The sequence below is a fragment of the Solanum dulcamara genome, chromosome 6 (assembly GCF_947179165.1).
Source record: "Solanum dulcamara chromosome 6, daSolDulc1.2, whole genome shotgun sequence".
Taxonomy (NCBI): Eukaryota; Viridiplantae; Streptophyta; class Magnoliopsida; order Solanales; family Solanaceae; genus Solanum; species Solanum dulcamara.
In genome coordinates this window covers 397,159-499,362 of record NC_077242.1, presented here as the reverse complement: position 1 = coordinate 499,362, position 102,204 = coordinate 397,159, and the positions used below count along the sequence as shown (strand labels likewise).

The window sequence follows — 102,204 nt, the reverse complement described above, 5'->3', positions numbered from 1 at the left end:
ATTATAAAGTTGACCGTACAAATTAAATAGTACTTTTAATATATAGTGTCGAGAATTTTACACGTTAAATTAAAATAGTACGAAAATAATACAAATTGTTCAATCGATCACACGTATTGAGTCGTGATCTTAATCTGCATACAATTTAAATCAAATCTAGAAAATGAACATTTTTAAATGCTTATTCACTAATAACTTTAATACTCCATGTAAAAATAGTAGCATTAGATAATGATCAATGCATATTTTAGTATAATAAAAAATGTTCTTAAAAACATGACCAACAAACACAAATTTCAAATGCAAATACAGAAGCTATAGTAATAATGGTTTCATAATTAAGGATATAAGTGTTTGACTAAATACATAAGTTTTAATCTTAAACTGAGTCATATTACATGAGTAATAATGTAATTTAATTCAAAGAAAGATTTATATAATAAAACAATGTTGCACGATTATTTATTTGTAATTTATTTTTTTGAGACGAGGGCAATCAGAAACAACCTCTCTATTTTACAAATATTGAAAGGAAAAATTTGCATACGTTCTACCCTCTCGAGACTCTACTTATGAGATTACACCTGATATTGCTATTGCAGGGAGTTAAAAGGATCAAAACAAAGAAAGCTAACTCACTTGTTTTGTCGAGTAAAACACTAGTTAATTTTGAAAAATATTTTCACAAGTTGCATTCGATATTAATTATATTTTCTGTATCCTTCAACACACCTTATCTTTACGCCATCCCCACAACCCCCATACCCCTACCCTCCGCCATCCACCTCTATATTATTTGTCTAGACTAAATATTTTTAGGATAATATGTTTTGCTTAAATACTGAACGCGAGAATACGTAAGAACCCTCTTCTTATTCTAGAGACAAACACTACAATAAAAATAGATTTTAGCCTCAATAAATATGCACATTAATAAAGAGTGTTAAATTCTTTATCGATATTAGTTAATTATCGTTAGATCCAATGTTGTTATAGGCTTTATCGGCATTTACAAAGAGTGCTAAAATGTAATTGTCACTAGTAATTGCATCTAAAAAAAACATATTTAGTAGCAATTAGGGCTGTACAGGGCAAACCGATAAATCGCACCAAACCGACAAACCGAACCAAATCGGAAAAAAAACCCGACTAGTGGTTTGGTTTGACTTGATTTGGTGTTTGGAAAAAAAAACCGACCATTATAGGGTTGGTTTGGTTTTAACTAAAAAAAGTCAAACCGAACCCAAACCGACCCGATTATAGATATACTACTTTTAAATTATGTTATACATGAAAATATTTATTAAAATGTAATTTATAAATATTTTTTAAAATTTTTTCATAATTCTTTTTTATTTCTTACATTTAGATTTGGACTTGAGAAGTCCATCTAAATAATATACAAAAAAAAACATCTTATAAAGTTATATTATAAAGTTAAAACTTCAAACAGTGTTCTGCCTCCATCTTATATGTTGATATTTTGTACTATAACTCTTTTTAAGAAGCACTGCTCTGTGCTTTTTATTAGATACTATGAAAAATCCGAGAAACTCGAAAAAACCCGAAAAATCCGAGAAACCCGAAAAAACCCGAAAAACCCAAGAAAAATTGATATCAAAAAACCCGACTTTTATTGATTTGGTTTGGTTTATAGATTTAATAACCCGACACAAATGGTTTGGTTTGGTTTGTAAAAAATCCGAACCAACCCGGTCCATGTACACCCCTAGTAGCAATTAAGCTATTGCTGCTAAAGATCATTTTTGATGTAGTACTAAATTTCAGGAAAAACATCTTCCTTCATACCAAACAGAGCTAGTATAATTTTTTAAATACATAATATAATTTTTCAACGAATGATATTCAATTGACTATTCTTTGCGATGATAGGATCCTTCAGTCTAATCATGAGAGATCTCGACTTTGACCTCTGAGACTGAAAAAAATTAATGGAAAAACTTTTTTTCCTTCAAAAAGCTTTACGCAACACAAAATTATCAGAATCAATCGAAATCTGCAAATATCAAATACCAACTAAAAATTAATTACAAACAAACAAAAAAGGTTTCAAGATTAGAGTTTTCTTTGCATATGTAGAAAGTTAAAGAGAAAATTCAGGAAAAATGTCATTATGATTTTTGGAAGGAAATTTTTATCGAGTAGGTGTCACTGTTAAAAAAAAAAAGTGCAGAATGTAACGTACAAATTAAAGAACAAGACAAAAAAAAAGGAAAAGTGGGGTGATCTCTTTAATGAAAATTGTTTTTGTCCAAGTGGAATTAATTAAGTGCTTATAAAAGTTGAACTATAAACTTAAGTGAACTATAATGTGAACCCCAAAACTAAACTCCAAACAAATAATCTTGACTAAGTTCAAAAAAAAAATGCCAGGAAGGAACACCATGAATCCAGCTTCAACTTCAGGTAATTTTTTTACGTTTATTTTCTAATTCTAAGAAATTGAATATCTCATCTGTGATTAGATAAATCGATCAGCCTAGATCATGAGTATATAAAAAAAAATGATTATGATTTTTGTTGTTGTTTTTCTTATCTTTTTAATTTTTGAGGCTTACACCACTTAATGATATCATCTTTGTTTTCTACTATGAATTTATGTTCTAAGAAGTCGAATGTCTTATGTGTGATTAGCTAAATCGATCAGACTAGCTAGGTCATGAGTAAATTAAAAAAATGACTATTGATTTTGCTGTTGTTGTTCTTCATTTCTTTAATTTTTTAGGCTTAAACCACTTAATATTTTCGTCTTTGTTTTCTACTATGAATTTATGTTCTAAGAAGTCGAATGTCTCATGTGTGATTAGCTAAATTGATCAGACTAGCTAGATCATGAGTAAATAAAAAAAAATGACTATGGTTTTCGTTGTTATTTTTATTCCTCTCTTTTTTTAGGCTTAAACCACTTAATTTTTTCAGTTTTCTTTTCTACAATAAATTTATGTTCTAAGAAATCGAATGTCTCATATGTGATTAGCTAAATCAATTAGACTAGATCATGAGTAAATTTACAAAAAATGAATTTATAGTTTTTGTTGTTGTTTTTCTTCCTCTTTTTTTAGGCTTAAACCACTTAATTTTTTCATCTTTCTTTTCTACCATGAATTTATGTTTTAAGAAATTGAATGTCTCATGTATGATTAGCTAGTTAGATCATAAGTAAATAAAATAAAAAAGGACTATGATTTTCATTGTTGTTTTTCTTCTTCTCAAATTTCTATGATTTTCATTGTTGTTTTTCTTCTTCTCAAATTTGAGGCTTAAATCATTTAATTTTTTCACTTTTTTCTACCATGAATTTATGTTTTAAGAAATTGAATGTCTCGTGTGTGATTAGCTAGATCGATCAGACTAGAGTATGAGTAAATAAAAATAAAAAAAATGACTACGATTTCCGTTGTTTCTTTGAGGCTTAAACCGCTTAATTTTTTTTTCACTTTTGTTTTTCTACCATAAATTTATCATTTATGTTCTAAGAAATTAAATGTCTCATGCGTAATCTATCTACATCGATCAGACTAGATCATGTGTAAATAAAAATACAAAATTAGTCTTGTTATTGTTGCTTTGCCTAAACCACATAATTTTCTTGTTTTTTTTTTTTGACTAATAAATTTTTTTCTTGATAATTTTGCATGACCAAAGTCAAGAAAACGAGTACTAAGAGGAAGAAGGTCAAAGTAGTGAGATATGAGAGGTATATATATAAGGTTATGAAACAAGTGAATCCAGATATGGAAATATCATCAAAAGCAATGACTATATTAAACAATTTCATGGAAGACATGTTTGAGAAGATTATAGAGACAGCATCAACGTTATTAAAGCACGTAGGACGCGCGACGTTAACGTCTATGGAGATTCATAGAGCTGTGAAAATGGTGTTGCCAGGACAATTAGCTAAACATGCCATGTCTGATGGAGCAAAAGCTGTACTTCGTTATGCTACTCATGAACAAGACAAGTCCAAAGAGGACTAGCTAAGTGAAAATCATGAACTTAATTTGTACTATTTAGTATTTTATCGAGTAACTTTCAAAAATAGCAAATACTTAAAACATAATTAGGCTCCTTAACTATAGTTTGCCTAATTATTTTCATAGTTGTAATTTCAGTTGCTATGTCAATTTCCGTTTGTATATCTTGCTGCATTATATAAATTGCGCTTTTCCATTTGTATATCTCATTGCATTATACAAATTAGCTTTTCTGAGAAATTGTATATATAAATACAAATTTACTTTAGTGATTTTATATATGGGCCCTTAAATTCACTTTGTATACAAATACAAATCTTTAGATATTTGTATATGAGCCCCCACAGTTTGTATATGAGCTAATACCAAAGAAATATAAATTTGTTTTAGACATCTTTATATAAGCCCCTAAATTCGCTTCCAGATTTGTATTGAGCCCTAGATTTGTACAGTAAAACCTTTATAAATGCATATGCTTGAGACCGAAAAAAATATTCATTTATCGAGATTATTAGTTTATCGATAAATGCATAAAATATTTATTTATCGATAAATAAATATTTATTATTTTAGAGAGTATTTTGCAGTATGTGCCATAAGAAAAAAAATATTTGAATTAAGAATTTCAAAAGTTTAAATCTAGGAAACTAAAAAGTGTAGTCTTTGCATATTTATTATTTAAATCTGGGAAAGCTAAACGAATATAGTGAAATTTAATGTTTCTAATTGTATTCATCTATATAGAATATGAAAAGATTTTATGTTAACTACTAAATGAAAAAGTTAGATGTTTAAAAATCATAATTCAAGTATAATGTTTTTTCATCATTTGAAAGGCGTACAAAAATCATCTTTAACCAATAAAATAAGAAACGCAATATGTGAGCATAAGAAAGAGAATCCAACTATTAGCAAAAAAAATTTGCAAGCACGGGTGAAACAAAAGCTTGATTTGACCATTAGTCAATCAACAATATCGCACACTCTCAAAAGGTCGGCAAAGTATTTGTCAAATGAGATGAAAAATAGTTAAAGGATGAGATTAATTTTGGTTTTGATGGGAAGAAAAAACAATCAACTATAGAATCATATTTTAAAAAGAAATAGTTATTGGTCTAATATTATTGACTGATTAAATATATATAAATTCTTGATGTATTCTAGTAATTATTACTTTATATTTTTTCTGTGCTTTCAATACTTTATTTTTAATTATCATCTAATGCATTTAGCAGGAATATTACTTTAATATAACTGACCCAAATCGGGACCAGAGAAAAATATTCATTTAGCAAGATTATTGCTTTATCGAATATTACTTTATCGATGTTTTACTGTATAATAACAAATTTCATTAAAATATAGTCGTGATCCATAAATATGTGAAACTATAATTGTATTAAATAATAAATTAGTAATATTTGCCCGCATAATTTTTCCAATTTTATTTCTCTTAATTTCTCAAGTTAATTTGTTGTTTTATGTAGTTACGTTTCAGTTTTTTTTTCTCTTAGTCTCAAACTATTTCATCCTTGGGATTCTAAAAAACTTAGAAGTTTTTGTTTTAGTTTTTTTTTGTCCTTTACTTTAAAGCCCGTCTCTTAAAGCGAAGTCATCATCCAACTCTGGTACTAATCTAACTAAGAGTCATCTGCTAGGCCAGCTTCCTATGAGTATAAACAAAAAGTTAAATTAGAAACACTAATATTTTGGCATTTACTTGATTCATGAAAAAAATGTGTAAAAAGACAAATTGAGAGAAAAAAGATGCATTTCTCTATTTTAAATCAATTAACTTCCGGAGAAAAAAATTAAGTAATATACAACTAGACATAATACATAAATTTGTCCAGCTGACTGTCAAACGCATATAGACTTCATTCTCAAATCTTATCTAACAGTTTTTAATTCATATGAATAATATTCAACATTATCACCATAACCAGAGCAAAATAAATGAAACCACGTGTCTCTGAATTCAATTCTCCACTTTCTCTGAAGATACATCTTTAAACCTTTTAATCAGAGTAAATATCTTTTTTCTCGCCTCCCTCTAAAGGCTAAACTACATCCCACTAATTATTTTTCCATTTATGAGTACTCTAGCTCTTTTCAATTCCATTTGAGCAGGGTTTCAACATATTCTAAAACTTTTCATACAACCACGCTACTCACTAAATAATTGCAAACACAACTTTAGATATCCGCAAGTCGTTATTACCATACCAAATACATTTAATCAAAAATTCTTATCATATTGTTGCATCCTGATCATAATCCATCACGACCTCTTATTATCATTTTGCTCAGTAAACATTACCATCATATCGAAGACAACCTAATCATGACATGACACTTAAACCCAGTTATACCAATCAAATCCAAAGGACTCCAACTTTATACACACTTTCTTACTAAAATCTTCAATTGCCTTCATATAAGTATGCTTACTGGACTTCTTTACCCATAAGCTTGTCGTTCTAATAGTGATCCACTCCCTTGGAATTTACGATGGAATCACAAATCTTCATTTAGAATTCTTGGGATATGCTTCACGACCTAACGCATTAACCCTACCAAAGATGCACCACTAAAATCTTTCTTATAAATAATGCTTAACACAAGCATCCATAGTAACCAACTAGTTGGTTTCTCAAATGTGAATGCAACATCGAATCTCATTAGACTAGCATGTTGTACAACTAATAACTCCTTATAGTTTGTATTCGCATTTGACGATTGACGTATCCTTTTTCATATACCACCAATACCATACCCTATAAATTCGATCTATCCACCACTAGAACACATCATATCCACTGGAAAGATCGTACCCAGATAGACTATATCTTCCTATCTATTACATAAATGCCATACATTATCAAAGCATTTCAGTCTCCAATCGAAAGTGATATGCACCTTTTCGTAGGCCAAGTCAATAGCAGAAGAAAAACAATCCATAACTCTAACCAAGTAAGCATCGGTACAGTTGTGACAGTCGTATCATGACCCTCTTTGATATACACTCAATCTATGAAATCGCTATAGAAATTCTGATCTCGATTGGTACAACAACATCTCCTTCATACACTAAGCAAGACGTTCATGAAATCTCACAACCATTGTTATTCCTTCTATATTATATACTTAAAATACATCATTAAACAACAACGTTACTCATTATTTTTAAATTGCGGCGCATTATAAGTCTGACCACACATTCTTTCCATAACTCTATCACTTTCACCTCAAAATCAGATCTATACTACGTGATCACATTTCAACTGCAAACACGCAGAACAAAACACAAGTCACCACTATAAATGATAGAACAGAGAATTAGATTGGAACAAGAACACACGATAGAGAATCAAGAAGTGAAGATCTTTCCTAATAGTCTTCAAAGCCTCCCGAAGATAAGAACAGACGCATCCGTACCGATCCTCGAGACTCTACTTAGATTTCGATTGTACACACGTAAGACTTATGAACCTGGGGCCCTGATACCATTTTGTCATATTCGAATCCGGGAGCGATGAAACTCATCTCAACCCACCGAGACAAGTAATCCTAATACCCAACAGAAAATAAATGCGGAAGAAAATAAAATGAATCAAACTTTAACTTAATAACAAATATGTAAAATAAACTCAAAATTCCCCAAGATTGGTTATCACGTGCACAAGCCACTAATACATTGTCGAAGTACGAAAGGAAATACAGTCATAATGTATTTGTCTTTATAATATGACTAAACATAATAAAAGTGTAAAAGATATCCGCTAGATGGATATAACAACTATCTCAACACTCCAAATAACAGCCTCGGATGTGGTAGGAAACACTAGGACATCAAGTATGTCCGGGCTCATAACCTACACAAGTGTAGAAGCAAGGGTGAGTACCAAACAACAAGGTACTCAGCAAGTGGACGACTAAAACTAAGCAAAGCTAAATAGATACAAGTACTCCTGTCCTCCCAACCGAACCTCCTCAACTACAATCTACATAAAACCAGTCCAACTTTACACTTTCTACAATAATAATAATACAGTCCTCGAATATTCATCAATAGTCTCATCAAATGAATTATATCAAGTTAAGTTCAGTATATATAGAGCAATAAGGGGTAAACATGATTCATAAATATTCAAAAAAGTATAATGCAATGCTACGAAATGGTGCATGTCGGTCCTATTGGTACACATCTGCTGAATTACAGTCTGAAACCCATGGAGGACATTTCTATACATGTAACTTGCCACGGAGCGTGTAGCCCATCCCGTTAATACACAAATCCTACCATGGAGCATGTGTCCCATCCCCTCAATATACATATCCTGTCATAGAGTGTGTAATCCGACCCCTTTGTTTCATAATATTTGTCATGAAGCGTGTGGCCCCACCCCTTTGTTTCATATCATTTTTAGTCTCAACACGGTATATCAAAACCAATACAATCAATTCATGTTTATATAATTCAGGATAATAGCATGATATCAACAATAATTTTCACATCTCATATCAATATAGTTATTTCACATATCCAAGATAAGTCAATAATCTCATCACATCGATCACATCAATACACGTCATTAGATTTCCATTTTATACCCCTCATCTCCATTTTTAAATCAACCATACAGTCAATAACACAATCCAATACCCATTACTCTCCAACACATATAACAAAGAAATACTAGCATCTACAAGCTTAAACAGAGGTTTAGAAGTTCACTTGCCTCAAATAATCAAGCAATCACTTCGGGACTTGAGACTTCCTTTTTCGAATAGTATCCAAAACACCACAATCTAATCAAATAAATAATCATAATAAGATTTCAAAACTAACATCACAAATATTACTATATGTCTAGCCTAGACCCAAAGACTCACCCAAATCTCTAATCACATTTTCAATCTCTAATCATATTTCTTATTCAAGCTCAGGGTTAGGTCTTAGTTCCTCCAATATCATAAATTCAATGATATTCATATAACGCAATACACCTAATATTTAATTACCAATACCAATTTATCAAAACTTGAATCGTAATGTGATGACCATAAGAAAAATTTCAACTTGAAACCATATTACCCCACCAGTAACCTACAACATCAATAAGCAAACTTGACCTATATTATACCGAAATTTATCACAATCTACTCTTCCCAATAATTAAGGCATCATTTATTAATATCACACTCACAATTTGTCATTACTACCCTTTTAATCAACTATTTTATTTTACCCAAAATGTCAAACAACAACCATGTAATTGTAAATATGCCTTACTTGGCGTTTATCTGCTCAAAGCGGCATAAAACAGTGCATAATTGTATGTATGCAGGCACATCAGTGCATGATCGAATTACTTACTAGACCACTTTGTTTCTGGCTTTGTGTTCGACGCGTCAACAGGTTAGTTCTCCTTTTTCTTTTTTTTCCCTAAATTAATCATGTACTAAAAGTGACAAATCCTACTAACTCCTTTTAATAAATAAAGTATTATAGGGTATTAAATAATTTGACAACTTAGCACACTAATTAATTAATTATCTAAAATCACCCGTTAACTAATTAACTGTAATTATCGAATAGTCCAAAATTTTCAATTTAAATTTATGAAAAAATTCTTTTGCGAAAGAAATAGGACTCGTTCTCAAAATGACCTAACGGATCATTATGAAATTACATTGCATAAACTGTTATTATTATTTCTCCGCAAGTTAAATTAACATCTAAATTTGGTGTATAGAATTTAGTGATTATACTGACACTTCAATTCTTGAAAATATGGTTTCCTAATACTATAAGATTTGGTTTCCTAATCACTTGTTCTGTTAAAATATACAGAAATGATTTTCTTTAGTTAACGCAGGAAAAACAAGTTCCACGAGTTACATTTAATATTTTGATTATATCCTCTTCACCATCCAACACATCATATGAACTAATTCACCTCTACTCCTAGTCACCCATCCCACCAGCCCACAACCACATACCCCGAACCCCACATTCACATTTCATAGTATTTATTTGGATTAAATATTTTAAGATAATATTATTTATATATGTATTCAGTTCAAAAAACTAATTAAGAAACTCACTTATTTTTGCAGTAAACATTTTCCTTGAAAAACATCATCTGTCATATTCAACACAAACCCTTGGTATAATTTTCTACATATACAATACATGATTTTTCAACAAAAGATATTCAACTGGACACATCCATCGATCACTATTTGTGGCTACGTCGTTTAAGATCCTTTCATCCTAACCAAAGATAAAGTACTCTCAAATTCGATATCTAAAAATGATAAAAAGTTCCCGAGTTGTGGAATATATTTCCCTTTAATAAGCATTATGCAATGAGAATTAAAATCAATCAAAATTCTAAAGCGGATACCAAACATTAATCGACCTCAAAAACCCAAAAAAAAGGGTTTTAGATGGGTTTTCTATGCATATATGTAAAAATTAAAGTTTGAGCAAATTCAGGAATAATCTCATTATGGATTTTGGAAGGACTTTTTTATTGTCTGGGTGTCACTACTTAGTAAACATGCAGAACGTAACAAATTAAAGAATACGAAAAAAAACATCAAAAAAGTGAAAGTGGGGTCTCTCATGGTTTAAATAAATAAATAAAAATAAACAAAAAAAATAAAACTGTCCAGGTGTGAGAAAAAGCTGTTAAGAAAGGATTATATAAACTTACGTAATAGTTACAATTGAAACTACAACACACATAACAAAAATTGAAAATAACTAAGTTAAGAAAATGAGTGGAAACAAAAACATGAATCGAGCTTCAAGTTCAGGTAATTTTTTCACTTTTTTTTATCATGAATTTATGTTACAAAAAATTGAATGTCTCATGTGTGATTTAGATCGATGAGACAAGATCATGAGTAAATAAAAATCAAAAATTAGTGTTGTTGTTGTTGTTGTTTTGCCTTTTAACACTTAATTTTCTTGTTTTCTGTCATTAAAGGTTTGAGTGACATGATAATTTTGTTTGTATGATCAAGAAAAAATGTTGAATTTTGTAGGTGTTGTGTGTAAATCATATATCAAATTTTTATAATATTTTCACCTTTTTCCTACCAGATTTTAGTTTTTCAAAAATTTAATGTCTCATGATTATATCGATCTACAAATCAAACCATGAGTTAAAAAAAATAATTAAAAATGACCATGATTTTCGTGCTTTTAATTTTTCCTCTTTTTTTTTTTTGCTTAAAAAATTTAATTTTCTTGTTTTCTGCCCTAATATTTTTTGTCTCGCGATTATATCGACCTACATATCAAACCATGAGTTAAAAAAAAATAGAAAATAACTATGGTTGTCGTTGCTTTTTTTTTCTTTTGCCATAAACCACTTGATTTTCTTGTTTTCTGCCCTCATAAATTTTGGATTGATAATTCTACATGATTAAAAAAACAAAGAGAGAAGAAAATAAAAGGGGGGAAAGGTTGAATTTTGTATATGCTGTGTTGATCATATATTAAAATTTTTGTTCACCTTTTTTCTAACGAATTTTACTTTTCAAAAAATTAATGACTCATGACTAGATCATGAGTAAATAAATTTTAAAAAAAACTATGATTTTCGTTGTGTTTTTTCTTCTTCTCTTCTTTTGGGTCTAAACAACTCATTTATTTATTTTTGCAATTACTAAACTTTTGAGTGCTCATTTTACATGATCAAGAAAACAAAAAGGAAAAAAGATTTAAATGTGCTGTGTGTTTGATCATATATCAAATTATTATAATCTTTTGATTTTGATTTTGTGAGTTTTACCTTTTCAAAAATTTAAAGTCTATTGATTGAATCGATCAGATTGGATCATGAGTATATTAATAAAATCAACTCTGATTATCATTTATTTATTTTTTTGCGCCTAAACCACCAAATTCTTGTGATTTGTTCACTTTTTTTCCTCATGAATTTACCTTCTGAAAATTGAAAGTGTTGTGTGATTTGATTGGTTAGACAGATCATGAGTAAACAAAAAATAAAAGAAAATGTTATTTTTTCTAATTTACTAAACCATATTTTTTATAAAAAAAAAATATTGCTTCATCCACTAAATTATTAAATAGTGTGTTCATCTCTCTTTTTTTTTTCTTTTTTTTTTTTGGCTTTGAAGTACCACAAGATTCTTGTTTTCTACAGTAACGTTTAATTTCTTTTCTTTTGTAATTTTCTTTGAAACTATTTTGTTTGTATTCCTGGGAGGCTTATTAAAGTCTTTGTTTCAGTTACTTTTTGGTCTTTTCTTACAAAACAAACAAAGAAAAACCTCTTAAACAAAAAGTTAAGATTAGGACTAAATTTTTAGCGCTACATAATTCTTGAAAAAAAAAAGAAATTAAAAAACAAATTGAGAAAGAAAGATACTTTTCTCCATCCTTAAATAATTTTTATTTTCGTACTACTTAGTTCATATGATTAGCCTTTCAATTTAGCATATTGATGTTTAAATTGATTTTATTTTTGTGCTAAATTAACTTCTTAATCGAGATTCTTTTCCGTACTTTATTAACATAATTGATATTTAAAGTGATTTTATTTTCGTAATATATTAGTTTATAATTTTGAAACTCTTAATGGCTTATTTTTCTGGTATATATATGTATGTAAGGTGCAAACAATGCTATCGTCGACACTGAGGCCGAGCAGCTATCTCAGCGCCTACATGATCTGCTGCTCCCCATGGCCAATGTGACGAGACTCATGCGTGATATTCTTCCGATGAATGCAAAACTCGACGACGACTCCAAAGAGACTGTCCAAACCCTAACGAACCATTTCATCAATCGTATCACAAAAAAAGCTAAAGAACGTTCCCAAAGGGAGCAACGTAAGACTGTGGGAGCTGAGGATATTCTTTGGGCCATGAACAAAATGGGCCTGACTAACTATGCTGAGATTTTAACCCTATACCTCCACAGGTATCGTGAAAAGGATCCAATGGGCTATTTGAGCGCACGCAGGTGCAATATTGTCAGGCCCAATTTTGAATTAGCTCTTGCTCCACCCACTGCGTCCAACCCAATTTTGCCCATCAACAGTGCACCCATGCCGGGTTTTCCCTACCCGTATTTAGCATCAAATGTGCTGTTTTATGATCCTGCTACAGCTTCCCTGGTAACTTCCAGGTAAAAACGGGTCATAACTCATAAGTCAGTTGTTTTACGAGAATGACTTTCAAAATGAGTGGTCTTGAATCTTTTATTCTATTTGCCAGGAGTCAAAAGTACAGGTCCACTCATTTTCTGATAACGAATCATAATTCTAATCCTTTTGGGTTGCATTTGTGATCGGGTGAACTATTTTAATTCGATAAATTTATGGGTCATTTCAAATGTAACCAATTGGATCATAATTCAACCCGTTAAAACTTATCAAACATGTTACTAAAAAAATGAATTGATTTTACCGCCTCTAAATTTACAGGGACCTACAGATGGCAGAGAAAGATGATGGTGCTGGTGATTCATCTTCTTCAACTGCCGATCCATATGGACAGTTCAGACAGTAAACTGATGATCATGAGTACAAGGTGGCGGCATGGCGTTGCAATATCCCAGCTGGAATAATAATGTTTTAAGTATGTTTCATCGTTTGAACTTTATTTGGAGTACCGAGTCTTTTCAGTGTCTTGTTTGTTTTTCAAGTTTCTGCGTGTGTTTTTAAGTTTCCTTGTTAAGAACTTTATGCTATGTACTAATAAGCCACCTGTGTTGTATCCTTGTTAAGAACTTTATGCTATGTACTAGTAATCTACCTGTGTTTCGTAATAAATAAATGTGACTGTTAATCAGTTCCTTGTGTTTGAACCTGGACATGAAGATTAGTTGCATGATGCTTATAGTCCACTTTCTTCTTCTTGTGAAAAGAATAGACCTATGGTTGATCATGACTCTTCTAAAATGTTGTCACACTTGTATTTGATCCTCCAAAAATGCACTATTACATTTTGGAAGATCCGCCTTGCATGCCGTGACATTTTGAAGAGTCCTAACAACCATTGCAAGCGAGCAGCCAAGTATGGTTTATAACCAGAGAACAACAACATACCAAGTGAAATCTCATTAGTAGACACTTCATATATAGATGCACTTTTAGTAAAATCTTGGTTTTTCTTGTGTGTTCTTAATCACACGAAGCCATGATATCCCTCAGCAGGATATGTGCTTGCACTTATTTTACACACAAAAAAAGAGGACACACTAGTTTCTGTTGTTGGATCATTGCCCTCTGTAAAGATTGTGGTGTTTCATATAATCAATAACTTCATCGGCTGTCAAGTACTTCACTGACAACCCTTTTGAGATGCAGTCCCTGACATGAGAATGAAATGTTAGTTTGTCCACCATTTAATCCAAGATTCATTTCATGTCATCCTAGCTAGTCAGATTGACCATTTTTTACCTTATTCCCGTTGAACTGATTCCATTTGGCACTACTTCATCCACAACTCGGATATTCTTCTGCAAATTTACAGGTAGTACACTGTATATTACATGTCTCTTCGACCAATAATTTCACGTTTTCTTTTGTTTGGGAAAAGAGGAAGGGAAGTGTGAAGTTGTCTCTGAATTTTGGCATGCTAACATTTCAATAATGTTTATTACTACTAGTGACGACGATGTCCAACAGCCAATCATCTGAAATGAGAGAACAAGGGATTAAGATATGGAGTTCCTAATGAAGTTACCTTATATTCATTCAAAATTTCATCACCAGTGATAATTTTTTCAACATCCTGGCCACCTCTTCGGACACAAACCAAGCCGAAGTCTCTACATATGGCCCTGACCTAGAAAATCAACAGATGAACATATCATATTTCTTCTACAAAACACTTATGAGAGCATAACTTAAGTCCAATGTGAAGGAGGTATTTCACTTTACCTGCTCAGGTATCCAAACACCAGGTGTGCTGAAAGATTCTAGCAGATCAGAACCACATACTAGCATGACCATGAGGTCGTCTGCGAGAAAAATAACCACTGTTTAGAACTTGCATAGAAGTTCGTAATCTACAATAGCGTTAAAACAATTTCACTTGGATAGATAATTCAAATTAAAAATGTCAACCAATTATTCCCTCCGTTACAGTTAGAATGGCATGTTCACTTTTGCACAGTTTCTTAAGGTTGCATAGCATTTAAGTAAAAAGTAGTTTATTAGTTATTAGGTAGTAACTAACATGCACATTGATTTACGGTAAGTGGAACAAGTTGAGTGATGGACTATGGTTGCTCAATTGACCTGTAAAGTAGGAGTTAAAGAACTTGCAATTATTATATACCATAAGTGAAAATATTCAATTCTACAAACCGAACATTAAATTGTAAGAATCAATTGGAGAATATGACATTCAATTTGAAGGTGAGAAAGTACACGTCAGCACACAATAAAGCTACCTCACAAGAGAAATGAACTGCACAGTGATCTATTATTTAATCTCTCAGAGCCTTAGGCAATGATGAAGGTAGGCTTCAACACCTAAATCACTTTCTTCTTCTAGTTTGGTTCACTTTCATTCTTCATTTTCTTATATTTGTGGGGAAATAGTTTCTTCTTACTTTTCCTTCAACTATAAGTTGGTAACAACCAAAATATATATACTGAGCGTGCATAGTTTCTTCTTACTTTACCTTCAACTATAAATTGGTAACAGCGCAAATACATATACTAAGCAACTACCCCAAGGTTTTTAACATTATCGCCAATTAACCTGCTGCTACATTAGTCTTTGTTCACTCGCTTAAACCAACTACCAACACCATCCAAGGGGAAACATTACGAGCAAGAACTTGCAGATGAAACCAACCAGTTCACGGCCAAGGAAGCTCTGCAGATAAGAGACGCAACTGAAACAACTTCTATGTAAAGCCAAAGTGCAGAGAAATTGCAAACTGGGTGTGTAGAGTTTGATAATTGGACACCACATATTGGAACTTTACTAACATATTACATGCAGGATAAGATTTGGAGGCATAAAAAACGAATGCCAAGAATTTCTGCAGATTTACACTTCACACATATGGCTCTCGTAAAAAGGAATACGCAAGTATTTCTTTTTTGTGTGTGGGGGGGGATGGGGAGGGGGGGGGGGGAGTAAATGAGTTTTCTTTCATAAAGCCATAGGAATGAAAGAAGTATTTATCAAAAAGGAAAAAGCTGGTTACGGGAGGATTGCAAGTACATTATGTAACCATTGGCCATAAATTCATATCAACACTATTCAAACACAGACCGACTTGAGCCAGCAATGGATCTTACCGGTGGATGTCAAATTTCCACCACTGATAGCAGTTTTTATTCTGGAGAGAACTGTCAATGTTCGTTGATAGCTATCCTGACTTGCCTGCACATATAATTCAACAAAAATCATTGACAGGATTAAGGTAAGTTAGTTTATCCCATACTGCAACTGGTGTAAAATCATCAAATATAAAACTAGGTGATGCAATCATACCAAGTAGGACCTTATTACTCAAACTGAAAAGGGAATTTTTAGGGATTCTTTTTCTGGTGGGGAGGAGGAGGAGGAGAGAGAGACAAATAGATAGAGAGAGAGCGAGACCTCCCAGGGATCCGTCATAACAAATTCTGAGCTTTTACAGGCTAACTGGCACAGTGCAACACGATGCTCAGCAGATATAAGATTCTGCAAAAATAAGGAGCAAATAAATTAGTAAGATCTTTTTCTGTGTCTCGGAAACATTGACACAAGCTATAAAGCATGTTCAATTTCTTATAAAATATTTGAACTTCAAAAATGCTAAAGAAAGCAAGAAACAAAACGTCGTGACTAAGAACAGGATGCGCTAGAACAAAGAAATTTCAGGTCCCAGACCAGAAACAATATAGACTAAGATTCATAATGCAAAATGAAATGGATCAGGAGAAAGTGATAATATAGAAAAGCTAGTTGACATTTTTTCTTTTAATTACCCTTTCCAATTACACATTTTTAGCAGCTTCACTGCTGGAGATATGCTAAATACCTTCTTCTTATATGCATCATTTACTGGTGACATGTAACCTCCAATCACACAAATTCCTTCTGAAGTCAATGCATCTCTTGCCAACTCTGAATTAATATTGCCAAAAGTTTAGCAAAGCCCGATAAACAGATTAAATGAACTTCATATTCTAACATCATATTAACTCTGAGCAGCTTATGTGCTGGAGGACTCAAGGCTATACATGGCTTGTCGCTTTCATCTGAAAGCAAAGAAAAAACATAGAAGATTCTTCTCCTTGGTACACACACACATACAGCTCTTTCATTCCCACAACCCTCCACCCTTCCCCCCGAGGGGGAATAAAGGGATAAAAAGAAGAAAAAAGATCAGCTAGAGAAACATAGTAGAGATTGGATAGTACGTACCAAAACAGCGCAAGTGCATATATGTCGGAGGATTGAAACTTCCTGTTGATACAAGAACTACATATGTCCTTTTCCTAGCAAGAAGAGAGAGAGTTAGCAAGTTTCTATAGCAGGGATCGAATAGGAGGAAGAAGGATAAAGAATAAATAATAAAATGAAATCCATAAAAATCTAAGTATGTAGGAAAGTAGGTATATTCAGGTCTAGCTTTTTTCACTTTTTTATGCATGCCTTTTAAGACACCATGGAAGTGTTACAACACTACTTCAGTTGTGAGAGTTTCCACATTGGAAAGTAGACTCGGAAACTACTCAACTTTGCTTCCTTGTAAGAAGCTTGTTCATCCCCTTTCCAACATAAATAACAGTACATTTCTAAAAATAAAAAGTGAAAACTACCATTTCGGAAGCTTAATATCAGACCCTGTCATAAACAAGCATATTCATGACAATTGTGAATTAGCAGCTCTAATGAAAGAATGAAAGCAAATGAGCATTATAAAAGAAGTGAGCCAACATTGAAACTATGACGTGACAACCTACTAGACATTAAATTACACACTAAAAACTAATGTAGAAAGGCTAGTCCAAGATAACATACTAAACTTACCTCCTTTCAGGACTTGGTTGCCCCTCCATTTGTTTTATTAAATCCAAAGACAACTTATCCAGCGGTAAAGCAATATCGATCTTAGCTATGAATTTAAGCAGAATGGTTAGCAAGAAAACAACTTGTTGATTCGGTTCAGAGCAGAATCAAAACCAACAAATGCTGACTCATTAGTCATAGCACATACTTTACAGCAACAACAACAAAAATACCATTGTAGTCCCACAATTTAGGGTCTAGGAAGAGTAGTATGTACGCAGACCTCACTCCTACCTCACACGTAGAGAAGTTGTCCAAAGTACTCCAAAAAAAAAAGTAACGGAAGTGCAAGCATAATAAAGCAAAATACTACGATAATCAAAGTACAAAAACAACATATAATAACATAAATCAAAGGACAAGAAACTATAAGAACGATGCTATGACTCTTAGTATGAGCGGATAGCAAGACAAAGAACTACAACCTACCAACTTAATTTGTGTCTTCCATAACCTCTTATCACTAAGGTCATGTTTTCGATAAGCTGACACTACGCCAAGTATCGTCTAACCATCACTTTCCAATACTTCTTCAGTGTACCTCTACCTCTTCTGAAATCAACCATAGACAACCTCTCACACCTCCGCACTGAGATATCTGTGCATCTCCTCTTCATATTTCCAAACCATCTCAATCAGCCAATCTCGCTTACGCATCTTATCCTCCGTCGAAGCCACTCTTACTTTGTCCCGAATATCCCCATTCATATTCTTATCTCTCCTAGGATGCCCACACATCCAACGCAACATCCTTATTTATGCAACTTTCACTTCTGAACGTGAGAGTTCTTGGACTGGCATACTCCATAATTGGTTTAACCACCACTCTATATAATTTACCTAGTCATACCACATACTTTGAAGAGAAACAACAATCATTTCTTTATTCAAGTTTTTTCCTTTTGCAAATCAGAGAATAGAAACTCACTTTATGCTGAAATCAACCTTTTTTTACCACGAATACTGAAATTAATTTTCATAAAAGCTAGTACTATTTCATAAATATTGATGGCTTAAACTAAAAAACTGCCTTTAACATGCTCTCCAATGGTAAAAAACAATCATTTCACATGAATATCACCATTCTCTATTCCACTTTACGGTATAATTCTTAATTTGCACACTTTTAAACCAAAAAAAAAACTCAAACTTGGAAACATCAATCAACTAAAGGAGAATAATTATAGACAAGAAAATTGACTACTTACTAGACATGTTGCCGGTGAAGAGTATTTTCCACGGCGAAGGCTTCTGATGAGTACTGAGAAAGTATTCTATTTATGAAGGGCCTTATAAATAACCAAGACGAATATGGCTTTGGTGTAAAATAGGCCGAGAACTTTCTAGTTGTCCCGCCGGTCGCCGGTCAGCAGTTGAGCCGAGGAGAAGGGACGAACAGTGACTGGACTGGCGCCTGCTACAATGCCTTCAGATTCTCAACAATTAAGAATTAATCTTAAATGGGACTAAAATAAAATAAAAAATAGTATATATAAGAAAGGATAAATTGGTCAAAATGTATTTTTGTTTAATTATAAAAAATAGGATAAAACAATTGTGACAAGAAAAATCAAATAATGAGTCAAAATATCGCAAATCACAAGCAAAGTTAATCTTATGAAGAATTGTCTATGAGATTATTCTAAATTTAATCTTAGATATTGATAAATATCTCAATAGAAATTAAAAGGACTTAAATTCAACGAACTTAAAAGATGAAAGTTATTCAGTTGATATACAAGGAATTATATTTAATTTATGATCTAGGATAATGGACTATTTTTTTTCAATTTCTCACTATGTTTCTATAACTCTTAGAATTTTTGTTTCAAAAATAAGTAAATTGCATATGTAAAAAAATGAAAAGAAGAAGAAGAAGCTAAAGTTACCTCTTTAAGTATGAGAAATAAAATAATTTTATCATTCATTTAGTTTTGTCCTAAATATGTCATTATTGTTAGTAAATAGCCTTTCGTTTGCCCCTCAATTAAAATAAATATACTAAATTTATCCTTTATTTGAATTGATCTTGATTATGTCCTTATTATTAAAGATCTATTCAAATTTTATCTCTCAAAATTAGCAATCTTATTTTTAATCCTTTAAAAATATTTTTTTATTATTGAGATAGAGTGCTATCTTTAAAGACAAAAATCTAACATCATTTGTTTTTATGAACGAATTTGATCGAATATCATATACACCTAAAATAAAATAATTGAATCACATCTAATTTTCCATCATATTCCCCCCTCCCTACCCCCCCATTTAAAATCTTTATTCTCTTGATGTTTAACAACAATTAATAAGAACACACAATTCTAAAAAATCAAATAATCCTCATTAAAAAATATTTAAGAAGAAAATATTGAATTGAAATTCTTAAATTAGTGAAAACAAATTTCAAAATGAAGAAATTTAAAAAGCTACTGTGCACCTTTAACAAAAAAAAATTGAGTTTGCTGAAAATTTACGATGATCACTGAGTTAAAAGGTAAAAATTATATTTTTTAAGCTAAATTTTTGTATACAAATGCAATAACGTAGACAAAAAATATTAAACTTCACGAAGATAAACTAAAAGAGAAGTTTTTCCTTTTTTATTCTTCATTTCATTATATTAAAAAAAAAAATATATATATATATATATATATATATATATATATATATATATATATATATATATATATATATATATATATACACACTGTTATATTACAAATGGTTGATTGAAGTCAAAATAAACGATCTTAAAATTCAACACCCGAAGGAAAAAAGTAAATTTCGTTATTTATGAATACAAATTTAGACAATCGAGGATAATGATATATTCAAGACCAAATCTAAATAAAGAGTGAATATGTTTTATTCTCCACAATAGAGAAGCGAAATTGTGATAGATCACTAACAATAGGATACCTAGGTTCTTTTCTCACGTAAAATGAAATTATCAATCAATTTATGGACATATACACCAAACTTATGAATCTAATTACATATAAAATTTGTATTATGTCGAGTTTGACAAATGAAACTTACAAATCACAACCGATAAATATAAGATAGAGAATAACTTAATTATAAATAAATCACACTCAACAAATATGATTTATAAAATCGAATGACAAATGTTACTTCATATCAAGATTTAGTCATGCGCCTCATAAATTGTATTGACATATGCTATTTATATATAACATTGGAGAATATGTTTTAGTAAAGAACAATTGAGAAATACAATTTCTAAACCGTACAGTTGATAATATGATTTACATTCATATTTTAAATGCATTTGATAAGTAACAATTAACAAGTGCGACTCATCAATGACAATTTGTTAAATATAATTTATAAATTTCTTCTTTTTTCAAACATAAATCGAAATGGATAGACATGACTTAAAACGTTAACTTCTAATACATTTGCTTGTAAATAATCACATGTAATCTAAAGTATTGTATTAATCTTATATCATTACTCGAAGGTAATATATTCAAAATCTAACATATTTTATACATCAATCAATCAAAGCACATATTTAATTAATTTAAAATTAAATATGTTGAGTCATATATTTAAATAAATTCAATCACTTCTCAGGAACCAATAATCAGATTTCACACTTAATATCATCAACTAAAAAGTTGTTAATAGAGGATTATATAAACTTAAGTACTGAGTTACAATTGAAACCACAACACTCAAAAATAAAAATCAAAACATAACAAAATTGAAAAATGAGCGGAAGAAAAAATATGAAATCGAGCTTCAAGTTCAAGTGCGTTCAAACAAAATATTAACTTCAAGTCAATTTGATTTCGATTAACGTCTCAATTGGGACTAAGAAAAATCAATCACTCTTACTTTTTTTTTAGGAAACGCGACTCATCAATCACAATTTGTTAAATGCAATTTACAAATTCCTCCTTTTTCCAAACATAAATCGAAATGGATAGATATGACTTAAAACACTAATCACTTATTTTCTGAAGTATTACATTGATTTTATATATTACTTGAAAGTAATATATTCCAAACACAACATATTTTCTACATCAAGCAATCAAATCACATACTTAATTAATTTAAAGTTAAATATGTTCAGTCATACATCTAAAATGAAAATTCAATCATATCCGAGGAACCAATAATCAGATTTCACTCTTAATATCATCAACTAAAAAGTTGTTAATAAAGGATTATATAAACTTAAGTAATGAGTTACAATTGAAACCACAACACTAAAAAAAACATAACAAAAATTGAAAAATGGGTGGAAGAAAAAATATGAATCGACCTTCGAGTTTAGGTATGTTCAAACAAAAAATAAACTTCAAATCAATTTGATTTCAATTAACGTTTCAATTGGGTCTAAGAAAAAGCAAGTGCTCCTACTATTTTTTTAGGAAATACAACTCATCAGTCACAATTTGTTAAATACAATTTATAAATTCCTCCTTTTCCCAAACATAAATCAAAATGGATAGATATGACTTTAAACGTTAACTTCTGATACATTTTCTTGTAAATAATCACATTTTTTCTGAAGTATTATATTAATCTTATATATTACTTGAAGGTAATATATTCCAAATCTAACATATTTTATACATCAAATAATTAAAGCACATGCTTAATTAATTTAAAGTTAAATATGTTGAGTCATATATCAAAATGAAAATTCAATCATATCTAAGGAATCAATAATCAGATTTCACACTTAATATCATCAACTAAAAAAGTTGTTAATAAAGGATTATATAAACTTAAGTAATGAGTTACAATTGAAACCACAACACTAAAAAAATATATAACAAAAATTGAAAAATCTGTGGAAGAAAAAATATGAAGCGACCTTCAAGTTTAGGTATGTTCAAACAAAAAATAAACTTCAAATCAATTTGATTTCAATTAACGTTTCAATTGGGTCTAAGAAAAAGCAAGTGCTCCTACTATTTTTTTTAGAAAACACAACTCATCAATCACAATTTGTTAAATACAATTTATAAATTTCTCCTTTTCCCAAACATAAATCAAAATGGATAGATATGACTTTAAACGTTAACTTCTGATACATTTGCTTGTAAATAATCACATTTTTTATGAAGTATTATATTAATCTTATATATTACTTGAAGGTAGTATATTCCAAATCTAACATATTTTATACATCAAGCAATTAAAGCTCATGCTTAATTAATTTAAAGTTAAATATGTTGAGTCATATATCAAAATGAAAATTCAATCATATCTAAGGAATCAATAATCAGATTTCACACTTAATATCATCAACTAAAAAGTTGTTAATAAAGGATTATATAAACTTAAGTAATGAGTTACAATTGAAACCACAACACTAAAAAATAAAAATAAAAAACATAACAAAATTGAAAAATGGGTGGAAGAAAAAATATGAATCGATCTTCAAGTTTAGGTATGTTCAAACAAAAAATTGACTTCAAATCAATTTGATTTCAATTAACGTCTCAATTGGGCCTAAAAAAAAGCAAGTACTCCTACTATTTTTTAGGAAACGCAACTCATCAATCACAATTTGTTAAATGCAATTTATAAATTTCCTTTTTTTCCAAACATAAATCGAAATAGATAGATATGACTTAAAACGTTAACTTCTGATATATTTGCTTGTAAATAATCACTTATTTTCTAAAGTATTACATTGATTTTATATATTACTTGAAAGTAATATATTCCAAACCCAACATATTTTCTACATCAAGCAATCAAATCACATACTTAATTAATTTAAAGTTAAATATGTTGAGTCATACATCTAAAATGAAAATTCAATCATATCCGAGGAACCAATAATCAGATTTCACTCTTAATATCATCAACTAAAAAGTTGTTAATAAAGGATTATATAAACTTAAGTAATGAGTTACAATTGAAACCACAACACTAAAAAATAAAAATAAAAAACATAACAAAAATTGAAAATGGGTGAAAGAGAAAATATGAATCGACCTTCAAGTTCAGGTATGTTCAAACAAAAAATTAACTTCAGATCAATCTTATTTAAATTAACGTCTCAATTGGGCTTAAGTAAAAGCAAGCACTCCTACTATTTTTTAGGAAACACAACTTATCAATCACAATTTGTTAAATGCAATTTATAAATTCTTCCTTTTCCCAAACATAAATCGAAATGAATGGATATGACTTAAAATATCAACTTTTGATACATTTTCTTATAAATAATCACATGTTTTCTAAAGTATTACATTGATTTTATATATTACTTGAAAGTAATATATTCCAAACCTAACATATTTTCTACATCAAGCAATCAAATCACATAATTAATTTAAAGTTAAATATGTTGAGTCATACATCTAAAATGAAAATTCAATCATATCCGAGGAACCAATAATCAAATTTCATTCTTAATATCATCAACTAAAAAGTTGTTAATAAAGGATTATATAAACTTAAGTAATGAGTTACAATTGAAACCACAACACTAAAAAATAAAAACCAAAAACATAACAAATGAATCGAGCTTCAAGTTCAGGTATATTCAAACAAAAATTTAATTTCAAATCAATTTGATTTCAATTAACGTCTCAATTGGATCGAAGAAAAAGCAATTAGTCCTACTATTTTTGGGGAAACTTGGCCAAACGACGTCGTTCGGGGTCAATAAAATTTGAAAATGCCTAAATCCCCGCTCAAGCCAAAGTTGATCTCCGCCATTCCTCTTCCTCAACGTTCACTCTTCCTACACTCCTCCCCCCCCTTCCTCCTCGTGCAGATGCAGAGTAGCCGGACGGCGTAGATACGACGGTGATACGGTGTCATTTTGGATGAACAATGTCGACGGTGGAGGATCTGTTCGTAGAAATCTTCGAGAGAAAGTATAAGATCATCGAATTAGTCAAGCAACATACCGACCGGTATAGTCAACACCTCGCTACTAAATGTAAAATCCAAGGAATTAATCCTCCTCCATGGCTCTTCAATTCTCAGAAGTCTTCAAATCCGAAAGGTAATTCTCAATTTCAAGCTTTTGCTTGTTATTATCGCCAATTTCTGCTGTTCCAAGTGGTCTAGGGTTCCGGTCTTATGTTAGGCGAATGCAATTATAGGATGCAGGTCACATAGATAGTTGAATATTTAATTATATATCTTCTTTGTGTGTGCAGTGGTACTCAGCACCCACTGAATGTGATTGACAGAGGAAAAGTTGTTTTTCTTTTGTGCACCTAGATAATTCCACGGGATACCTACCACCTTTCACTAACGACAAATACTAGGTAATTGTGTCCACCACGGCTAGGACATATGAGAAGAAACCACTAGTGTTTTTGTCTATGCTGAGATTTGAACTAGAGAATTCATTGACCACTAGACACCCTTTCTGTAGGAAAACTTGTTCGTTTATATCCATCCACATCCTCATTTATCTGTCAAAAGTCGAGATTTTGAAGTTTGTACAGCAGAGAGATAAGGATTTTCATGTTTCTTAACTCTTCCCCATTTTCTAGTGTCTGATACGGGGAAAACATGCTTGTTTATATACTCTGTCATCTGTTTGGTTTTCAAATGCAATTTTTATCCAAAACGTGTCTCCTTTTTCCTCAACAAATATAAGTTTGAAGTTTTCATTTGCCATTTTCTACACTTCAATGATTTCATGTTCTGGTTTGTTGAAAGAGCACATAGATGATATCATCTCTCTCTTTTTTTTTTGCCAGAGCTGAACAAAGAACAGCTGATTTCTGTAAATATCCCACGGCCACCTACTGTGCGCCAAGCCAGTGCTCGTTGGTCATTGATCAAGAGGCCAGTTGTCAGAGATAACAATGAAGACATGTCTCAGGGGGCATTCAAGGAGGTTCATGTTTCCAACAAAGGCCTTCATCCTGAAGATGGATATGCTAATACAGCTGTAGATCCTGATAATAACCAAGAATGTGCTCTGAATACTGTTCCCGAGCCTGATGTAAGTGTTAACTCTCCCCTAGACCAGACAGATGCAATAGTCCTGAACAATTTTAATGATTTAGACTTGTCGCTAGCTAGAATTCAGAGGTCTAAGTCTAGACAAAAGGCTCTTCAGCTTCGAAATAGTGCACAAACAGAAGCAAAGGACTGCTCCATTCGGCAGAATAAATGTGATGTTATTCCTATAGGGATTGGCCTTTCTACTTCTGAACAAGTTGATCACAATAATGAGTCACAAAAATGGTCTGAACCTTGTGTAAGTAGTAGTGGTGGATTTAGGGAATCAGCTGAAAGAAATCATGAAGAAGAAAGAGAGATCAATTTACATATTGGTGAAAATTCGAAGCATAAAGCATCTACCAAGTGTCTTGAGTGTGTGAATCCTTATGTGAAAGTAGATAGCTTGTCTGATGTTGCTGAGAGAAGTAATACAACAGAAGTAGATAACTCTTTTGCTACAGCTCAGAAAAGCCATTCAAAGCACAAACATAGTTACAACTTTGCCGCCACCGGTACCAGTTTGTCTGCTTCTCAACTAATTGATTTTTCAGACAAGCCAAACCACCTGTCAGAATCTTTTCCTGTTGGTACTGAAATCAGCAAGTTAACGGAATTTGTAGAAGTACACCAGCATGAGGGGATTGAAGTAAATAGAGTCACAAGGTCCAGAAGTGATTGCAAACAACTGAACTGTATAAATGATTCTCTTAAAGTGGATGGTTCTGCTGATGTAGTTCAGAAAGATGATCATACCCAAGCATTCACTGCAGGTTGTGTGTCAGGTAGGTTATTGGAAGTGGCTAGTACATCTAATATTCACAAACCAATAATCAAAAGTCACCAAGAGACTAAGAAGAAGAATGGTAGTTATCGTGGTAGAATCACAAGATCCAGGAGTATGGCCCCAAAGTTGCCTTGTCTGGGTGATGATTCACATGCCACTATATCAACATTTTCAGATAGGGTGAGCACTGATGTTTTTGCCCCAGCAATTGGTGGATCATCAGGAGTGTTGTTTAACAATCTTGATTCTTCGAAATCAGTTAAACCTTCTCTTATATTGGATCATAAGAGCTCAAAGGCACAAAGTAACACGGACAATGAAGTCATAGCAGAGCCTGTTGATACTTCCACTGTTGCTGGTTCTGGAGGTGCGGGTTCCATGTCTGCTGATTCAGAGAAGTCTTTGCATGGAAATTATGACACTCATTGTCCAATTGGCAATAAATCGGTCACTCCTTCCTCTGATAACAATGACACTCATAGTAAGCAAGGTAACACTGAAGCTGGCAATTCTAAACTAAAAGTGGGAGTGGAACATCTGGTTGCCAATCCTCCACATGATTGTTTTATGCCAATGAAACCAAAGCAACTTGACTTTGATGACACAGAAGAGTGTAACCTGAAGATGACCTTTACTCCTAACTTTGAGGAGAAGAGCATGAAATCATCAGATGTAATATCCAATACCTCAGCAGAACCAACCTCAGAAAAGAAGATATCTGGTAGTCCTGTAGATAACAGAATCTCTAGGGAACAATCAACACTTGAGCGAGAAATTTCATGTAAGTGTAACGAAGTTCCAGGGAGTTCATTTTCTACGAAAATCAGATTGCCTGCTGGTACCGTAATGAATGGGCGTGCCTTAGATATGAATGAACATCATGCATCAAGGAGCACTGAATATGGGTCAAGGGGCAGACAATGTTCACGGCAATCTTCTTATCTGCATGATGATGAGACACTGTCAAATGATGCTGGTCATCGTGATACAGACGCTAACATTGAACTCAATCTGAAAGAATCATATAATTCAATGGTAGAGAACGTTGAAGTGGTATGTTACACACATATGTTTGTCTTACATGCATTCTTTTTTGGCTTCACTATAAAGCTGCATGGCAAAGTAATATGTTCCTAATATCTATTACGTCTTCATTTTTACACTTCACTATCTATTTTTAGGATATCTTGGAGTGTATTAACAGTTTTATGGTGCATGGCTGCATGGATCTCTTGATTTGGTGTTAAAGATCTGCAAAATAGCTTGACATATAAAGTAGTGACATTTATAAAGTTTTAGGTACTCCTAAGTTTAGAACTCTATGTATTTCAGTAGGCATATATGTTTTACTTTGCCAAGTTTGGATGTCTGCAGATTCTGAAAAGCTTCAAATAGCTGTTGTTCTTTATAACCATGGTGTCTGGGAAAATCTTCAAATATCTGATGACGTAGCTTTAATCATTCTTGTAATAATTTGGAAGAGAATCATCTATTACAGATAAAGCCTCTAGGTGGTTGTTGTGCCAGAAAGTTTTGATAAGTTCGTCTTTTCCTTGTCATTTCTTCGAAATTAAGTTTAATTATGAGCTTGTTAGGTTTGCTGAATGCAAATGACAAACTTAATATTTTGAGAGTATCTATGTCATAGCGTGATCAAAACTTACACTCATACCATATTTCCTGTAGCTGGCTTATACTCAAAGTTATACAGATCATCTTTGGAATTAGTAGTGTCACTACCATTATTTTTGGCATTCACAATTTTGGGATCTCCAGTAACTCATAGGAACTTGTTATTCTATTTCCTGGCACACCTGGGATCCTTTTCAATATTTAGCCAAGTGGACAAAGGGTCTATGGTTGACCTATTTCTTTAAATTAGAGGGTGGATACACCCTCTTCTGGCTGCTACATGAAGAAGCTGTTTGAGTTTAGGACCTGATTTTCTTGCTATACGACCTTCTATTTCAGAAGGAAAATCATCAATCTGTGCTTCTTTATTAGCAAGTCCAATCAATCTATTCCTTGTATGAATTTCTTGGATCTTTGATGTAATCTATATTTGTTTTAAGTAGTAAACAGACAGAATTTACACAATTTTTTGTGGTAATCAGGCAGAACATTGCTCTGCTGACATGTAACTCAAGATTTAATTAGCAAGAGAAAGTTAGGCATTGTTTTCAAGCTAATTTGAGGTTGAATTTTTTCTTCATGGCTGGACAGGGAGGCAACGGTTGTGACAGGACTGCTCAATGTTTACCTGCATCTTATGTTGCCAACACCAAAAATGCTGCTACACCTCACATCTCAAGTTTGACTAAAAAGTCGACTAGAGATACCCAGGATTGCTTGGCGAAGAACTTTGACATTGAAGATCCAATTTCCATTTCCCCAGATGCAAAGAGACTGTCTTGCACGCCAAATGATCCAAATTTATCTTGTTTTAATGGTGAAAACAGTCATGGAGATGTACGTGTCAAGTGTGATATGGACAGGAATTCCCATCAGAAAGAGAATGGCATGCTTATGTGGAGTCCCCTACAGTCTGGACAGAATGATGATGAGTATCTCAATCTGTCTGTATCAAGCAAACTTGAGACTACAAGGGAGCCCTGGTTTGATGACAGATTCATATCTGCTAAGCTGGATTCATGGCCACAAGTTAAGAGGAAAAAAGTTGAAGATAAGCAAACCAACTGCTTTTCTGCTTGTCCACACTCTCAAATGTCAAAGCTTTATCAAGTACACATGGATGCTGTAAGCTTAAACTTCAACACAAGTCAAGAAGAAACAGACAATGTTTTGGAACATACACCTTTCAGAACCAAGAGTTCTAGTGTTGATATATCCGAGAAGAAAAATTGTCATTTGAAAGAAGGAAGTGGTTCCTCTCCAAAGCTGCTAAATGAAGTGGTATGTGAAGAAGCACTTAGAGCTTAAAACCTGCTCTCTTGCCAACAGCATTTTTTTTTCAAAAGGAAAAGCACTAGCACATGCTCCTCTATTGTTTAAGTTCAATCAATATATTCCTTGTATGAACTCTTTTATGTAGTCTATATTTGTTATAAGTAGTAAACACTCAGAACCTACACAATGTTGGTGGTATCCAAGCAAAACAATGTTCTGCTGACATATAACTCACCTTTTGCTTACTGATAGAGAGTTACACATTGCTTTCAAGCTTATCTAACACTCTAATTTTTTCCTCCATGGCTGGACAGGGAGGTAAAAGTTGTGACAGGAATACTCTATGTCTACCTGCCTCATATGCTGTCAACACTAAGACTGCTGCTACATGTCACATCTCAACTTTGACTGGCAATTCCCAGGTTTGTTTGGTGAAGGAACTTGAACTTGGAGATCAGACTTCCATTTCCCCAGATGTAAAGAAGCCTAGCATGCCAAATAATCCAAATTTATCTTGCTTGGATGGTGAAAATAGTCATGGAGATGCATGTGGCAAGCGCAATATGGATAGGCATTCCCATCAGAAAGAGAATGATATGCTTACGTGGAGTCCCCGGCAATATGGATCCAATGATGAAGAGAATCTCAATCTTTCGGTATCAAGTGAAATCGAAAATGCAAGGGAGTCCTCATTGTTCGATGGAAGATTAAGATCTGTTAAGCTGGTTTCATGGCCACAAGTTAAGAGGAAAAGACTTGAAGATAACCAAACTAACTGCTTTTCTGTTTGTCCAAGCTCTCAAATGTCTAAACTTTATCAGGCACATATGGATGATGTAGGCTTAAACTTCAGTGTAAGTCAAGGAAAGACAGACGATGTTGTGCAACATACACCTTTCCGAGCCAAGAGTTCTACTATGGGTATATCTGAGAAGAAAAGTTGTCCTTTGAAAGAAGGAGTTGGTTCCTTGCAGAAGCTGCAAACCGAAATGGTACAATACTTAAAATTATTTTTTTCCTTTGCATATTCAAAATGATGCACATATACTTTTGTGTTCACAAGTAGGCTTTATTGGTGTATACAATAATTTAATGTGACAAGGTTTAGGTGTAAGAATTTCCTGTTGCTATTCCTTTTACCATTTGTTTAGCTGGGAAACAGATTTTTTTTTTTGCAAGTTCCATTTCACACTACAAATGGAACTATTGCAAAAGATCCATTACCATATCCTCTGAAAAATAGGTATCCTTGTTGTTAGTGTGTTTGCTTTTGGCAATTGTGACCCCTTGGGAAAATTAATGACTGTATGGATGTAAAATTCTGCTTGTCATGGAAGTCATTTTGGCGAATTAATGCGTTTAGGTTGTGTGATGACTCAAATTTTCTTCAAGTCTAATTTGATCTTTTTAAGGGAAGTTGTTAACAAATCTGAGCCACTGCCAGGGTCATTTACTGTATCACACCTTGTATTATGAATAAAAGACACCCTTTCTATGCTGGAAAGAGAAGAGGAAAAAGGAAATCTCATCTTTGCTTAAACAATATTGTCATCATTCAGCTTAATCACTCAAGCTGGTTAACTTAACTTTATCTAGGACATAATTTCTGCCATGTCACTTATCTGCAGGATGCGATATGTTTTGAAAAGCAAAATAACAGCACCGAGTCTGCTTCCTCTTCTGATGGCAAACTGTTACGTGTATCCCATGTCTCAAGTTTGTTTCAAGAACCAGCTGAAAAAGAACTGGAAACAGAAGAAGAACATGAAATCCTTTCCAATGCTGAGAAGTTCTCCGATGAACAAGATATTCCAGACTCACTATACTTTGAAAAGAATGTTGAGTTGGATCATCCTGAAACCCTGAATTGTTTGGAGAGAAAATCTCATATTGGAGAACAAAGCACATATTCCCAATCTTTTGTTTGCTCTTCTCCACAAAATAGAGACTTGGATATCCTTGATGCTGATCAATCTAAGCCCATGCTTGAGGGTTTCATTATTGATGCCTCAACAGCAGATGGTGAATTAGATATTACCCAGCTTGGGATCAGCTATGAGACGACAATTCAGCGTGCTAGCATTCTGGAGCAGATCTGCAAATCAGCAAGTGCACATACACCCTTATCTCATTTCACATCTTCTTTTGGGTTTGACTGCGCTCAAAATCTGTATCAATCTTTACCTAATGGGCTTCTTGAGCACCTGGATCTGAGCACCTTCTTGTCGGAGGAGGATGCCGACAAACAGGTTAGGGCAAGTCATAGCTGCGTGGATGAAGTGAAAGATTCTAAACTGGAGATACCTTGTTCTGATTATCAACCTTCTTACGGATGCCAATTTGGAGGGAGGTCAGGAAATCAATACCAGTCTCCTGTTGGAAAGTTTTGGGAAAGGATCCCGTCACATTCTAGCAGTTCAGAGAAGGGTTTGAACTTGAACCCGGAGCTCATGTGTTTCCCAATTGAGGAGGATCCCAATAGTAGTGAGGAGAATGAGACTGCAGATGTGGCTGGAAAAATCCGTGATGAATTGGATTCCATGGTAGTGAATAGTCATGTCAAAAGACTACCACTTGCATCAATAACTAACTCATGTCTGAATCCTCCTGCTTCAGTCTCTGCTGCTGAGAGGTCTCATGCAAGGGGAAGTTTGGATTCTGTCAATACAGATGTTAGCTGCGGTGGGCATCATAATAAAGCCAAGAGAAAGCTTGGAAGTAGCTTCAGAAATATGAGTGCTGCAAAGGTAAAACAGACTTCTTTGATGGGTGCAAAAGGAATTAAACAAGGTAAGGAATCCCTTAGGAGGAGGTCTAGTAGGCCAAAATTATCAGCTAAATCAAGTTTTAAGAGAGAGAGACAGAATCTTTCAGAAAAAGGGCCAAGTCATAACAACATTGTCTCAAATGTGACTTCATTTATACCACTAGTCCAACAAAAACAAGCAGCTGCTGTATGTACAGGTAAATTTTTCCTCCTTTGCTTTTACAGCAAACTTTGGAACTATTTTCATTATAAAAAAGGTAAAAAGATAAAAAAAGGATTTGGAACAACATTGATACTCTTTTGTGGCAGGACTGCTTGTTAGCATCAAATGGTATCCGCCTTGGTTGAACTTAGAAGAGTAGGATACTGATACAAGTAAATTAAGTTTTCTGTTAACTTGGTATTTACACAATTAATTTTGGTGGTGTTTTGCTCGATAATCTGAACTCCTTGGACGTTGATTTTGGAGGTTAGAAACTTAACCCCCCCTCCCCCCCGCGGAAAAAACTCCAGTGGTATTAGCTAATTGGCCTTTGGTTATCATTCATTGTAGCATCTCCAGTGTTCTTCTATAGAGTATCATGCTTCTACTATGCTTTGAGCATGTTATACCTGAGCTTTGAGATTTTGAAGTTTAAAGCTTTAGTGGCTCTTTCAAAAGTATTCAACAGCAATATCTAATTTGCCTTTGCTTATGCAATAATAGCACTTCTATTATTCTGCTAACTGAATAACATGTTTCTTTAAATTCTCTCAGAATTTCACACTTTGTTCAGCTGCTTATTTTGGTTGTGCTGTGCTGATTAGGTCGCTAGCTTCTTCTTTTTTCTTTTTCTCTCGAAAAAATTGCTTTTGGTATTTACCGTGTTAGTAGGAAGAAGATAAAAACAATCTTTTCTTAGTGTTATGTTTAATGTTGTTCGCATTCTACTGGAACATAAATGAGGATTGAAAAACTAAAAAAGGCTTTATTTCACTGAGTTCCACGCAGACCTAGTGAAAATATAATGGAAAAAAAGCTCTATATAGGTGACAACATATAGCTGGAATTAAGTTTTACTCATGTTAGTATGCTTACTTAAAGTCCAATGTTTTCTAGGAGACGCTGATTCCTACTAGAAATTTATATGCCAGACAGCCAGTAGAAAATAAGAGAACATTTAGTGCTTTTTATTTTTATTTAGATAATATTGGATTGAGATGAGTTTAGATGGAATGGAGAGACATGAAAATTCATATACCTGAGCCTTGCCTGCAGCTGAGGCATAGTTGTGTTCTTTCATTGAATTGGATTCCCTTGTGATGATCTGTTGCAAGCATAAGAAAATTCAATCTTGAAGGTTCTACATGTTATTTCCCACCCGCTTTGCTCATTCTGATCAGTAAAAAAAACTTTTACCATCCAGCTTTTCTCCTGAATGCTAATTCTGATTATGCAAAATGAAGCTTGTGCATGATCAAGGCTGCCTTTTGATAGTTACTGGTGTAATTACTACTTTTTCTGTTTGTCCACAGGAAAGAGAGATGTAAAAGTGAAGGCTCTGGAATCTGCTGAAGCTGCAAAACGCCTGGAAGAGAAAAAAGAGAACGAGCGTAAGATGAGGAAGGAAGCAATTAAGCATGAGCGGGCACGGTTAGAACAAGAAAATTCAAAACAATTGGAATTTCACAAGAAAAAGAAGGAAGAGGAAAAGAAGAAAAAGGAAGCTGATGCAATAGCAAGGAAAAGGCTGAGGGAAGAAGAAGAGAAAAATGAGAGGGAAAGGAAAAGAAAGCGAGTAGAAGATGCACGGCGACAGCAGAGAGAGCAGGATGATAAAATTCATGCTAAAAGAGCGGAGAAAGATAAAGGGCTTTTCACTAATGTATGCAACATTCTTCTTACTAAGAATTCTCCCTTTTCTGCTTCTGTTTTACCGTGCTAGTACTAACTATTGATTGCTTTTTCTGTAGGATGAAAAGACGATGGCTAAAAAGAAATGTAATACTGACGGGGATATGTCCCAAAGAGAAAAAGAAAGAGTTGGAAAGACCTTCAAGAAGCAAGAGAGTGAACCCAAGCCATCTGAAACTTCGAGAAATGGTTCATTTCAAGCAACCCCATCACCAGGAAGATGTCACATTTCTGATAACTCTACTGATCATGAAAAGGTGATGCATCCACATAGAAAGGTCATAATTGATAGGTGAACAACATCTAAGTTCATTATAGGTTCTGCTGGTCCACTACATACACTAGCTTTTCCCACAGCATCACTAAGTTATTAACCTTCCCTCCAAGAAAAATATTATGATTGACCGTGATCCATAGGGAGTGAGCTATCTAAGCTTGTAACCCTGTTTGCATAGGCAAGTTTAAGATTTGAGTTCCAAATCCTAGGTGCTCTATGTTGACGTCCCAAAATGTTAGCCATACGCCCTAGCATAACATTTCCTTTAGAAACATCAACAATAAATCCACTGTGCTTAAAAACTTCCCCTGTAATAGCAATATCACTACTTCCAAATGAAAACATCTATTACATACTCATTCTCAAAATTCTAGAATTTGTCCAGGTTTTCTCTATTTATCTAAGCTGTATAAGTTCTGTAGTGGAATCCGACTTTAATCTTTATTTCTTCAAATCCAGCATAACTTTTGTCAAGAAGCAACCTAGCAAAGTATAGTTAGAAAAAGAGAGAAACACATCCCAAAGAGAAGCCTGTTCCAGGTCATTTTTCGAGGATAGTCTGCTTCATCTAATAGACATTCCCAAAATGTTAGATATGAGATGCATATGCAACTCAAATATGTTATTCTACTCTGAAAAGTGAAGATAGTTGACGTAAGTAGCACGGTCTGATAGTGTTTAGCAAGGAGTGGTTGGTCCAAAGCCGGTTCCTTATTATATGCTACAAAATTGGTTGATATTATTGTGCCAAGAGCAAAGACCATATCTGCTTGTGATGCAAATGAGCTGGGGGCTGGTACTGCTAAAAGGTCCTAACTCATTTTATTGCATTCTCCGAATTCTTATGCCTTCCCTTCTTCCATTTCCTATTCCTTCCGAAACCTGCACAGAAGAAAGATAAAAGATGATGTATCCCCATGGCAAGGTCATATTATAGTTGAAGGCCTAGGGTGTTTCTGCTAGGAGAATTAGTGAGTATAATATTGTGCCAAATATAAAGAATTTACCTGCTTGTGATACAACAAGCACTGTGCTGCTACTGCTCAAACCTCTCCGTGCCTTTTAATCATATTCTCTAACTCTTATGCCTGCCCTGTTTTTCCAGTTTCTTCAGAATTCTGACGTTGTTAGGTTACAGTCCATCTGGCAACTTGCCTGACAATTTTTTGTACATAACTAATGATAGATGGAAGGCTTGTTTTTCATTTTCTGAGTTTTTCTTTCAGTCCTCACACTGTATTTTATTTGTTGCACAGGTTGACAGTGAGTGTGGTACCAAGAAAAGTCGAGAGAAATCATATGAGATCTCACCTTATCAGTGCTCTGATGATGAAGAGGATGAGGCTGAAAATCTACCCATCCGAAAATTTATTCCCTCGTGGGCCAGGTGATCAAATCTATTCTTTATGTCACCCGAAGCATTAAATCTTCAGGCCTTCCTTCATAATATGTTGGATGCTGACTATTGTTTTTTATAGTTTATAAAACAAAAAAGTAATGAAAATTCACCCTCACATTTTTTAGCTTGTAATACTGTTAACAAATTCACTCAACTGAAATTGGATGTTTCTGCAGTAAACCCAATGTGGCTAGTGTCCTACCTCTGCAGCAAGGAATTGACCCTGATTCCATATTTCCCCCAGAAAGTTTCTGCAGTATGGATGAAGGTATCCTTTTCCACCTTTTATTTAACAACTAATGGAATTTCTGTGATTGCTTTCTGAATTAGCAGCTTTTTTTCTTTGTAGTACTTGTGCCCAGGAAGGTTCAACAGGGACCTGTGCCAATCTGATTAATTTTTCCTCGACTTCAAAACTTGTTTATGCAAGGGTAGTGCTTCTGCTCGAAGACAAGGTTGTCTCTTCTTTCCCATATTAACTTTGTCATTTGTAGTTTCTTGTTTATGCTTGTCACAACCATCTACTAGAAATCTTTGTCAAACACTCTTCAAAAATGCCACCAAGTGTGTGTTGGATCCTTCTAAACAAGTGCATTTTTGGAGGATTCAACAATGGTGTAACAACATTTTTGGAGAGTCTGGTGTTGCAATAGAATATTTTACCTTTATCTTTGATTTCCTTAGAACCTGCCAATTTACGAATCCAACTTTCTATTATTTTTTGGCAGGACTTTTGTATACATAAATTGTACATATGGGAAGGTGATATTTGCTATGCAGCCTCGGCAAAGCCTTTCTTAACGGCTGTGCATGCTGGCGTTTTTATTCCCTTTCGACAAGTTCTCACTTCCAATATCAGCGATTCAAAATCCTTTCTAATGTAAATACGCTGAACCCCTGATGATTAGAAAACAGTTATACAGTCATTATACTATTTGGCTGTCTTTTGTAAGATTCAAATATTTTCTTTTTGACATATATGATTGAAAGGACACGGTAAGCACATGATGTTATTAATACAAATGGCTAAGAGACCATAGCGGAGGATGGATCAAGAGCTCAAGGGAGTGGTGATGGTGCTGGTGGTGTAGGACTTGGCCTATAGTGACATCGAAGGTTGTTGGTACACATACAATGGAGGCCTTAACGACATATTTTGCAACATCTTACTAGTAGCATGCTCTTCGCGTTTTACTTAATAAGCTATCAAATTTGGTGATTTTGACCTCCAATTGCTTTTCCAATATTTGCCACTTTTCATAATTCTTGAATTGGGAAGATAGAAGATTAAGGGTAGAAGATTAGGATCATGTAAATCATGGACAACTTTTATTGTGAAATTTTGATCCTTTTATTAAGCTCCATTTCTTTTAAATAGAAAGGTATTCTAACTCTTTTATGATTAGATCCTACCACTAAGAAGCTATTCCCTAACCAAATTCCATAAATCCACGTGTTCCTAATTGAGCCTAAATGGATGAATAAGGAAACACGTTGGGTGGGACTTCAAGAACTATTGTTCTGTCCATTTAGTTCTTTTACAATCAAGTATGTTTTTTTATTCATTCCACGTGATGAACTAATGGAAAAGATTATTGAATTGAACCCCAACGGCTCTAGTATTACTATAGACTTTATATAGATTTAAATAAAGTGGAAAGTCGAGCCAATAATCACATTGTATTCAGTGTCATTGTTGATTATCGAGGCAATTGCCCTCTTTGGTGATTCTCTGACAATTTTCTTCGATAGCATAACACAACTAAGTACTACTCCCTTTATTCTTGATTATTTGTTAAATTCGAGAGATAAATGTTAAAAACACATTTAATTTTTTTTTTTGAGTATTATACCTAAACTATTACTTCTTAGTTTGAGAAACATAACTCTTTCTAATATTAATAGTTTATTTAATTTTTATCAATATAAAATATTTTAGCCATGTGGCAAAAAATTCAAAAAATAGAGAGAGTAGGGAGAATGTATTACACATACCACTAAGGTGTGTTTCTCAAACTGAGAGTGATAGTTTAGGTATGAAACTCACGCTCCCAATAGTTTAGATATGAAACTAAAAAAGATGGATAATTTAGGTGTGTTTTTAACACTTATCTCTAAATTTTAACTTGACATATCTATTAAAAAATCAATGATTGATATAGTGACCTTACCATTTTACCTCTATTAATCGATAAAGTTTTAAACATATTTATTCATTATATTTTTCAAAGACATTAAATTAATGTTAATAAATTGAGGATATAATAGAAAGATAAAAATTGTCCTTTCTTGATTTGTCAAAATTGACAAGTAAAAGGAGAAATCAAATTAGAAAATATTTGACAAGTAAATAGGAACGGAGAGAGTATATAATTAAGGTTTTACGACAATGTGATTAGTATTTTTTTATTTTAATCAAAGGTCTTAGATACGAACTTTGAACCTGACACTACTCATCCTAGGAATAGCTTTTACCTCCCAAAATGGGACTTCTTGGTGTGAATTTAGATGAGTCAAACTTCAAAACAAGTACTTAACAATCATGTTTTAGATACTCATCTTCTGAGTCGATGCTCTATCCCAAACAACCTTCCCACTTCAGAAAACAAATCTGTATATATTTTACCAATTGATAAGACCATAAAATTTATTATTATTGTTATTATATGTGGATAAGAATTAAAGCTTCTTTGGTGTTAAGTTTTAACCAAATTCCTTTTAATACTATACAAAAGACAAGAAGTAATTGTACAAATAGGTGCATAGTAGGAGTACAATTATTCTTTTTCCGTTAATTTTTTATTTATTTATACAGCCAAAAATATATATGCAATAATTGGTCAAACAAAATTAAAGAATTTTGTCCAAACTTTCTCGTACAACGGCTTGTTTTGAATTTTTTAGTGTCTCTACTCTCCAATGATATAAGTCAGTGGGACCTAAAATTCATTTTGAGTAAATACAATTGTGGGCTGTGTATAAAAACAACAACTACTATTGATTCCACTAATAAATTAAAAAAGGATAAAATATATGTAAATTTTATATTTATAATTTTTTCTCGTGAGGGATAAAAGATTTTTATTTTATTTTATAGATTTTTTACTTAAAAAAAGACATTTCAAAAAACAATAACAATAATAAAGAGTTGTATATATGTTTTACTTCTACTTTTTGTGAAGTATTAAAATTATTTTTAATTAAGTATACAAAATAAAACAGAAGATATAAATCATATATTATATAAATTTCTATTTAGTAGGGGCCCTCAACATGTAGGACTTCCAAATTCGTCTGCATGTCTATATTACCGTTAAAGCTGTATTATATTCCTCTATACATTATCATTATATACTTTTTTTTTTCCCTCTTTATAACTTTTTAGGGATAATTGTACTTTAGTCCCTCAATTATAAATAAAGTTAATTTTGATCCCTTGATATATAACCTTCTGATTAAATGTAATTTTATTTTTAGAGGTAAGAAATATATTGTATTTAGATTATTTTAAATGTGTATTATTCTCAAATATGAAATAACAATGTAAGGGTGATATATATTATAGTGACTGAAAGAGTTTATATGTTGTATGATCGCAATTGTAAATGTCCTATTTAGTTTATGAATTTAGAAATCTTAATTTTATTATTGTCAAGTATGTCTCTGGCCAAGCCATTATTATTATAGTAGCGATATCTTCTTCTTGACGAGTTATAAGTTTTTTAAAAAAAAATTCATGTAAATTTAGCATGACATACGAGTAATTAAATGATTGTTCACGAGCAAAAGAATAAAAAAATACATATTTTATAATTACAAATTAAATATGACTCATCAAATATCATAACGATTAAAATTAAAATTTACAAATAACAGAAAAATCAAAAGTATTATTATCATACTTTTAAAATAATTATATTTTATAAATTTTCTATCTACCTTCAAAGTTATGAGTAGAGTTTCAATAGTCTAAATATAGTAGGAGACAATAAAATTAGATGATTTATTTTTATCTGTTTTAATTTTGATAGGCAACGTTATTTAATATTTTTAATGAAAAATAATAGATATATCATTAGATTAATGGAAGTGAATGCATGTTGACCAATATTAAGATTATCAAAAGATAATAATAAATATTTTATCTAAAAGGAGCAAGTACAAATACAATTATACCCATCATATTTCATAAATAAAGTCGAAAAAGAATAATGCCCAACTTTATCATTGCTACGAAAGTAAAGAAATTATTTTCAATAAACGCTTTATTCAAGTAAAAGTATTATAAAATATTTGGTATTTTTCGCTTTTTGAGAGTTAAACAATTTAAATTTGATGAGAATTTACATATAAACTTTTAAATTCTTTTGAAATAAAATTTATATATTTATAAACTACGTAAAAAATACTATAAGTCATAATAATTAATAAATTTAAAATATATAAAAAATTAACTGATTTAAATTTTTAAAATTTAAAAGGTACCATATAAATTAGTAGGAAAGGATTATCTCATAAATTTTTCTCTAATCTTTCTTCAAAGTTAAGAGAACCGACAAACCCAAAGGCGCCTATTTTTCATAACCGTTTATACCCCATTATTTTTTCCCATTATGATTCCCACCATCTCCACTAATTCAATCACTTTTCTCCAAAACCCCAATATGTAAATTCAAGATTTTTGTCTACTTTTTCTTCATACTCACTGTTCTATTTCTGAAAAAAATAAACAATTTTTTTCTCCACCATGGTTGTTTTCAAGTTCTTGATTTTCTTCAGTTTCTTCTTATTGGTATCATCACAAAATTGCAGCTTTGATTTACAATCTTTTACACTTCGTAATTTCACCCTTCTTGGTGATTCTTATCTACGTAATGGGGTTGTAGGTCTTACTAGAGAGCTTCAAGTTCCATCTTCAAGCTCTGGTTCTCTCATTTACAACAACCCCATTTCATTTTTCGACCCAGAAACCAAGAAAACGGCATCGTTTTCAACAAGATTTGCATTTTCTGTCAATAATATCAACCCCTCTTCGTTTGGTGATGGATTGGCTTTTTTTCTGTCACCTGATAATCAAACATTGGGTAGTCCAGGTGGATTTTTGGGTTTGGTGAATTCTTCACAGTTAACTAAGAATAAGTTTGTTGCTGTTGAATTTGATACTAAGCAAGATTTGCACTTTAATGACCCTGATGATAACCATGTTGGTCTTGATATTGATAGCCTTATTTCAATCAAGACTGCAAATTTGATGTTAGCTGGTGTAGATTTGAAAAGTAGGAATTTGATTAGTTCTTGGATTGATTACAAGAGTGAGGAGAAAAAATTGATGGTTTTCTTGAGTTACTCTAGTTTTAAGCCTAAAAAACCAATCTTGATTGTTGATATTGACTTGTCTGATTATCTAAAAGAGTTTATGTATGTGGGGTTTGCTGCTTCTACTGAGGGGAGTACTGAATTGCATTCTATTGAGAATTGGAGTTTTCAAACTTATGGATTTAGCCCTGTGAGGCATCCTCATAATGTTTCTGATAATACTGTGCTTGTAAAACCTCCTATTATTCAAGATTCTGGCCATAAACATCATAATAAGAGTCTTGGTTTGGGTTTTGGAATTGGTGGTCCAGCTTTCTTTTGTGCTGTTCTTGTAGCTTTTGGTTGGATTTCTGTCAAGAAATGGAGGGGTATTAACACAGAGAAGAATTTGAAAGCTGAGCTTGTTACTGGACCGAGGCAGTTCAGTTACAAGGAGCTGAGGTCAGCCACAAGAGGGTTTCATTCCAGCAGGATCATAGGCAATGGCGCTTTTGGTACTGTTTACAAGGCGTTTTTCATGGATTCGAGCTCTATTGCTGCAGTGAAAAGATCTAAGCACAGCCACGAAAGTAAGACTGAGTTTGGGGCTGAATTGTCGATCATAGCATGTTTAAGGCACAAAAATTTAGTTCAGCTACAAGGGTGGTGCATTGAGAAGGGAGAATTACTTCTTGTTTATGACTTTATGCCTAATGGGAGTCTTGATAAGGTGCTATACCAGGAATCCGAGCATGGGAATCCGCTGAAATGGCCTTACAGGTACAATATAGCAGTTGGTTTGGCGTCTGTTCTGACTTATTTGCATCAAGAATGTGAGCAGCAGGTGATTCATAGAGACATAAAAGCCAGCAATATTATGCTTGATGGGAACTATAATGCGAGGCTTGGCGATTTTGGGCTGGCAAGACTTATGGATCATGACAAGAGTCCGGTCTCAACACTTACAGCTGGAACAATGGGATACCTTGCTCCTGAGTACCTTCAATATGGAAAAGCAACTGAGAAAACTGATGTTTTCAGCTACGGTGTGGTTATATTAGAAGTAGCTTGCGGCAGGAGACCAATTGAAGGAGAAGGGAGTGGTCATGAAATGGTGAATTTGGTTGATTGGGTTTGGAGACTGTACTCCGAAGGTAGGATTATTGATGCAGCAGACAAAAGGCTTAACGAAGACTTCAAAGAGGAAGAGATGAAAAAGCTGCTAATTGTTGGACTGAGCTGTGCAAATCCTGATAGCACGGAAAGGCCTTGTATGAGGAGAGTATTTCAGATACTCAACAATGAGGCAGAGCCTATCTTTGTTCCGAAAGTGAAACCAACTCTAACTTTCTCCACCAGTATCCCGTTCAGTATTGATGACATTTTCTCAGACAGCGAAGGAAGTGAGGCACCAGAACATGAGCTCGAAATCAGAATAGATTGAAGTAATAGTGTCTTGTGAATTTTCTGCAATATATATATAGCTAGAAATTCTTTCATTTTTTTTGTGTCCAATTGTAATGTCAGCTGATATACATGAGTTTTTTTGACTCTTGTTTGAAATGAGGAAAGTTTAGTAGCCTGAGTTCAAAGCCATTATATTGAACTCTATGCTCTGTTATCCTGAAACATTTCAAGGTTGTTCAATCTAATCCGATTAACATGTCATTTATTTCATCTTCTGCACATTCTTTCATTTCTTGTACTGCACATTCTTTCAAACATTTGGAAACAATGTTTGAAATTATCTGCTTATTCTGAGAAGAGCTATTCGGATAGTAGTGAGTCGAAAACAGGAAAAACTTTCAACACACTGAAATATTTTCACTCTTAAAACATCAGATTAGTATCCATTATGAATAGAAAAATATGTGATCTTTGATGAGGATCCAAAAGAAGAATACCATTTTCTATTGGCAGAAGCAGAGAGAGCACATTCCAACAAACAACAATACCATTTTGTTGATGACAGATTGTGCTCTCTCTCTTCTGTCAACAGAATTTCTCACTTTGAATCCTCAACCAAATCTTGGTGATTTCTATGATAAACATTGACTAATAATCGCGTAAAAATGTTAATTAACATGTTGTCAACGGTTTAAAATATACGAATAGCATGAAAAATATTTACGTTGTCAATGTATGTAACGTAACAACAACCTACACATAGGTCTCAAACGAGTTGTGGTTATGAATTCTTGCTTTTTCTTTAAGCTCAACTCATATTGGTGAAAAACACAAAGGAATAAAAGAAAGAACACTTAGTAAATAGCTAGAGAGTAGTGAGGGGCATGAAGATGATGAGTTACAAATAGTCAATTTATAGAGAAGTTGAGAAGAGCCAAAGAGGGACAAAAAATATTAATTCTCTGTTTGCTAATATTTGGAAGGTACTTTGGATTTAGAGAATCTACCAAATAAAGGCAAAAATAAGTGAAGTTTCTTATGTATATTTATTAACCTATAATATATATACTGAATATACAATGAATTAGTGTTGATGATAATGAACCTTTGAAGCCAAAATTGTATCATACTTATCTATTTCTAGTGTTAAAGACAATGACTTGTTGTGACACTCTTCTACACAAGCATCCAAAGTCTGAACATTATTTATTAGTGAAAGAGAGTTTTATTTGGTTAAAGATGAAAGGAAAAAAAATATTTGAAAATTGAAGTCGAAAAAAGAGCATAATATATAAATATGAGTTTTAATTTTGCCATAGTTGACATTTACATCGTCTAATTTTTAGTGTCTACAAATAGATATTATTTAAATTGTATAAAATTGAACAAGTAGATATATCCTACGTGACATAACACATTTATGTATTATACCAAAAAAAATAAATTAAGAAGTTGGAAAAAGAAAAATCAGTACCAAGATGGGGGATAGTTGCAACCTGACCAAGAAGGGAAGGCATAAGAAAAGAGCTAGATGAATATTTTATCCATCTCATATTAATTGTTATATTTTATTTTACGCGTTATTTAAGAAATCATAAATAAAAAATGCTTTGTCTAATTATTCTAAACTTTTTCAATGTAATCAATATTGTTTTTTTTTTCAAAAACATTTAATTTTAAGAGAGATAAAAACTTATTATTAATATCTTAATATTGTAAATTAATAAATATTTTGGAATGGGTATTTTTAATAATATTAATAACTAATATAGAACGAGGGAGTATCCTTCGACCCCCAACAAAAGAGTTTTAACGAACATTTCAAAATTATAAACTAAGATGCAACCCAAATGTCTAATGGTGCAATAAATGTGAGGTGCCTTGAAATTTATTACCTGTGTTAATGATTTCAATAAATATTGGCTTAAGGAAGTGTCACCTCACCGGCCCTAGGATCCTCTAATCTGATTATATATATATAAAAAAGATTATTTAATTCCGTTAACATAGGACGAAATAACATTAACATTGGCAACACATTTTGAAATAAGCAAAACCAACAAAATTGATAAACCATAACTGGCGACTTGATAAATTTTATATTAAAAAAAAAACTGACTTGATCAGACATAAGCTAGCTAATACTAAATAAGTGATTTGGGAGAAATCAAACTTTCCGTATAAATGAATCCTTGTTGTAAGCCAGAATATGCAGGAAATAGTTCAAATAGTCCTTTGGATATCGTAAACCCACGAGAAACACCATTTCTGTGGATGATTATTATTTGACCATTCGCAAACATATATTTTGGTCTGATAAAATAATAACAACGGATGTTTCTCTCTTATATAGTATATAATAGAGTCCAAGATTCCTTGATACCATAGTCTTTCATTACCCATAACTTAAAAGTGGCCACCCCCTCATTTAGGCGAGTACAATAAGCACAAAGCATTCCTTCTATCACTGAAGCAACACGATTTATAAAGGGCATATTCTTGCAAATTTCGTCTGGCAACAATATCTCTGTGTACACCTCATTTGATATATTAAACGATAACATAAAATACTTAGGTAAACGTATATCCCTACAGATCCAATGAAATGCACCACGAACAAATATTAAAGTGTCCTTATGATGTGTATAATTATAAAAGATGTTATCAATATTTCTCCAAGAACCACTCTTTAGTGCAAGAATTTTATTGGATGCTAAGTTGTCAATCTTAAGAATCTTATAGTCATCAGTAATCGAGTCATATCCCAATCCATAAGTACCAACGGATGCCTCTTCGTAAGTGCTACGGGATATGTGTCGAAGTTTAATATTAGGAAGTTGTATTGATTCATTTGTTGATGAGTTCCAGAGTAAATAGCCATCACGACTCAAAAGAAGAGACAACCCATCATAACAACATAATATTTCGTAGTGATGATTTGAAGGGCAAGCACCAAGCTTTTGTAATGCAGCTGGTTGAGCCGATGATAAAGAAGAACAATAATATGAAATCGTACCATCACGAAGCCATCGGTAAATAAGAATTTTTTTATTATTCCTGGCATGATTGCAATGTTTTGCCTTAAAGTAATTCGAAGTGATCAACATCTTCCAAGATTTTAATACACATTTGAATCGAAGAAGAGACTGAACAAGTAACCTTATGAGGATTTCCACAATTATTTCTTCTGGGAAGTAGATTTCCATGACCTAGATAGAACAATTAAAGCAAGTGTTTAATTATATACTTACGATGAGCAACACAAATTATTTGATATAAAGTATAAACAAGAAATAATATATATAATTAAACTCACCCCATCTACATCTTCAATTATATTCTTTGACGGCTTCGAATTCACCTCATCTATCTTTATCTCTTCGTCACAACAATCTTTCTTTTTTGATGAAGTTCCAATAAAAAAACAGTCGAAGGTCATAATTGATTTGAAAAGTTTAGCCATTTTCCCCATCTTTAGAGATTTTCCTTTTCTCTATTTGCTCTGATTATTATATATAGGTTACAAGATATGGCTAAGAAACACAATTTCACATGCCAAAGAATTGTGGTTTAATTTGGTTTGTGTTATATGGAGAGTTGTCTAAATAATACAAGTTTGTACAATTCGTTTTTGGTATCGGTTTAGAATTCTATCATCGCTCAACTTCTTGTTTAAGTCCAACCTTTTTTTTCTATATGTCATGGTAAATAACAATGCGAAAAAAAAACATAAAATAATAAATTATTTATATAAAAGATCAAGCCATACACAATATATAAAAATAATTTAATTTTAAACTTTGAAGTCAATTAAATAGTGTAAATTTATTTTTTATTGATTGACGTGACTATTTTTTATGGACGTTTGCGGACTATTTTTTTTAACCACTTTTTTTATAAAAACAAAATTGCCTATTGTTCTGGAAGGTTTTTGATTATTTTTTTGGGTCAAGTTTTAGTTGGAAAAAGATTTTTCGTGTAGGAATATTGTGTATTAATTATTTCCCATTTGTAAAGAAAATAATAGTAGTAGGCCACCGATGGAGAATCCTAATTTTGCAAACAGTTCTAAGTGATTTTTTATTTAACTATCTATATATCTATTTATTTATATTATATTAAAAGCACGAAGAATCTTAAAATGTTGTTTGAACTTTTTGTCCTTCATTAAAAGACTTCGCTTTTAGATAAAATCATTTTTTCACTATTTTTCTTCAATTATTATACTATTATTTTAATAATATTAAATATTGCCGATAATAAATATCAATAACGTTGTGTAGGTTTAGAATTCCTTTTTAGGAGTAATAATATTGCTAACTTCTTGTCTTTCTCTGTTTAATCAGATTTAGAATCCACTTAGGATTCTTTCACAAAAGTGGCGCAGGCTAAATAGGAAAAAAAATGATTTAGAATTTGTATAATTTTTTTTTGGTATTTTACATTCTTTAACATGAAGTTCGGATAGTGTTGATTATTGCATGTGTGGAAGTAAATTTGCTTTGGTTTGAGGTAAATTTTCTATATATTTACATTTTTTTTTTTGAAGTTATAGAATCATAAACGATAGTGTATTCTTAATAGACAATAACAAATTTGAAGATTGTCCAAAGCAATACAATTCATGTCGTCCAAAGCAATACAATTCATTCATATTACGTTATAGACACTTTGGATGTATGTCACTAGGAATATCTATGTATAAAGATTAGATTATAATCTGATAAACTTTTGATGAAGTAATGGATGCTCCGGCAAATCATTAAACCTTCACAATTTTGTTGATAAAGTTGAACATAGCAAAAGGTACATATCAACTTCACTAAAAAATAATCAAAAAGTTAATAATTTTATTTTTTATCATGTTCCTCTTTAAGTATATTTTTTATTTTAAAAATTTAACATTATTAATAATATAATAATGTACTTAATAATAATATATTATACACATAATAATTTGTTTTCTATATATATATTCATTATTAATTAACACAATACATACGTGCAAAGAACGTACGTTTGACTAGTACTATATTAAAAGTGTGAAGGTCCTTAATAATCTTGTTTGGACTTTTTGCCCTTAATTAAAAGACTTTATTTTAGATAAAATCATCTTTTTATTATTTTCTTTAATTTTTTTTAATCTAAGTTGGATAAACGTGTAATTGTAAACACTAATAATTTCTTAGCCATTAAGTTTACGTTTAGAATTCACATTAAGTTTAGTTGGGAGAATATAGGTTGCTTATGCTCCCATATGAGTGACAACAGAAACTTCTAAAGGATCTTCAATGCAAACTCTTGCATAACGTCATTGAGAGGCGGAAGCAGTACAAGTATATTTCTTTCCAAGAGAGCCTATACGATAATTGGAAGGGAAAATGGCTCGTATATATCTTTATGAAAGTAGCTTATATATATTTTTTATTGTTACATAAATGACTTATATATATTCCATAGTTATAAAAGTTGCTCACATATATTCCCTACCATTTAAAAATAGCTAATGAGACGGAGGGAATACCAGATTGCTAAGAATATAAGAGAGATAAATAAAATTCTTTTTTTATAATGGGCCCCATCGTGTAACGTTTGATCCAAAAAGGCACCCTTGTTGCAGTAAATACACACAAAAATTCTCCTTCTTTCTCTTACTATTTCTTATTATCTCTCCTTCTTATTAATTTGTTAAGTCAATTTAATTTATAACACGTTATCAGCACGAAGCTCTAATTTTTCCAGATAAATTAACTTCTATATCAGGTATATCTACTGAAGAAATTTTATTTTAGTTGTCTTTTCTATTTCTAAAATTAATTTCTATCTCAGTTTTATCATGTCAAATTTATCAAAACTTGAGTTTATGACACTTGACATTTCTGAAAAAATTTATTTATCATGGATCCTTGATGCTGAAATTTACCTTGACGCTAAATGTCTTGGTGATACTATTAAACAAGATAATAACGCATCAAACCAAGATAAAGCAAATACCATGATTTTTCTCCGTCATCATATTCATGAAGGATTAAAAACTGAATATTTAACTGTTAAAGACCCTTTTGAATTATTGACTAATTTGAAGGATCGGTATCACCACCTAAAACTTATGGTGTTACCAAAAGCCCGATATGACTGAATACACCTTCGATTTCAAGATTTTAAAATTGTGACAGAGTATAATTCTGCTATCCCCAAGGTAAGTTTCATGTTAAAATTGTGTGGAGATTCTATCACTGATAATGACTTACTTGAGAAAACTCTTTCACTATTCACGCTTCAAATGTGTTGCTACAACAGCAATATCGTGAAAATGGATTCAAAAAATATTCTGAATTAATTACATGCCTATTTGTGGCTGAGCAAAATAATACTTTGCAGATGAAAAATCATGAAGTTAGTCCCACTGGGTCTGCTTCATTCCCTGAAGCGAATGTTGTAACAATGTATAATCAGTCTGAATCAAGATAAAATAATTATCGCGGCCGCGGTCGTGGCCGTGGTCGTGGACGTGGACGAGGACGTGGTAGAGAACGAAATAATTATCGTCATCATGATGGAAATAAACATGAGAACAATAAAGTTCCTCAAAATAATCCTTCCAGAGGTAAATTCAATATTTGCCACCGGTGTGGTATGAAGGGTCATTGGGCACGTGAATGTCGTACGCCTGATCATTTTGTGAAACTATATCAAGCCTCTCTCAAAAGAAGCGATAATAATGTGGAGGCGAATTTGAATTTTTGAAATGATGATAATGAAGCAACTCCCTCAAATAAATATGAAAATATTGAGGCAAAACTTGCTTATAAAGATGATGATTTCGGAGATCTATCAAATATTACTCATTTGGAAGCTGAAGACTTTATGAGTATTGATTGAGGAATTGATCATCTAACTGGGGATAAATCTTATCAAAATAGTTATTATTTTCTTATTATGTTTAATATTATGATGTACTTCGTAAAAGTGTTTCTTTAGGCAGTGCAATTTTTTAAAATTTTTATGTTGTTAGTTTTTCACATTCTTATAATATATCTTTTTTATTTATGAAGAATATGGAAATTCATCAGTCATCAGTTGGATCCAAAATCATTTTTGATGATATGTGTCTTATTAATAGTACCACAACACACACTATTTTAAGAGATGAGAAATATTTCTCTTATTTAATTATGAAAGAAGTTAATATTAATACAATATCTAGTAGTACAAGATTAATTGAATGATCCGGAAAAGCTAAAGTTATACTTATCGGGGGAATAAATTTAACAATTAATGAAGTATTATATTGTAGTAAGTCTCAAAGAAACTTATTAGGTTTCAAAGACATTCGTCAAAATAATTATCATATTGAAACTACAAATGATGAAAAGAATGAATATCTTTACATTACTACAATGATGTCAGGCAAAAAGTTTATACTTGAAAGGTTACCCGCTCTTTCATCCGGCTTATACTTCACAAGTATTAGCATGGTTGAAACACATGCCACAGTAAACCAAAAGTTTACTAACTCAAATGATTTTATTATTTGGCATGACCGATTGGGCCATCTCTATTCTAATACGATGTGCAAAATAATTGAGAGTTCACATGGATACTCTTTGAAGAACCAAAAGATTCTTCAATTTAAAGAATTCTCTTGTGCTGCATGTTCTCAAGGCAAATTGATTACTAGACCATCAGTAATCAAAGTGGGCATTGAATCCCCAGCATTTCTGAAACGTATACATGGTGATATATGTGGTCCATTCACCCATCATGTGTACCATTTAAATATTATATGATTTTAATAAATGCATCTACAAGATGGTCACATGTGTGCTTATTATCAACTCGTAATATGACATTTACGAGATTACTTGCTCAAACGGTCAAGTTAAGAACACAATTTTCAGATTATGCAATAAAGACAATTCGTCTTAATAATGATGATGAGTTCACATCTCAGGCATTTAATGACTATTGTTTGTCCACTGGGATAACAGTTGAGCATTCGGTTGCTCATGTTCACACTCAAAATGGTCTAGTGGAATCATTAATTAAACGTCTTCAATTAATTGCTAGACCAATGCTTATGAGAACAAAACTTCCCATTTCATTATGGAGTCATGCTATTTTGCATGCAGCAAGTCTTGTGCGGATCAGACCCACAAGTTATCATAAAGTCTCCCATTACAATTGGCTTTTGGTTAGGAGCCAGACATTTCCCATCTTAGAATATTTGGGTGTGCAGTATATGTTCCGATTGCTCCACCACAACGCACAAAGATGGGACCCCAAAGAATATTGGGGATATATGTTGAGTATGAATCTCCTTCTATCATAAAATATTTGGAACCTATGACTGGAGATTTATTCACCACAAGATTTTCTGATTGTCATTTTGATGAATCAGTATACCCGGCATTAGGGGAGAAAATAAGTAGCTGAAAAGAAAAATAGATTGGAATGCATTATCACTATTCTATTTAGATCCTCGTACAAATAAATGTGAACTGAAAGTTCAATAGATAATTAATTTGCAAAATATTGCAAATCAACTGCCAGATGCATTCACTGACATATCAAGAGTTACTAAATCTTATATTTCAGCTGCTAATATTCCAATTCGAGTTGATGTCCCAGTAGGACAATTAATTAATACAAATGAGTCTAAACCACATTTAAAATGTTGTAGACCGATTGATTCCAAAGATAAAAATCCTCAAAAAAGAAAAGGAGCAAACAATCAAGATGGTTATGATATGAAAGAACCTGCTCAAGAAGAGCGAGGAAACATAATAATTGATAAGACCTTAAAAGAGGTTAAAACGCCTGAAAATGATAAAGAAATTTCAATAAATTCTGTCTCATCAGGAAAAATATGGAATCGAAATAATGTAATTATCGATAATTATTTTGCTTATAATGTTGCTATGGAAATAGTGCAACAAAATAAGGATCTTGAACCAAAATCTGTCGATGAATGTAGACAGAGGAATGATTGGCCAAAATGGAAAGATGCAATTCAAGTTGAATTAGCTTCGCTTGAAAAATGTGAAGTTTTCGGATCGATAGTCCGAACACCTGAAGATATAAAACCAGTAGGGTACAAATGGGTCTTTGTGCGGAAAAAAATGAAAAAAATGAAGTCGTAAGATATAAAACACGACTTATGGCACAAGAATTTTCGCAAAGACCCCACATTGATTATATGGAAACATATTCTCCTGTGGTGGATGCAATTACTTTTAGGTATCTTATAAATTTGGCAGTTCATGAAAAACTTGGCATGCATCTGATGAATGTCGTTACAGCCTATTTATATGGTTCTCTAGATAACGATATCTTTATAAAAATTTCTGAAGGATTTAAAATGCCTGAAATATATAAAGATTCTTGGAAAACTTGTTCAATAAAACTGCAAAAATCTTTATATGGGCTGAAATAATCAAGGCGAATATGGTACAATCGTCTTAGCGAATATTTGCTAAAAGAAGGATATAAAAATGATCCAATTTGTCCTTGTGTATTTATGAAATGGTCTGGATCTGAATTTGTAATAATAATAATATATGTTGATAATTTGAATATTATTAGAACTCCGGAACAACTTTCAAAGGCATTAAAATATTTGAAAAAGGAGTTCGAAATAAAAGATCTTAGAAAGATAAAATTTTGTCTTGGTCTACAAATTGAATATTTTGCAATGGGATATTTGTCCATCAATTAACATATACAGAAAATATTTTAAGGAGATTTTACATAGATAAAACACATTCACTGAGTACCCCAATGGTTGTGAGATCTCTTGATATTAATAAAGATCTTTTTCGACCTCATAAAAATAATGATGAGCTTATTTGAGCTGAAATACTATATCTTAGTGCAATTAGTGCATTAATGTATCTTGCCAATAATTTTAGACCAGATATAGCTTTCGCAGAAAACTTGTTAGCAAGATTTAGTTCTTCCCAACGCAAAGACACTGAAATGGAATTAGGCATATATTCAGATACCTCCGAGGAACCACATATACGGGATTATTTTTCTCAAATGAATCCACATCAGAATTAATTGGTTATGCAGATGCAGGATATTTGTCTGATCCCCATAAAGGTCGATCGTAGACAGAATATTTATTTACATGTGGTGGTACAACTATATCATGACGTTCAACAAAACAAGCTATGGTTGCCACTTTCTCAAATCATGCAGAGATAATAATCATTCATGAAACAAGTCGAGAATGCGTTTGGTTAAGACCAATAACTCAACAAATTCAAGAAACAAGTGGCCTTTCTTTGAAAAGAAACGTTCCAACAATATTATATGAAGACAATGGTGCTTGTATAACTCAATTAAATGAAGGATACATCAAAGAAGATAGAACAAAACATATTTCACCAAAATTCTTCTTTACTCATGATCTTCAAAAGAAAGGTGAAATAGATGTTCAACAAGTTCGCTCAAGTGATAATTTAGCAGATATGTTCACCAAGACCTTGCCAACTTCAATCTTTGAGAAATTGAGATACAAGATTGGAATGCGTCATCTTTGACATATTAAATAATGTCTTCATCAGGGGGAGTATAATACGCGTTACACTCTTTTTTCATTAGTTTAGGTTTTGTCCCACTAGGTTTTCCTAATAAGGTATTTAACGAGGCAACAATCAAGACGTATTACTAGATGTGTGTACTCTTTTTCTTCATTAGTCTTTTTCCAATTGAGTTTTTTTAATAAGGTTTTAACGAGGCACAACATCTATGGATGATCGAAATATTTGTTCTTTCACAAAAAAAATTCTTTTGTACATAAACATCCAAGAGAGAGTGTTGAAAAAAAATATAAAAAGTGGACGTCCATGGGATCCACTTCACTGTAGTGAATAGTGTTTTCACTGTAGATGAACAGTGAAAACACTGCTCATTCACTCATTTTGCACACTATAGCATGCGATTTTTCTTCAATTTTTGCCTATAAAAAGGCACCCTTGCTGCAATAAAAATACACACAAAAATTCTCTCTCTTTCTCTTATTATTTCTTACTATCTCTCCTTCTTATTAATTTGTTAAGTCAATTTCATTTATAACACAATCGAAAATTTTGATGGAGAATACATAGTACTGTCAGTCATCCTTTTCCCTTCGTTTCCTCAAATTTCCCTTCGTTCCTTATTTGCAATTTAGTCTTTTCTCTTTTTTTACTGGTATTTTTCATACCTTGTTTGTAATTTAGGTTTTAGTTTTATTTGTTTTTTTTAAAAAAAATTAATTTGTAATTTTCATATTGATGATTATAAAAATTGATTTCATGTTCAAAATGACTTGTTTTGAGTCCTTTAAGTATTTATTATTATTTAATTTAACTATCGTAAAAAAATCTTGATATATGATAGTTAATTCTTTAGTTTTTTTAATACAAGGAAAAGCTCACCAATGAGTAACTGAGATTACACCTATAAATATTCTAAAATCACTTGCCTTTGTATTTAATAACTAGATACAGGGGCCTATACTAGCATAAAAGGAAAACAAAAAAAAATTAACCTCATGTGCTGACATCATTTTGTTGTGTTTAGTTAGTCCTCTAGCTTTATAATATTTACCAACATATGCAAACAACTGTGCAGTAATAAAAGAATAAAGTCAGGGCAAAAATGAAAGAAAAAGGTGATGAGGCTTATGCATGATGACACAAATAAAGGACAATTTAGTCAAGCAATCAAAATTTTATAATGCAACTACAGTGAAACTCATTTTAGACTAATCATATTATTTGATTTTAACTAAAATGACGAATTTACCCTCCAAATCCAAGCAAGCATGTTGACCTCCACAACTTCAACTCCCTCTTCTTATTATATAAGAAAAAATATTGCACTTATCGTTAAAATTATTTTAAAGTTATAAGTCAGAATAATCAATTATAAAGCATAAATAGGGAAAGAAGAGGAGAGAGTTTAATATTTTAATCATAATTAGCAAATAGTGGAAAATTTTGACAACTTTTAACCAATAATGGAATTTAAACAGAAAATGAAAGAAATGTTCCGACCACTATCAAATAGTGGAAATTTTTGACAACTTTTCACGAACACTGGAATTTAAACAAAAAATAAAATAAAAAAGCTCCTTCCATCCCAACCACCTTCATCGGCTATCACGCAACACCCAAGCAAGCACCTGACTCCATCACAGCATTGCAAACATGATATAAAATTCCTTTGGTTGCATCCCAAATCCATCTAGCGGTGCTGATATTTTTAGCTAGGGAAGGAGGATCAATAGCGGGGGGAGGGGGAACACCCGCTTGAGTATTGGCGGCAAGTAACAAACGAAGATGGTACTGAAAATTTACGATATTGTCATTGTACAATTGAAAAAGTGTTTGAAAAATATGAGTGAATGGTGTTCTTTCTCTTTTCTTCTTTCTTTTTTCTCTTAACTTTCTTCTCTTCAGTTTTCTGCTCACAATCAACCTCCATCAATGGAATTTAACATGGTATCAGAGCCTTCACTGTGTCCTGCAGTGTAGTGCACTCAAGTGCTAAGATTCGAAGCTAAAAAGCAGTAGAGTCGATCATAATTAGCAAATAGTGAAAATTTTTGACAACTTTTAACCAATAATGGAATTTAAACAGAAAATGAAAGAAATGTCCCGACCACCATCAAATAGTGGAAATTTTTGACAACTTTTCACGAACACTGGAATTTAAACAAAAAATAAAATAAAAAAGCTCCTTCCATCCCAACTACCTTCATCGGCTATCACGCAACACCCAAGCAAGCACCTGACTCCATCACAACATTGCAAACATGATATAAAATTCCTTTGGTTGTATCCCAAATCCATCTAGCGGTGCTGATATTTTCAGCTAGGGAAGGAGGATCAATAGCGGGGGGAGGGGGAACACCCGCCTGAGTATTGGCGGCAAGTAACAAACGAAGATGGTACTGGAAATTTCCAATATCGTCATTGTACAATTGAAAAAGTGTTTGAAAAGCATGTGTGAATGGTGTTCATTCTCTTTTCTTCTTTCTTTTTTCTCTTAACTTTCTTCTCTTCAGTTTTCTGCTCACAATCAACCTCCATCAATGCAATTTAACATGGTATCAGAGCGTTCACTGTGTCCTGCAGTGTAGTGCACTCAAGTGCTAAGATTCGAAGCTAAAAAGTAGTAGAGTCGATCATAATTAGCAAATAGTGAAAAATTTTGACAACTTTTAACCAATAATGGAATTTAAACAGAAAATGAAAGAAATGTTCCGACCACTATCAAATAGTGGAAATTTTTGACAACTTTTCACGAACACTGGAATTTAAACAAAAAATAAAATAAAAAAGCTCCTTCCATCCCAACTACCTTCATCGGCTATCACGCAACACCCAAGCAAGCACCTGACTCCATCACAGCATTGCAAACATGATATAAAATTCCTTTGGTTGCATCCCAAATCCATCTAGCGGTGCTGATATTTTCAGCTAGGGAAGGAGGATCAATAGCGGGGGGAGGGGGAACACCCGCCTGAGTATTGGCGGCAAGTAACAAACGAAGATGGTACTGAAAATTTACGATATTGTCATTGTACAATTGAAAAAGTGTTTGAAAAATATGAGTGAATGGTGTTCTTTCTCTTTTCTTCTTTCTTTTTTCTCTTAACTTTCTTCTCTTCAGTTTTCTGCTCACAATCAACCTCTATCAATGGAATTTAACATGGTATCAGAGCCTTCACTGTGTCCTGCAGTGTAGTGCACTCAAGTGCTAAGATTCGAAGCTAAAAAGCAGTAGAGTCGATCATAATTAGCAAATAGTGAAAAATTTTGACAACTTTTAACCAATAATGGAATTTAAACAGAAAATGAAAGAAATGTCCCGACCACCATCAAATAGTGGAAATTTTTGACAACTTTTCACGAACACTGGAATTTAAACAAAAAATAAAATAAAAAGCTCCTTCCATCCCAACCACCTTCATCGGCTATCACGCAACACCCAAGCAAGCACCTGACTCCATCACAGCATTGCAAACATGATATAAAATTCTTTTGGTTGCATCCCAAATCCATCTAGCGGTGCTGATATTTTCAGCTAGGGAAGGAGGATCAATAGCGGGGGGAGGGGGAACACCCGCCTGAGTATTGGCGGCAAGTAAAAAACGAAGATGGTACTGGATATTTCCGATATTGTCATTGTACAATTGAAAAAGTGTTTGAAAAGCATGCGTGAATGGTGTTCTTTCTCTTTTCTTCTTTCTTTTTTCTCTTAACTTTCTTCTCTTCAGTTTTCTGCTCACAATCAACCTCCCTCAATGGAATTTAACATGGTATCAGAGCGTTCACTGTGTTCTGCAGTGTAGTGCACTCAAGTGCTAAGATTCGAAGCTAAAAAGTAGTAGAGTCGATCATAATTAGCAAATAGTGAAAATTTTTGACAACTTTTAACCAATAATGGAATTTAAACAGAAAATGAAAGAAATGTTCCGACCACTATCAAATAGTGGAAATTTTTGACAACTTTTCACGAACACTGGAATTTAAACAAAAAATAAAATAAAAAAGCTCCTTCCATCCCAACCACCTTCATCGGCTATCACGCAACACCCAAACAAGCACCTAACTCCATCACAGCATTGCAAACATGATATAAAATTCCTTTGGTTGCATCCCAAATCTATCTAGCGGTGCTGATATTTTCAGCTAGGAAAAGAGGATCAATAGCGGGGGGAGGGGGAACACCCGCCTGAGTATTGGCGGCAAGTAACAAACGAAGATGGTACTGGATATTTCCGATTTCGTCATTGTACAATTGAAAAAGTGTTTGAAAAACATGAGTGAATGGTGTTCTTTCTCTTTTCTTCTTTCTTTTTTCTCTTAACTTTCTTCTCTTCAGTTTTCTGCTCACAATCAACCTCGATCAATGGAATTTAACATGGTATCAGAGCCTTCACTGTGTCCTGCAGTGTAGTGCACTCAAGTGCTAAGATTCGAAGCTAAAAAGTAGTAGAATCGATCATAATTAGCAAATAGTGGAAAATTTTGACAACTTTTAACCAATAATGGAATTTAAACAGAAAATGAAAGAAATGTCCCGACCACCATCAAATAGTGGAAATTTTTGACAACTTTTCACGAACACTGGAATTTAAACAAAAAATAAAATAAAAAAGCTCCTTCCATCCCAACTACCTTCATCGGCTATCACGCAACACCCAAGCAAGCACCTGACTCCATCACAGCATTGCAAACATGATATAAAATTCCTTTGGTTGCATCCCAAATCCATCTAGCGGTGCTGATATTTTCAACTAGGAAAGGAGGATCAATAGCGGGGGGAGGGTGAACACCCGCCTGAGTATTGGCGGCAAGTAAAAAACGAAGATGGTACTGGATATTTCCGATTTCGTCATTGTACAATTGAAAGAGTGTTTGAAAAGCATGAGTGAATGGTGTTCTTTCTCTTTTCTTCTTTCTTTTTTCTCTTAACTTTCTTCTCTTCAGTTTTCTGCTCACAATCAACCTCCATCAATGGAATTTAACATGGTATCAGAGTCTTCACTGTGTCCTGCAGTGTAGTGCACTCAAGTGCTAAGATTCGAAGCTAAAAAGCAGTAGAATCGATAGTCAACAGTTAAGAAGAATTAAGGTTGTATAGCTTGTTAATTATTGTTGTGATTCTTGGAACAAAAGGGAAGCTTAAATGGTTTACGTTGGTATTAAAATGGATTGTAGGGAATTATGTATTTTTAGTATGATTTTATAATATTATGGAAGTAAAGTTGTTCAAGTATGGATTGTTGTGGTTGATTATGAAGTTGAAAGAAGAAAATGAATTATAATAGTTTTGTTGCATTTATTGAATTTTGGGGTGAAATATGAAATTGATGAATATGGAATAGCTTACTTGAAATATTTTTCACCTATGTTTGAATGAGTTTAAATTAGTTATGAACATGAAATATTCACATTTATTTGGAAATGCAAAATTGGGTTGAAAGTTGTTGCATTAGTGGGAAAAGAACCAACTTATGTTATGGTGCGTTTTAAATTGATTATTGATGGTATTTGTGTTGTTGTTGGTTTGGTTGTTGATATGGTGGCCGAATTTTAATCTCGGGGTTGTCATATATATAGGGGAGATGCTGCCGAAATTTTTTGTAGACAAGTATTGATAGAATTGAATTCTTAAAGTCTTATGAATAGTAATTGGTAGATGTGATAAATTATAGATTTTGGAGGAAACAGGAATTGAATTTGGACAACCGTAAAAGGATAATAAGGTATGTAAAGCTTTACTTTTTCTTCTCTTGGCATGTCTTAGGTGTAATAGGTTTGGATACGAGCCTCGGGGATGATTCTACTCTTCGGAATCGACACCTAAATTTGACCCTTTTCTATTCAGTAGAATCTAATTAAGTATTTATGAATATTTTTGAAAAATTGTCTAAAGCTCTAGAATTTGCACAAATAGGACCCGACTATCTTGAAACTCTTATAAATAATGTTATGAATGTTAACACCTATAATTTTGATACGCCACCTCATTTGTCCGAGGTGGGCCCCACTATTTCGAATTTTTCTTTGTTATTCCGTTTAACTTATATTAGTTAGAATTTAAAGGAAACTCTTTGCTACTCTTCCAAATATCATATGACTAATTATTACGTTAAGTCCCATAATATATTTTAAAATATGGAAATAATTTCAGAAAATTATTTTGACATAGACTATCGGGGCATTGAAAAGACTTGCACTATTATTATTATTCAAGTATTTTTATATATGATTTGTTATCAAAATTTTGCAATCGAGTCTGTATAAATATTTTGTATTTTAAATTGCATTTACTCTCTCACTACTCTACTCGTGCATAATGTAACCACTCTTTCACTGAGCCTGGGTCAGGATATGTTTTCGTGCGTATTTCTCTGTATTGTTCGCTGTGTCCCGACGTGAGGGGGCAGGTATGACATGTACATGGAGTGGTGTATGTTATGCCACGAAGTTATGTTGTGCCATATACACTTATGGTTGGGATATGATACGATTTGATATGATATGATATGATTTGACATGATTTGATATGGCAATCTGATATGATATGATTTGTTACGAAGATATTTTCCTACTCTGGTGTTATGCTGTGCTGTGGTGCCGGTGAAGGGAGGGAGACCACCTTTTGTTCACCGAGTCCCATAATGGGGCCGAATATGGCATATGTCTTTGCATATATGATTTGAGATTACGATAAGCATTTTGAAATTTTGAACATTTATTTTATTTTCTGCACATATTATTCAGATTATGATTTTATACAGTACAGTTCATGTTTTACATATTTGGTATATTTTTTGTACTGACCCCCTTTCTTCGGAGGCTGCGTTACATGCCACAGGTACCGGAGTTCGATTTGCTGAGCCGCCTGTTTAAGACATTTGCTGCGCCATTGACAGTGCTCCCTTGTTCGGAGCTTGTATTTTGGGTACTGACTTTGTCTTTGTATGTTTGGTTATGTTGGTCAGGGGTAAGATGGGGCCCTATCCCATCTTATGACTATGCTAATATCTGTAGAGGTCTGTAGACAGAGTTATGTTGTGGGTTTCATATATATGGTTTGGGTTTTGTGTGTTTGTGACGGCCTATCAGCCCTTGAGCCTATATCTACTTTTATGATTTGTTTAGCAATTTCTTATAATCACTACCTATATTTATTCGGTTAAAATGGCTAATTTGGGATAATGGTACGTTTGGGTACTCAATTCGAGCACCAGTCGCGGCCTATGGGTAGGGGTGCTTATCGGGCGGATCGGACGGATTATTATGCTTAACGGTTTGACTTAACGGTTATCGGCTTTTAAAAGTACTAATCCGCTAGCCAACCTATAAGATATCGGTTGGATTGGTTTCGGATTACCAATTATCGGACGATTATCGAGCGGTGTATCGGTGGTATGGTAACATGTAAAATTTCTGCCACTTACTTCAATTCCCCTTCACACCAGGCATACACAATGTAATTTAGGTAAGCAGATAGCTAAACAAGAAGCACTTTAATTAATAGAAGAACAAACGAGATAGCTAAACAAGAAGCACTTTAATTAATTTAAACTACTGCATTTAAGGAGTAGCTAAACAACAGACAGGATATTCAAATATTCAAGCAAAGATACCATTTGAATGTATTAAAGTCCCAACATAATTGTTGAGTTTACATTTTAAAATAACTACCAGTCATTACTTCAATGAAATATAGTTACGATTATTGAAAAAAGGGAAGACGCGAGAAAACATAAAGGAGACTAGACTTGAGCCAAATACAGGACAAATATGAACATCAAATCAAGCTTTACAAAAGCAGGAAGCTAAAGAAAAAATAAGAAAATTGAGTTCAACTAATCAACATGAACTAACATAACAAGAATCCCAAAATGAGAGGGGAAAGATTGGAACAGTTGCAAAATCTTTTCATGTTTGAGAAGAAGAGAAAGAATGTTTCAGAGAGAAAGATTAGGGATTAGAAGAAGATCTGCTCAGGGAATACAAACCATAGAAGATAGAACCTCATCTTGTGGAGATGAAAAACATCACCGCAATCCGACGATTTCTTCGTTTTTCTTCATAGCAGATAGAAACAGTTCTTAGTTCAGAAAGCTGCATGAACTATGGAGTAGCTAAACCTGAGACAAGGCGGCACAAGATGAGAATTTGAGAGAGAGACTGAGAAAGAGGCGGAAATAGTCACAAATTCGCTAAACCTAAAGTCTAAAGAGGGGCGGAACTGCTGAAGTAAGTCTTTGTAGAACTATGTAGAAGAGTTGAAGACTTGAAGTAGTCAAGTAGGGTTTCCAGTAGAAATGTGCCTACATATTTAATTAAATTGGTTTGGCCTGTTTAATTAAATGGGCTTGGCCCTTATTTTAGGTTTACAAATAAAAATTATCAATATTATGCATATTTTATATGTTTAGGGATAAAATATATTAAAATATAATAAATTCTTAATGGATTAATGGTTTACCCAATAACAAAATTGAGTAATCCGTCCCCCACGCCGATAAGCCGTTAATTATAAAATTTAAATCCATTCCCCACCCGCTAATCCGATAACTCAATACCAATAAGCCAATAAGCTAATTTTACATTCGGGTTATCGGTAGCGGACGATTTTGAACAACCCTACCTATGGGGTTGGGTCGTGACAATGGTCATCCAAATTTAGGACATTATGACTTTCAATACAAGTCACAGTCCCAAAAGCCTCAGAAAGTTGTGTGTGAAGTGTGTGGATATAGGTAATACACTAAGGAGTAATGCTTTAAAGTTAAAGGCTATCCTGTTGGCTGGAGATCAAAGAAGAAAAGTGGAGGCACCATCTCCTATGCGATTCAAGTTGAAGCCTCTCAACCTGCTGACAATGTTGCTTCCACTCTGAATCCTCTAGCTCCAGCAACTTTCTTCGCACAAGATCAGTATCAACAGATCATTCAAATATTGGCAAAAAGAAGTGAAAATACAGGAAAGCACTCAGCCAAAACAACCACTACAGGTAGTACCTTGTCTGCTTTAGTCTCCAAATATGTGTCTATGAACTGGATAGTTGACACTGGAGCCACCGACCATATGACTGCTAGACTTGATGTGCTTAAAACAATTCAAACATTGCCTAGCTCTGAGATGAGAAAAGTTCATCTGCCTACTGGTAATGTGGTATCAGTCTCACATGCTAGAAGAATAAAAGTATTTGATGGTCAAAGTATTAATAATGTGTTATTTGTTCCAGATTTTAAGTGTAACTTGCTATCTATGTCACAACTTACCAAAGAACTTCATTGCATGACAACCTTCTTTTCTGATTTTTGTATTTTTCAGGATCTCTCCATTGGACTGGTCAGGGGGATTGGTAGAGAAGATCAAGGTCTCTACATCCTCAAGGAAGGTTTCACTAACTCAGTTCCAGTTTCTCCTCATTCAGCACATTCAACCAATAACTCTTCCTTTTTATCAAGTCAATCTGAGTCTATCTCCTTGTGGCATAGAAGACTAGGGCATGCCCCCATAGATATAACAAATAGGTCTACTGGTCTTCATATTGTACATACGACATTTACCTTGTACTGTCTGTCCCTTAGCTAAACAAACTAAGCTGCATTTTCCTGTTAGCTGTCATGTCTCTAAATCTATGTTTGAACTAGTTCATTGTGATATATAGGGTCCTTACAAAGTACCAACTCATTCTAGAATGAAGTATTTTGTTACTATAGTAGATGACTTCTCCAGATTTACTTGTTTATTTCTTATCCCATCTAAAACTGATACTATAGTTGTACTGCGAAACTTCTTTTCACAAGTTCACAATCTTTTTTCTACTACTGTTAAAACCTTCAGGATTGATAATAAAAGTGAGTTTCTTAATCATGATGTTCAGTCTCTTTTGTCTACTCTTGGCATTCTTTATCAGAGTACATGTGTTTATACACCTCAGCAAAATGGTGTTGCTGAAAGGAAATATAGAACTATCCTAGATATGGCTAGAGCTCTCAGATTTCAAGCCAGTATTCCTTTGAAATTCTAGGGTGAATGTGTCACCACAGTTGTTTATCTTATTAATAGACTCCCTTCCAAACCGCTTCATTACAAGTCCCTTTTTGAAAGTCTATACTCTTCACCTCTTATTCTCTCACATATAAGAACCTTTGGATGCTTATGCTATGCTGCATGTCCAAAGGTCTTGGACAAGTTCTCCCCTAGAGCTATCCTTGCAGTCCTGCTGGGGTACTTTCTATCACAAAAGGGCTACCTCTTATATGATTTACATTATAAATCTCAGTTTGTCAATAGAAATGTAGTTTTCAAGGAGGATGTTTTTCCATTCAAAGACTTGCAAATCTCCTCTGATCCTATTTTCCCTGTTCTTACTCTTTCTACAAAAGCTGTTGATTTTTCTCCTATGCCACAGTCCTCTACTCCTGTGGTATCATATTCATCTTCTCCCACTACTTCTTCTCCACATATCCCTTCTCTAGATTCCTCTCCCTTCTCAGACCTTCCTCTTGCCTCTCAGCCAGATATGCCTTCTCTTCCTCCTAGGAAGTCCTCTAGACAAACTAAAACTCCCCTTTGGCTTCAGGATTTTGTCACTACCCATCATAGTACTTCCCTCTCATTTCCCATGTATGATCATTTGTCATATGCTCATTTGTCCCCCTCATATGTCCATGCTCTAGTTGTCTACTCAGTCATAACTGAACCTACTTCCCACTCTAAAGTATCTCTTGATCCTCAATGGGTGGATATTGCTGCCCTACAAGATAATCATACTTGGAGTGTTGTAGACTTACCTCCTGGCAAGCACCTAATTGGATGCAAGTGGGTCTATAAGGTGAAGTACAAAGCTTCAGGAGAGGTAGAAAGATTTAAGGCAAGGCTAGTGGCCAAAGAGTACAACTAACAAGAAGGTTTGGACTATGGTGAGACCTTTAGCCCTGTTGCCAAAATGGTTACTGTTAGATCCATTGTTGCCCTTACTGCTTCTAAAGGCTGGTGCATTCATCAAATGGATATTCACAATGCCTTCTTCAATGGTGATCTCTTGGAAGAGGTATACATGACTATTCCTGTTGGTTTTGCAAGACAGGGGGAGCATGGTAAAGTCTGCAAACTCCACAAGTCACTCTATGGCCTCAAACAAGCTCCTAGGCAATGGAACTTGAAATTAATAGAAGCCTTGGTACAACCAGGATTTATTTAAGAGCCACTATGATTACTCATTATTCACTAGACAAGTTGAAGGTGACATAGTTATTGTATTAGTCTATGTAGATGATCTCTTAATCACTGGCAACAGGCAAACACTTATAGATTGCACCAGAAAAGACTGCAGAAACAATTCAAGATGAAGGATCTAGGAGAACTTAAATTCTTTCTAGGAATTGAAGTTACTAGATCTAGTCAAGGTATACATTTATCTCAAAGAAAGTATGCATTGGAGTTAATTGGTGAGGCTGGTCTAGGGGGAGCTAAGCCTGCAGGTACACCACTTGAACATAATCTGAAGATAACATCTATAAAGTATAATGAACATGTCTCTCCTAAAAAAGAACATGTAGATCCTGTGCTGAAGGACCCTGGCAGATATCAGAGGCTAGTAGGAAGACTTCTCTATCTTACAATGACCAGATCTGACCTTGCATTCTCAGTTCAGATGTTGAGCCAATGTATGCATTGTCCCAAGTAGTCACACATGAATGCAACACTCAGGGTGGTAAGATACATTAAGGAAGCTCCAGGCCTTGGACTCTTCATGCCAGCAGAGACTTCAGATCAACTCTTTGCCTGCTGTGACTCAGACTGGGAGCATATCTAGAGACTAGGAGGTTTGTCACTGGATACTTGATCAAATTTGGTGGAGCTCTCATCTCTTGTAAGTCTAAGAAACAAGAGACAGTCTCTAGAAGTTCAGCAGAGGCTGAATTCAGGAGCATGGCAAACTGTGCAGCTGAGGTAACTTGGTTAATTGGCTTGTTCAGAGAGCTTGGTATTCAAGTTGATCTACCAGTTAGAATGATGTGTGACAGCAAGTCGACAATACAAATTGCAGCAAATCCTATCTTCCATGAAAAGACTAAACACATAGACATAGATTGTCATTTTGTAAGGGAAAAAATCTATCAAGGAATTCTGAAAACTGAATTCACCCATACTAAAGATCAGCTTGCTGATCTACTCACAAAGAGTGGCAAAGCACAACATCAACTACTTCTAAGTGGCTTAGGAGTCATGGATTCGTTTAAACCATGAGCTTGAGGGGGAATGTTAATTAGAGAGTTAGTTAGGTAAGCTATCATGGTTAGTTAAACTAACTAAGTTTGTTAGGAAGTTAGTTAGAAGTAGTTAGTGAAGCAACTTGTACATTGACTCTATAAGTACACATGTCACACACATGTATTGAAGGAATAAGAAAAAAAAATCAAGTGCCGAGATTCTCTCTTCTTTCTTTCTTTCTTCTCTTCAATTTTCTGCTCACAATCAACCTCCATCAATGGAGTTTAACAACTTTCTATATTAATATCTAGTGCATACACAGTTAGTGCCTCCTTGGCATCCAGGATTTTCATCAAATATTAACAAGCATATAGAACAAGCAGAGGGAGCTGGAGTCAGAGCTGTAGTCGGATCCATGGTAGCTGAATGAATTTCGGTGGTGGGGGCGGGTTAGAGGAGTCTGTGGACATTAGGATTTTTTTTTTTTGTTGGGAGAAATGGGGAGAGGGTTTAAGGATATTTGGGGTTTTATAAGCCAAGGATTTTTGTGTCCAATGCCATCTTATATTGCTTACACGTGTTGTCCTTGTAATTATTTAACGGACTAGATTTATTTTATACACCAGGTAATATTGACTCTAGTTAGCAGTCTTCACCCTTTTGATCACCTCTGCTGTGGGAAATAAGATAGAGAAAAGCCTAAAGCTATTAACCATAGTTAAAGCTTTTTGTTTAACAAAATGAATTTGGTCCATTTATATTGTATTCGATAATATGTAGCACGATGTTTTAAAAGGTGGCATTATATAGTATTATGATTCACATTGATTCGGTTAGATGAGCTGGAGATGGAGGATGGGATGAAATTGATGCAATGTTGCATAAAACTCGAGGCTCAAAGCATTTATTTTGTTTATGGTCATATGTAGACTTTTATGAAGGTAACTTGTGCTGCTTTAGGACTTGTAGAAGCATATATAAGCTCCATGATTTTGCCTATGTTTGACCAACTTGTATAAACTTAGCTATCACGTATTACTTACTCTTGTTGTGATGAAAACATCTTCTTTAAGATCTGGAAACGTCTTCTTTTTTGATGAAGTTCCAATAAAAAAGCAGTCGAAGGTCATAATTGATTTGAAAAGTTATATAACTTTGTACCACATGTGCATACTAATGTTTCTGCTAATTATTGCCGGCTTGTAGGGATAAGTTATTTGGACTCGAAATTGCATGGTGTAAAACTCATTATAGGGAAAAGGCCAAAAAGAATGTCAACATAGAAAGAAGTGAACACATAAATGAAGAGGCAAATAGATTGATGTCTGCTCATGAAGAAGCAGTAGAATGATTTTTACTTCTTTGATAATCTAAGTTAACCTCACTATACATGCTGTAGGTATCAGAGAAACAAATCTCCATACCTGGCCAAAAATGATCTAGATATACATGAATTTCGACTACATAAATTAGGAATAACTACTCCTATTTGCTTGCCAGAACTTCATCTAGATAAAAAGATTCCGCCGAGCCATATGGTGAACTCATCAGATCATCTGCTTTCTCATCAAACATCCTAACTTTGGTTTCTTTGTCAAATACCTGGTTTCCCTTTTCCACTCGATCTCCCCTAGAAGACACTGTTTTATGTTTGATACCAACAGCTTCAGCCTGATCTGCGAATAAATTCTTTGAGATGGATGAACTGCATATTTGTTGATATACATCGTACGTAGCTGCATGAGTGTGTTCCCCGTTCAGAATATTTGAAAGGGGATGCAACACGGAAATTGGATCACTGTTCCTACGTAGAGTTTCCTTCATTTCTAGAAACTTAGAAACCAGTTCTGGCTTGCTAAACTGAATAAAGACAGCGCTTTCATCCAAATGGTAGACAGACAAAACAGAATTTGGGCCAAAGGCTTGTGCTATACAAGCTCTTATCTCCCTTGCTTTCAGTTTAGATGGCAATCCCCACAACAGAATGATGCTAGGAAATGAGATCTCCTGGTACCGACTTTTGAGTTTACTAGAAGCTGAGGAGTCTGTTGTACATTTCCCAGTACTTAGATCAACGACGTTTCCACTAACCCAGCTAAGGTAAAGGCGATTGATAAAATTCAGAAGCTTTGTCTCCTTGGCTAAATCTCCAGCAAAAACATGGAGGGTGAAATCAATGCCTAGATGATTGCACGCCTGTGCAAAAATGCATCCAGTCATGAATGCATCATAGCCAGCTTCATGCTTGGCTCCTGAGTTCCAGTTTGAAGATCTGCAAATCAATCAGTGACAAGGATTATTCACATTGTTCATTGTGATTTTATAAGTTGAGATACAGAGCAATAGATTGAAGCTATAGGAGTGCTGAAAGAGGTGAAATATTTTCTTCACAAGCTAATCAAATAAACGGAGAGGCAAGGTTAACACAGTTGAGACACACATAACATCAGTGTCAAATGCATGCAGAATTTCCACAGGAGAAAAAGATAAACGTAAAAGATGTAAATCAAAATTCAATTTTCAAGCTAGAAACAACCAGGCAAATGGAAATGGTAAGCACATAGTGAAGTAACAAATCACATTTCATTCGATACCAAGAGTAGAGTAGGATTGGTGGTAAACCTTTTTTCATCCACTTGAACCTCCACTTCTACACACGGTCTATCAGCCAAACCAGATGTTTTGATACCTAAAGCAATATGAGGACAAATAGAGACAAACGCTCTGGATAGTGAGGTGTTGCTTTTATTTACAGTCTGTCGAAAAACACCGTTTGCATTCAAGAGTATCTTCGTGTCAATTATGGAAGGAAAGATCTTCTGAATGGAAGATACATAATCCTCAGCCGTTGAAGGTAGTGGACCAATGAACTTACTGTATATATGCGCCACATCTGCATTCATTGTATAAAGTGTTGAGCAAAACTTGAAATACATAATATAGCCTTCCATAATCAAAAAGGATATATTTACCAAGAAAGCAATTGTGGCCGACAATCAACTTTCGCTCTGATGAAAGAAGATCAATAACATGTCGAAACCCAACAGTAGATTTGACATTTGTTTCTGCTTCTTTACGAAGGCTGTCCTTCACCTCTTTCTACTTGATATTAAGACATAAATAGCTTTGATGAGATACAGTCAAGGTACTGAGAAGATGAAGAGTCACTTATGTTGGAAAAAAATGAAGAGAATAGATCTTATATTGGAAAAAAAAATGATACAAATAACAACATTTAATAAACAAAGAAGCTTATTACTAGTACTCATAGACTCTAATTTTTTTTTTTTGGAAAAGCACAGCAACCGTCAGAAATGTAATCATTTCATCCATATTATATTTTAACAAGAATTTTCTTACAATCAAACCCTTTATGTCTTACCATCAGTAGATCTCTGTCATCATTGGAATCTGTATAGACAATCAATTGTTGTGGAGATGTTGCTTCACCTGCTACTCGGATATAGGCAAGATCTTTGAAATTCTTTTTCGTGACCTGCATTTTCAAGCTCACCAAGTCAATCATCATTAGAAAATAATATAATATTAACAACTATATACTTTAGCACTTCTCTCATTTCTGGGGAAATTGCCGAGGAACAAAGAAAAGGTATAACTGATACTATTCCCGGGTAAGTGATTACCTCCTGCTTAAATAAAAAGAATGCATCCCCCTTATACAGATTTTTCGACAAACAGTGAACATCGGCTAACATTAGATAAAAGAAGATGCTCTCACAATCTCACATCATAAGTTGATCATAGTACAAAAAGAAAAGAAAATGGAAGATGAGCTCGTTACCGCTTTAATCACCCTTAGTTGGCGAGAAGTAAAACCACTAAGGGCAAGGCCTGGACGGGTCTTGAAGAAAACCATTTGAAATCTCTGACTTGGATCAGTTGATATTTGTTTAATTTCAGAGCTACTGCTTCCCTTACTTAACAAACTATCACGCCATTCCCTTATTGTGTTCTTCATTCTCTCAGCAAATAGAACATCAGCCATCCTGACCAAAGGGAAGTCTGCATCTTCACACAAGCCAAACAAGGAATCTGATGATTCTTCTGTGTATATTGAACTTATACGTTCCAGTGCCTCCTCTTCTTGGCTTCTGGATAAATAAGAGATTCCTGAGATTACATAGAAGTGTAAAATCTCAAAAATGAAACAAAAGATATAATTGAGCTAGCAAAATTGAAACTCAATGTGTACAAAACTCTTATATAAATCTAAATAGTGACTTAAGTCTAAAATTAGAATCCTAAATGCTCCAAGCTTAACAAAGTATATAACACCTCACCAACTATATTTGACAGAACATCAGAACACCTACTTGGAGATGAATCTGATGATATTTGGAGCATACCACTTATGGTGGTAACTAAGACTCAAATGGAAAACCTTCTATTTGATAAAAGCCAATTCAGAATATAGAATGCTTCCAGTAGAGGATTCAACATAAAGTATCCAAAGATAAGGGAAAAAGCAATGTAATTCAAAGAGACTGCCCATCATAGGTAAGTCAAACTACTTATGTAACAAAGGAGAGTGAACCGATATCACGATTGTCTACCCTTAGGTTTGCAGTACATGCATTACAAACTAGTTAAAAAATGTACTTTCATGCTGGATGCATTAAAGGAACTTTATTCGAACAAATGAATCCCATATTTGTTCTTCTAGGTAAACATACAAGTTCAATGTTACCATTTATAAAGTTGACATGGGTTTGCTGGTATTCATGCTTCATGGTTTAAACCCTTATTTTTAATCCAGTCAATGGAGATCATTGTAAGATGAGAAAGTTAAAAGCCAAAAGATAGCAAAATATCTAATCTGATTTGGTACACCGCATCTCAGGATCGCCATTGCAACTTGAGTCATAGGCTCATAGACAAGTTCAGTCAGAGTTTGGACCCCACCTCATATAACTGAGACAAGCCGATGTGGACTCACATAGGGTAAAACCAGCAGTTAATATAAAATTGTCAAATAGCAACGTGCTACGATCTCATTAAATTGTCCAAGAGAATGAAAGAAGGTGTTAAGGACTTACCTTCACGTACACACAGATTGAAATCAAACTCGTATTTTGCCAAGAAATCAAGTGATGTTGTCTGGCAAAGGAACTCACAGGATTGGTTGCTACCAGGAATTTCTTGCCGTGGGAATATATAGAAGTTATGTCTGCCAAAGAGAATTGAGAATTCAAAATGTAACATTAACTGATGAAGACAATCTATGCTGGTTATTCCCCTTGAATAACACATTTATTCTACCCGTACTGAAATGGACGCCCCAAATAGAGCGAAATTGATATTGAAATTGCAGATATGTTACCATTCTCAAAAAACTGATAGAGAAAATGTAATATGCAACATCTCTAAGTCAAACAAACAGGTTGCTGCTCAATAGGTCATAAGTTGTATTTCATCAAAAGCAAAAGAAACAAACTTTGCCTTCTCAAGACACTGAAATGCTCACTTGAGCTCGCTACGTGGGCAAATAAGTTCCACCGGAAAGAATGCAGAAGGTTCTCCCAGTATCGTCAAAGACATGCTTAAAGCGAGGCTCAAAACATATTGAGCATTTTCACCTTGCTTAATGTGCGCTTCAGTGTCCTCATCAAGGCTCTATGATAAACATTTACTTGCGTTCAAATTCTTTGTTTATAAAGAATTAACATGGACAAAAGACATCAATCAATCAATCGATTAACTAAGCAACAAATGCAAATTAGTAGCAGTAAACTATACTTATCCTTTATATCCTTCAGAGAAACATTAGAAGGTCAATTCTAAATTAGTTGAGTGGGATTCTATGAAACCTCTGTATCCTTCACTGGACAAACACGAGAAGGATGAGCGAAGACTTACGGATGAGCGATAAAGGATTGCTTGTGAGAGTCCCACCGGAAAGGACAAACACCGAACTGAACCACGGCGAACTTCTCGGCGGAGTCCTTAACTTTGAGGTAGCTAATATCATACCGGTCGAAATCGAATGATTCTCTCCAAGGTGCGCTGGTGACTCCGGTCATTTCCAAATCTACAGCTACGAAATCGGCGTCCCGTAGAAGACCTCGTAGGTCCTTGAGAGCTGATTCAAAGTTTGATTTGGTAACATTCTTAATATCGAACGAAGAAGATGAAGAGAGTGCGCGGCGGCGCGTAGTGAAAACGGTGGTCGGAGCGTGGGATAATTGGCGCGTAGTTGATAAAGATTTCCACATACACAGCTTCTTCATTCTCTGCGTAGTCCTTCGCGACTTCGCGTTCGTTGCTTCGGGGTGAAGGTCTTTTTTTCTTTTTCTTTTGGAAAAAATTGTAAAAATGGTCCTCAATAATGCAAATAATCTAAATATATTTTTTATTCAATTTTTTTTAAGAAAAGAAATATCCTTTTGACTATATTTTTAGCTTATTTATGCCTTTGAATAACTATCAACAATTAATTGAAAAAATGTTTAAATTTACCCACTTTTTTTTAGCTTATTTATGCTTATAACGATTCTCGAAAAATCAACAATTAATCTCAAATTTGGTGTCAACTTGTCTCGAATCCAACATCAAAGCTTAAGTGTGTACTACTAAACAGACATTTCAGTTCTTGGCTAGTAGGACTTTCTCCATCCATTAACTAAATCGCTGTTGATGTTTGCATGATAAAAAAGATTTTAAGAAAATATATTCTATAGCAGAGCTCGAACTCATACCTACGATGATAAGCCTAAGCTTAAACCACTAACACTACAAAATTCATTATTTCTAAGGGTGCCATATTTAATATTTATATTTTTCTTATAAATATATATAAAAATATATATGTATATACAGATTTTCAATCTAAATCAGACGTGGCCTGACACCCCCTCCTATAAAGCCTAGATCCGCCCTTATATATATATATGGTAAGAACTGAAAAGTCTATTTAATCGCACAAAATTATGAATTAAAAAAAGGACTATATATCAACAAATTATTAATTCGAAGAATTAATATTTTCTACCCCTATATAATTTAATATTTCCCAATTTTCTATCCACATTCACAAATACAAAACAGAAAATTAATTTTGTTTTCCCCTTGTGCAAAAATTTCCCTATTTTTTTTACAAAATCCTTTGGAATTCCCATATATATAGGAAAGCAAGTGGCAACACTCCAAAGCTTTCTATCTTTCTTCATTTTCTCCTCTATCTCTCCGCGATCTTCAGTTACCAATCGTTTAACCAAAAACCCTTTCTCGAAAACCCTAGAAATCGCTACGATCTTCATAAAACCTCATTGCCCCAATTTGAATTATTCAATCGAAAAGTTCCATATATCAATTTTGATCGTTCCAAACCCTTCACAACTTTATCGATTTTATTGGATCGATTCTTGTATAGGAATCGGTCTGTTTCAACCATTTTTTCTTGTGAATTGACAATGGTTTCGTCTGTTGGTTGATATAAAGATGAAGTTAAAGCGAAGGAGGGCTGTAGAAGTGGTAAGTTTCTGATCATATATTAATTCGACGTGAATTGATTGGAAGCGCGACTACTTGGTGTTTTTTGTATGGTGCTTATAAGTTGATTTTTTTAAATATCGCGAGTTGAATTTTGTTTAATCTAACTAGACATCTGTGCTTAGAATTTTTTGATTATATGTAATAAAGCTTTATAGAATAGTTGATTGATTGCTTTCTATGTTATAAGTTTATGGTTTTCGGAGTTGAAACTGAACTTTTCAACTGGTTGGAGCCCAAGGGGTGTTTTTTTGTGCTATAGGCACCATGGTGACTGGTGTAAAGTACTGTGGTAATTGGCAGGAAGTTGATTTCTTTTTTTTATATGTGTGTGTATGTTTTAATATCTGATCGTGGAAATTGATTTTTATTTGTTTTTAATAAGGTTGATGTTTCTTAGATATGGTGAGTTGATGTTTGTTAATAATTTGCTTAATCTAACTAGACATGTCCTTAGATGGTTATATGTTATTAAGGTTTATGGAATGGGGCGAGAATATATTGAATAGATATAGATATGTCATATAGCTGACTCCAAATTTTGCTATCGAGGAGTAGTTGATTGATTGATATGTTATACGTTTATGGTTTTTCGGAGTTGAAACTGAACGTTTCAACTGGTTGGAGTCCAAGGGGTCTTCTTTTTCTCTTACTGGCACCATGATGACTGGTGTGAAGTACCTATGGTAAAATTGGCTGAAGGTTGATTTTTATGCAACTGTTTCTTTCACTGGCAAAGGGAAAAGTTTTGCCCCCATGAGATCAATCTGATGGAAACTAGTACCCCAGCGAATAAAAGCTAGTCTGGTTTTGTTAGTGTATCTTCTAGTAAACCAAGGAATATTTAAAATATTTTCTCTTAGGCATTCATCCCCGATTCTCGCATGGCGGTTAATCACGTTTTATATGCACATTTAGTAATTTGAACAACATTCCCTTTTCTTTTCAAATCACAGCAAGTCTCAAGTTCTGATTGGTGCGATTGCTTATAAGATTTTAGATATCTGCATTTTGAACTTCCAAAATGAGACCAACAATTTACTAATCACAGAAGTTGCATAGTCAAGGTTGTCAGGCTGATCTGTGGAATTTTGGACTTAACATCCTACAATCTTTTTTTATTTGTAGTTTCCAAGATATCTTTTTATTGGTGTTTACTCATTAATGTACCTCAGCCTGGATTCATTTATCAAAGTTCAAAAGTTTAGTTGAGTAATTTAGGGAAAGATATCCTCTTGAAGCACAATATTTCATGGTTGGTTTTGTGATGCTTGTTTGAAAAGGTGCCAGCGTTATGTTTAACATATACTACTGCTTAAAAGAAATTAATGTGCACTGATCACATTTGTTTTCGCCTTTCCTTTTTCAGCCTCCAAAGATCCGATCATTTATTAGTAGTGTCACTGCTACTCCATTAGAGAATATAGAAGAACCCCTGAAAAGTTTTGTTTGGGAGTTTGATAAGGTACGTATACAGATTTCATGTTGATGATATTATACTATTCCCCCGTTTTGCATGTCTTCTCCTTTCTTAATTTATTTTCCCTTTTCTTATTCTTGTGTATGCAGGGAGATTTTTATCATTGGGTTGATCTCTTTAATCACTTTGATACATTTTTTGAGAAATACATTAAGTCTAGGAAGGATTTGCAATTTGATGACCACTTTTTGGAATCTGATCCTCAATTCCCAAGGGAAGCTGTCCTCCAGGTCCTTCGTGTTATAAGGATAATATTGGAGAACTGCACAAATAAGCATTTCTATAGTTCATATGAGGTACTGAAGATACCTAAAGCGACTCTTTTCGTTTTGTTGCTCCTGATTTTAATCTGGAAAGAGAGTATATGTATTGGCATATATAATTAGCTGTCTGTGTGTCTGCATGTTGCCCTGTTCTTTGTTATTCGAAGTTAGTGTGCTGCCTTAGCTCCATGGTTATTTGTTTTTAACTGGTAGGGACCCTTGGCATAAAGGAATTTATTCTGTAATGTTCAAGAGACGGCCCTAAAAAATGTAAATAGAAAAAAGGGCTATCAATTCTGAGAAGTGTTGGATTGTTCTTCTTGCAAAGCTTGATTACTATTGAATCATTATTTTCTCCTCTAGTGTTAAATGCTCAGCATTATTCTAATGTCATAAAGGAATTTACAATTTGTAAATAAAATAAATATTTGGTACTCCAATTTCATTGTTGAAATGAAACAAGGCGGGTTAGAGGAGGATGCTTTTGGAGAATACCAAATGTGGAGTCTCTAGGCTCTTTCACAATGATAGCAAATATGTGATTTTGGTAAAATAAAAAATGGAGTTACATCATGCAATGGGCGTAATACAAGGATATAAGCTGTGAAATTTAAAATCATTTAACTTATCATAAAATAAGCTCTGAAGTTTATAGACATTAGCAAGCCAATTTGTTTCTTGTAGTCATCAATTGGAATAAACTACAGAAGGTAATGTTTCCTGGCTCTATTTCCTTGGGAAGTGCATGCCTTGTTGTATTCTGGTTTCTGTTTGAGGACAGATTTGTATCAGATGTATCTTTCCTATCTTCAGATTTGTGGAGTTATTACCAGTGTCTTTTCCTTAATACGTACCATGTGAACATTGGATGCTAAGGTAAGGGGTTGTTAAGCTTTTCATCTTATGCTTAGAAAAGTAAAGTGGATTTACATGGGTCAGACGTGGCACATATTGGGGTGGTGTTGTCGATGAACTTATATGCCTTAAGGGGGGGATAATTAAGTTCAGTTTCTGAACTGATTTTAAGATGTAGGAAGTGCCTATGTACTCTGAATAGAATAATGTATATTAATATCTTAAATCTCTTTCCGTCTCTATCTTTGCTCTTGATCTGCTACAACAATGTAGTTCTTCTCAATAAATATCCACAACGCACATTACAAAATTTTATATTGTTTTGAATTTGAATTTTTGTTCTTTTTTTTTCTCTTGGTGGTGCAGCATCACTTGTCAGCATTGCTTGCTTCCACCGATGCGGATGTGGTTGAGGCGTGTTTGCAAACTTTGGCTGCCTTTTTGAAGAAAACAATTGGGAAATATGTCATTAGAGATGCTTCTCTTAATTCAAAGCTGTTCGCTCTTGCACAGGGTTGGGGAGGAAAAGAAGAAGGCCTTGGGTTAATTGCGTGTGCTCTGCAGGACAGCTCTGATACAAGTGCTAATGAGTTAGGTCACACCTTACATTTTGAATTCTATGCTACTGAATCTTCAGATGAGCCCACTGCTCCCATTGGTTTACAGATCATCCATTTGCCTGACATTGACAACAGAAAAGAGTCAGATCTTGAACTTTTGAACAATTTAGTCTTGCAGTACAAGGTTCCTCCTAGTTTGAGGTTTCCTCTTTTGACAAGATTACGTTATGCTAGGGCATTCAGTTCCCCAGCTTCTCGACAGCAGTACACTTGCATACGCCTCTATGCATTTATAGTTCTTGTTCAAGCATGCAGTGATTCAGATGATTTGGTTTCATTCTTCAACAGTGAACCGGAGTTCATTAATGAGTTGGTTACTTTATTGAGCTACGAAGATGTGATTCCTGAGAAGATTAGAATTTTGGGTCTTGTTTCCTTGGTTGCTCTCTGTCAAGATCGGTCACGCCAGCCAAGTGTGTTGACAGCTGTAACATCTGGGGGGCATCGTGGTATTCTTTCCAGCCTTATGCAAAAGGCCATTGATTCCATTGATAGCAACTCCTCAAGATGGTCTGTTCTTTTTGCTGAGGCTTTGTTATCTCTTGTTACCATTTTGGTTTCATCTTCATCTGGGTGCTCAGCCATGCGAGAAGCAGGGTTCATCCCTACTCTTCTACCGCTACTTAAAGATACGGATCCTCAACACTTGCATTTAGTTAGCATGGCTGTTCATGTTCTAGAGGCATTCATGGATTATAGTAATCCAGCTGCTGCGCTATTCAGAGATTTGGGAGGTCTGGATGACACCATAGCACGCCTTAATGTGGAGGTTTCTCGTGTTGAAAATGGTGTAAAGCTGCCAACTGCTAGTAGTGATCTCGAAAGTTCTGACTTTAATAGTTCGCAGATTGTTGCTGGTACTTCTTCTGAGCTAGACAGCATGCAGGCTCTTTATTCTGATGTGTTGGTTGCTTATCATCGGCGATTACTGATGAAAGCTTTACTACGTGCCATATCTTTGGGAACCTATGCTCCTGGAACCACTGCTCGTATTTATGGTTCAGAGGAAAGTTTGTTGCCTCAATGCTTGAGCATAATCTTCAGAAGAGCTAAGGATTTTGGTGGAGGAGTGTTTCATCTTGCGGCAACTGTGATGAGTGATCTTATTCACAAAGATCCCACCTGCTTCCCTGTATTGGAAGCAGCTGGTCTTCCTTCTGCCTTCATTGATGCCATTATGGATGGGGTTGTTTGCTCTGCAGAAGCTATCACTTGCATACCTCAATGTTTAGATGCGCTGTGCTTGAATAACAATGGTCTTCAGGCTGTGAAAGATCGCAATGCTTTGAGGTGTTTCGTAAAAATATTCACTTCAAAAACATATGTCAGAGCCCTTAGTGGAGATACCACTGGATCTTTGTCTAGTGGCCTGGATGAACTAATGCGGCACACCTCATCGTTGCGCGGACCTGGAGTGGAAACTATGATTGAGATTTTGAAGGAGATTGCAAAACTTGGATCTGTTCCAGAAGCTATTTCACCCTCAGCTGACAGTTCTAGTTCTTCTAATCCTGTTCCAATGGAAACAGAAGGTGAGGATAGGGGTGTGGTTTTGCCTGAGCAAGACTCACAAAAGGCTAAAAGTTCGGAGCATGTCGAACCATCTTCTGATTCTTTGGTACCAAACATAGAGTCTTTTCTTCCTGAATGTATAAGCAACGCTGCTCGTCTGCTTGAAACAATTCTTCAGAATTCTGATACATGCCGTATTTTTGTTGAGAAAAAAGGAATTGAAGCTGTTCTGCAGCTGTTCACTTTGCCTGCCTTGCCACTTTCTGTTTCTATGGGTCAGACCTTATCTGTTGCATTTAAGAATTTCTCTCCACAACATTCTGCTTCTCTTGCTCGTGCAGTCTGTTTGTTTTTAAGAGATCATCTGAAGGTAACAAATGAACTTATAGTTCAATTTCAAGGATCTCAGCTTGTAAAGGTGGACTCTGCTAAGAGGATAACTGTGTTGAAGAACCTTTCAAGTCTTGAAGGTATTTTATCTCTCTCCAATTCTTTGTTGAAGGGAAGTACTACTGTGGTTTCTGAGTTAGGAACTGCAGATGCTGATGTCTTAAAGGATCTTGGGAGAGCATATAAGGAAGTACTTTGGCAAATCTCCTTGTGTTGTGATTCTAAGGTGGATGAGAAACAGAACGTAGAAGTAGAGCCTCAAAATGTAGAAGCAGGTTCTTCCAATATAGGAGGTAGAGACAGTGATGAGGAGACTAATATTCCCTCAGTTAGATACATGAATCCTGTTTCTATCAGAAATAGTTCTCACTCTCAATGGGGGGTAGAACGTGAGTTTTTTTCTGTAATTCGTTCTAGTGAAGGTTTATTTCGTCGTAGTAGGCATGGGTTAGCACGAATTCGTGGTGGAAGGACCAGTAGGCATTTGGAAAGTTTACAAGCTGATTCTGAAGTTGCTCCCAGTGTTGTGGAGAGTACGATCCAGGAGGTGAAGAAAAAACCTCCCAGTGTTCTGGTTTTAGATAATCTGAACAAGGTTGCTTCCAGCATGCGTTCTTTCTTTATGGCTCTTGTTAAAGGATTTACTTCTCCAAATCGTCGGAGAAATGAAACAGGATCTCTAAGTTCAGCTTCAAAGAGCATAGGAACCTCCTTAGCCAAAGTTTTCCTCGAGGCTCTTGGTTTCTCAGGATATCCAGATGCTGCTGCGCTTGATATACCACCTTCTGTCAAGTGTCGATATCTTGGTAAGGTTGTGGATGATATGTTGACCCTAACATTTGATGCCAGGCGGCGTACCTGTTATGTGTCCATGATTAACAATTTCTATACCCAAGGAACCTATAAGGAGCTTCTAACAACATTTGAAGCAACCAGTCAGTTGTTGTGGACACTTCCGTATTCTGTGCTGACATCTGGAATGGTTCCTGAAAATAGCGGTGAGGAAAACAAGTTATCTCACAGTTCGTGGCTTCTTGGTACTCTGCAGAGTTATTGCCGTTTGCTTGAATATTTTGTCAATTCGGCTTTGCTGTTGTCTCCAACCTCAACCTCCCAAGCGCAACTCCTTGTTCAGCCAGTTGCTGTCGGTTTGTCTATTGGGTTGTTTCCTGTTCCAAGAGACCCCGAAGTGTTTGTCCGTATGCTGCAGTCTCAGGTTCTAGATGTTATACTTCCTATTTGGAACCATCAGATGTTCCCCAGTTGTAATCCAAGGTTTATTAATTCTATTATTATGCTTATAACTTACATCTACTGTGGTGTTGGGGATGTGAAACGAAATCGCAGTGGGTCATCAAGTTCTGCAAACCCACGTGCAATGGCTCCTCCACCTGATGAGACTACTATTTCTACCATTGTTGAGATGGGCTTTTCAAGAGTAAGAGCTGAGGAGGCATTAAGACGAGTTGAAACGAACAGTGTGGAGATGGCTATGGAGTGGTTGTTTAGTCATGCTGAAGATCCTGCTCAAGAAGATGATGAGTTGGCTCGTGCGCTAGCCTTGTCACTTGGGAATTCATCAGAGCCTTCCAAAGCCGACAGCATTGATAAATCGGTGGAGGTTCTATCTGAAGAACAACAAACTAAGCCACCACCTGTTGAAGATGTCCTTGCTGCAACAATCAAGCTGTTTCAGAGCGCTGACTCAATGGCTTTTCCATTAATGGATTTACTTGTGACTCTTTGCAATCGGAACAAAGGAGAAGATCGTGCAAAAGTGATTTCATATCTGATTCACCAGTTGAAAGATTGCCAGCTGGAATTTTCCAGGGACACTGGTGCCTTATCTATGATAACACATACTTTAGCATTGCTTCTCTCTGAAGATGAAAATATACGGGAAATTGCGGCAAAGAATGATATTGTCTCTGTAGTACTTGAAATATTGATGAAGTTCAAGGATAGAGCTGAAAATGAGATTATGGTTCCTAGATGCATCAGTGCACTGCTGCTAATCTTATTTAATCTGTTGCAAACTAGGCCTAAGATCTCCAGTGATGACACTGAAAGAGTCATAGCTGCATCTTTACCAGAATCTTTAGAAGAGCATTTCCCATCCCAAGTTCCTGAAGCAGTTATTGAGAAGAAGTCAACTCTAGTCTCCGAGGATGATGAATCTTCCATTGGTTTTGAGAAAATATTTGGGAAACCTACCGGTTATTTGAGTGTAGAGGACAGTCGTAAGGTGCTTGATTTTGCTTGTGACTTGGTTAAACAACGTGCACCAGCCATGGTCATGCAGGCTGCTCTACAGCTGTGTGCACGCTTGACAAAAACATATGTTCTTGCCATTCAGTTTCTTGAAAATGGAGGAATGACTTCTCTTTTTGATCTCCCAAGATCTTGTTACTTCCCTGGATATGACACCTTGGCATCAGCCATTGTTAGACATCTTCTTGAAGACCCTCAGACCCTGCAAACAGCCATGGAGATGGAGATACGTCAGACCCTTGGTGGAAGTCGTCATGCTGGTCGTACTTCTGTTGAAACATTTTTAACATCAATGGCCCCTGTGATATGTCGAGACCCTGGAGTCTTCATGAAAGCTGCAGGTGCGGTTTGCCAGCTCGAATCATCTGGAGGGAGATCTATCATTGTCTTATCAAAAGAGAAAGACAAGGAGAGAGAGAAAGAGAAAGGCAAAACATCTGTCGAGTTTGGAGCTTCTAACGAGTGTGTGCGAATTTCTGATAATAAAGCCCATGATGGATCAGGAAAGTGTTCTAAAAGCCACAAAAAGATCCCTGCAAATATTTCTCAGGTAATTGATCATCTTCTTGAAATAGTAGCAGCATTTCCTACACAGGGATTGGCAGAAGATTGCGTGGGGAACGCCTGTGCTATGGAGGTTGATGAGCCCATAGTCAGAGTAAAGGGGAAATCAAAGGTTGATGAGGTACGGGAGGTTCAGTCTGACAGTGTATCAGAGAAATCAGCAGGGCTTGCTAAAGTTACTTTTGTACTCAAATTATTGAGTGACATTCTTATGATGTATGTACATGCTCTTGGGGTTATCCTGCGAAGGGATCTGGAGATGTGTCAACTACGGGGACCCCATCAGCCAGAGAATCCTGGTCATGGCGGTATTATCCATCATGTGTTGCAACGGCTTCTTCCCCTTTCAATCGATAAAGCTGCAGGACCTGATGAATGGAGAGACAAGCTGTCTGAAAAAGCTTCATGGTTTCTGGTAGTTTTGTCAGGCAGATCTAGTGAAGGTCGTAGGAGGGTTATTAATGAACTTGTAAAAGCCTTGTCTTCATTTGTGAAGTCTGAAAGCAACTCTTCCGGTAGCAGTTTATTGCCTGATAAGAAGGTTCTTGCTTTTGTTGATTTGGCAAACTCCATTTTGTCCAAGAACTCATCCTCAGGCGACCTACCCGGTTCTGGTTGTTCTCCAGAAATAGCCAAGAGCATGATAGATGGAGGATTGGTCCAGTCCTTATCTGGTGTCCTTCAAGCAATTGATTTGGATCACCCTGATGCTCCAAAAGTTGTGAATCTGATTCTTAAAACATTGGAAAGCCTAACAAGGGCTGCCAATGCTAGCGAGCAACTTTTTAAAACTGATTCTGTGAACAAGAAAAAGACAACGGCCCTTAATGGTAGGTCGGATAATCAGGTGAGTACAACATCAGCCTTTTTACATGTAGAGACCAGTGGAAATGGAAACGGCCAGCAGGAGGTTCCTAATTCAAACGCAGGGCAACTGCCAGCTAGTGCTTCCGAGAATCACAGCAATGAGAATGCGACTACAGAGCCATCCATGGAGCAAGAAATGAGAGCTGAGCAAGAAGAAGCAAATGCAGGCAATCCTCCTCTGGAGCTTGGATTGGATTACATGCGTGATGAGATGGAAGACAATGGTGTTTTGAACGAGACAGAGCAAATTGGCATGGGTTTCCACGTTGAGAATAGGGCACATCATGAAATGGGTGAGGAAGATGATGATATGGGAGATGACGGTGAGGATGAGGAGGATGATGATGAGGGTGAGGATGAGGATGAAGATATAGCTGAAGATGGCACTGGCTTGATGTCTCTGGCTGATACAGATGGGGAAGAGCATGATGATGCTGGCCTGGGAGGTGAATACAATGATGACATGGTTGATGAAGAGGATGATGAGTTTCATGAAAATCGAGTTATTGAGGTTAGGTGGAGGGAAGCCCTTGATGGCCTTGACCATTTACAAGTTTTAGGGCAACCTGGAACAAGTGGTAACCTTATTAATGTTGGAGGTGAGACAATTGAAGGGTGGAATGTTGATGACCTCTTTGGTCTTCGCAGGACCTTCGGCTTTGAGCGCCGTCGCCAAACAACTAGAAATTCCTTGGAACAATCTGTTACTGAAGTTACTGGTCTGCAACATCCTCTCCTCTTGAGGCCATCACAGTCTGGTGACTCTGCTCCTGTCTGGACTTCTCTTGGGAACTCATCTAGAGATTCAGAAGTCTTATCTGCTCGTAGGCTGGATGTAGCTCGTTTCTACACTTTTGATTCTCCAGTACTCCCATTTGATAGTGCGCCGTCTAGCCTTTTCAGTGACAGACTCAGTGGTGCAGCACTCCCACCTTTGGATGACTTTTCTGTTGGTTTGGAATCTCTACACGTTCCAGGCCGGAGGCCTGGTGATGGTAGGTGGACTGATGATGGTCAGCCCCAAGCAGGTGGTCAGTCTGCTGCTATTGCCCAGATGGTGGAGGAGCAATTCATTTGTCAACTAAGCAGAATTGCTCCAGCTACTAATCCTCCTGTTGGATTACTGGAAAGAGAGCAGGACATACCTGTAGTTGGTGAGAGTCAACAGCAGATGGAGGGTGATAGCACTTCTGGTCAACAAAATAATGATCGCCATAACAATAGTGGGCATGAATCTAATCAACCAGTTGAAGTTCAGTCTTGTGAAAGGGAACACAATCTGGAGGTGGTTGCTGATCAGGTAGGTGAATTCCCAGAAGCTGTCGATCCTATGGAAAATGTACTATTGGGCAGGTCAAACAATGGTCATGGAAGCATGGTGATTGGAGAAGGAAATGCAAATCCAAGTGATAACATAGAGGGAACTGCAGGTTATGCTGTGTCATCTACTCAAGGTGAAGGCATTGTGATGCATGATAGGACTGCTGATGGGGATGTACACATATGCAATGCGACCTCGACTGATGTAGGCGATGACATAACCACTGTAACAGACAGTCGTGCAACTGATGAGCCACTGTTAATATCTGGGGAAGCAATGTTGGATTCCAGTGCTCATCATGTTTCTGTAGTTCAGGAGGATACAGATATTCACATGCACGGTGCAGAAACAGAAAGGGCGAGTGACCAACCATTACCTATTCTGCCTGAGGATCCATCAGTGACTCAGAACCTTCAGGAAGTTCAAGATGCTAGTCAAACTGATGAAACTAGTTTGAATAATGAGGCTTCTACTGCAAACGCTATTGATCCAACCTTTCTGGAGGCACTTCCTGAAGATCTTCGGGCAGAGGTTCTTGCATCGCAGCAGGCTCAGGCTCAACCTCCAACTTATACAGCACCGACAGCTGAAGATATTGATCCAGAGTTTTTAGCTGCTCTCCCTCCGGATATTCAAGCAGAAGTTCTTGCCCAACAACGTGCTCAAAGAGTCGTACAGCAGGCTGAAGGTCAGCCTGTGGAAATGGATAATGCTTCAATCATAGCCACATTTCCAGCTGACCTGCGTGAAGAGGTCTGTACCTAGAGTGTTTTTGTTTTCCGCCCGTTCCTCTGAATGTTTTGACATTTTGTTTATGCTTTTTTTTGGGTGTTTGTCAGGTTCTGTTAACATCATCAGAAGCTGTTTTGTCAGCATTGCCATCTCCATTACTCGCTGAAGCACAAATGCTTCGGGACAGAGCTATGAGTCATTACCAAGCACGCAGCTTGTTTGGAGGCAGCCACAGACTTCATGGTCGTAGAAATGGTCTGGGATTTGACAGACCGACAGTTATGGACAGGGGTGTGGGTGTTACAATCGGCCGGAGGGCTTCATCCTCTTTTTCAGAGAGTTTGAAGTTGAAGGAACTTGAAGGCGAGCCACTTTTAGATGCTAATGGCTTGAAAGCATTGATCCGCCTCTTGCGATTAGCACAGGTACATTGCTTCACATCAATCGAGCAAGCAGCTTTGAAATAAAAATGCTTCTATCATCAGACAATAGGCTTACTTCTGTAGATTTGTAGTTGATGTTGTAATATTTTGGTTGTTATAGTTTACGATGTGTGCTCAACAAATTGAACTGAGACACTCGATTTTTGTTTTCAGCCTCTTGGGAAAGGTCTGTTGCAAAGACTCTTGTTGAATTTGTCTGCTCATAGCAGTACAAGAGCAGTTCTAGTCCATCTTCTTCTTGAAGCTATCAAACCTGAGACTGGAGGGGCTGTTGGTGGTTTAACAACCATTAACTCACAGAGACTTTATGGCTGTCAGTCGAATATTGTTTATGGACGATCACAACTATTTGATGGTAGCTGTCTCTTCTTAAGTGACATTGTAGGTCTCTGTTTACATATGGTCTGCTAACCATTTAAGTCATTTCCCAGGACTTCCTCCACTGGTATTGCGGCGGATTCTGGAGATCTTAACTTACCTTGCTACCAACCACTCTGCAGTTTCCAGTCTTCTTTTCTGCTTTGATCTCTCGCTTATTCCAGAGTGGTCAGATGTGAAGTATTTGGAAACCAAGAGGGTTAAAGGCAAGGAGAAAATTGTTGGAGGAGATTCCTCAAATCCTTCTAGAAGCTCTAACAAGAGGGATATTCCATTGATTTTGTTTCTCAAGCTCTTGAACCAACCACTTTTTTTGCACAGCATAGCACATCTTGAACAGGTAGGTTGTGGTCAATGCTACTGAAATATTTAGGTCTATGGAGATAGTTAATTCAGATACATTTGTTGTTTCCTTGCATGTACTGTGTAGGTCATGGGACTCCTTCAAGTAGTTGTCTATACTGCAGCTTCCAAGATGGAGTGCCAATCTCATTCTGAAGAAACAGCAGACCGTTCTCATAATGTAACAGTAGAGGGTTCTAATAACCCTGATGGCAATGAAACTACGAGTGATATACAGAAAGATCCCGGGTTGCCAGACATAAAGTCCCCTCAAGATGATAGTGGCACTGGTTCTGCCAACCCTGCATCTGATGCCAATGGAAGCCCAAATATTCGTGACATCTTCTTGCAGCTGCCACAGTCTGATTTGCACAATCTTTGCTGTCTTCTTGGTCATGAAGGGTATCTTTCTATTTAAATTTCTGTACCTTGATTTGCCTAAATATTCTATGTTTCTATCTGTTTGTGATTTGAGATCTTTCATTTCCGGTTCCTTGATTTCCCATTTTGGTTTGTCTTTCCTCTTCACTTATGAAAGATAAATGTTGTGTTGCAACTATTTGACCTCTAGTGTATATCTTTTAGGCTCTCAGATAAAGTTTACATGCTTGCGGGTGAGGTGTTGAAGAAGCTAGCCTCAGTTGCTTCTCCCCATCGGAAGTTCTTCATTTCCGAACTTTCAGAGTTGACTCAAAGGCTGAGCAAGTCAGCTGTGGAAGAGCTTATCACACTTAAGAATACACACATGCTGGGATTGAGTGCTGGATCTATGGCTGGAGCTGCAGTCCTTCGTGTACTACAAACTCTTAGTTCACTAAGTACAGCTTGTGCTGATGGCAATACAGACACATCTATGGAGGAAGAACATGATGAGCATAACATCATGTGGAAGTTAAATGTTGCGCTAGAACCTTTGTGGGAGGGGCTGAGTGAATGCATAGGCACCATGGAGTTAGAGCTCACACAGAGCACCACTTCTTCAGATATGTCAAGTACTAACACCGGGGAGCATATACATGAAGCTGGTGCTTCATCTGTATCTTCTCCATTGCCCCCTGGAACTCAGCGTCTGTTACCTTTTATTGAGGCTTTCTTTGTTCTGTGTGAGAAGCTTCAGGCAAACATATCTATTATGCAGCAAGATCATATCAATGCAACTGCAAGAGAAGTGAAAGAATTAGCTGGTACTTCAATCAAGTTGTCCTCCAAGTCTCTTGGGGATTCACATAAAAGAGTAGATGGTGCTGTAACATTTGTAAGATTTGCGGAAAAGCATCGGCGCTTGCTTAATGCTTTTGTCAGGCAGAACCCTGGCTTACTGGAGAAATCACTTTGTGTGATGCTGAAAGCCCCACGGCTCATTGATTTTGACAATAAAAGAGCTTATTTTCGCTCCAGAATAAGGCAGCAGCATGAACAGCACCTCTCAGGTCCTCTGCGAATTAGTGTTCGGCGGGCTTATGTGTTGGAGGATTCTTATAATCAGTTGCGTATGCGACCCAATCAAGACCTGAAAGGACGGTTAAATGTTCATTTTCAAGGTGAAGAGGGTATTGATGCTGGTGGTTTGACAAGAGAGTGGTATCAATTGCTATCAAGGGTCATATTTGACAAAGGAGCCTTGCTGTTTACGACCGTTGGGAACAATGCAACTTTCCAACCCAACCCGAATTCTGTTTATCAAACTGAACATCTCTCATACTTCAAATTTGTAGGCCGTGTGGTAGGACTTCTGGAACTCTTTTTAAAATCCAAGCCATGACTTTATCCTTATTTCACATCTTAATCTCAAGCGTTTGATGTGATACTCTTTATAGGTTGCCAAAGCACTATTTGATGGGCAGTTGCTGGATGTTCATTTTACCCGATCATTCTACAAACATATCCTTGGTGTAAAGGTCACATATCATGATATAGAGGCTGTCGATCCTGATTACTATAAGAACTTGAAATGGATGCTGGAGGTAAGATTTATAAACATGCAGTAATTTCTAACTGATCTACAATTTCATCTATGGAACTTCTGATGGTTTCTTGGTTTCCTGTACCAGAATGATGTGAGTGATATACCAGATTTGACTTTTAGCATGGACGCAGATGAGGAAAAACTCATTCTCTATGAGAAAACAGAGGTTAGTATGCATAAATTTTTGACCCCCCCCCCCCCCCCCCCGCCCCCCCCAAAAAAAACAAAAAAAACATAATGAGCAAGTCAGTTATTGTTCAGGTGATACCTAAAGTAATTTTTTTTTATCTTGCATGATCAAGGTTACTGATTATGAGCTTAAAGCTGGAGGAAGAAATATAAGGGTCACTGAAGAGACAAAGCACGAGTATGTTGATCTCGTTGCTGATCATATTCTGACAAATGCTATTCGCCCTCAAATAAATGCATTCCTTGAAGGTTTCAATGAATTGGTACCACGTGAACTTATCTCCATTTTCAATGATAAAGAGCTTGAACTTTTGATAAGTGGTCTACCAGAAATTGATAGTAAGTGGACATGCTTCTCCACCATTGCTCTGTATGCATCATATTTGTTTCCTATAGAACTTCTTATAATGATTCTGTATGCAGTGGAAGATCTGAAGGCCAACACTGAATATACTGGATATACAGCAGCATCTACTGCTGTTCAGTGGTTTTGGGAGGTTGTTAAAGGTTTTAGCAAGGAAGACATGGCAAGATTTCTTCAATTTGTGACCGGCACATCCAAGGTTAGTAGATATCATTGTATCAACAGAGGTTTTTTGTCACATATAGAATCTGCTAAGTGGTGATATGATTTGTTTCTATTGATGTGGAATTCTTCCTCCTTTCCCACCATAGTAAAGGTCAATTTTGTACGGAAGTCTGTTCTCCTTGAGAAAAGAAACTCTTTTCTTTGCAAACCAAATATCCAAGTGCTCAAAATTCTGTTACATGTGTTGCTGAATTCTGGTAATTTGTGATTGCAGATTGATGTTTATTTCCCCAGTATATCTACTGTTCTATCTATAAAAAAAGCCCCTACTTTCCCCTTTTGTTTGGTGGTTCAGGGTTCTGTAAGCCCTTTTGAATGTTTTACAGAGTGCATGCACATTCCCCCGTAAATGTCTGGATTTCTTCGTTGGGATTAATTGTGGGTGCTGTTGTCCTTAGGTTCCTTTGGAGGGTTTCAAGGCATTGCAAGGGATTTCTGGCCCTCAGAGATTTCAGATTCACAAAGCTTATGGAGCTCCTGAGAGGCTTCCATCTGCACATACCTGGTCGGTACTTGTATATCAGACTTATTATAGGCTTATTAGTAGTTCACTCATAATTAAGTAGATGCCATCTGGGTGGTAGTTTATAGCAAAGCTTTGGTGGCCCCTTACAGACATTTGTCTTTTCCTTCCAGCTTCAACCAACTTGACCTTCCGGAGTATACTTCCAAGGAACAGCTTCAAGAACGTTTGCTTTTGGCTATCCATGAGGCTAGTGAAGGATTTGGGTTTGGTTGAGACAAGCTTCCCTTGTGCAGCTTTCCTGAAAATTGCATATATTTGATCACCCTTTGATTGCCATGTAAATGTAAGTATGTCCTCTTTTCATTTTTCTTCTTTTGTTTGGCTGTCTTGGGGTGTTTGTCTTTGCTTTATATTGGAACTGCTAAGTTGGTAACCACTCACTTGTTCACTGCTTTGTCAAGTGATGAGAATTCTGTTCTTTGATCTGTCGAAATTTGTTTCCTTCACCTTGTTCAGATGAGGTTGTTAGAAAGTTTCTTCGAGTACCATTAGTTCTGTCTATTTGTTGAGTGCTTTAAGCTTGCTACTTGATGGCATATGATTTTCACTTTTGTGGGGTGTCTGCAGATTCCTGTAGATGTCCTATGATAAGCATGCCTTCTAATATGTTGATTGACGGAAATATATGTGATTTTGGTTTCTACATGTGCTCAAATATCTGCACGTTAACGTCTAAAAGTGCTTGTGTGCCTTGACCATCTGTTTTCTCATTGTCTACTTTTCCTAGTTGGGTTGTGTTCTAGTTGCTCTCCTGTCCTTGTGCTACCCCACTAAAGTTGTAATCAAACATATAATTACTGAACCATTGTCATGCATACCTAATTTACATTGAACTGGACGATTCCAGTTGTCAAGTTAAGACTTAATAGGTTTTCTGCTTAGTTGATTTACTGGTCAATTAACTCGAATTCAGCAAAGAAAAATGAAGACGATCCTCTCTTTGTCTCGTGCAGACTGGCTGATCGACATCAACTGCACAACATAGATTTGGAGTGGTATTGCTTACAGATTTGAGTCCATACACAGCCTGCCTCAAGGATGACTGGGTAATTTGCCACACTACTCCGGTCATGTACATGGCAGTTTAGTATCTTGAGGTAGTGAGTTGCATTATGAGTGATGATCTCTTGCACAGTGGCGAGGAGCTCTGTTATTTTGTTGTACCTTCCATTGCAACAGATTAAGAAGACACTCCTATGGCCTCAATATTATCCCCGTGTAGATAAGTCGTTCTCTTTTTGGCAGGGGTTTAGTGTAGGAGGTCTACATTTATTTTGGGAAATGGGTAGGTGCTAATTCTTTCATGCTTTAGAATTTAATTAGTTACCCATGGTTACTGATTGGCATCAGATCAACTATTAAATCAGCTTATAATGCTATATTTGATGTGGCATTTTTATTTTGGAAATGGCGAACATGGTCGCCCTTTTTAAGTTTTTAATCCTGGCATTATTTATTTCTCCTATTTGATTAGAATTGATGTGACAGCTACTGTGCAACATGAAATCTGTGGACTTGTTACTTGCACCTTTCCATAGGCCTAAACTAATCATGTTGTAGTGAAGATGCCATGATGAAAACAACGAAGAAGAGAATAATAGCAACTAGTAATATGAAAACTTAAGCAAATGAAATTAGGTAATATTGAAGAATAAGATAGTAGGTGTTTAGGAGATTATTAACAATAATGCTGATGAAGGAACCACACAGCATTTGACTAGCTACTAATTTTCTTATTTGCCTACATCTGTCCACTACAAAGGTCATTTCCACCTTATATACATCCATTTCAACATCCACTCCTAAATTAATCATGTCATTTACCCTAATTTACGATCATTATCTTTTGTTGTTGGTTGTTGTTGGTTGTTTGTGACATCGAAGTACCTTATGATCATTTGACATGAACTTTCTCATGTCACACAGTATCCTCAATGGAGACCCTTACTAGGATTTGTAACCACGAGACCAAGTACCTATAAATAGGAAGCTTACCATATGAACGTGGATAAATAAAGTAGTGCTATGTGATCAGAAGGCGGTTCGAATTATGTAAATAATTTATAAAAGAATAAGATTTTGTACAATACACCCTCATAATTTGGCCTTCTCTCAAACCCGCTTGGCCTTCCCTCAAACCCGCTTGATACCGGGAGCTTATACACCTATTATTATTAAATTTAAGCATGATTTGTTGGTTGCGTAATGTTATGAACTTATTTAGTAATTAGAATATATTGTAGGTTTAATTATGTTTTTGTTTTTGTTCTACCAATTAAATAAAAACATAATTAATGTAAAAGTCAAATCTTGGTTTTCATAACACGACAAAACCAAGAAAGGGATAATAATTGAGTAATGTGCATAGGACTTGGAGAAAGGAAGCTCAACCAGAAAAAAAAAAACATAATTAGTTTCCATAATCCTTTTTGCTTATAAGATGGATTATCAATCCAGATTCTAGGGAACATATAATTATGACTATGAAGCTATAACAGAGAAATTTTCTAGTCTCACTAACCTAAAGTCTGAAATTTGATGAATAATGAGATCATTTCTATTCTTTTTCACTTAATCAGGAAAGTCTATCTATTGAGTCGAGGGTCTCTCGAAAACAGCCGTTCTATCTTAGTAGAAGTAAGGTCTGCGTACACTTTATCCTCCTCAGATCCCACGTTGTGGGATTTCACTGGATTGTTGTTGTTGTTGTTAATCAGGAAAGTCTATAAAAAAATGTCAACGTCCAACTTTATTACATGCACTTATCTTACACATCGTTACGATGGAGTGACAATTTATAAAGGTAATAAGGAGAATTTTAATGATTAAAAGGTTACAATCAAATATAATGGTATCAAACGTTAATAGTCTTGTGTATTGTTCATTTAAACTTTCGTATTCAATTCAAGATCAGTGAGAACTTGACATAGGGTCATCTGCACTTACACCTTATTTTGTGTTCAACTAACTTTTTTGCTAGGTATACATTTATAATTTCACATTATAGTTATGTCTCGTGCTCTAAAAAACTTATATTTTGCTAAACATAAATTTGATTTTTAAGAGCAAATATTAAAGAATCAATCTATTCAAAAGGCACAAATTAAAAATCAATCCGTCTGAAAGACAAATCATATAATTAAATGGTTGGGATATGCTATATGAAATAAGTTGTATTCACTTATTTACTTTATTGGTACACATTAGAAAAAAATGTGGAGTCCGAATATTCTCTGTCTTGGGTTTTATACTCAAAAATTGACCCAATGTCTACTTAGTCGAGTGTGTATGCAAATTGGTTTACAAATCCACATGGGGTTGGTCCACAAAAATAAAGCAATAACAAATTTATACGTATTCGATATTTAGATTAATCACTACTTATTGTCTCTTATGTCATGCATATATTGTGTTTATACTTATCTTAAATCGACAGTTTGCCTCTGCAAAAATAAAGTGACATAAATTTTTTTGAAAATTTAAAATAAGATCATTACAAGATGAGTTGTTAATCATTCGATCAGGCTTTGACCATCTATTTTCATTATTCAAATTATAACAACACGAAAAAAAATATTGGTCAACACATGAAAGACCAAAAGTTTTGCATCTCCTTGTCTATCTATCCAAGGGATGGAAGGGTAATGGTCTTTCATGTCCATTAAATCAAGAATTGAAGTCTCAAATCACCGACAAATATGTATTTTTTTTCTTATGTTTTTTTTTCATTCATTGTTCGAAAATAACCTTTTTACTTTTTTTTCCTACCCTTTTTACCTACACAAGCTAAAATAACGTCCACATACACTTTACCCTCCCAGACGCACTAGTATTTATATTATACGTGTTGTTGTTGATATTTATATTAAATTAATAAATATAATATATTTATTTATATATTTCTCTTATAATATTTATCATTTAATTTTAATTAATTATATACGTATTTTATTTTATTTTATTTTTAATTACAAAACTTAAATTAATTGATTAGACATAAACATGTCTAGTAATCTTAAAGAGTATAATAATATGTAGTCCTATTTCCATATATATGTTCCATTTTCCCAAAATACACCTCAATACACCTAATACCAAATTACACACACATTTTCATACTTTTCTCTCTCACAAATTCGTCTCTTTCGCTCTGTTCTACTGAGGAAAATTCTCATTTTCTATATTGAGATTCATGTCGGTATGGATTTTTTCCCTAAGATTGATTTTTTTAATCATCTTGATTACTTGTTTCTGTTCACTCGATTTCACTTGCCCCCTTTTTGCAATTTTTGTTAGCTGATGATGTTATATATATATGTGTTGATCATCTAAATAGTGGATTATGGTGTGTTTGTTTTTGGGGTTTATTGGGTTTTTTGTTTAATGGATTTTCATTGATGGGTTCATTTTTGCTGAATTTACTTTTTTTTTTTTTTTGAGTTTGAGTTTGATCGAAAATCTTGACTTTCAGGTAGATCCTGTATAGAGCTTGGTTTTGTTGAATTTTGGTTCTTGAAATTTTGCTTTTTCATTTTGGTATGACTTTGGATGGTTAAGCTGAGCTAAAATGCCCCGACCCCCTTTTGGAAAGGAGACAACACAGGGGCCAGTGGACTGCAATTGGAATGTAATGTTATGAGCTGGACTCCCAGTGACCTCCTGGATCACTGCTATCCAGTTGGGTTTTGTTTATTTGTTTGAATTATGTGCAAAAGGAATATTGCTTTTCCTTTGTTAGGTTCTTCTTTATTTTTTTGATAAAGCTTCATTGGGTTCCTTTTTTGATGACAAGGGAACCTGCGGCCGCTACCTTTGGGTACTCACTGGGTAAATCCCAATTATGTGTAATAGCTTGCAAACCACATAGGAGAGGTAAATCACACTAGGTAAGCCCCGTGCCATGAGCTCGACCCAGAAGGTCAATCCCTTGTTGTCGCAGGCTGGGTTTTCATTGGGTTCCTTATTACTAATACTTTTAGGTTTTTTTATATTATTATTTCATGTGTTTTATATTAAAAGGTTGTTCTTGATGTGATGTGATGTCTGTCTTAAGAAGGTTTCACTCCATAACTGCAATTCCCCCATTCTTCCCTAAGGTGGAGTCTACTTTTTGAAAAATATACACTTAGCTCAGTTACAACAACAACATACCCTATGTAATCCCACTAGTGGGTTCTCGGAAGTGTAGGATAGACACAGGCCTTACCTGCCCCTACGTTTTGTGGGGTACTTAGCTCAGTTGCATATCTAAAGTGTATGCCTCTATGCATACATATACTCCAAATGTGATTTTATGTTTACTATCTCTACGGCCATATAGGGATATTCAAGTTTTGAACTTTTTGGATGAGCTAATTAGATAGGCTCTTTCCTACCAGTAGTGATAAGCTTTTGCATTCTATGTTCAGTATTCGAACTTGTTAAGTTGACTATTTGCTTGTTTTTTTAAATAGGAAAAATTTGAATATCCTAAAGTTAACTTTGCATTGTTGCCTGTTATGTGGATTTCATAATCCTTGTCAATGTATAAATTTCTAGCCTTTTCTCCTTGTAATGCTTTGATCTGCTCATGCATCAATTGATGGGAAGGTGTATAATGTATAAATTTCTAGTCTTTTCTCCTTGTAATGCTTTGATCTGCTCATGCATCAATTGATGGGAAGGTGTATATCTCCAGTTGGAGTTAAGTCGAGTGGTTTTAGAAAGGTAGTTGACACTATGATGGTTTTGTTATGACCTTCCTCAAGATGTCATAGCCCTTTTAATGGTATTGAGGACTTAAATCATAGTGGTTTAAGAGTTTTTATAGGTAACATGCCAGCAATACCAGGGTACAATTTCTGGAATCAGTTTTGATATGAATTCTGATTCATTTTAAGAAGAATAGAATGGACATTTTGTGGATGCATATTGTAGTTTGCCAGTTGCTGGAATACTTCATAATTTTGAAGATACGCAGTTCTGAAATTTTGGAAATAGACTTCAAGCAGGTGTTTTTTTTTTGTTCATAAGTTGTTCGTACCTTGTCCACATCCTTTTGCAGTGGCAAAATTATGAGCCTTTGGTGAGGTCAATGGAATTTCAGAGTTGTCCTTCAGGAATCACTTTGTGCATGTTTCCTAATGCATCAACTTCAAATTTTTATGTAATATTATAGATTTGGAGAATTTTGGCCTTCTTCTTGTGTCCTTTGTTGATTGTGGGATGGGCTCATAGATATGTGTTCTTGCACTATGTATCAACAAATTTATGGTGGCATAATGATAATTTTAGCTGCTTTCTCTGCTATAGTATTTGTTCACGGTTCATTCATGAAATTACTCATTTGACTAATGGCAATTATACTGTTCTGGAGTATTTTTTTTTGTCCAATTATTTATCTTTCCTGCTTGTCTGTCGCATCTATCTTCAAGCAGGAAAAGGGTCGACCATTGCCTAAGTTTGGTGAATGGGACGTCAATGACCCAGCTTCTGCAGAGGGATTTACTGTGATTTTCAACAAGGCTAGGGATGAGAAAAAAACTGGTGGCAAGCCAGAGTCACCATCAAAGGCTGATGGTAATAGAAAGGAAGGAGAAGAAACTTTAAAACCTCAAACTGTAAGTTGTTTTGTTAACTTCTTTTTCTAGATGAGTAGATTCAATGACTTATACCCTCTACATTTTTTGGTCTAAACGTTAACAATTTGCTCTTCACATATTTAAACTGCCATTAGCTGCGTGATTCTGCATCTTGACAGAGATTTTTTTTTCCATTCAGAGGATAATTCATTTTATAAAATAGGTGATATCCCATCCTACTCTATGGCCCTTTCAAACAGTTGAAGGACTTATATCCAATCTAGGATATAATTATCCAATCTACACCAACTAAGCAACTTTCAGCTATCTTCTGCTGTCTCACATGTTCAGAATATTTTGGTTGTATTCATGGTGGTATGTGAATGTTTATCAAATTTCCATCACACTATATAATCACCATTTAAGAATTATTTTCTAGATCAATGCAAAAGCTTGAGCTTAATTACCTGAAGATCCCGAGCATTAACTTGACCAGCAATAGTAGTAGAATAACATCACTTGGTAGTAGGGTATTCACATACCCATAGGGGGTTAACAGTAAAATGGAATCAACAACTCATCTCTTAGGTCAAGAAAATGCATAGCACTCAGCTTGTAAGCTCAAAGTTAAGCTAATTTTCATCCAAAAATGGCTAGCTCAAAAAATGTGGAACATAAATGATGTTGAGGGTGTGAACTTGGTATGAACTCTATTCCACCGGGGAAATTATCTGTTGGTCAACACCCAGCGAGGTGGATCCCCTTTAATCTTGATACCAGGAGAGAGAGCAAGTTATCAAGGGATGAATATATAATGTGTTCAAATGTAAGTATCAAGGTGCCCCTACTCCTAGAGTTTAAAAGCAGATAAAGTGACAAAGTGACCTAGGTTGAAGAAAAAGTGTTTAAGAGAAACTTATACTCCAACTATACTCTTATACTCGATTTTTTTTAATAAGATAGCTAAGCTGATAGCAATTCTTATTTATTCGTCACACCATAAAATGAATTAATCCATTTATTATTATACTTCCCTTGAATCCAAGGTGAAACTGAATAATTAAAAAATCCTTGTGTATTTTAGAAGTGGTGTTGAGAACCTCCCTTGCCTCTCTACTTTCAAGCTAGGGGTAAGGCTCACTTGTGGGATTGCAGTGGGTATGTTGTCGTTATGTTGAGAACTTCCCTTGGGCTGTGAGCTTCAGTAATTCTTATTGTACTATGGTCGGATCATATATCATCTATTGGAACTCCAAGTGAAACTTCCCGCATAAGCATAGGATTAAAACCATGATTTAACTCATGTAATTTATCTTCCCTAATCACTCTTCCCTTCTAGTCGACGACGTAGGCTTCTAAACACACAAGGGCAACCATGAAGAGCAGAAATCTTATAGGGCTAATGCCTTGACATTTGTAGCTTTCATCCTGTGCATACCATTCATATTGGTTGTCTGCCTTGTATGTCACTAGAACCTCAAGCGCGCAGTTTACAACATTGATTGTACACTAAGGAGACATTTAGTGTGATGTTTAAGGTATAATAACCCCAGAGATAAAATGCAGGACTATTTTATCCTGTATTTGGTTGGACGTATTAGGCAGTCCTGGGATTATTTATCCCATCATTTATACCTTAGTGATGGGATAAGTTATCCCATATACATGGTGGAATAACTTATTCCAGGATAACTTATCCCCGGATAATTAATCCCGGGATAACTTGTTCCCAATCAAACGATCCCTAAGACATTAGCTTAGTTGTCCCTTCTAAATGTTAAACTATTAACTTCTATAATTAATATTTGTTTGCTCCGTAGTTTGAAGATGTAGTATAACTTTTATGACACAATATTTAATTTTCTTTTGTACATTTTTTAGTTCGAATTTTATACAATTTAAAATGTACTTTTCATGATGTAAAAAAAGTTAAGGGGTGGACCCAATATATGCCTCTACTTTTAAACATTGGACAGAAGAACCTATTTTTTCTTACTCAGGGATGGCTGGGTTGTTCCCAACGTGATAGTTGAGTGGTTCAGGCATTGAATCAACAACCTATAGATCATAGTTTTCAATTCCACTGACAAAACTCAGTGTGAACCCACCTGCTGGCCTTAGTACCTATGCTCGTGGTCTGTAGCAGACTGCCCAATGAGTTAGTCTACCTGCTCGCAAGCTTGCTATGGTACCAGGGTCTCCAAAAAATGAGTGATATTCAGCTTTTCTATTTCTACACTCGTCGTAATGAACTTTAATAGTTGCCACCTAGTATTACTTAATATTGAAGGAATTAGAGAGCTAGACTAATTATGTCATTGTTTAAATGGTTTTTCCCTTAGTCGTTTTGAGGAAAAGAAAATACTTGTCAGGTTATCTAAGTAGTTGACCAGCTGCATTTTTTTTTCTTCTGTATTCTTTTTCTTAATGAGTAGTTGACCAGCTCCATTGTGGCTTAGGTTAGGAAGAGTGCTGTCCTGTCCTTCATTGTCAAACTTTAGTTTTGGAATTCTCGTCTTTGCTAATATGACTAGATGAGCCAGGCCATGTGCATACTACAATTATGTGGCTGCTTTTTGATGTAATGACTGGTGACCCATCTGAATATACTTTTCATATATGCTACTTCTCTCTTTAATCTTTGAAGCATTCTTATTTCTTAGAATTCACCAATATATATGTCGTTTTGCAGAAAAAATGGTTTTGCTGTATGCAGAGCCCTCATGCAGAATCTTGACAACGTGCTCTGCAAAAGCTGAATATAGGATGCATATTCATAATGAACCCCACAACTTCTTTTGGATTGGTGCTGGAGACTGAGGCATTGCTCAAAGTCCCCTTTTGTCTTGTAAACTTGTGTTATATTGTGGGGGAAACAAAATGTGAAAGACAAAATGTTTGATGTTGTACCTATATGTTGTATCTTTTATTTTACCTTTAGCAGACAAGCAGTCTGCTTGCTTTCACATAGTGTGGTTTGTAAAGCACCTTTCGACCGTAATTTTTTCTGTTGATTTCATGAGATTCGTCGTTTTTGCCTAATATGTAGAAAATGCTTAAAAATTACCCACTATTCCGTTGTAGATCTTCCTTCATGCCAAAGCAGATGGTTTATTGAAAATAACCAGGTATGCGTATTTTATCTTCTCCATTATGACCCGTCCAAACTTGATCTAATCCGCCCAATTGACCACCCTAGTTTTTACAGTACCTGCCCTCTGCAAGGAATACAGAAAGGCAATACACTTCAAGTATAAATATCTCCTCTGCTCTGTCAAAAGCTAAACTCTGGACTGCCCCAGTTTTCATTCGAAAAGATGCTTTAGGAGGTAGACTTGCAGAACGCTAACGCCAATGAGAGCAGAAGACTTGAGCAAGGCTTTGTAGATTGCTCTTTTGCTCATTATTTCATTCACTTCATAAAATAGAAACGATATCAACGTATTAGAACTACAAGCTTTGGAGCATGCAGAGTATCGTGAAGACGACTTTTGTCATTAGTATAAAATTGAGATGCCAAGGCCCAAGAGAAACAGATCATATACGGTAAATGATATTCTCTTCTTATTAGTGAACAAAAAAGTTATACTGCATGTGAATATCCGAACCATTAAGTCGCTGACAACATAACCAATGAAGTACACAAAGCTAATAGGTTCAAATGTTACTACATAAGCAAAATAAAGAGCAATCGATTTTGAGCTTAAATGGTCATGTGCTAAGGTCGTGACCATTCACATATTCAAGATGGAGGAGAGATATGCATCCTCAAGCTTGTAAAATTGAAAAACTAAAAAAGATTTAACAGACTGAATCTGAAGCAATAACGATCATTTCACCAGGTTTATGACTAAAAAGTAACATCTCTTGTAAAGAGCCCCCAATTAACAAAGTAAGATGACACGCTAACCATCTTTTGCGTGCTCATCGTGATATGTAATGTGGGCAGCATGTAGATCAAAGTCTATGGTTTCATGATAGGGTGACTTGTTGGTGAAACAGAAACGATAATTGTCCAAGATGCCCCTCGTCAAAAAAATCTGAAAAACGGGTTCAAAACCCTGGAGGGACTATAGTGGCCAGAGCCAAAATGTCAACAAAAGCATTTTCGTAGCAACCGAAGCTACGGTAATGTGAAAAGGAGGAGGAGGAGAACCATTTCCGGTAAAGACCGAAGCTTCGGTAACAGAAATTGCTCTGCTCTCTGTCCCTCTTCAAAAACAACAGGTGCAGCTGAACTACGTAATCGATCTACCCGAACAACAGGTGCAAGTAAACTACGTAATCGATCTACCCGAACTACAGGTGAAAGTGAACCATAGAATTGATCTACCAGATTTAGTAACACAGGTTCTTCCACAGCTAAACAACATTTGCGCTCGCCTTCGCAATGATTGGTCTTCCCATTATCGACGGAACAAGCTTTGCAAATGTAGATGGGTGTTTTAGGTGACATGAATTCTCCAAAACAACATTTGTGCCCTCCATTAACGGCGAAACAAGTTTTGCAGTTGGACATCAGGTCTTTAGGAAGGAGGAGAAGTTGGGGTTTATAGAAAAGGGTGTTTCTAGTGTTTTAGCTTTTAGGAGTTAGGAAAGAGGAGAAGTTTGAGGTTTTAGGTTGGCTTTTTATAGCAGAGGTTTTAGGTTGGGCCGGGTTTTACAGCGTGATGGAATTGGTCTTTTATCAATTCATTTTACACTTCAACAAATTTAATTGCAACTTATTTCATAGTCATGTTGTTGATGCTAGCTATTATTTATTGTGTAGCTATAAGGAAAATAATTGTTCAAATTAAATATTTTATATGTATGAGTTACAAATTAAAGTAAATTTATACGCCATTTAATTACATATAGTTAAGTCATAAAAATTTATATAGTACACATACATCTTGTATTCGTTGAAAATATAAACTAAGATACTATGTTGAATTTAAAACTTATTTGGGAAATATATTTTGCACGAAATAATAGTTTCTCTCAAGTTCGAGCCTTGAAAGTGGAGCCGTTTATGCAGTGGGTGTTTAAGTGGAACTTTCCCACACAAAAATAATTGCTTCTCAATGTTTATCAAACGTTGAGTGAAAAATCAAACTAGATTCTCGCAAATTTTAACATTTCTTAAAGTGATCAATTCCATATCAAAGATAACTTTAATTTTACATTCACTTCTAACTTCATTTTTTTTTGATTGACTTCATATAAACATTGTCGAAATGCTCCATTTGCTTTGTATCGTGTTTTTTCTATCTTATTTTCTTATAATCGTACTTTGAATTCTTCTTTTCTTTTGAGCCAAGAGTTTTTCGGAAATAATTTCTCTAAGGGTGAAACTTGCTTATATCCTATTCTCTACCGACTCCATTCGTGAATTCACTGAATATGTTATTATCATTATAATGATCATCTAAGATGAAATACATTACACTTTATAGATGAATAAATAATGAAGATATTAAATTAAAATGTGATCCCATATACCAGTAAGAGATCTAGTGTCACGACTCCGATTCGTCGTGATTGACACCCACATTAATTCTCCGATGGGAGAACCATTACTACAGCCCAACTAACAACAATCGCAAGATATAAATAATTTTAAAAATGCGGAAGCAGGTTTAATCAACAAAACATAGGCTGAGTTCCCATAAACTTAAAAATATCTAGTTATCAACCCAAACATGCGGAAATTATTACCTAGGAACTGAAAGTCAGCATACCAAAACTCTAAACAAGTAACAAGTCTAGAAACAGGACACAACCCCAAAAGAAACATAACAACAATGTCTGAAAGTCTAAGTCCTGAAAGAATGACTTGAAATAGGAAGAGCTCGTGGTAGCCCGTAAGAAGTGGTTCACCCTTGAACTCTCAACAGCTAGTGGTCTCCTATGCGAGGTCTCTCCGCAGCTGACTGAATATGCCCTATACTCAACAAAGACAGAGAAAGTGTAGTATCAATACACAAAATCAACAGTGTATTGGTAGGATTATGCGGCTAGCCAGTAAAAGAGTTATGGATAAGTAAACTCAACACAGTAAGCACACATATATATATATATATATATATATAATAAACTTAACCATTTTCATCTCAATAGTACTCAACAAGATCATAGTTCACTAGTCTCAATATCATGCAATTTCACATAAGGATCCTCTTATGGGGCTTCCAAACACTTATTTATGTGTCGAAACGTGACACTCGATCCAAAGTTTGTGTTGGAACGTGACACCCGATCCAAAAATGTGTGGGAACGTGACACCCGATTCAATTATGTGTCGGAACCTGATCCAAACATACAAAGCAGCCACAATTACAATTAATAGTCAACATTATATCACCAAGAACAGATTCATCACAGATCAGGCCTGTAAGTGATCATTTTACATAATTCCTAGCATGTTTCCCTATTCATATACACATATGCATACAATGAATTAATTTAGCAAGTACATGAGTCACATACAGGAAACAAAACCATCACCTACCTTGAAGTCAAGCTTTGATAACTCTAAAGTGCAGGAGCTTCCTCCTTCCGGATTCGTTCAACTTGTTCTTGGTCTAAAAACATTAATAACATACAAAAGATCAATACAAAGGTCTATTGTTCATGAATTATAGCATAATTCCCCTCCTAGGCCAAACCCATGATCCTAACCCCACTCTATGGCTATTTCCCACCATTAGTTTCAGTCCAAAAACCTCCCCCAATAATCACCAACCATAATTTCTAGGTTTTAGGAATCGAATTAAGAATTAAGGGAGTGATTTACTTACCTTAGACACAAAATATAGTGGAAATCAATAAGAATTCGCACTAGGTCGCTTCTGGTCTCTTAAGAACGAAGTGGGATGGCTAAAAACCGTTCTGAGACTTTTTTTAGACTTTAAGTCACATTTGTCCCGCTCTGGCGGGTTGCACAGAAATATAGAGACCGAAACTTGAGCTCCAAACTCTCATTTCACAATACACTCTCAATCCATGGCATCTTTATCATACCCTTCACGCCAAAAAAAATTCGGAAGTTTTACTCACTCAAATGTGATTCCGTAAAGCCATAAAGGCTCCGTATCGTCTAGGCTATCAGCTAACTTAGATAGATTTTGACCTATTACCGGGTCAACCTAGACCTCACCTGACTCAGAATTTGCCCAAGCCTAGGCTAAAAATTTTCGAAGTTACTACCTGAAACTTTCTGGCTCAAATTCCTTTCCCATTGGCCTATCCATAACAACGGGGACATTCGTTACATCCAATCATTTATTTTTCCGATGGCGATAAGGATTTATGTCCTATATACTCAT

The 102,204-nt window shown here is 34.8% G+C and overlaps 8 protein-coding genes across 10 annotated transcripts; 5 read left to right on the top strand and 3 right to left on the bottom strand.

Moving 5' to 3' along the window:
• Window positions 1-10,755: 10,755 nt before the first annotated feature.
• LOC129892493 (nuclear transcription factor Y subunit B-9-like) lies at window positions 10,756-14,030 on the top strand. The gene is made up of 3 exons (XM_055968070.1): window positions 10,756-10,826; window positions 12,654-13,170; window positions 13,469-14,030. The coding sequence occupies exons 1-3, from the start codon at window positions 10,787-10,789 to the stop codon at window positions 13,551-13,553; spliced, it is 642 nt and encodes a 213-aa protein (XP_055824045.1). The 5' UTR covers window positions 10,756-10,786; the 3' UTR covers window positions 13,554-14,030.
• A 76-nt stretch (window positions 14,031-14,106) lies between these two features.
• LOC129892492 (nicotinamide/nicotinic acid mononucleotide adenylyltransferase) lies at window positions 14,107-19,511 on the bottom strand. 2 transcript variants are annotated; one of them, XM_055968067.1, is made up of 10 exons: window positions 19,277-19,511; window positions 18,030-18,114; window positions 17,421-17,494; window positions 17,035-17,120; window positions 16,611-16,694; window positions 16,307-16,391; window positions 14,930-15,009; window positions 14,733-14,834; window positions 14,447-14,505; window positions 14,107-14,356 (listed from the first exon to the last, which is right to left on the bottom strand). In XM_055968067.1, the coding sequence occupies exons 1-10, from the start codon at window positions 19,281-19,283 to the stop codon at window positions 14,263-14,265; spliced, it is 756 nt and encodes a 251-aa protein (XP_055824042.1). In that variant the 5' UTR covers window positions 19,284-19,511; the 3' UTR covers window positions 14,107-14,262. The 2 variants fall into 2 exon arrangements, with proteins under 2 accessions (XP_055824042.1, XP_055824043.1); XM_055968068.1 differs by lacking the exon at window positions 18,030-18,114.
• Window positions 19,512-24,777: 5,266 nt separating this feature from the next.
• LOC129891750 (uncharacterized) lies at window positions 24,778-37,067 on the top strand. The gene is made up of 11 exons (XM_055967215.1): window positions 24,778-25,077; window positions 25,787-27,873; window positions 29,044-29,733; window positions 30,042-30,719; window positions 31,356-32,691; window positions 34,010-34,359; window positions 34,448-34,645; window positions 35,922-36,052; window positions 36,241-36,332; window positions 36,414-36,519; window positions 36,793-37,067. The coding sequence occupies exons 1-10, from the start codon at window positions 24,903-24,905 to the stop codon at window positions 36,455-36,457; spliced, it is 5,781 nt and encodes a 1,926-aa protein (XP_055823190.1). The 5' UTR covers window positions 24,778-24,902; the 3' UTR covers window positions 36,458-36,519; window positions 36,793-37,067.
• A 3,528-nt stretch (window positions 37,068-40,595) lies between these two features.
• Window positions 40,596-43,031, top strand: LOC129892026 (probable L-type lectin-domain containing receptor kinase S.7). The gene has a single exon (XM_055967550.1). The coding sequence runs from the start codon at window positions 40,812-40,814 to the stop codon at window positions 42,801-42,803; it is 1,992 nt and encodes a 663-aa protein (XP_055823525.1). The 5' UTR covers window positions 40,596-40,811; the 3' UTR covers window positions 42,804-43,031.
• A 1,757-nt stretch (window positions 43,032-44,788) lies between these two features.
• On the bottom strand, window positions 44,789-46,340 carry LOC129892491 (F-box/kelch-repeat protein At3g06240-like). Its single transcript, XM_055968066.1, has 2 exons — window positions 46,083-46,340; window positions 44,789-45,975 (listed from the first exon to the last, which is right to left on the bottom strand). The coding sequence occupies exons 1-2, from the start codon at window positions 46,236-46,238 to the stop codon at window positions 45,112-45,114; spliced, it is 1,020 nt and encodes a 339-aa protein (XP_055824041.1). The 5' UTR covers window positions 46,239-46,340; the 3' UTR covers window positions 44,789-45,111.
• Window positions 46,341-66,835: 20,495 nt separating this feature from the next.
• On the bottom strand, window positions 66,836-71,845 carry LOC129892291 (poly(A)-specific ribonuclease PARN). Of its 2 annotated transcripts, XM_055967857.1 has the most exons (7): window positions 71,395-71,845; window positions 70,575-70,705; window positions 69,320-69,648; window positions 68,900-69,013; window positions 68,490-68,616; window positions 68,140-68,410; window positions 66,836-67,789 (listed from the first exon to the last, which is right to left on the bottom strand). In XM_055967857.1, exons 1-7 carry the CDS (start codon window positions 71,763-71,765, stop codon window positions 67,003-67,005), a joined length of 2,130 nt encoding a protein of 709 aa, XP_055823832.1. In that variant the 5' UTR covers window positions 71,766-71,845; the 3' UTR covers window positions 66,836-67,002. The 2 variants fall into 2 exon arrangements, with proteins under 2 accessions (XP_055823832.1, XP_055823833.1); XM_055967858.1 differs by lacking the exon at window positions 71,395-71,845 and having other exon boundaries at window positions 69,320-69,629; window positions 70,575-70,664.
• Window positions 71,846-72,678: 833 nt separating this feature from the next.
• Window positions 72,679-89,775, top strand: LOC129893192 (E3 ubiquitin-protein ligase UPL1-like). The gene is made up of 16 exons (XM_055968680.1): window positions 72,679-73,008; window positions 74,396-74,491; window positions 74,596-74,802; window positions 75,991-83,922; window positions 84,009-84,326; window positions 84,498-84,699; window positions 84,776-85,062; window positions 85,153-85,466; window positions 85,650-86,787; window positions 86,882-87,028; window positions 87,116-87,196; window positions 87,333-87,558; window positions 87,643-87,782; window positions 88,207-88,313; window positions 88,445-88,617; window positions 89,288-89,775. The coding sequence occupies exons 1-15, from the start codon at window positions 72,976-72,978 to the stop codon at window positions 88,545-88,547; spliced, it is 11,331 nt and encodes a 3,776-aa protein (XP_055824655.1). The 5' UTR covers window positions 72,679-72,975; the 3' UTR covers window positions 88,548-88,617; window positions 89,288-89,775.
• Window positions 89,776-92,395: 2,620 nt separating this feature from the next.
• On the top strand, window positions 92,396-97,913 carry LOC129892521 (protein NOI4). Its single transcript, XM_055968103.1, has 3 exons — window positions 92,396-92,532; window positions 94,751-94,933; window positions 97,587-97,913. The coding sequence occupies exons 1-3, from the start codon at window positions 92,527-92,529 to the stop codon at window positions 97,629-97,631; spliced, it is 234 nt and encodes a 77-aa protein (XP_055824078.1). The 5' UTR covers window positions 92,396-92,526; the 3' UTR covers window positions 97,632-97,913.
• The last annotated feature ends 4,291 nt before the right edge of the window (window positions 97,914-102,204 follow it).

Excerpts from the sequence above, each read along its gene's own strand:
- LOC129891750 (XM_055967215.1), top strand. The coding sequence starts at position 24,903 with ATGTCGACGGTGGAGGATCTGTTCGTAGAAATCTTCGAGAGAAAGTAT. Across the intron at positions 32,692-34,009 it reads AGCAGCTGCTGTATGTACAG|GAAAGAGAGATGTAAAAGTG; the intron begins GTAAATTTTTCC and ends GTTTGTCCACAG. Across the intron at positions 34,646-35,921 it reads ACTCTACTGATCATGAAAAG|GTTGACAGTGAGTGTGGTAC; the intron begins GTGATGCATCCA and ends TTTGTTGCACAG.
- LOC129892521 (XM_055968103.1), top strand. Across the intron at positions 94,934-97,586 it reads AAACTTTAAAACCTCAAACT|AAAAAATGGTTTTGCTGTAT; the intron begins GTAAGTTGTTTT and ends GTCGTTTTGCAG.
- LOC129892492 (XM_055968067.1), bottom strand. Across the intron at positions 17,121-17,420 it reads TATGCACTTGCGCTGTTTTG|AGTTGGCAAGAGATGCATTG; the intron begins GTACGTACTATC and ends ATATTAATTCAG. Across the intron at positions 14,506-14,732 it reads AAATTTTGAATGAATATAAG|AAGAATATCCGAGTTGTGGA; the intron begins GTAACTTCATTA and ends GTAAATTTGCAG.
- LOC129892026 (XM_055967550.1), top strand. The coding sequence starts at position 40,812 with ATGGTTGTTTTCAAGTTCTTGATTTTCTTCAGTTTCTTCTTATTGGTA.
- LOC129893192 (XM_055968680.1), top strand. The coding sequence starts at position 72,976 with ATGAAGTTAAAGCGAAGGAGGGCTGTAGAAGTG. Across the intron at positions 84,700-84,775 it reads ACGATCACAACTATTTGATG|GACTTCCTCCACTGGTATTG; the intron begins GTAGCTGTCTCT and ends GTCATTTCCCAG. Across the intron at positions 87,783-88,206 it reads TTGTGACCGGCACATCCAAG|GTTCCTTTGGAGGGTTTCAA; the intron begins GTTAGTAGATAT and ends TGTTGTCCTTAG.
- LOC129892491 (XM_055968066.1), bottom strand. The coding sequence starts at position 46,238 with ATGGGGAAAATGGCTAAACTTTTCAAATCAATTATGACCTTCGACTGT. Across the intron at positions 45,976-46,082 it reads TAATTGAAGATGTAGATGGG|GTCATGGAAATCTACTTCCC; the intron begins GTGAGTTTAATT and ends TGTTCTATCTAG.
- LOC129892493 (XM_055968070.1), top strand. The coding sequence starts at position 10,787 with ATGAGTGGAAACAAAAACATGAATCGAGCTTCAAGTTCAG. Across the intron at positions 10,827-12,653 it reads GAATCGAGCTTCAAGTTCAG|GTGCAAACAATGCTATCGTC; the intron begins GTAATTTTTTCA and ends TATGTATGTAAG. Across the intron at positions 13,171-13,468 it reads GCTTCCCTGGTAACTTCCAG|GGACCTACAGATGGCAGAGA; the intron begins GTAAAAACGGGT and ends CTAAATTTACAG.
- LOC129892291 (XM_055967857.1), bottom strand. The coding sequence starts at position 71,765 with ATGAAGAAGCTGTGTATGTGGAAATCTTTATCAACTACGCGCCAATTA. Across the intron at positions 69,014-69,319 it reads AACTAAGGGTGATTAAAGCG|GTCACGAAAAAGAATTTCAA; the intron begins GTAACGAGCTCA and ends TTGAAAATGCAG. Across the intron at positions 67,790-68,139 it reads GTTCAAGTGGATGAAAAAAG|ATCTTCAAACTGGAACTCAG; the intron begins GTTTACCACCAA and ends ATTGATTTGCAG.